Source organism: Parasteatoda tepidariorum, chromosome 11 (assembly GCF_982258835.1).
Source record: "Parasteatoda tepidariorum strain Cologne lab strain chromosome 11, Ptep-v5.0, whole genome shotgun sequence".
NCBI lineage: Eukaryota > Metazoa > Arthropoda > Arachnida > Araneae > Theridiidae > Parasteatoda > Parasteatoda tepidariorum.
The window spans coordinates 95,432,698-95,570,858 of record NC_141765.1 but is presented as its reverse complement, the minus strand read 5'-3'; the positions used below and the strand labels follow the sequence as shown (position 1 = coordinate 95,570,858).

Below are 138,161 nucleotides of genomic sequence, written 5' to 3'. Positions count from 1 at the left end.
ACACTATACCAACTGTTGACCACCGTCCGGATATCATGCTTGGTAATATCCTGAAGACAGTCCTTACCTATCCTGAAAACAACTGTCGAGCTATTACAATTTAGATACAGAAAAATAGATTCTGATTTTCGGTTGAACGCTTCTCAACTACCTATCATTTTATTTAAAAAGCGAACTTCGTTTAGAACAACCATTCGCATACTTTATAATCTAGCGAATCCAAAATTCGAATGCGCTCATTCGTAAGATGTAAGAGAATACCATTTTAAAGATATTTTACAAATATTTGGGTGATTCAGAAAACTTTTTGATATTTGCGCGTTCTTTCACAGTTAGCATTCGAAATTTGTTGTATTCCTGGTAGGGCTTCTTGAGAACAACTCGCATTAAAATATTGTAATTTCATAGAAGTTAAATGGAACAGTTTTTTTATTACATTGGCTACAGATATATCTTAAAAAAACAGTTTTCGATTGTGCCATTAAAGGTTGGCACTGAGAGTGTGGGTCAGAAAATACATTTAAACTAGAATTTGGCACACTTTGAACTACAGGTTGAGTGTTATTTGAAAAACTATCTGGTTTAGAATTTATCATCAATAATAATTTGTCTGTAATATCATCAATATTTTCTTTCTCCTCTTTTTAAATTCTCCACTTCTTCGGGCTTACATGCATCAAATATGGACCAAATACTTTTTTTTAACACTAAATTTAAAACTATATATTAAGAGTAAATTTTAATTATTTTTAAAATTACAATCTATTCTTATTTAAAAACTAATTATTTATTCTATTATTTGCTACACAAGGTATGCATAATCTTCATTTCACCAAGAATATTAAAATCAGAACTTATTAGAATTATGAATTTTTTGAGGAAAGAAAAATCTAAAATATCTCTATCCAATGAGAATAGGTTTTTAATAGTTTAAATTTTATAGTTGTTTTTAACTTATGTTTACATGGTACCACGAAATGAATATTTTATGGACACGTGACATTAGTTTTTGTTAAATAAGAACGATCCCTTTAAAAAGAATGCCCTGGTTCTTAAAGACGGGGATAAAAATGAGAGACAACTTTTAGATTGTTTATTTACAAATAAAAACTATAGATATTATTGTCTGGAGAAAAAAAAAGAACTCATCCAGAATGACATTATGTTTTTGTGGAAGGAAAATTGTGAAGATTACTCAAATGTTTTAATGATCTGATTAAATACTAAACGATACACGTGTGTTATTAGAAATAGAATCATGAAAGTACATTTACAAACTTAATTTTATAATAAAATCTCTCGTAGAGTATTTGAAAGTTGGTAGGTTTTACTAACAATAATAATTACTTTTAAAGTTCTCTACAACACTTGATTGAAAAGTTTTTATTGTTTGTGCAGAATTAGCTTCAAATAATATTGTTTTACTTTTTACAGGCATTAAATTGCATCGTTTAAATATAGGGGAGAGTCGGGTAACCCCGCCCACTTAAGGAGCATTTCTGTATAATATTGAGTAATAATCAATATTTTTGTATGTTTCTATTGTTTTATCATCTATTTAAATAATGCAAAAAGAATAAACCAAAAAAAGAATAGTTTAACTTAAAAAAATAGAAATTTAAAAAAAAAACATGTTTTTCAGCTCTTTTCAAAATGTGTACCCCCCCCCCCCAGTCACAAAAATTATGTTTTTTAACTGTTTTTTCAGGTGTAAATGAAAATGACCAATGTATTGACAACAGATAAAGCTCATTTATCATTTTTATCACAAAATTATTTTATTTATTACATATTTATATACTTTTAGTGAATTCTATCATTTCATAACAATATTTGTTGTTAAAAATGCATATAGCATTCAAATTTGAAGCAATAAAATAATAATCTTTGCAACCGTACATTTATCGAATTGGTCGTTGATACCCGACATTCATGTGAGCGGGGTCACCCGAAATCCAATTTTTTGGTAAATTTATAATTACTCGAACAATTTTTCACATATAAACTTCTTTCCTTGTGCAAATTAAACTTAAGACTACATACTTTAATGCTGTATGTATAGAAAAAATTATTTTTTTAGTATTAAAATGAAGTTTAATCGAAACATTCAACCAATTTTTCTTAATTTCATGACTACTGTATTCAACATATTTTCAAAACTATTGTTTACCATGTTACCAGCAGCATAAATACTTCAAACTTTGAAAATAATCTTCCTTTAATATAACAATTAATGTCCGATGGCCCATTGACTTGAAAAAAATATTCTATACATATGAAATTGACAGTGGGCGGGGGCACCCGACACTCCCCTATATGTTACCAGCAAAGTACGAAACGCCGGCATTGTATAGAATAACTAGGCATTGTATAGAATGTCGGATATTTTTAGGCAAAGTATGAAATGAGAGAAGTATTACAGACTTTCCCTAGGCATTGTATAAAATGCCTAGGCAGTCTATAGAATGGCAAATGCTATTTAGGCAAAGTATGAAATAAACGTCCTGATGAGGTTATTGCGTAAATGATGGGCATGTTACTGTGAATGATTGAAATCGGTGGTTGTTGACTTTCACCGGTGAATGTTGACAATCACATAGTCGCTTTGGTGAATGTCCGAGATATTTATTACATCCAATTTGATATTAATTTATTCGTGGATATAATTATGTTTATTCGATATTTTAATACTTATTGACGATAGATTAGAAGAAACATCAGTGTTTGGAGTATCGGACAAATGTATACCGGGCAATGGCACTTAACTCGAACTAGTATGACTAGACCTTTGGTAAATGTCCAGAATATATACTTGGTCTTGTGCCACTGCCCGGTATATCCTACAGAGGTTTTTTTTTAAGGTCAAGTACCATTGCCCACTATACCCTACACTGTTTTTTTAAGGTAAAGTGCCATTGCCCGGTATACCCTACACTGATGTTTTTTTTAAGGTTCAGTGCCACTGCCCGGTATAAATTTGCCCGATACTCCAAACACTGATGTTTCTTCTAATCTATCGTTAGTAAGTATTAAAATATCGAATAAATGTAATTATATCCACGAATAAATTAATATCAAATTGGATGACGTTTTGAATTTGTCACTTATGAATGAAATTTTGACGAATCGGAGATGTATTTTATACTTTGCCGGTTTCTCATTTGGCATTCTATAGAACGCCTAGGCAATGTGTGAAATATAAATCATTTCATACTTTGCCGGCTAATTTTAGGCATTCTAAACAATGCGGAATTTTGTACTTTACCGGTAACATATATATCTTTATATAATATAAGAAGAGAATGAAATGATAACACATAGCTAATCACAGAAGAATTGACCAGTAAACCTCGTGGTAGGATCCAGTTTCTCCTCATTCATTTTCACATTGTTTTGGTTGTCATCAGCACAAAATTAATGAAAGTCGTAAAGGTATTGTTTCTTTATAAATATCTTAGTATCCCTATAAATTTAAAGCTTTTTTTTCTGTTCTGCTACTATTACGTTTTTAATTCAAGAGTTAAAAACAAAGAAAATTGTTTTTATTTATTTTTTTTTATTATTATAACGTAGTTCTGTGCTACATTTTAAGATAAAGTTATTTAGAAAGGTGGTCCAATCTTATTTACGGTTTTACAATTATAATTTTTGCGCAGATAACATTAATATACCGTTATAAATTACAGTTAAAGAGATCTGTGAAATGATTTAGAACTTTATGATCAGTTTCGTGCACAATGAGATATACAAACAAAAACAGTAATTAATATATCTGCCTGTTTGGTGAGCGAAAATATTAAATTATGGTTGTGAATTTGTTTGTCATCAAATTTGTTTGACACCAATCGATCTAATTATTTTTAATACTAATAGATAATAATATTTGGTCGTGGGAAGAGGAGGCACAAGCAAACAGAATTCCTTTTAGTGCATATACACTGGTGTGCAAAACTTAAGCAACAAGTGCGTTTTTTTGTCATAACTCTACAAGAAATCATCCGATTGACATGAAATTTGAATATGATGTACATTATTTTGTACTTAAACGATGGTAAAAGAATAATGGTGCAGAAAAGAATATAAAGCTTAAAGTAGGGTAAGAAACAAAAAAGGCTTTATTTGACATATAGTGGCGTTACACATGATTGCCTGAAGAAGCGCAAGTACAACTGGCAGATGTTCCCTAGTATGGGATATGCCCTCCCCTTACCGTAATTGTTGCTTGACATCATCTCTCCATGCTAAGCACCAGATTATCCAGGAGTTCTTGGGGTAAACGTCTCCATTCCTCTTTTAACGCATCTTTCAGCTGATGGGTGTTAGCAGGAGGATACTGTCGTGTCCCTAATGCATCCCACACATGCTCTATGGGATTTAGATCTGGAGAATAAGCTGGCCAATCCATTCGTGTGATATCTTCACTTTCCAGTAGCTCTTGAACATTAGCAGTACGGTGTGGCCGGGCATTGTCATCCATAAAAATGAAGTCTGGTCCAATGGCCCCTCGGAACAGACGCACATGGGGTAGGATTACCTCATTGCAGTAACAGTCAACAGTTACAGAACCTCGGTCGAAGATCTGAAGCTCAGTCCGCCCGTTCAACATTATGCCACCCCAGACGACAAATCCAGGACCACCGTAACGATCTTTTTTCGCGATGTTATTGGGATGAAATCGAGCTTCGACCTCTCTCCAGATCAACTGACGTTGAGAATCGCTTGTAGCACTAAAACGACTCTCATATGTGAAGAGGACGCGACTCCATTGATGAAGTGTCCAGGTTTCGTGTTCTCTGCACCACTCTAAACGGTACCGCCGATGGCTAACTTTTAAAGGTATGCAGCGTTCAGGACGTCTAGCAAATAAGCCACCTTTGTGGAGGCGTCTGGCCACTGTAAATCTTGATACTTGTCGTCCTGTGGCTGTGCAAAGTTGATGAGATATGGCACTAGCTGACTGAAAACGGTTTCTTTTCGCCTGGAGGACAATGTAACGGTCATCTCTTGGTGTTGTTTTCGTTGAACGGCCACCACCAACCTTCCGAACAGCTGTACCAGTAGTTTTAAAGGCATTCCAAGCACGAGAAACAACACTTTTGTTGATCCCGAACTCTTCGGCGACACTGGTCACACTACGCCCCTCCTCAAGCTTCCCAATCGTTCTTCCTGGAGTAAAGTCATCTAAATGATTTCTTGAAGACATGTTTCACAAAAAAAATCACTTGCACTTGCAGCGAATGTCTTTAACTACGGTGCTCTTCATCCTTTTATCACAGTTTTGACCTGCTCGCGCTGACCCACAAGGTTTACGTACACTTACATCAACTACGACGTTTTATTTCTAAAATTTGCATACAAAAAATCTTTCTACTGAATTACGTGCATATTATACTGCAATTTCATGGCTATCTTATACTTTGTTGGGGAGCTGTGGCCGAAAAACCACTTGTTGCTTAAGTTTAGCACACCAGCGTATGTTAAGTGAATAATTTTTAACTTTAGTAGAAAAATTGTTCTCTGCCAAGAAAAGACAATTATTTCAAAGCAATCATTGGGGTTGGTGAGCGACAGCGAACAGTGGGTTTAGCCCCCCTAGTGTATATATATACACCGAAGAGTCATTACATTATGACCACCCTCCATCTATAACAATGGGCTCACCAAGGTTTTCATAGTTTCTCGCCCAGGAACAATGTCTTCATGAGGCACATTAGGACTCATAATCCTCATAGAACAATCCCCGACGTCTGTAAGCTACTTGAACATAGTTGCAGACCAGGTTGACCCATTCAGGGCAACAGTTCTTCCTGCGGGGGATGGTGCTTACCAACAGGATAATGCACCATGTCGTAAGGGTCGAATCGTCGAGGAACATTCCAGTGACTTTCAAGTCATGTCTTGGCTCCCAAATTCACCTGACCTTAATCCAATAGAGCATTTGTGGTCCTACTTGGAAAACCAAATTCGTGCTGCCACGCCACCCCCTCGCAATGTGAGGGAATAGCAGGACCAGTTGGTGAGCGCTTGGTACCAGATACCTCAGACTACCTATCAGCACCTTGTGGAATCAATGCCATAGCGGGTGCTAGCAGTTTTGAGGGCTAAAGGTGATCCTACATGTTATTAGCAGGGTGGTCATAATGTAATGGCTCTTCGGTGTACATATATATAAAAGTATGATGTGAAATATTTTACTTTATTGTTTTCTTTCATAAATAAATGTTTATTTATAAATAATATGAGGTGCCCTTTCACAAAAAGTGACGCCAGATCAAAAGTTATGAAATAGATAATTTTAAAAGTTCGAATGTTGGATCGAATATTATTTAATCTTACGTAACAATAGCTATAAAATTTGCTGATAAGACATAGGAGTCTAGCGTTTTCTACAACAGCAGTATTAGATTTCTTTTATCTGATGTTAAATAATAGTGTTGCGCTACCTGGGGTACCAAACATTACTATTTTATATGCAAATTTAAGAAAATTATGCATGCAATTACACGTGATGTAGTCAAAGGGATACATGGATCAGGTGTACGGGACGGCTAAAGGCCCGACCACAATTCCTTACAAAAAATGTAGCGGACACTATTTAGGTTTTTTTTTTTAAAAGAAAATTGCAGAGAATTTGTTTATAATCTATGTAAAAACTATAATTTTGTCTAAAAGCGCCTTAAAAAAATTCTACAAAAGATTAAAATAAGGCTATTGTTTGACTTGAGGTAGAATCTGAAAAATCTCGCCATCTTATCTTCTTCCTCCACTGCACTACAGCTTTCGTGGGCCCACACACGTCATAGGGTAAACCGATCAATCTTACCCTGAGAGCAGGAGTTACTGGAACGCAACAGAATTTAATTTTTAATATAAAACAAATTTCAAATAATTTCTTCATTACGAAAATTGTAACATTTCACTCTATGTTTTTCCTTACATTAGCGATGCATAATCTCTGAATTTTATTTTGTAATTTTATAACCGTCGTTGAACAGCTGATCAATTTTCGGGTTCATGAAAGATTTACCCCGACTTACCCCAATTTAGGGCATACGGGTAAATGTTTATTAAAATCCAAAAGAACAGTACAAAACATAAAATACGTAGAATACATAAAATACATAAATTACATGGCAGCAGCCCATAAACAAAAATCAGTAAAAACAAAGTTGAGTAAAGGAAAAGTTCAGTTAAAAACTGGATCACAAGATAAAATGTTCAATAATTAAAAGTTCGTTTGGAATTGAATATATTTTTGTTAAACTCAATTCTTTGATCAATCTTTTACAACATTTGTTAAGAAGATAGGCATTGCCTGATTTTATTATATATTAGATCGCATAAAATGAGACAAAATGAGAAATTAGATTTAAGAAACAAAATCACCAAGTCACGATTGTATTTTTTCCTTAATTGATTCTTTACACGAAAGTGTTTGAAATGAAAACTTATATTTTAGGGTTATATAATTGAAGTGAATTAAACTGATAGCGCACTCACTGGGGGATTAGCCGTATTTATCATAATTTTTGGATATTAATCCCGCTTTAAACTTTCACAGGGCCTGAGAAAACTTCCCCAATTTTTAAACAACGATAGAAAGCTATTTTCATACTTATTATATGTGTAACTAGACGCAGATACCATTAAAATATACAAATATTAATAAAGTGATTTTAGATAAATGTGAGTAGCAGTAAAGGTAAGCGTGGGGTCAAAAATGGGTGCTAACTGTGAAGAACTCCTTTACTAGTGCGTTACGTATAAGTTAGACCTTACACATGTAGTTTATTTGTACATGAACACAGAAGTAAATAAATTTAAGATCCCCTTTCCTGCAGAAAATTGTTTAACAATCAAAATTATTTAAGTAATACGCTAATTTTTATAAATTAATCTCAATCCGAAAATTACTTTAACAATAATTACTGTTAAAAAATTCCCTATAAAAGGTTAGAGTATAAAGAGCTTTCCTCAGTAGAGAGAAAATAAATTAAAATTGAATCGAAAATTCATAAAATTCGCTATACGATCGCTTAGCAGGCAAACAAAGTATTGGAGATTCCCTTTTCTCAAAATTTTATTATTGAATCAGAATATGAATTACGGTTGAGAAAAATTGACAAATCTATAAAAATCAGTTACGTAAATATAAATTTTTAAATTAAAATATCGTCTAACCTCAAGGAGTATCGCATATTCTCTGACTAAAATAAATCTGCTTCAGCATTTTTTTTAATTATAAAATAAGACAAAAATTGTACCGTCATTGCTTAAAAATTACAGATAAATTTTTTTTTTTTGATTTACACAAAATCCTTCCATTTTATATTTTTTATGAAGATAAAGCAACTAAGAATTCTTTGCAACTTGATCCATTATTTTTTACAGTTCTGTCTAGACTTGTAGCATTCTTAAGCGGAGAGCTTTTAAAATAAATTTTTAAAAGTAACGTAGGCCAGCAATTTAAGTTAACTACAAAAATTGTTTCTGGATTTACGAAATAAATTATGCCCGCAGTTTAAAAAGCATTGTAAGAATCTCTTCTAATGTCTAGTATGCTTAAATCTGTTGCCCCAAAAGTAAACATTCCATACATTCTAATGCCCTATTATAGCTAGATGATAAAAGTAGGACTAGTTATGTATTCAGTTATTGAAGAGTGTCTCGTAATTCTAGAACAAATGTGGATCAAATAGTTTGTCAAATAAAAATTCGGGTCAATCAAAATCTCATTGAAAGGCTAGAATATTCAAATTTCAAGTGGAGCTCTAGGCTCTTAATTAACAAAGAACCAACTATTTCTTAAGACAGCAATTTTTACATAAGAGTAAAATTCATTTCACTGATTTAGCATTAGCCACTGTTACAAGTTTAACTAATGACAATTGAGTTCTCTTCGAATATTTAAAATATATCGGCCATGTTTATTAGCTTACAGATTTGTTTATTCAAAAACGTAGTTAATTATCCGTTCTTCAACTATTAATTTTGATCCATTCGAACGAGAGATTAAGGAACCTAAGCAATTTCCTTCATTTAAAATGAAAATAATAATGTGTGTAAAATTTTAAATTAAATTTTCCAGTTTATAAAAATGTAAATGGAGAGGTTTTCGATGGGTGAACATCATTCAAAAGAATAAACTTGTAATAGATATTTGTTCGAAAAAAAACAAAAAACAAACGATTTTAAATCAAACTTGAAGCACTGCTGTACTCATTCTTTGATCGTCAGCCATTTCTTTTTCAAAGAGTGGCTCAAATGAAGAAGTTGATGCTATCACTTAAAATTGAACTATAATCGACCGTAAAAGATAGCTTACAAGATATAGCTTATAGAACAAAATTCATTGATATCTGTTGAATCCGTTGAAATCGATTATGCTTTTGCTTCATAGAAGCTTCTTCGTTCTACTTACAATAAATGTTATTTCTTTCCTGTTGACTTTGACTGGGTACTGTACTTTAAAAATAGTAGCCTCTTTTGACATAGTTCGTTTTAATATATATAAGCGAAGAACTTATATGATAATGGTAGAAACGATGTCACCAAAAATTGAATATTTCAAAAAATGTATCACTTTTGTTGAAGATTGTAATTAAACTGGAATAAGGGGTATGATCCTTTTATGGTATGGTTAATAACAATTGTATTTCTAGTCTTAAGAAGTTTCGAGCTTTCGTAATGGTTATTTCGAACACAGAAAGTGATTTCGTAAATTCCGTTTTGTTCCAAGACGCAACAAAAAGAGAAAAATCATTTGTTTCCTTGCATATAAGCTTTTATATTGGAGAATAAATTAAAAAAATAAATAAGTTGAAGAAGTTACTGTTATAATATTTGATGATTAAAGAAACTTGATATGTTTTCAGTTAATTTTTTTAAGTCCATTTAACTTCTTTGTTAAAAGGTTTTTCGTTTTCTAATACTTATTGGGAGTTTTGCTTTCAATTGTTATTGTTATTTTTACTTTAATCACATTTTTTTAGGGTTCATTTTTTCAATGCATCCCAACTAACACTATTTTTTATAGATTTTATTTTCTAATTTAGATGGATTGGATTTAGATTTTGTAAAGTCATTAATCTTTTGCACATTTTTTAAAAAAATTTTAGGCTTTTTTTTATAAATATATAAGTTTTCGAACAGTTCAGAAATTAAAAGATTTTAAGTTTATTTTAATTCAAAATCTTGGTTTTTTAATAACAAATGTATACTTCCAAAATGGGCCGGAATAGCCTGCTCGGTAGGGCACTGGGCCCATGTCCGAGAGTTCGTGGGTTCGCACCCCGCCGGTCGAAGACTCCCCGTGTAGTAAAGGGTGACTGATGCACGTTAAATGCATCGCGTCACAAAGTCCTCCATGTTCCCATTACAAATCAATGCCTCTGGGGGTACTGGTTTGGAGATTGATCGTTCTCTGATTCAGGTCAAAATTACGATCTGTGGATGAATGAATGGATGTATGAATGGGTCCGCCCTATAAAACGGGCTGTGACATGTGTGTGGTTGAAGACAAATTCTTGGTCATAGGATGGCGCCACTAAAGAAACAAGAGATGCACACGCTGCCTTAAATGTGCTCGGTTTCACCAAGCAGGCTTTCCCGTGTGACAAGTAGCATTAGAAACAACAACAATACTTCCTAAATTATTTTAAGGGTTCAATTTACAATGGGATACCTGCAAGAGATGTCGTGTGGGTATCTCGATCCTGATTGGGTTGTTGAAACTTAGCATTTGTTTACGTTAGAAACTTTTCTTTCCATTCAACTTTTAGTAAGTCAAGCCTGTCAAGTACCAATAATCTTAAGTAACACAGCCTATATTCTTTCACACAGTTTTCAATTCTACCACTATATATTTAACACAAGGACATCCGCGAAGTCCTGTAGAACATAAACGTACTTATTATGCATCGAAATGACCAGGTACACAAAACAAAACTATATCACGGTCACAATAAAATACATAAACAAATAATAAATCTAAGAAAGAATTATATTTCAACAAATGCTATGTTCTACACGTCTCCGTATTTAATTTACAGAACGTTCATTAACATTTTAAGTTATGTAAAGATACTCGATATTGCTGATAAAGATTAGCTGCTGCTGACGTTATAGGTCACGTGCGTGGATGTAGGCTGCTTTCTTTTTCTAGTGCAAGTACCGCGTTAGTATATTTGGGGTTTATTCACTGTTAAAATTGAGTCTTATCACGTAAAAATACGGTGGCCAGATCAAAAGTTAATTAGGGTGCTGTTTTTTTTAAAATACTTTTATCACGTTTTATAATTTAAGGCGAATTTTTATTTCTCTCCATAATAAAAAAATCTGCCTCTGTTTCGTTCAACTTAACTTTATATTTTGTTTCACTGAAAAAACTATATTTGAAATTGACCTGAAATTGTATAGAAAAACGTATAAAAAGCTAAAAACGAGCTCTTTTTTTCTCCCCCTTCTGAAATTTGTAATTGTTATTGCAATTTTAAGTCCTTTTTTGTGAATGAATTCTTTCTCTCTTTTTTTTTTGCCTAACGTAATTTTTTGTTTGTTTTGAAGTGCATTATCTAGGCTTAGAAACTTGAAACGATGAAAGCGTGTAGCAAGACATTTGATAATATATTTGTTACCGGCAAAATATGATATCCGGCATTATACATAATGCCTAAAACTAGCCGGCAAAGTATGAAATGATTTATATTTCACACATTGCCTAGGCATTCTATAGAATGCCGGATGCTATTTGGGCAAAGTATGAAGCAAACGTCCTGATGAGGTCATTATGTAAAAGATGTGCATGCAGAGCCGGATTATACCTTTCGTAGTCCCTAGGCACAGAGCCGGATTATACCTTTCGTGGGCCCTCCCCTCCTTCCCCCACTCTTTTCAAAATATATGCTAAAATTTTCTTGCATATTTTTTTTTACATTTTTATTAATATGGATTTTAATTTACAAATTTGTTTATCGAACTTTATCTGCAATACCGACATACTGCCGATATTGCAGTTGATATCGATAATACCATTATGATTAGTTCGATCGATAACTATGTTAAAGATAAACTAGTGAATACTTTTCCTAACGTTCACATTGCATTAAGAATATATTTGTCGATTCTTGGATCAAATGCAGAAGGGGAAAGATCTTTCTCCAGATTAAAATTGATAAAAAATTATTTGCGTTCAACAATGAATCAAGATTGTTTGGCATCGCTCGCACTTATGTCTATTGAATACGACATTTTGCGTAGTTTGGAATTCGACAGCATAATACAAGATTTAGCTGAATCCAAAAATAGCAAAAAAGTAATATATTAGATCATAAGATTCTGCAAAATAATTTATTACCGAAAAATATTATATTTTTATTTGTATCTTCATAATTTTGTGCAAAATACACTTTTTGTTTTTAAAGCAAAATTATTTTTGTCAACAAATTTTTTTCTCCCAAGTCTTTCGTAGGCCCTAGGCACGTGCCTAGTGTGCCTATAGGTTAATCCGGCCCTGTGTGCATGTTACTATGAATGACCGAAATCGGTGGTTGTTGACAATCACTGGAGAATGTTGACAATCACATAGCCCAATAACTTTTTGCCATCTTCATCTATTCGGTGCCATTCCAGTTATTCCTATTATCTTTAGGTACCACTCATCTGCGTCCAGCCAACTAGTCGGTGGACGACCGCTTTTTCTCGTTTTAAAAAAATTACTTTTTTTGCGATGGTATGGTCTTCAGATCTATAAAGGTGTCCCAGCCATCGAATGCGATTTGCCTTAATAACATGAACTATATCTGGTTGTTTATACTTTTCATATAACTCGTGATTGCAAAGGGTGCGCCATTTGTTATTCTCATTGACTGCACCAAAAACTCTTCTGAGTTAACCCTCCCTCAAAAATAAGGAATTTATCTCCCTTTTTTATTTAGAGTCCAGCACTCACTAACATATAGGATCACAGGACTGTTTTGCATATGGTAATTTTTGTCTTTTGTTTAAGAACTTTACTTTTCAGTTGGGTTTTAAAACCAAAGTAGCACTTGTTTGCCATTGCTAAACGGCTATCTATTTCGGTATTTATGTCATTTTCGCAGGTTACAGTAGTCCTCACATATTTAAATTCATCAACAGCTTCAAATTCATAAGGGCATTGCCTTAGTGTCCCCTCTGTTTATCTCCACATGTTAAGTTTTGTCAGCATTAATGGTTAGTCCAGTGTTTCTTAACATTTTTGGTACACTGGTCCAAAAAAGTTAAGATTTGGTACGATATGCAACTTTGAGAGAAGCCTCAACCAGAGTTTTTGTGAAATACCAAATGCAAGTTTAGTTAATGTTGCAGATTTCAAAAACTAGGCTTTCTTCTTTGTAAAAAATTCTAGATCAAGTAACCTGGACAAGGTGTCAAATGTACGTAGCTTGATAGGGGATGATTAAAAATAGCACAGCGGACGTCATCAGGGGGTTGCCTCTGATGGTGCAAACTGAAAGCAGGTTAGTGGAGGATGTTAAAAATATGGCAGGGATATTAGCGGGCTGTGTGCAGTCCGAACTGAATTTTTGTATCTCGATCACCTAGTTTCAAGTCCCGCAGTGGACTGAACGTTAAGACACGGTTCCCAGCAGTTTACCGAAGTCAAGCATCACTGGCTGCGGTCAGTGTGCGGGTGCGTGACCACTTGGCTCAGCCTGCGTATGGACCGAGGGTGTGCGGTATTGGTCCTCGTTAAACTGTGCTACCGTAAAGTGCTCGACTTCGCGTGCAGGTCGTCGGGCTACCGAAGCGGGGGTGCCATCCCCTCCGCAGAGGATCAAAATTGTGATGGCATGTCGTCGGATCATCCTCAGGGATGTTTCCCAGACCGTCGCCAATAGCCCATTGAGCAGCTCTAGTGCGACGTAAATGAAGAACAACAACAACAACACCTAGTTTCAAATATGTATTTTCCCCTTTTAGGGAAAAAAAGATCAATGTCATTTAAATATTATTGATCCAAACGTTTTAAAAATTAAGTCGGCGGACCCCCAAAATATGACCCATGGACCACCTAAGGGGTTCATGAACCACAGGTTAAAAAACCCTGTTTTAAAGGAACATATATGCAAAGAATCCTTAAACCAAAATGTGTGAAAAAATGTTAAATAAATTTTAAAAATTTGTTAAATAATATTGTTCGAATAAAAATTTTGGGGAGGGCCAAACTTACACATTGCTGGATGAATGAACTATTGTACGGTAGATGTAAATATAAAAAGCTTTCCTTATTTACTTTTTGTAATTTAACCGTTTAGAATATACAGGGCAATTCAAAATGAATCGAGCAATTACTAATTGCTATAGCTATATAATGAAAGAGCGAATTTATCGATAAAACCAGCAAAAAATGTAGAAGGAACTTCTACATTTTTGTGCAAGTCATCGAAGCAAGCTTTTCACTTTGCACAAACATCCCGTTTCTTCAAACATCCTATGCGTACGTTGTTTTTATTTAAAAAGGCTCTTGATTGTAACGATGACGAAATCTGCTCTCCACTGCGATAACAGAATCACAATTGTTAAATTCTAACACGCAGAAGGCACGGGACTTCCCCCTTTACCGCGCCTTACGCAATGCAAGTTCCATCTGCATTCTATGTAAATCATGTGGATGAATTATTTTTCATTAGATAGTCATAGCTGTTTGTAATCACTATATTAATTTTGAATGGTGTTATTAATATATACATATACATACGTATATATTGTATATAATACATTTGTGTATATGTATTATCCATCTATATATGTATATATCAGGGATGAGAGTAGTTGGAAAGTAAAAAAGAGGAAATTCAAGAATAAATGAATCTATACACTGAGTGGCCAAATTATTATGACCACCCCTTCAGTCGTCTGCTTCCATACCCTATACGGCGCAATGTGCGTCGAACAGTACGTTCAGAGACATTCACAGTTGCTCCTTGATTAAGATCACTTGCAATTTGTCGCACTGTTGCGCTGCACAACCCTGGCCAGTCTTCTCTCTGATCAAGCATTCAGTACCCTGTGACGGGGCCTCCCTGGCCGAGCGGTATCGCCGGTCCAAACGCTCTGTTAAGCGTGGAGGTAGCGGGTTCGAATCCCGCCGTAACCCTGGATGTATTCTTTGTGATGTCTTTCTCTGAATTGTTCTATCTGTATTTTCTACTTGACAATGACTTATAAGCCTATATTGAGCACACAAGTCAGCAAATGTATGCAATTTCAATAAAATAAAATAAGTACCCTGTGACGACCACAAGTCTGACGTTGAGATCCGGTTTTTTGCTTGATTGTCCATTCTTTGTACACATTAACAACTGCTGCTCTAGAACACTTCACAAGTGCAGCCCTTTTGTGATGCTCGTTCCGACGCATCTCGCACCCACAATCATTCCACGTTGAAATTCAGTTAAATCACTTTTCTTTCCCATATCTGAGCAAGCAACGCAGTATAACTGATGACTCACTTGTCCAGCATTCCCGTATTATGGTTATCTTGCCCTCTAGCGGCAAAGCTGTGACGCAATAACTCATTTGCATAAAACTCTGAGGTGGTCATAATAATTTGGCCACTCAATGTATATACAGAAATTTGACAAAAAAGTGCAATTTTTAAACTTGTAAACCATGTGATTATAAATCCCGATGATTAATTTTAAAATTGCATGAATATATAAATATGAATCACATGCATGATTTTAAATTAAGAGAATATGAATCCCGAAATGAGGCTTTTAAATCACGTGAATATGAAACTCTATATAGAATTTAAAAAATGCGAAAATACAAATCACGATGCGTAATTTTTAGATCACGTAAATACGAATCACGATGCGAAATTTTTAAATAGCGCGAATACGAATCCCACTGTCTAATTTTTAAAGCACGCATAAATAGGAAAATCGATGTTCGATATTACAACCGCAAAAACGAATCACGACATTGAATTTTAAGCTCGCGTGAATACGAATCGTTACATAGGGTTTTAAAAGCGCGTAATTACAAATCGCGATATTGGATTTTTAAATATCGTAAGTAAGAATCGCAATGTACAACATTTAAATCGCCTGATTAAGAATCGCAACGATCAACTTTTAAATCAGGTAAATACGATAATCAATGTTTGAGGGAGGAATGAGGACTTCAATACTTTCGCTTCGCGGAAAATTTAATTTGTCATAAAATATTTTAACTTGTGCAAAAAAAAATTTCCGCGGAAATTAGCGGGAAAAATCTGAAAAAAAAGTGGATATCCGAGAAATAATCACATCCCTGATATATATACATTTGTAATCATTATATTCATTTTGAATTATATTATTAATATATCAGTCTAACCTCGATATCTCGAACTTGAAAGGAGAGGAGAAAAAATTCGAGATATCGAAAATTGCATGTTATCGATGGTAGAATAAAGAAAAATGCTCTTTACATACCTTATTTACTATTCCATATTTATTCTAAAAACACTTTTTACGCTTTCATTTAAAAAAAAGATTCAATTGTTGTTTGCTTTAGAGATGTGTAAGAAAGTTCGTCTATAACACTTTCTAAGTGGACTAGAGCTTTAAATGTCTCCTCTGACATATTCGGCTGTCTCTCAATAAATCTCCTTACAGTGTCCACTGCAGAAAGTGCTTGTTTGTTAGTAACATTGGACGGTAAATCTTAGATTTCCTCATCCTCTTCTTCTGATGGTTCACAAGAAGCTTTCGTTTGAGCGATGATATCATTATCATCCCACTGACCACACACTGTTACTGCATCATCTACGTTTACAAAGTCATGAAATTCGATGTTATCAAGCTTCATGAGTCCGGTCAATCTGTTAAAATCATTTTCGGTGTAGTTTTCAGCAGAATTAACGATATTGATTGTTTGACTACTTTCGTGATCTTTAATGAATCCAGACTTCTTGAAGCCATTCATTATCGTAGAGGAAGACACATCATTCCATGCCTTGTAAGCCATTCTTAAATTTTTTTTTTTGGAATATTTTTTTTTAATTTTAGAAAAAAAATCTACACTATTTATGAAAAAAAATTCAAGTTATTGAGGGATTAGAAAAAAAAATCGTGAAATCAAGTTTTTTTTAACATTGAGTGTATAGGAAATTTAAAGGGAATTTTTTTCTTCTTCGAGACATCGAAAAATTCGTGAAATCGACGTTCGACTGAACATACATATATATTGTATATACAGAGTTGCACATGCGAGTTCAATAATCTCCCCGAACCCAGCTCAGTAGACGTTCGTACGGACTCACAAGTATTTCTTCAAACATGTAAAATGATTGGCGATTTCATACACAATGGACCGACGGTTGGATTGTGGTTGATTGTCGAAATGAGTTGCGGTCGAATGAATTGTAAAAACGTTGAATAGAACAATGTGAAAAGCACGTTTTGCATAATACATACAAAGTATCTGCTACATTTTAGATTTTCAAATTCATGACTAATTAAAAGAACTTTTGATGACTTAACGAAGTTACTAGTTTCTCCTGACAAAAACAGAACAATACATTTAAAAAGCATTATAATACATTCATTGAAATGATAGGTTAACCAAAACAGTTATACTCTGCATCTTCATATTTAGAGATTTTAAATTTAAAAAACAGAGGAAAAAAAAAGAATTGAAACAATAAAATAGCCACAAAAAAAAATAGACAAGCAAATAATTTTTCTTCTTTTTTTGCAGAATTATATTCTAAAGATACTTTTCTTGTTCATCGGAAAGGAAAGAAATACTTCTGATTTTCCTGTTCTCATTTCGGAATTTAAAAAAAAAAAAATTCGCCACTGACTGGGTTGCTTCAGCTAGAATTTTAAATTGATAAAATAAAAAAATAATAAAAATTCCGAAATCACAGAAGTTGAAAAAATAATTCACTCTAGAAATCATGTTTTTCCTTTCATTTTATGAAAGAACACCATAATTTTTAAAGAACATGATAAAAACATTTTATATTTTAATCAAATATGACTGTGAGTGGGGATTTTGTTACAAATTCAGATATTCAGAAAACCATGAAATTAGGAGGGGTAAAATTCATTTTGAAAATTCGGTGACCTAAATATATGACTCTCCATGATATTTTTTAAAAAAAATAGTTAAAATCATGACATTTCATGACAAATTTTGTTCGATACCGAATTTCATGACTTTTCAGGTGTGTGGATACTCTATACATAGCACAAGTCGACACGGTAAAGAAAACAATCTCATTTTCGAAACGGTCAAATTAAGCACTTTTTAAAAACACCCAATGAAAAAAAGTCCCTTTAAGTGTTTCGAAATAACGAAAATAAGCATCTTTAAGCACCTTTTTAAAAACGTTACTCACAATGTATAATATAAAAATATTGAGAATGACTCTTTATTTTTGGACAATAATTGTTTATGTACACAAATGAAAGAAAAACAATGCTGATGATATGATTATTTACAGAAAAAAACATTCCGCAGTTATTTTATTTTCCTTTCCCTCCTTTGGTGAGATGTGCTGTCTTAGGTGGACCAGTAAATCTCGCTTAGAAACAACATCGACTGAGCAGAGCTCGCAGCGGATGAGTTCGAAATTTCTGCTCCTGCAAACAAATCAAAACTCTTTAAGTAACAGTTACTCAAAATTACTCTTTTATCGAGTTTGAACTCGAAAGGGAAAAAGTTTCGACAATTGTGTCAAACTGAATTACTTGTTTAACGAAGAAATAGCTTACCTTCAAACTTAATTTAATAACTTAAAAACAAATTATAATAATTTATAATTATTAAATTTATTATAATTATTGATAATTATATTTAATAATAATTTAACAAACTTAATTGTGTCACAGAGTGAAAAACCCTGATGTTCAAAAAATTGATATTAATTTATATATCATACATATTTCATGTTTAACATAACTTTTTGAACTAACATTCATATTGACAAATGAAGAATATGACACCTTTTCAGTAACTACTGAAGAATATGACACCTTTTCAGTAACTAATGAAGAATATGACACCTTTTCAGTAACCAGGGGTCTGTCCAGACATTTTGTGAAAGGTCCGTTTTTCGTGAAATTGTGAAAAAATTACTCACATTTTTTCAAACAGGGTCCGCTTTTATGAATTTGTGCAAATAGGGTCCGTTATTGCAAAAAAAAAACTTTTTCAAGGAGTTCTTAAATTGCAAAGATATACAAGATTATGCTCAACACTGTAAAATTATAATTAAAAAACTTAAATTTTAAAAAATAAACAACAATTGCTGCTTCTAAATTAGAGATGCAACACACAAATATTTGGTATTTAGCCTATACTGCTGAACGCAGAATATTCATTTCGGACGAATAATGGAGGAATCGTCTGCCGAAGACAAAACTTAATTCGTTTACATCCATCTTTCTTGTTTTCTGCCCTGGAAAGTGTTTATTCGATTAACAAAATAATAATGAAGAAAAACAAATTTGTGAAGGGTCCGATTAAAAGAAAAATCATTTTGTGAAGGGTCCGTTTTTAAGTTAAAATATTTTGTGAAGGGTCCGTTTTTATGAAAAGATATTTTGTGAAGGGTCCGTTAACGGACCCAAATTTCTTCTAAACAGACCCCTGGTAACTACCAAAAATTATGACATCTTTCACAGTAACTAATGAAGAATATGACTCCTTTTAATTCAGAAAAAAAAAAATTTTACGTTCTAGAAGAATCACGATATATTACGCGTCGATACAAATCGTGATATTGGATTTTGAAATCCCGTGAATCGTAATTGCGATGTACGATTTTCAAATTGCGTGAATACGAATCACAACGCGTAGCTTTAAAACAGGTGAATACCAAAATCAATGTTTGATATTAAAATCACGTAAATAAGATTAACAATATTAGCAGATTGCAAAGCACAAATACAAACTGTGATATTAGACTTTTAAATCCCGTGAATCGTAATTGTGATGTACGATTTTCAAATTGCGTGAATATGAATCAGAACATGTAGCTTTAAATCAGGTGAATTCCAAAATCAATGTTTGACATTAAAATTGCGTGAATGAGAATCGCAATATTAGAAGATTCCGGCGCAGTTCCAATCAAATAAAATAGCGAAAGAATGGCATAAGACTTGATTCTTCACGGAAGAATGTACGTAAATGTTGCGTTAACGGGATAAGCGGAATTCTGCGATACTCGTGCAAAAATCGCATGCCCAGCTTCTAGTTTTTATTCCGGCTGTTTAATGATGATTTACAAGATCTATAATATTTACAGAGCTCATTCTAGACAGGGTAAACAGGGCGCAGCACCCTGCTGCCCTTTTATTTAAAAGAATCAACCCTGTTGCCCCTGATGTAATAGACTCCACACCCTTTTTGTCCTTTCTTTCCTCAACCTTTCTTTATTTTTTCCCCTAACTCCACAATGGATTTCTTAAACTTTTGTTATTTTCAACTCTTTTGATTTAGTTTGTCATTGCTGTCAATACATAGATTTATATGGGAAAGGAAAAATAGCCAGCACACCACCTTGTTGCACTTGTCTTTAAAAGTTTGCAGTTACTTTCACTATCATTAAATCATAATTATTATTAATCATTTTAATTATTAAATCATAACTACAGACACTTAAAAACATACTTTGTTATTTTATTAATATATGCATGCCTTTTAAATACATTACTAAGCTAATTAGGTCATTAACTCGATATACATGTTAATTTATTAATAAAAATTAGTAATTTATGATTGCTTTGCTACTTTTAGTAAAGTTAAAAAATAATTCTTTTACTAATTTACAATGTTTTTTAATAGAACGTGTAAAGCCCATATAAAGAAATTATTGCCTTTTTAGAATAATAATGCCCTTTTTTTAAGCTTTTGCACCCTGCCCTTTTTTCTGCCTAGAATGAGCTCTGATATTATATAATAAATCAGAAGATCATAAAGACACAGTTTGTATCTATATATATATATATACGTTTAGAGTGAAAAGAAAAGGCATACAGTGGGTGATCGGTTAACGAACATAATCCGTTCCAAGGCAATGTTCGCTATCCGAATTGTTCGTTAACCGATCATCGACTCACCATAGACTTCTATGTGAAATCGATTAATTCGTTCTGGAGACCCTAAAAATTAAATTTAAAAAAATTTATAATTTCTTATTAAGTTTTTTAAAAAATAATACATACATATAGTTTTGCAGATTAATCAGTCCTTTTCATTTTTTGCTTATGGAGCGTTGAAGAACATGTCCAATGTCGATTGCTTTTCTCTCTTTTTCTGGATTTTCCGGAAGTTATTAATAGCATTGTCTTTGTAAAAATCCTCAACCCTACTGACATCAGCTTAGTTTGGGTGCCATTCTAAGACCATTGCTCTGACATCCTTCCACTTTTTCAAAAGATCTTTAACGGCAGATGTCGGCATTGGTATCCTCTTTCGTCTAAATGTATCCTCTTTTGTTCAGAAGGAGATACATTTCGTTGTGTTTCTTGGTGTTCTTCATTCAAAATTTCTTGGAGTTCTTCTGTCTTCAGTTAATCTACATGTCCCATTATGAGCTCTTCTATGTCATCCTCGTTCACCTCCAATTCCAGATCTCTAGCAGTTGTCAAAATTTCATCCATAATTTCAGGGGTGTCTCCCTGATCACCTCCGTCACCTTGAACGAAGGATGGACACAGCTTCCGCCAAGCAGAAATCAACTGTCACTGTGTGACTTCTGACCACGCCTTTTGAATGATACGAATAGCTTCAAGAATGTCAAATTTTTCTTTCCAAAACTTTTTTGAAGTCATTGTTGAGGAGAATTGGCTTGCTTCAAAACACCGACAAAACAGCGCGCGAGTGTACAATTCCTTGAAAGCCGCGATAACTTCCTGATCCATCGGCTGAATCAGCAAAGTCGTATTCGGAGGTAAAAACTGAACTGTCAGCCAGGGAAAGTCTTTCAACAAATTATCTTCAAGATCCTTTGGATGTCCTGGTGCAATGTCCAACACGGCAAGTCATTGGTATCAAGGTAGTCCTTGATGCTCGGGGCATAAACTTCAAATAGCCATTCTTTGAAAATATACTGCGTGACCCATGCCCTCTGATTCGATCTCCACATTACTGGCAGTTTGTTCTTGATTATGGAATTTTTTTTGAATGCCCTGGGATTCTCAGAGTGGTAAACGAGAAGTGTTTTAAGCTTTATAATAATAATTATTTAATGTCCTCTAGATTTAAATTCATTGTTAATTCAAGTTTCATTTAGTAATTATCAATACTAAGCATGCTTTAAATATTTCTCTTTTCAGTGATCTTATTTTGTATGCAAAATGATAACAAATGTTTAATAGTACCTTTTTTCAGGCAGAGAAGTGTTCGTTAGAATTAGTTTTGTTCATTATCCGTTATCCGAACACAAAAAATCTTTCTTGAAAGTGTTCGTTAACCGATTTGTTCGTTAACCGATCACCCACTGTATTTTTGAAGTAATGTATTGAAATACCACAATTCTATAAATGCCAACCTGGAAGTCCTAAAGTGAAGGTGAGACAATTTTATTTAAACTGTTACATAATACAGGGTGCGTAGCCAAATCTTTCAACAAAAAATAAGCACCTTTTAAGTACTTTTTAAGCACTATATACATAAAGAAAATAATTTTCAAAGACTTTACATGATCATGATAAGATAACTAGTTTCTGACAAAGAACTCTTTTCTTGATTATATTAGCCACCATAAAAAAAAACAAGAGATTTTCCGGTTCAATTTCAGACGCTGGAAAATGAAGCCTGAAATTGAGAATATCGCGCAAAATGCAGCAGAGTTGCACACGAGAGAGCAATAATCTCACTGAACTCAGCTCAGTGGATGCACAAACGGACTCACAAGTACTTCATCTAACATGTAAAATGATCGACGCTTTCATACGCTATGAGCCGAGAGTACAGCGAAATAGATTGCGGTTGAATGAATTGTAAAACGTTGCATAGAACATTGAGAAAAATCACGCTTTTGCATAATATATGGCGAAAATCGACAGGGTAATCTCATTTTGTAAAAGGGAAAATTGAGCACTTTTTAAAAACACCCAATGAAAAAAAGCACCTTTATGGGCTTTTTAAATAACGAAAATCGAAAATAAGCACCTTTAAGCATTTTTTAAAAAAAGCAACGCACCCTATTATAAAAGCCAAAATTACAGCATAACCAACAAGATTTCCCCCTACCAAATCATTTTTTAAAAGGTTTCTAAGATCTTTAAATTGGATGATAAGAAGAACAATGGCATTGTTTAAATTTGAATGAAAAAAATTCATACATTTTTTCTCTTATTAATGCTTTTTAAAAATAATATTTCTATTGAGTAACTTTCAGAAACATTATTAAAATTTATCAAATTGTGTTCTCCATTGATCTTTCTTTTTAGTGCAAAGAGAAGTAACAGTTTTACCAGTTTGGTTCGCAATTGGCTAAATATGAGTCTATAACAGGGTGCATAGCCAGTTTTTCAAGAAAAAAAAAGCACATTTTAAGTACTTTTCAAGCACTCAAAAAATATTTTTAATCACATTCAAAAAAAAAAAAAAAAAAAAAAATCATAATTAGGATTTGTGCAGTAATAAAAATTATTCTTTATATCTTTTAAAGTACTTAATTTGCAAACATAAAATCAATAACATTTTCAAAAATTTGACATAATCATGATGATATAACTAGTTTCTGATAAATATTGCAGAGAAAATTACGAAAATAATGCATTTTTTTTGTAATTTAGAACACCAATCGATATGGCAAAGAAATAATCTCTCTTTAAAAGATAGAAAATTAAGCACTTTTTACAAACACCGATGAAAAAAAGCACCTTTACGGCCTTTTAAAAAACATAAATCAAAAATAAGCACCTTTAAGCACTTTTAAAAAATGCCACGCACCCGTATAAGAATGTGCACCGAAGAACGGATATTGGGATGTCTAGATTTTGTAATATTGGTTTTAGAATGGCCTATGTAGGGCCTACAAAGGCTAAATAATGGATATAAAATATCAGGATAATCTGAAAATTCTACATCGGGCCGATATTGGAAAAATAAAGGCCTCTCGAGCCGTTACTGAGCTGAAATTCATGACTATTGGCCCAAGTTATTTTGCTGCTAGGGTTTATTCATTTTTCAACATGAGCATACACCCATAACAAATTAATATGCAGTCAAACTTATATATAACAAACTTCCATTTTTCGAATTTTTTCAAGGAACCAAAAACATTTCGGATATTTTTTCATAAAATAACTTCCAAAAGAGAAATGAGTTTTCTATTTAAAGAACTTTACTTTGAGATCCACTTTCCCTATTTCCCAAAATATTTCCGAACATTTTAAACTTGTTAACTCATTTTATGGGGGAAATGACCTTGAATTAATTTTCGAAGCCACTGCTTTATGAAGTGTATTACTGTTTTCTCTAAAAATTATTTTAGAGAAAGCAGTAAATTCCCTTTTTGTTTGCATTTCAAACGAAAAACTCAGTTTAAATGAACAGATTTAATCCGTAGAAACTTAACTTAAGAACGCATGTGGTAATGTATGTTTAAAATTACTTTTATAATAAATGCACCTATAATTTTATACATAAATTTACCCTTTTCTTAGTTGAAAATGTATATAGCATGATTGTGTAACACTGGATAATGTTTTGCTCTATTCTTGCTTTCCATGCAGATTTAATTTATGGTTAAGATTTATAAAATAAATAGTAGATACTAGTTTACAAGATAAAAGTGCTTCATTTGCTATTTTTATTATGTCTGGTGCTTATGAATTTAAAATCTGTTTTGTGTCGTTTAAGTTTTTCAAAAGGGGATTTTCTATTTAAAGTATTTTCCATACAACGAACGTATAATCAGGATTTAGCGACTTCATTAAATAGAGGCCCGACTGTAAAACGACTTGCTAAATGAGATGATCATAACCAAAGGAATAGAAACAACACAAAGGACTCACGTTAAGTCTTCGACGACTGAATACAGATGATCCAACATTCTTTGCGTCCCCTTGGAGACAACAAGACTGGGAGGTTTCAATAATGGCAGGACGTCCGGATGATCGGCACTTTCGCTGAACGAAGTCTCCAGTAGCAAATGAGATTCCACCTGGTCCCACAGATGAGGATTTCTACTATGTTCAGGTTCTTTGGGCTGCCTCTCAAGTAGCCTTGAAAAAAAAATCAAATAATTTAATACCTTACAATGAGCAATAATTGAAGTCCTGGGGGTCACAGTAACTTTGCAAAAATTTTTTTAAATAAAGGTATAATCATTCGTTTTGTGGATGCTTTAGATGCTCATTTAACTTATAATCAATACTTTATCTTAAAAAAATAAGAAATATTTTTGATTTTTTTTTTAAATTTTAAAAAAATTCAAAGTTTTTAAATCCCTAAGGCTTTTTTATTTTAACATATTTCAAAATAAATTTTTTTTCCTTAGTGCTTACGATATTCATCTTAACAATTTTGTGCATTCATTTGCTGATATATCAATTAGAATATTTTTTATTGATTATTTTGTAAAAAAGTAGAAAAAAATGGTTAAAAATTCTTGTTAGGTATATATAACATGCTGCAAAAATTGTAGTACTACCTCATGAAATGCTTATTCCATGCACAGTTTAACTAAGTGCATTATACTTAAGGTAAAAGAGTTTACTTCAAAGCGTTATCTTAAATAAAAAAAATTCCTTAGGGATTTAGTTGAGATTAAAACACAAAATTATCATCTATGAGAAAAAGAACTTTAAAGTCCGTCTGCTGAGCAAATTTCTGTTTTAGGGCAATCTAAAATCATTTGCAACCTTTTTAAAAATGTAGATAGAGAGATGATTTTTTTTCCAGGGCATTTGAAATAATTTGAAGTTTTATAATAACCAAAAAATTTTTTCTCTTGATATTTTGGTCATTTTTTGGGTACTTAAAGTTCAAATAAATACAGTTGAACCTCATTAACGCGAAATATCGCTTTACATGATACACATGTTTCGTCCTGTGAGTCAGCAATCAATTATTATTCTATTTTACATATTTAACATAAAATTTTAAAGCTGATTATCACTTACAGGGTGGCCACTCAAATCAGATTTCAAATTTCCCAGATTTTTCCAGTAAGAATCTTAAAATTTCCAGGTCAGCGTGCTATTTTTTTTTTTTTTTTATCATTAATTGTAGGTAGGTACAAAAAATAAAAATGTGTCAATATTATGAAGTATTTTATTTAAAATGTTATTCTCAATACATCATATTGAATAGATGTGGAGGAAATAATACATTTAGTTTTGTAGAATATGTTGCTTTTAATGAATAATTTTTTTTTTAAATTGTTAAGTAGTTTTTGTACAAAATGTACCAAATAGCTATAACAGAGTTACCCTTGGATAAGTCCTGTTAAAAAAAAAACTTGGGTAAGTACTGTTTAAAATATTTTCATTGAGCAAAAGAAAATAATTCCATGTGATTATACATCAATAAATTTTTACATTTATTTACATTTCAATATAGAGCCATTTTATGCTGCATTTGATCCAAACAGTGCTCTTTATAAAATACACTGATACAATTTTCTTTAAACCAATATCCAAAGTCAAATGTTTAAATAATGTTGTTTGTTTTGAATTAGCATTATTATTTTAAGAGATATCCAGTATTTGTAAATTTTGCTTTTATCGTCCAGTGACCGAGAGAAGTCGCATAGAAAAATCTGAAACCCATATGTACAAAAATAAGTTCCTTCTACATTCCACGTAGCTTTTGTCCATAAATTATTTTTCATTCAATAGTTATAGCCGTTTGTAATCGCTACATTCATTTTGAAATACACTGCGCAATACAATCCCCCTTTTAAGCTTGGACAATTTCATTTCTTACACCAATAATGTAAAAAAAAAATTACTATTGCCCTGTGATAACTAGTGTTCTGGCTTGATTGATAGATAGATAGATAGATAGATAGATAGATAGATAGACAGATAGACAGATAGACAGATAGACAGATAGATAGATAGATAGATAGATAGATAGATAGATAGATAGATAGATAGATAGATAGAGAGAGAGAGAGAGAGAGAGAGAGAGAGAGAGAGAGAGAGAACATTTTTTTATAGTTTATTCCTTTCTTTAAAATCTAATAATTCAGGGTTGCCACTCAAATCTGTAAAAGAAATTCTGTGTGTTTTCCCCCTTACATATTATAAACAATATCTGGGTGGGCAGCGAAATCTTTCAACAAAAAATAAGCACCTTTTAAGTACTTTTTACGCACTCAAAAAATTTTTTTTTAAAATTTTCACTATACACATTAACAAAATGCAAAATAATTTTCAAAGACTTTATATGATCATGATAAAATAACTAGTTTCTGACAAAGAACTCTTTTTTCTTGATAATATTAGCCATTAAAAAATGATCCAGAGATTTTTCGGTTTGATTTCAGAGGGTGGAAAATGAAGCCAGAAATTGGTAATATCTTGCAAAATGCAGCAGGGTTACACATGAGAGTGCAAGAATCTCATCAAACATGTAAAATGATTGGTCCAACGAATCATATTCCAATGGTACGCCGAAATGGATTGTGGTTGAATGAATTGTGAAAACGTTGAATAGAACAATGTGAAAAGCATGCTTTTGCATAATAATACATGGCAAAAATAGACATGGTAAAGAAAAAAATATAATTTTCGAAAAGGAAAAATGAAGCACTTTTTAAAAAAACCCCATGAAAAAAAGCACCTTTACGGGCTTTTAAAATACTGAAAATCGAAAATAAGCACCTTTACACACTTTTTAAAAGCACTACATACCATGAATAGATTGAGAGAAAATATACAATCATTGTGCTCTAGTCCGAAATTATAAAACAATTTGTCATAATAAAGAAAGGATAACGAAACTGAGTAACTAAAATGGATTAAAAAAATTCCAACATTCCAAAACTCTTGAGGCATAACTCTTAACTCTTGAGGTTTCAAGTTCCTGAATAGGAACATCCAATTGACAACACTCAGAAACGATTAAGAATAATAGAAGAACTTTGAAGATGCACCTAATGATGGTCGGTTAAAAAAAAAATTCGATATTTTTTAATCCCCAATTGCTTAAATTACGATATTATGAAAAATGGATGAATTCTCTGACAATGATAATTCTCAGGGCTTACGAATCCAACATTTTACTTTTAGACACTAGCTTTTTTCAATTTTTGAATTTTCATTCCAGATTCTAAACTTAACAGGATCCAAGTTCAGAAAAAGATTTATACTTGTTTATTATTTTATTTTGTTTTTAGTTTCAAAACGCAATATTCTTATAAGGAGTGGTAAAACTTTGTAGCGTTTTTAATTGAATGTTACCATTTCTTAATATTTAAGCTGCTTTTTTTAAATAATGCGTTAAAAAAAACCAGATCACTCAAATTTGGATTCTATTAAATGTTTTATAAGTCTCTTTGGAATCATTTAATTGCACCAATAATAGAAGTATTTTTGGAGGAATTAGAAAAAATGGTGTGTGGCTTAGAAAATCAAATCTAGAGCTTTATCACTCGTATAATGAACCTGACATTATTAACCTTATTAAACGACAAAGAATAAAATGGGCAGGTCGCCTTATTAGAATGGACGAAGATTGTACCACAAAAAGAGTTTTCAATGCTAGACCAGTTGGCACATGAAAAAGAGGCAGGCTGAATTTGAGATGGATAGATGGCCTAGAGAAAAACCTTTCGGTCTTAAAAACTAAAAATTGGAAAACACTTGCAAAAAAAAGGTTAGCTTGGAAAAAACTTCTTGAGAAGGCCAAGGCCCATCCTGGGCTGTCGAGCTATTGATGATGATGAATAATAAATATTTATACAAGTTTATTTGGGCGAATTATGAATTATAGTAGTAGTCCAGACAAAGCTTGATGGTTTTTGTACCTTTTCTCCCACTAGCAACAGTTAATTATGTTTATAATTTACTAAATTATAATTTACAAAATTCTTCCGATTATTTTTTAAATGATTAAATTTAGCTTAACTATTTTTCTACTTTATAATTGAATAATAAATAGCTGTATTTTAATCGTTCACATATTTCCATTTCACTTTTTTATTAGTAAAGGGGATATATTTTTCTTTTTATTTCCCTTTCTTCTGTTCACTGATATGCAAAAGCACAATGCATTTAGTCTCCTCGTAAATCAAAGAGAAATCGAAACCAGCATGCCACTGCTTTATGTTTCATTGACAGCAGCTTATCGAAAAACGATTCTTTCGAACACACAGGAGAAAATGAAACATTTGTCCTTTTTCTGCCCCCTCTCCACATTCTCCTCTACTCGAATTCAAGGATGAGCCAAATTTTCACTTTTTTTCAATTGTTCCAGTTAGCGAAATGTTTTCCCGTTTCCTGAATACCGGATAAATGGTTCTGTACTGTAGTTTAGTACAGCTGAAATATCTTCCATAAATATCCCCATCAGGGCGCGTAGCCAGATTTTTCAACAAAAAATAAGCACCTTTTAAGTACTCCTTAAGCACTCAAAAAATATTTTTAATCACTTTAAAAAAAAATCATAATTACAGTCTGTGCAGTAATTAAAATAATTTTTTTCTATCGTTTAAAGTTCAAAATTTATAAACATAAAATCAATAAAATTCGAAAACATTATCACCAACTTCATATAATCATGATAAAATAACTAAATTCATATAAAAAAAATTCAGAGAAGTTATGAAAATCATGCATTTTTTTTTTGTAATTTAGAAAGACAGTCGACATGGTGGTGTTGATCTTTCAGTTTACATAATATACTTGCAAAGTAACACTAACAGGGGTCTATTTATAAGAAATTTGGGTTCGTTAACGGACTCTTCACAAAATATCTTTTCATAAAAACGGACCCTTCACAAAATGATTTTTCTTTTTATCGGACCCTTTAAAATTTTTTTTTATCTTCATTGTTTTGTTAATCCAATAAACCCTTCCAAGGGCAGAAAACAAGAAAGATGGATGTAAATGAATGAAGTTTTGTCATCGGCAGACGACTCTTCCATTATTTGTCCGAAATGAATATTCTGCGTTCAGCAGTATAGGCTAAATACCAAACATTTGTACCGTATATTCCGGCGCATAAAGCGCCCCGGCGTATAATGCGCACCTGTAATTTCTAATACTTTTTTAAAATTTTGTGGGTAAAAAATGTCTGACAAATCTGTCCTGGTTGCGTAAGAAAACCAGAAAGCCTTTTAGTGTGGGACATGTTTAGATCCCACCTTACAGATAATACAAAAAAATTCTTGAAAGAATGTAACACCGACATGGCAGTTATTCTGGGCGGATTAACACCATTAGTTCAGCCATTGGACGTCTGCTTAAACAATCCATTTAAAGCCAATTTAAAAAAACAGTGGAACACTTGGACGTTGGAGGGTGTGAAAACCTTTACGAAAGGAGGACATATGCGTCATGCAAGTTTGGAAACAGTGTGCAAATGGATATTAAAAGCATGGGATGAAATTAAGCCTGAGATAGTTAAAAAATCATTAAAAAAATGCAGCATTTCAAATAATCTGGATGGATAAGAAGATGACTGTTTATTTATGGATGAGGGTAACACACATGATGAAGACGAAACAGATTGTGATGACGTGCCTGAAGAAATAACGGAAAACGAATATAATGAACTATTTATGTAATAACGAAAATAAATAAAGTATATAGGTAAAGGTATGTTATTTCCTTAAAATAAAGGTATTTTTCTAAATTAAAATTTTTTTAATCTATAATTTTTTATATTCGGCGTATACCGCGCACCCGTACATTCCAATGTTATTTTTTGTATTAAAAGTGTGCATTATACGCTGGAATATACGGTATGTCGCATCTCTAATTTAGAAGCTGTTAATTTTTTTAATTATAATTTTACAGTGCTGAGCAATAATCTTGTATCTATTTACAATTTAAAAACTCCTAGAAAAAGTTTCATAAAAGCAGAACCCTGGTTATAAGAATGCGAGTAATTTTTTTCACAAAAACCGGACCTTTCACAGAATGTCTGGACAGACCCCTGACTAAGGAAAATTAATGTGGTACAATTGTACAGTGAAGAATAAAAATTGTAACTCTAAACTACTTTAATCTAACATTCAGAAATCTTTCTTACTAATATTGAAATCTAATGATCTAAAAGCGTCTGAAAAATAGAATTTATTTCTATTTATAGCTTTTATTTAAGAAAAAAAATGATAAGTTAAAGTTCTATAGACATACATTATTTAACAAAAATTTTGATTAAAATAAATATATTACTGTCATGTCTTCTCTAACATTATAATTTCAGTTATTTTTATTCTTTTTGTTCTTAAACTTACATCTTCTGAATTGCTACATACTTCAAAATGCTTGAATTAGCAATTCACAATTATTTTATACTTATATACTCTATAACCTTTCGTTTTTATTTGGCATTAAAAGATAATTTTATCAACAAAAAAAAAAGTTATAGAACATTTGCAAGCCAGTGTTATTATAAGTATTTAAATTTTCATGAAGTAATCATAAATTAAAGACATAATAATGTATACAAAAGAGAGGCGATTCAAAGTAACTCACTTTTCTGCTTAAAGTGTGGACATCGTGTGTGTTTTCGGACTTCCAAGAGACTTGAACATCGTTTGAGACATTTTCAAACACTGATCCTTCCATGTTGCCATAGAGACTTGCCTTCTCTCTCACCTCATGATTTTGCTGCACGTGTGGAAGGAGACAATAATTAGTGATCAGAAAGTTTTTCAGCCAAATTTTTTCAACAAAAAATTAGCACTTTTCAAGCACTCAAAAAATATTTTTAAGCATTCTAAAAAAATATCATAATTAAGATACATGTACTAATAAATTTTTTTTTTCTTCCTGTTGTTGAAAGTTCCTCATGCAACGAAACATTATCAAAATGCAAGATAATTTTCAAACACTTTACATGATCATGATAAAATAGCTTGTTTCTGACTAAGAAATCTTATGCCACGAAATTATACACAATTTTAAATACATTCAATATGAAAGTGGCTCATTCTATTTTTTTAAATTAATTATTTTATTTAATCATGAAAAAAAATTTAATTCAAAATTATAATTCAGGGGTTGTTCAGGCCAAATTTACTACCGTTAAGCGGTACCTTCACAAATTCAACTTTAGGAAAAACGGTAGTTTCACTAAATACTTTTCATTAAAATATTATTTTTGTATCCCATAAGAAACGATAAATCCATATTTTTGTGTTGATTTTTTAATATAATTTTTAATTTTCACAAAATTGGTATGTCTCAGAAAAAGTTAGATAGACCCCTGTAATTATTTCAACTATAATTTGAAAAAAGGTTATAGAGTGTATTTTTTAGATTTAAAAAGCTGTTTATAAAAGCATGTTCAACAAAACATTCAAAAGATTAATATTATTGATCTTTGCAAATCTCTTGTAAAATGCAGCAGAGTTGCAGAAGAGGGCGGTCAATAAATGCACATGCGAAATAGCACATATTTCCTGAAACATGTAAAATGATTGGCACTTTCAAACGCTATGGACCAATGGCACGCCGAAATGAATTGCAGTTGATTGAATTGAGAAAAAAATGAATAGAACAAAGTGAAAAACATGTTTTTTGAATAATTTATAGCCAAAATTGAAGAAAAATATCATTTTAGAAAAGGGAAAATGATACATTTTTTAAAAAACACCAAATGAAAAAAAAGCATCTCTAAGAGCTTCGAAAAAAGAAAAAAAAACGAAAATTAGCACCTGTAAGTACTTTTTAACAAGGTTACAAACATTAGCATTTTTTTTACTTGCTCGATTCAAGACAACTTCATTATAAATCTACATTAACTTTTGATAGCTTTTTCAACAGTTACTTTTCCAGGGGTGATTGTGAGCCCAAGTCAAAATTCCGGAAAATTCATTGAGTTTAAAAAAAAAAAAAAAGAACAGTTTAATTGAAAAATTAGAAAAAAAATTAAAAAAGTTTTTTTTTCCCTTTTTCTCACTATTTCTCAATTCACTTAAAAATATTTAAAATTTTACACATACCTATACCATTTACACATACCTGGAGAAGTATTTAAAATTTACAAATATGTCTCTTTCTTGAGTTTATGATTATAACTTTTATTAATCATGAATATGAGCTTATAAAGTAACTCTCTGGCTCTCCCTTACAAACAAATAAAATAAACTGTGTTTTCAAGTTCCACATTTGAAAAGTTGATTTCCGGAAACTTCTGTGATCAATGATTTTTATAAACGTCTGGACCTTCGATCTCCGGAAACTTCCGGATGACTGTTAGCGAAAATTCCAGAAATCCGGAGCACAATCAGCCCTGCTTTTCGTATTTTAGGTTATTTCCACATACAGGGTTGCCACCCAAATATGGAAAGAAAAATTCCCTGTGCTTTCCCTGTACATATTATACACAATATATTAATAGGAAACACACTATCAATGCGCTTTTGTGTGAGCTATATTGGGCTAACTATATTTATTAGTTTTAATTGTTGGAAAAACAGCTGAACATACTTAAATAATGCTATAGTAAATGATACAGTTTAGCATAGCTGAAATATCATGGTTAAATATCCCGCAGAATACGCTTTGAGTGGTCACCATTTTATAAAAGACAAAAATAAGAAATAAAATTCCTTACATAGTTTTTATCGTGTTCTTAAAAAATTATGGTGTTCTTTCAAAAAATGAAAGAAAACATCATTTCTAGAGCGAATTATCTTTTAAACTTCTGTGATTTCAGAAATATTGTTATTACTTATTTTTTTTACTTTATCAATTTAAAATTTTAGCTGAAGCAAGCCAGTCATTGGCGAATTTTTTTATTACGAAATTAGAACAGAAAAATCAGAAGTATTTCTGATTTTTCTATATCCAGTTTGTAAAGAAAAAAATCTTAATTCCCTGCATTTCCCCTGTTATTTTAGGTGATTTTTAAATTCCCTGTATTTCCCAGTGGACTGGCAACCCTGCCATAGTTTTAAAAATTCAGATATTTTTAATGCATTACCATTACTAGGACTGGTCAATACTTCATTTCATAGGAAAATATCGATGTTATAGCCAATCCGACAAAAAATATCCGATCCGATGTTCGGACTGGTAATTTTTCAAAGCATCGAAAATTAATATTTACCAGGATATGTGTGATGTTTCGTTGTCTATATGAGTGTCATTTCAGATAGTACAATGATGGTTTCAAGTGCATGGGATGAGCGCTTCTCCCGACCGTGAAATGGATGACCGCTATCTCGTGCAAAGAGCTTTTTTCCTTTTTTAAATATTGACAGTAATAAACTAAATTTAAGATGGGGTGACAGGGAAGTTATGTGCATTTTAGCGCCAGCTGTTCCTAAGTTTTCAATCTTTCTCAATTCATCAGCAAAAGTTTTTATGTTTCTGTTAATGATGAAGATTTTTATGAGTGATCTCAATGTGTATTTTTATATTCATAATTACTTATTTAATGACATAGGCAGTGACTGACTGATTTTGTCCCCCTCTTCCAGCACAAGTTATTCAATTTTTCACATTTATTTTCAATGCATCATTTTTTAATTTTCAATGCATCGTTTATTACAAGAATATAATTGCTTCAATTTATCAATCATAAAATGCAAGAATTCGAAATTACACAATACCAAATGCAAAATATTGGTGTAATGAAACATCGAAATGTATTGTTATATCGCAATGTTAGAGTGACGATACCAAAATCTTAACATTGCCCAGTCCTAACTATTACATTACGCAACATTTTAAAATTAAGCTTATTTAAAAGGATATTTATAAAAAGTATGCATCTAACTGAAGAGTTATTTTCAAATTAAACTCTTTCACGATAAAAAAAAATTTTTTTTTAGTGATAAAATTAAGAACTTTGTATACATTGGGTTTCTTAAAAGCTATTCAAATTTTTGTGAAATACAACATGTCTTTCTGTGATTTGTAACCTTTTTTTGGAGTGATGTAGTGCCTTTTTTTTTTTTTTTTTTTGTGGCCTGGCTTTTTTTAATGACCAGAATGAACCCAGAAAAAGTGTTTTACTACTATTAAAATTATTTTTGGGTCATCAAAGCCCGACTGTTAAATTTTAATTATAGTGAACATTATTCATAGATGCCAACAGGGATAGGAAGTAGATTCTACGAAACAATATAAATTTCATGCTAATTGTTGCATAATGTACTAAATTTTATCACATAGGGAATTTTAGGGATTTTTATAATCATCAAAATAGAAAAACTGCAATGTTTTCCATTCATGATTGATAATAAATGAACTTGAAATGTTATGCATAATTACTCATAATTTTGAATAGTAATAGGTATTTAATTTATCAAATATATTTAAAGATTTTTTAAATTGATTTCAAAAGGCATTTCTGAGGGGGGAAAAACCCGAACATTTTATAACAAAAAACTGATGCACTGATTTCTATAAATGAGGTTTGCTTCATTACGTATTAGTAATACTTATTTAAATATTCCAGCAAGCAAGCAATAATCTGTACAATAATTCAAATACACTCTATAACAAAAAAATCGTCGCACCAAGAAGCAATCATCCGATTGCTTTGAAATTTCGTATGCATGAATGTTTTGAACAGATATGGGTGGAATGATGCCGACTGGGGACGTATAGTCTTTAGTGACGAATCCCGTTTCCAACTGTGTCCTGACGATCATCGAATACGTGTCTGGAGACACACAGGGCAGAGGGGGGATCCTGCCTTCACTATTGCACGCCATTGCAATGTGAGAAGCACGCTTTTGCATAATACTTGGCGAAAATCGATAAAGAAAAGGAAAAAAATCTCATTTTCGAAAAAGTAAAAAATAAGCATTTTTTAAAAAACCCCAATGAAAAAAGCACCTTTTAAAAAACAAAAATCGAAAATAAGCACCTTTAAGCACTTTTTAAAAATGCTACGCACCATATAATTAGAAAAATATTATACAAATAATTCTTAAAAATCACATGCTTTAACACTGTTAAAAAAATCTGATCCTGGATGCGTAGAAAAATCAACAATCATTTCACAATATTTGCATTTAATCCCGCCTCGCTCAGACCCTAATATAAAAGCATATTGTGCCTTATAAAGTAATCGCTCTAACATTTATATACAACTCATTTATATACATAATATTTATATACAAAAGACTAGCCACAACTAGAAAAACCCTAGTGGCTGAGTGAGGCAAATCAAAGCAGAATGTAGTACTAAGTGCTATGAAGAAATGGCCAGGAACTTGTGTCATAAATCAGTATTCGTATGAAGAAAACAAGAATCCTGGTCATCGAGATGAGATGATGCGACAGGAGAGGTAAGAATTTTGGCATTATAGAAATAATCAGAGTAAAATGCCTTTCCAGGCGTTATGTAGGGGATGGAATTAATGCCCTTAACAAGGGAATCAAAAAAATGAATTAAATAAGATTCCAGGCATGAAAATGAGCTGAAGTAACTGGGGTGGAAATAATTTTAGCATTGACCAATTTATGCCAAATACAGCAATAAATGATTTATCGCATTCTGGTTAATGGACTTATCTACCACGTTATTTCAGTCTAAATTTTAAAGCACGTCTGGTTTATCCAATTTTCACCAACCGAATCAAAACAAAACGGTTTACAAAAGTAGCTCTAGCAAAACCGTATTTAAAATGTTCCAACTTTTTCAGGGGTCTGTCCAGACATTTTGTGAAAAGTCCGTTTTTGTAAAATTGTGCAAAAATGACTCGTAATTTGTGTATATAAAATAAAGGTTAAGTCACATTCTTTCAACCAGGGTCCTGCTTTTGCAAATTTGTGCAAATAGGGTCCTGTTATTGCAAAAAAAATTTTCAAGGAGTTTTTAAATTGTAAATAGATACAAGATTATGCTCAACACTGCAAAATTACAATTAAAAAAATCAAATTTTAAAAAATAAACAGCAATTGCTGCTACTAAATTAGAGATGCAACATACAAATATTTGGTATTTAGCCTATACTACTGAAAGCAGATTATTCATTTTGGACGAACAATGGAAGAAGCGTCTGTGGAAGACAAAACTTAATTCGTTTACATCCATCTTTCTTGTTTTCCTACCTGGGAAAGGTTTATTCGATTAACAAAATAATAATGAAGATAAACAATTTCGTGGAGGGACCGATGATTAAAAGATAAATTATTTTGTGAAGGGTCTGTTTTTTGTTTTTATGAAAATATATTTTGTGAAGGGCCCGTTAACGGACCCAAATTTCTTCTAAACAGACCCCTGTTTTTGTATACCTAATCATTAAATTTTTTTCAATCACTTATGAAATAAACTAATAAAGAATAATTGTTCAGATGGATACTTAGCTTTGGACAAATAAATTTTATAGTGAGTTAAAGTTTTACTAGAAAATGTAAAATTAGCATTCTTGGTTGAACAAACAGGTGGAATTGAAAAATGATACAGAAATAAAAAGTACGGAAAATTACGAAAATACCGACACGAACAATCACTTCAAAACAATTTTAATAATGAGCACTAAATCTATATATCTTTTTTCTGATTTCTTATTCATTCTAAGACTTTTTTTTAGCATTTCTGATTTTCCAGGGTGCGTAGCCAAACACGGTAAATAAAAAAATCCCATTACGGAAAAGGGAAAATTAAGCACTTTTTAAAAACACCGATGGAAAAAAGCACTTTTAAGGTCTTTTAAAAAACGAAAATTCAAAATAAGCACTTTTTTAAAAAGCTAAGCACCCCGTTTTCCCACTTAATTCTTGTTTTTTTTCCCCTTAACCTGTGAAAAACCTGGTTTATACAGTAGATTCTATAAACATAATATTAAGAATGGTCTTCAAGCAACTGAGGAAGAAACTTACTTTTACTCGAGGAGAATTCAACTTTAGAAATTTCTTCATTATCAGAAGAGCAAAATCAACTTCTTGGTCTCTTTCATGAACCTAGTGTTGCATAAAATGTTCTTAGTTTAAATCAGAGCATTATAATATGGAATCATACAAGCAAATAAATAGAGCTTATGAAAACCAGCCACTAGAGTCATAAAAATTAATAAATTCATTTTTAAATAAATTCAGGGTATCTGCTACATTTCAGATTTTCAAATTGATGATTTTTCATGATTTTCCATACTAATTCCAAGAATTTTTCATGACTTACCGAAGTTACTATTTTCTCCGACAAAAACACAACAATAAATTTAATAAAGCATTATAATAACATTCATTGAAATGATAGATTATAACCAAAACTGTTTTTCTCTGCATCTTCATATTTATTGATTTTAAATTTAAAAAACAAAGTAATGAAAGAGTTGAAGCAGTAAAATAGCTGAGCAAATCATTTTTTGTTCTGCAGAATTACATTTTAAAGATACTTTTCTTGTTCATCGCAAAGGGAAGAAATACTCCTGATTTTTCTGTTCTAATTTCGGAATAAAAAAATTCGCCAATGACTGGCTTGCTTCAGCTAAAATTTTAATTGATAAAGTAAAAAAAATAAGTAATAACAATATTTCTGAAATCACAGAAGTTTAAAAGATAATTCGCTCTAGAAATGATGTTTTCTTTCATTTTTTGAAAGAACACCATAATTTTTAAAGAACACGATAAAAACATTTTATATCTTAATCAAATATGACTGTGTGTGGGGATTTTGTTACAAATTCAGATATTCGGAACACTATGAAATTGGGGGGGGGGTAGATTCTATTTTAAAAGTTAGATTTTTCAACGACCTAAATCCATGACTTTTCAAGATTTTTTTTTTTTAAAAAAATAGTTAAAATCATGACATTTCATGACAAATTTTGTTCAATACTAAATTCATTCCATGATTTTTCATTACTTTCCAGATGCGCGGATACCCTGTAAATTTACCCAAAGTCAAAATTCTTGATGGTTTATGTTGGTTTCAGAGCGACTTATAAGTGTCACCATCATCCATCATTATGAATTCATGGTGTTTGACATGCCAACAAACTTCCATCATTCCATGTTGTAAAATGCTACTTTAATACTATGATAGTTTACCATCAAGAAAAGTTTGATTTCCATGAATCAACAGTCGACGATGTTGGTTTAATGTGAATTCTTGTTGGTTCTCAGGAACATACCATCAAAACAATTTGGGATTTTTTAAGTTGGACCATCATAAATCACTCTGAATTCCTACATGATGGTTGTTCATAATCATTCGTGATGGTCCATACTGGTACAACAATACATTTCTATGGTTGTTTAATGGAAAGTCTTGTTGGTTCAGCAGGAATATACCATCAAATACATTTGGTTTTCTTTTATGCTTCTTTTATAAACTTTGATGCAAATTTCTGATGGTTCAACATAAACAAATCATCAAAACAAGTTGTTATTCTTATGTTGAGCCATATAAATCAGTTCCAATTCCTACATTAGGGGTGATAGTTACTTGTGTTGGTTATCATGAAAAATATATAATGGTTCATGATGGCATGATTGGTCCATCAATGGAAAACCACAAAAAATTTTGGAAATAAATGTATTTGACTGAAATTAGTTATAATTTACATTATTGTTCTTTTTTTATAAATTTTTTTTTAAATATTTCACTAGGCACTTGTCAGTCTATATATATATACGAGCTCACAGCTTTGTGGTTACAAACTGTCCTGCACAAAATTCACAACTTCCAAAATCAGGGGTGATTGTGAGCTCAACTCAAAAATTCCGAAAATATCTTGAGTCAAATCATGAATGACGCATTTCAAAAAATGAATGTCTTTATAAATTTAAATCATTGATATTTTCACAATATGAAACACTAAATAAACTATATGCGGCATAATTTAAATTAATAATTACTTATAAGTTTACTTTTATCTCTAATTGTGAGCTATCACAAACCCTGCAAAGCAAAGGACTTCGTTTATTTATATTTATGTTTTTGATGTAATTTTTTGCTCATATTTATGTTTTTAAAATTTTTTGCGAAATTTTAACGTTTGTAATCAGGGTGCATAGCCAAATATTTCAACAAAAAATAAGCACCTCTTAAGTACCTTTTAAGCACCCCGAAAATATTTTTAAGCACTATATACATTAATAAAATGCAAAAAAAAAAAAAAATTACAATACATGATCATGATAAAATAACCAGTTTCTGACAAAGAACTCTTTTCTTGATTATATTAGCCATTATAAAAAGATCAAGAACTTTTTCGGTTCGCTATCAGAGGGTGGAAAGAAAAAGATAAATGCAGCAGAGATGCCCAAAATGCAGCAGAGATGCACATGAGAGTGCAAGAATCTCACAGAACCCAGCTCAGTATACTCATATGTGAACTCACAAGTATTTCATCAAACATGTAAAATGATTGGCGCTTTCATACGCTATGGACCAACGGGATGCCAAAATAAATTGTAGTTGAATAAATTATGAAAACGTTGAATAGCACAATATGAAAAGTACATTTTTGCATAAAATGTGATGAAAATTGACATTGTAAAGAAAAAATTCTCATTTTCGAAAAAGGAAAATTAAGCACGTTTTAAAAACACCCAATGAAAAAAGCACCTTTAAGGGCTTTTAAAAAACGAAAATAAACACCTTTAAGCACTTTTTAAAAATGCTACGCACCATGTTAATGTTCGAACGTTTATATTCTTCTAATGTTTTTATGTTACACATTTTATTGAATATTAATTTATGTTCCAGGTTTGATCTCCGAGTATGCTTGCGTGAAGTGTCTGCACACTCCAGGGAATGAATATATGTATCATCGAGTGCTGCTGCTAAAATTAAAATAAATAAAAGTCTATTATACCTCCCAGCAAATGAGATAGAGTCACAATTATAATTCAAGAAGCTGGCTCTTAAGATTTTACTACTTTCCTGATAAGAAAATTACTGTACCAATACATAAAAAGAATTTTTTTAAAGTTTTTGATGAGTCAGTTATAATCCATGGTTAAAACCATTGAAAATTTGACACATGTAAAAAAAAATTTAATTTTTTTCCTTCAAAACAATTGGTAAAGGAAGTGGTTAAGAACTGATGAAATAAAATAGAATGAAACATATTAAGATTGATATTTTGAAATCCTTTATGAAAAGGCATGTATGAAAGAGGATTACTTCATCAATTATGATGTGAGTATACATGTCCATCCTTTTAGCATTCACTAACTTTTCCAACAAGACACCCGTCGTGAAATAGGAAATGCAAGTAGAAGAAGAAATCTTCTGATCCATGGCTACCTAAAAAAGAAATAAAGTTTCATTTCAAAATTATTTTACGCATTGCATGTTTCAATGATCAGTCTTTTTAGAATACAATTCTGTGAATTTTAACACAAGTCAGTACCACTCCCGGGCAGTGCCCAGGGTCCCCAAGCACTCAGGGGTCCTTGAGAATCTTACTTTTTATGTATTCAGTGGTTTGTTTAGAAAAAATTTGTGTCCGTTAACAAACCTTTCACAAAATGTCTGGACAGACCCCTGGTATTGTATTAAAAAAAAATTAAGAGCAAAAACACTTCAAAATATATTTTTATTCTAGTATAAAAAGTGTGAATTTCTTTTCTCGATAAATAGTGATGGATAATCCATGCAAACCCCAATAATTCGTATAGTTTATCACCAAGAAAACTTAAAAAGTCAATCAAAATCTATTTTTCCACATTAAAATGAAGCTTTTAGGTACTCAACTAACTTTTATAGATATGTTTAACTACCACCAACTCCATTTAGTATTTATAATTAGTTAAATAAAGTAATTGAAACAGTCAAGAATGAGAGAGCACTACAGGACAGTAACTTTTAAACTGGTTGTGTCTGATGTGCATTGAAAGATGTTTTAATAACTGACTTTAATAGTATGACAAAATAATTCAAACCTTTGAAGTCCTTATGTTTTTTTTTTAAAATTTATTTTAATTAACTTGGTTCTTAAAATTATTTCATTATTTGAGGATTGCAATTGGTTATCTATTTTTTTTTATTTTTTAATTATGCTTAGTTTGAAAATGCTTTATTTTATGTGCATTGAGAATTTGGGGTGATAAATTTGTGTTTGTTAAAATTATTGCGCACCTTATAAATGCTTTATTTTTTATGTATGTGAGGTTTTCTAAGTTCAACAGTATTTTAAAACAGTATGACATGTTATAGGGGCAAAAAACATTTCTGTGCCCAGGGGCTCTGCTTGCTATTAAGACGGTTCTGTCACAAGTCTAAATCATTCAGACACTATTTTCTTATCTTGGTAATTGAATCAAATTCTCATATGGAGTCATTATTAGCATTGATAATCACATTATTAAGAACTTCCTTATCACAAATTAACTGTTAAAAAATACCTGTTACTGGTGGGTAGAAACATTAAACACAGTTCATGAAAATCCAATCAATAAGAGAGCCCCCAGGCACAAAAACAGTTTAGACTCCTATAACATGCCATGATGTTTAAAAACGAACTAAAAAACTTCACAAACATAAAATAAATCATTATGAAGGTATTAGGCAATAATTTTAATAAATTTAAACACATTTTGATTACCCCAAAAACTCAAACTAAGCATTTTTAAACTATGCATAATTAATTTTTTTTTTTTAAAAAATATATGCTAACCAGTTGTAATCCTCAAATAATAAAATAATTTACAAAAACATGGAAGTTAATTAAAATAATCAAATTAAATAAACATTAAGGTATAACTAATAAAATAAAAAAATCGAAAGGTACGAAATATTTTGTCAAACTAAAACTGTTATTAAAACATCTTCCAATGCCCAAAAACCTAAAATTTTCAAGAATACCTAAAGTTTTCATTGGAATGTAGAAAAATAGAATTCGTTTGCCTTTTTAAGTTTTACAAATATGCAATCAATCATTAGACGTAGAAAAAAAATGTACACTTTATGCAATAGAGTATATTCAATTTTAAAAATATATAATGCAATGTTGTTTATTCTTAGCTTCTTTTTTTAAATACAATTTATAAAAAGTAAGATACTTCTTGAATACCACAAAAATTCAATATATATAAAATAAGCATTTTTAAACTATGCATAATTTAAAAACAAATTAGGATGGTAATCAGTTGCAATTTTCGAATAATAAAATAACTTTGAAAACCATGAAAGCGAATGACAGTAAAATAAAAGCATAAAGGTATAACAAATGAGTTGCCATCAAAATGTATGAATTAATTTTGCCACGCTAGTCACTTATTAAAACAACTCTCAATGCACATCAGATATAACCAGTTTAAAAGTTGTCCCAAAGTGCCATGTAATTCTTAACTATTTCAATTAGTACTTTATTTAACTAATTTTAAATACTAAACAGAGTTGGTGGTGGTCACGCATTTTTAGAACTATTATGACTTAAACATAAAACTTGTCGAGTACTTAAAAACCTTATCGCAATGTAGAAAAATATGTGGGGCAATCATATTTTTCTACGTTGCACTAAGGTTTAACTCAAACGAAACCTGGTCACTAGTGTAAAGTAACGGTAATGATTTTATTAACTCACAAATGTTGTCATACACAGTACACATACTCAAAAACAGTCGTCAAAACTGTTGGCACATTTATCCCATTGCGACACTAGCCGGACGATTCCATCTTTGAAGGAGCTAGTAAGCTGCGGTCTGATCCATCCCTGGAGCCAGTCACACACACGTCGTCATCCGTTGTGAATCAATGTCCGCGAATAGCTTATTTCAGAGGTCCAAAAACATGAAAGTCGTATGGTGAAAGGTCTGGACAGTACGGTTGATGTTCCAGCGTTTCCCACCAAAACTGCTGCAATGTCTACTTCTCCACATTGGCTGTGTGTGAACGATAACTTGTTTGACCACCTTATCTTCGGCGTGCAACCATACTGTCGCTATGCAACGGCAGATGTTGAGCATGCGTCAGTCCCTTTACCAATAGGTGGTGCCGTCAAACTTGCAGTTACGTGCCCCCCCCCCCATTACGTCAAATGCAAGGCTATACAGACTCATAGATTTCGGGGTGCTTTTTAAGTTTTCTTGGTGGTAAACTATTCCAATTATTATGATAATCAATAACTGTTTATGATAATCAATGATGTTATGATAATCAGTAATGTTATGATAATCAATGACTATTTATAGAAAGAAAAACAAAATGCAAACTTCATACACTAGAAAAAAAAAAAATTTTTAATGCATAAGGCAATGTTGTTTATCACAGTTTTTTCTTTAATACAATTAATGAACAGTAAGATTATCAAGGGCACTCAATGCCTGGGGCCCCAGGGCACAGCCCAGTAGGCTCATGCAGAATACGTAGCCAAATCTTTCAACAAAAAAAGCACCTTTTAAGTACTTTTTAAGCACTCAAAAAATATTGTTAAGCACTACATACATAAAGAAAATTCAAAATAATTTTCAAAAACTTTACATGATCATGATATAATAATTAGTTTCTGACAAAGAACGCTTTTCTTGATTATATTAGCCATTATAAAATAATTGAGAGATTTTTCCGTTCAATATCAAAGGGTGGAAAACGAAGCCTGAACTTGAGAATATCTTGCAAAATGCAGCAGAGTTGAAATGATGGTGCAAAATCCTCACCGAACCCAGCTCAGTATATGCACATGCAGATTCGCAATCCCTGTGGCAGAATTTTTTCGGGCTTACAGCGACATACCTCTCTAATACTGATATCTTTTTGCAAGATACTTATAAAAACAACAAATATATATAGGTTATTAATTTAAAGTAACAGAAACGTCAATGTCAAAAAAAAAAAAAAAATTCGCATCAAATAAAATTTTTTTTTAATTGAATATGTAATATTTTTTTTACTCTAATATTAGGGGCGATATTCTTGCATTTTGTCGGGGTAAAACACACTTATTTCCTTTTTCACATTTTGTAATTCATCCTCTCAATAAAAAATTTAAAAAATCGCGAATTTTGTAGCAGTAGTAATAAAATTCAATATAATCTTCAAAGACTTTACACAATCATGGTAAAAATAACTAGTTTCAGACAAAGAACCTTTTTCTTGATTATATTAGCTACTATAAAAAGATCGAGAGATTTTTCAGTTCGTTTTCAGAGGGTGGAAAAATGCAGCCTGAAATTGAGAATATCTTGCAAAATGCAGCAGAATTTCACACGAGAGAGCTAAAATCTTACCGAACCCAATTCAGTATACGCACATTTGAACTCGCAAATATTTCATGAGTGTCGGATTTGGGTTCCTACACTGTATATTATTTGATGATCTCCCAAGTAAAACAGACTTTACCTAATAACCAACTATTGTGCCAGTTTCCCAGTTCCTCTCTTTACACACTCTATTGGAAATGCTGATGGCTGCAATTTTCCTGGGCTGAGTGACAATAATGTTGCAGTACCTTCCATGAGACTGATGGTGGTCGAGTATATACTGGGGAACTTGGGTAGTCTTGCCGCAAACCAGTCGGTCCTTGAATAATTAACACAGGATTGATATCCAACTGTTGTAATATCTAGAAATTAAAAAATTACATTAGTTTGAAAAAACAAACATACTAGTGTCATGAAAAAAATAACTTTTAAAAAAACTCAGCACAGGATCCGGACTTAGCCTAATTGGGGCAAAAACTTCATTCACTTTTTCAGTAATGAAGAACCGAACTTTATTGAGGTATTTAAATTTTTCACCTCATTATAGATAACATAACAAGAAAATTGACTAGAACCTAATATAGACACGGAAAAATTTACCTCTACCAGCCCATTTAGGGCATATGGGTAAGTGCTTATTAAAATAAAATAAAAATAATAATCCAAAGAACAGTACAAACATAAAATACATATCAGACATGGCAAACAGCCCACAAACATGGCGGGCATAGAACAGCAAAAATTATGTAAGGTGATAAAACATTAAAACAGCAAAATATTAGAAGTGTCAGTAAAAAGAACAATTTAAAAGATAAACATGTAAAATTTACAAAAGAGCAACATAGTATAACATATTAAATAGTACAAAAGTAATTACAATAAAATTGGAGAAAGTAGAAGAGTTTATAAAAGAAATAATAAAAGTTACAAAACTATAAGGTCAATAAAATTGAGACACCCAAGCAGGAACGAGCAAGTTCCGAGACCATTAAAGACCGTCCCCCAATACATCCTCTCAAGTTTGTTTAATAATCTTTATGATATTTTGGCAAGTTAGGTTAGCATAGCATTGATGTTAACTAATATTATTAAAGTGATTGTCTGGAATTGAGAACAATTCATTAACAAGTGATCAATAGATTGATATTCACCACAGTAATTACATTCTGGAGTTTTGTGAAATAAATTATATTGGTGTTCTCCAAACACTGTTGAAATATGATAGAGTAATATAGATATAAAGTCCTACCCCCCCCCCTTCAATGGTCAGACGAAATATTGTTTCGTTCATTTTATTGATTGACAATTTCATGCCCATCATGCCGAATGCAGATTGCTAACTTTGTCATCTACCATGTACCTGGAGATGATTAATATCCTTGCTGACATTAGGACGGAATTTAGCTAAATTTTCGCACTTAAATGGCGCACTTAAGCCAATCAGAGGCTTGTATTTTTGTAAACATATCGCATTTTGCGATGCGCAAAAATACAGACTTTTGATCGGCCAAATTTGTCTATCCAAATTGCGAAAATTTAGCTGAATTCCACCCAAGAAACCTATGAATTTACGAAATATAGATTTTTGTGTTCATACAATAGATTAATGAAGAAGTTAACAAAAAAATGACGGATGTTACATTGCACAGAAATTTTGCTTTAAAAAAGATCACTTAGGAAGGAAACATAAAATAAATTTTCCATCGATTGTGAAGCGCCCTCTTATACGGGGAGCCCGGGGCAATTGCCCCTTATGCCCCTGCCTTAGTCAGACTCTGCCTCAGGTCCTAAATACAAATATCTGCTACAATTCAGATTTTCAAATGCATGACTTTTCAGGAATAATTCCAAGAATTCTTCAAGACTTACCAAAGTTACTATTTTATCCGGCAAAAACACAACAATAAATTTAAAAAAAGCATTTTAATCACATTAATTGAAATGATAACCAAAACTGTTATTCTCTGCATCTTCATATTTATTGATTTTAAACTTATAAGAACATAGTAAAAAAAAAAAAAAGAAAAGAGTTAAAGCAATAAACTAGCTGGAAAAAAAAGGTTAAGCAATAAACTAGCTGGAGAAAAAATACAAAAGTAAATAATTACATACAGTCAGATATATGTAGTAATTTAAAGTTGTCTTATTTCTTCTTAAAAGTGCAATATAAAATGCAAAACCTAGAATTTTTAAATGAAATAATAGATTATAACCAAAACTGTTATTCTCTGCATCTTCATATTTATTGATTTTAAATTTAAAAAAACAGAGTAAAAAAGAAAAAAATGAGTTTATGGAATAAACTAGCTGGAAAAAAAGAGTTGAAGCAATAAATTAGCTGGAAAAAAATACAAAAGCAAATAATTACATACAGTCAGATATATGTAGTAATTTAAAATTGTTTTACTTCTTCTCCAAAGTGTAATATAAAATGCCTAAACTAGAATTTTAAACTGATAAAATAAATAAAATAAGTCTGAAGTCAAAAACAACAATAAATTTAAAAAAGCATTATAATAACATTAAATGAAATTATAAACAAAACTGTAATTCTCTGCAACTTCATATTTACAGATTTCAAACTTAAAAAAACATAGTAAAAAAGAAACAAAAGAGTTGAAGAAATAAACAAGCTGGAAAAAAAAATACAAAAGCAAATAATTACATACAGTCAGATATATGTAATAATTTTAAGTTGATTTATTTCCTCTTAAAAGTAAGTGTAATATAAAAAGTGGAAACTAGAATGTTAAATTGATAAAATAAGTGTGAAGACAAAAACACAAAAATAAATTGAAAAAAGCATTATTATAACATTAATTGAAACTATAACCAAAACTGTTATTCTCTGCATCTTCATATTTATTGATCTTAAACGTAAAAAAACAGAGTTAAAAAGGAAGAATAGAGTTGAAGCAATAGACTAGCTGGAAAAAAAATACAAAAGCAAATAATTACATACACTCAGATATATGCAGTAATTTAAGGTTGTTTTATTTCTTCTTAAAAGTAAGTGTAACATAAAATGCCTATACTAGAATTTTAAACTGATAAAATAAACAAAATTAGTTTGAAGTCAAAAACACAACAATAAATTTAAAAAAGTATTATAAATACATTAATTGAAATTAGAGACAAAACTGAAATTCTCTGCATCTTTATATTTACAGATTTTAAACTTAAAAAAAAAAAAAAAAACAGAGTAAAAAGGAAAGAAAAGAATTGAAGGAATAAACTAGATGGAAAAAAAATACAAAAGCAAATAATTACATACAGTCAGATATATGTATTAATTTTAAGTTGATTTATTTCTTAAAAGTAAGTGTAACATAAAATGCCCATGCTAGAATTTTAAACTGATAAAATAAATAAAGCTAGTTTGAAGTCAAAAACACAACAATAAATTTAAAAAAGTATTATAATAACATTAATTGAAATTATAAACAAAACTGAAATTCTCTGCATCTTTATATTTATTGATTTTAAACTTAAAAAAACCGAGTAAAAAAGAAAGAAAAGAGTTGCTGAAAAAAAAAACACAAAAGCAAATAATTACATACCGTCATATATATGTAGTAATTTAAACTTGTTTTACTTCTTCTCAAAAGTTTAATATGAAATGCCTAAACTAGAATTTTAAATTGATAAAATAAATAAAATAAGTCTGAAGTTAAAAACACAACAATAAATTTAAAAACGCTTTAGAATAATATAAATTGAAATGATAGGTAAAACCAAAACTGTTATACTCTGTATCTTCATATTTTTTGATTTTAAACTTAAAAAAAACAGAGTAAAAAGGGAAGAATAGAGTTGAAGCAATAAACTAGCTGAAAAAAAACACAAAAGCAAATAATTACATATAGTCAGATACATGTAGTAATTTAAAGTTGTTTTATATCTTCTTAAAACTAACTGTAAGATAAAATGTGCAAAATAGAATTTTAAATTGATAAAATAAATAACATAAGTTTGAACTCAAGAACACAACAATAAATTTAAAAAAGCTTTAATAATAACATTAATTGAAATTATAACTAAAACTGTTATTCTTCACATCTTCATATTTATTGATTTTAAAGTTGAAAAAGAAAATCAAAGTAAAAAAGGAAGAATAGAGTTGAAGCAATAAACTAGCTGGAAAAAATAATACAAAAGCAAATAATTACATACAATCAAATATATGTAGTAATTTAAAGCTGTTTTATTTCTTCTTAAAAGTAAGTGTAATATAAAATGCCTAAACTAGAATTTTAAATTGATAAAATAAATAACATAAGTTTGAACTCAAAAACACAACAATAAATTTAAAAAAGCATTATAATAATATTAATTGAAATGATAGGTAAAACCAAAATTGTTATACTCTGTATCTTCATATTTTTTGATTTTAAACTTTAAAAAAAAAAACACACAGTAAAGAAAAAAAAAAGAGTTGAAGCAATAAACTAGCTGGAAAAAAAAACATTAAAGCAAATAATTATACAGTCAGACATATGTATTAATTTAAAGTTGATTTATTTCCTTTTAAAAGTGTAATATAAAAAGCCTAAACTAGAAATTTAAATTGATAAAATAAGTCTGAAGTCAAAAATACAACAATAAAATTAAAGAAGCATTATAATAACATTAATTGAAATTATAATTAAAACAGTTATTCTCTGTATCTTCATATTTATTGATTTTAAACTTAAAAAAACAGAGTAAAAAAGGAAGAATAGAGTTGGAGCATTAAACTAGCTGGAAAAAAAGTACAAAAGCAAATAATTACATAGAGTCAGATATATGCAGTAATTTAAAATTGTTTTCTTTCTTCTTAAAAGTAAGTGTGTCATAAAATGTCTATACTAGAATTTTAAATTCATAAAATAAGTCTGAAGTCAAAAACACAATAAATTTAAAAAAGCATTATAATAACATTAATTGAAATTATAACCAAAACTGTTATTCTCTACATCTTCATATTTATTGATTTTAAACTTAAAAAAACAGAGAAAAAAAGAAAGAAAAGAGTTGCTGAAAAAAAAAACACAAAAGCAAATAATTACATACAGTAATATATATGTAGCAATTTAAACTTGTTTTACTTCTTCTCAAAAGTTTAATATGAAATGCCTAAACTAGAATTTTAAATTGATAAAATAAATTAAATAAGTCTAAAGTGAAAAACACAACAATAAATTTAAAAAAGCATTATAATAACATTAATTGAAAATATAACTAAAACTGTTATTCTCTGCATCTTCATATTTATTGATTTTAAACTTAAAAAAAAAAACAGAGTAAAAAAGGAAGAATAGAGTTGAAGCAATGAACTAGCTGGAAAAAAAATACAAAAGCATATAATTACATCGAGTCAGATATATGTAGTAATTTTAAGTTGATTTATTTCCTCTTAAGTGTAATATAATGTAATATATAAATTTAACATAAGTGTAATATAAAAAGCCGAAACTAGAATATTAAACTGATAAAATAAATAAAATAAGTTTGAAGACAAAAACACAACAATAAATTAAAAAAAGCATTATCATAACATTAATTGAAATTATATCCAAAACTGTCATTCTCTGCATCGTCATATTTATTGATTTTAAACTTAAAAAAAAAAAAAAAACAGTAAAAAAGGAAGAATAGAGTTGAAGCAATGAACTAGCTGGAAAAAAAATACAAAAGCATATAATTACATAGAGTCAGATATATGCAGTAATTTAAAGTTGTTTTACTTCTTCTTAAAAGTAAGTGTGTCATAAAATGCCTATGCTAGAATATTAAATTGATAAAATAAGTCTGAAGTCAAAAACGCAACAATAAATTTAAAAAAGCATTATCATAACATTAATTGAAATTATATCCAAAACTGTCATTCTCTGCATCGTCATATTTATTGATTTTAAACTTAAAAAAAAAAACAGAGTAAAAAAGAAAGAAAAGAATTGAAGCAATAGACTAGCTGGAAAAAAAATACAAAAGCAAATAATTACATACAATCAGATATATGTAGTAATTTAAAGCTGTTTTAATTCTTCTTAAAAGTAAGAGTAATATGAAATGCCTAAACTAGAATTTTAAATTGATAAAATAAATAAAATAAGTCTAACAGGGATGAGATTAGCCAAAAGGCAAAAAAGCTGAATTTCTACACTAGTAAATTTTACGCAAGCGCAACCCTTTAATAATAAATTTCAGACAGTTTAAGATAATAAATAATGTGTTGACATACAATTGTGTACTAATCTATTATTATATAAATGATTACATTGATACTTAACATTTAGTGAAAATAAAAATTACCAATTGAAAAAATAAAGCTGGAAATTATATTTTACCTCAGTTCACATAAGAGACTTATTACTTGAAAAACTACATGGTTTAGCAAATTAAAACTACTGAGTATATACATAAATATTTCATTTCTTTTAATAAATACTGTTATGTGATTTATAGCAAATGTATCAGTAATATTACTTTTCAAATTATTTTGGGGAAAAAAAACTACAATGGGCAGAATCATTATGTTCATATTATAGTCTAATCTAACTAGAGCCCTGTGAAACATATCAATAACAGTGAAGTAGAAATATATAGTAACTCCTTAACATACAAAATTGCTATTTTAGTTTGAAAAATTAAATGACAATCAGCAACTGTTTAGATAATTATTTTCCATTTGATAAGAATTTTGCATTTTATAGCATAAATAACAGCAATTATAATTTAAAATTTTGATGATGAGTTAATTTCCTTTTCCAAAAAAAAAAAATTAATCACTTTTTAAGTGATTGCTTTTGTTTGCTATATCTTTTATGTTTGCTATACTGATTTACTGATTTTAAACTTAAAAAAACAGAGTTAAAAAGGAAGAATAGAGTTGAAGCAATAGACTAGCTGGAAAAAAAATACAAAAGCAAATAATTACATACAATCAGATATATGTAGTAATTTAAAGCTGTTTCATATCTTCTTAAAAGTAAGTGTAACATAAAATGCCCATACTAGAATTTTATACTGATAACATAAATAAAATTAGTTTGAAGACAAAAATACAACAATAAATTAAAAAAAGCACTATAACAATAATAATTGATATGATAGGTAAAACCAAAACTGTTATACTCTGTATCTTCATAATTTTTGATTTTAAACAAAAAAAAAAAACACAGTAAAGAAGGAAAAAAAGAGTTGAAGCAATAATCTAGCTGGAAAAAAAAACATGAAAGCAAATAATTACATACAGTCAGATATATGTATTAATTTAAAGTTGATTTATTTCATTTTAAAAGTAAGTGTAATATAAAATGCCTAAACTAGAAATTTAAATTGATAAAATAAGTCTGAAGTCAAAAACACAACAATAAAATTAAAAAAGCATTATAATTACAGTAATTGAAATTATAACTAAAACTTTTATTCTCTGCATCTTCATATTTATTGATTTTAAACTTAAAAAAAACAGAGTAAAAAAGGAAGAATAGAGTTGAAGCAATAAACTAGCTGGAAAAAAGATACAAAAGCATATAATTACATACACTACGATATATGTAATAATTTAAAGTTGATTTATTTCTTCTTAAAAGTAAGTGCAATATGGAAAGATAAAACTAAAATTTTAAATTGAAAAATAAATAAAATAAGTCTGAAGTCAAAAACACAACAATAAATTTAAAAAAGCATTATTATAACATTAATTGAAATGATAGGTATTATCAAAACTGTTATTCTCTGCATCTTCATATTTATTGATTTTAAACTTAAAAAAAACAGAGAAAAAAAGAAAGAAAAGAGTTGCTGGAAAAAAAAACACAAAAGCAAATAATTACATACAGTAATATATATGTAGTAATTTAAACTTGTTTTACTTCTTCTCAAAAGTTTAATATGAAATGCCTCAACTAGAATTTTAAATTGATAAAATAAATAAAATAAGTCTAAAGTGAAAAACACAACAATAAATTTAAAAACGCATTATAATAATATTAATTGAAATGATAGGTAAAACCAAAACTGTTATACTCTGTATCTTCATATTTTTTTATTTTAAACTTTAAAAAAAAAAACACACAGTAAAGAAAAAAAAAAAGAGTTGAAGCAATAAACTAGCTGGAAAAAAAACATTAAAGCAAATAATTATACAGTCAGACATATGTATTAATTTAAAGTTGATTTATTTCCTTTTAAAAGTGTAATATAAAAAGCCTAAACTAGAAATTTAAATTGATAAAATAAGTCTGAAGTCAAAAATACAACAATAAAATTAAAGAAGCATTATAATAACATTAATTGAAATTATAATTAAAACAGTTATTCTCTGTATCTTCATATTTATTGATTTTAAACTTAAAAAAACAGAGTAAAAAAGGAAGAATAGAGTTGAAGCATTAAACTAGCTGGAAAAAAAGTACAAAAGCAAATAATTACATAGAGTCAGATATATGTAGTAATTTTAAGTTGATTTATTTCCTCTTAAGTGTAATATAATGTAATATATAAATTTAACATAAGTGTAATATAAAAAGCCGAAACTAGAATATTAAATTGATAAAATAAGTCTGAAGTAAAAAACACAACAATAAATTTAAAAAAGCATTATAATAACATTAATTGAAATTATATCCAAAAATTAATGTTATAATATAAAATGCCTAAACTAGAATTTTAAACTGATAAAATAAATAAAATAAGTTTGAAGACAAAAACACAACAATAAATTAAAAAAAGCATTATCATAACATTAATTGAAATTATATCCAAAACTGTCATTCTCTGCATCGTCATATTTATTGATTTTAAACTTAAAAAAAAAAAAAAAAACAGTAAAAAAGGAAGAATAGAGTTGAAGCAATGAACTAGCTGGAAAAAAAATACAAAAGCATATAATTACATAGAGTCAGATATATGCAGTAATTTAAAGTTGTTTTACTTCTTCTTAAAAGTAAGTGTGTCATAAAATGCCTATGCTAGAATATTAAATTGATAAAATAAGTCTGAAGTCAAAAACACAACAATAAATTTAAAAAAGCATTATCATAACATTAATTGAAATTATATCCAAAACTGTCATTCTCTGCATCGTCATATTTATTGATTTTAAACTTAAAAAAAAAAAACAGAGTAAAAAAGAAAGAAAAGAATTGAAGCAATAGACTAGCTGGAAAAAAAATACAAAAGCAAATAATTACATACAATCAGATATATGTAGTAATTTAAAGCTGTTTTAATTCTTCTTAAAAGTAAGAGTAATATGAAATGCCTAAACTAGAATTTTAAATTGATAAAATAAATAAAATAAGTCTAACAGGGATGAGATTAGCCAAAAGGCAAAAAAGCTGAATTTCTACACTAGTAAATTTTACGCAAGCGCAACCCTTTAATAATAAATTTCAGACAGTTTAAGATAATAAATAATGTGTTGACATACAATTGTGTACTAATCTATTATTATATAAATGATTACATTGATACTTAACATTTAGTGAAAATAAAAATTACCAATTGAAAAAATAAAGCTGGAAATTATATTTTTCCTCAGTTCACATAAGAGACTTATTACTTGAAAAACTACCTGGTTTAGCAAATTAAAACTACTGAGTATATACATAAATATTTCATTTCTTTTAATAAATACTGTTATGTGATTTATAGCAAATGTATCAGTAATATTACTTTTCAAATTATTTTGGGGAAAAAAAACTACAATGGGCAGAATCATTATGTTCATATTATAGTCTAATCTAACTAGAGCCCTGTGAAACATATCAATAACAGTGAAGTAGAAATATATAGTAACTCCTTAACATACAAAATTGCTATTTTAGTTTGAAAAATTAAATGACAATCAGCAACTGTTTAGATAATTATTTTCCATTTGATAAGAATTTTGCATTTTATAGCATAAATAACAGCAATTATAATTTAAAATTTTGATGATGAGTTAATTAACTCCTTTTCCAAAAAAAAAAAATTTAATCACTTTTAAAGTGATTGCTTTTGTTTGCTATATCTTTTATGTTTGCTATATTTCGTCGTTAGTCCATCTTCAAACATTTTGTGACAAATCTTACTTTTTCTTCCTTGAAAGCACAGAATGTTAGTTTTGAATATATTCCCTTCCAGTTTCTCAGATGTTGATACTAATAATCGTCGTTAGAAAAACAGTCACCTTTATAGTAACTAATTTTAAAAATTTTTTTTACTTCTTACAAGAATCGCGATAGTTGATCTTAAAATTGCGTGAAGATGAATAACAATTATGGATTTTGAAATCACATGAATATGAAACTAGATATACGATTTTGAAAATGAGAAAATACAAACTGGGATATAGAATTTTCAAAACGTGTAAATACAAATAACGATTCATAATTTTTAGATCGCGTAAATACGAATCATGATGCGTAATTTTTAGATTGCATAAATAAGAATTATGATGCATAATTTTTAGAATGTGAATTTTAATTTCTTATTTTTAAATCAGATATAAATACGAAAATTAATGTTTGATATTATAACCGCATGAGCAAATCAAGACATTGAATTTTAAACTCGCGTGAATACGAATCGCTACATTGGTCTTAGAAAGGCGTAAATACAAATCACAATATCGGATTTTTAAACCTCGTATATAAGAATCGCAACGTACAATATTCAAATCGGGTGAATAAGAATCGCAACATGCAACTTTTATATCACGCAAATCTGAAAAGCTACGTTTGATATTAAAATCGTGCCGGCCGATGGTCGAGTAATTAGCGAGCCTGACTGCAAGCCATTGGCTGCTGGTTCGAATCCGGCGCAGGGCATGGGTGTTTCACTCCGTGTTTTGTTCTCTATTGTGTGAATGTGGCCCGCCCTGTAAAACAGGTATGTGGCAGTGTGGCGTGGGTAATGTTGCTCGCCTCCGTGACTTACGTTCACAGGTGCCCACTGGATAACGTTAAATGAGTAACATTTCTGGCATCTTCCTCGGTGAAAAACGTTAAAGTTCAGTGCCTGCCGTTAGGAAAATAATAAATAAATATTAAAATCGTGTGAATAAGAATCGGGATATTAGCTGATTCCAGGCTTGTCAGAAGCAGCGTCGTTTGAACTGCGAAAATCGGAGCTATCTGGCGGGCGGGTAAAAATGCGGAAAATCTCATTTGCTGCATGTAAAATGGGAGAAAATAGCTAAAATAAGTAAAAATGAGGAAGGATTGGTAACTATGTAGTTTGAATTTTCTGTTTCTCTTTGAAAATCGGTGAATTTTCTGAAAAAGCGGAATATTTATTAAAAAATGTGAAATTTTTAGAAAATCTGAATTTTTGATAAAAAGCTGAAATTCAAGAGATAAAAGTGAAAAAGGCGGAAATCCGCTAAAAAGCGGAAAAATCTCATCCCTGGTCTAAAGTAAAAAACAGAACAATAAATTTAAAAAAACATTATAATATCATAAATTGAAATGATAGGCATAACCAAAACTGTTATTCTCTGCATCTTCAGGTTTATTGATTTTAAACTTAAAAAAAAACAGTAAAAAGGGAAGAATAGAGTTGAAGCAATAAACTAGCTGAAAAAAAAACACAAAAGCAAATAATTACATATAGTCAGATACATGTAGTAATTTAAAGTTGTTTTATATCTTCTTAAAACTAACTGTAATATAAAATGTCTAAAATAGAATTTTAAATTGATAAAATAAATAACATAAGTTTGAACTCAAAAACACAACAATAAATTTAAAAAAGCTTTAATAATAACATTAATTGAAATTATAACTAAAACTGTTATTCTCTGCATCTTCATATTTATTGATTTTAAAGTTAAAAAAGAAAATCAGAGTAAAAAAGGAAGAATAGAGTTGAAGCAATAAACTAGCTGGAAAAAATAATACAAAAGCAAATAATTACATACAATCAGATATATGTAGTAATTTAAAGCTGTTTTATTTCTTCTTAAAAGTAAGTGTAATATAAAAAGCCTAAACTAGAAATTGAAATTGATAAAATAAGTCTGAAGTCAAAAATACAACAATAAAATTAAAGAAGCATTATAATAACATTAATTGAAATTATAATTAAAACAGTTATTCTCTGTATCTTCATATTTATTTATTTTAAACTTAAAAAAACAGAGTAAAAAAGGAAGAATAGAGTTAAAGCAATAAACTAGCTGGAAAAAAGATACAAAAGCATATAATTACATACACTACGATATATGTAATAATTTAAAGTTGATTTATTTCCTCTTAAAAGTGTAATATAAAAAGTCGAAACTAGAATGTTAAATAGATAAAATAAGTGTTAAGTCAAAAATACAACAATAAATTTAAAAAAGCATTATAATAACACTTATTGAAATTATAACTAAAACTGTTATTCTCTGCATCTTCATAATTATTGATTTTAAACTTAAAAAAACAGAGTAAAAAAGAAAGAAAAGAGTTGAAGGAATAAACTAGCTGGAAAAAAAATACAAAAGCAAATAATTACATACAGTCAGATACATGTTGTAATTTAAAGTTGATTTATTTCTTCTTAAAAGTAAGTGCAATATGGAAAGATAAAACTAAAATTTTAAATTGAAAAATAAATAAAATAAGTCTTAACTTAAAAAGGTAATAATAAAAAAAAAAACACAGTAAAGAAAGAAAAAAAAGTGTTGAAGCAATAAACTAGCTAGAAAAAAAAAACATTATAGAAAATAATTACATACAGTCAGATATATGCAGTAATTTAAAATTGTTTTTTTTTCTTCTTAAAAGTGTGACATAAAATGCCTATACTAGAATTTTAAATTGATAAAATAAGTCTGAAGTCAAAAACACAACAATGAATTTAAAAAAGCATTATAATAACATTAATTGAAATTATAACCAAAACTGTTATTCTCTGCATCTTCATATTTATTGATTTTAAACATAAAAAAACAGTAAAAAAGAAAGAAAAGAGTTGCTGGAAAAAAAAAACACAAAAGCAAATAATTACATACAGTCATATATATATATGTAGTAATTTAAAGTTGTTTTATATCTTCTTAAAAGTGAATGTAATATAAAATGCCCATACTAGAATTTTAAACTGATAAAATAAATAAAATTAGTTTGAAAACAAAAACACAAGAATAAATTTAAAAAAGCATTATAATAACATTAATTGAAATTATAAACAAATCTGAAATTCTCGGCATCTTTATATTTATAGATTTTAAACTTAAAAAAACAGAGTAAAAAAGAAAGAAAAGAATTGAAGGAATAAACTAGCTGGAAAAAAAATACAAAAGCAAATAATTACATACAGTCAGATATATGTAGTAATTTTAAGTTGATTTATTTCCTCTTAAATGTAAGTGTAATATAAAAAGCCGAAACTAGAATATTAAATTGATAAAATAAGTCTGAAGTAAAAAACACAACAATAAATTAAAAAAAGCATTATAATAACATTATTTGAAATTATATCCAAAACTGTTATTCTCCGCATCTTCATATTTATTGATCTTAAACATAAAAAACCAGAGTAAAAAAGGAAAGAAAGGAGTTGCTGGAAAAAAAACAACACAAAAGCAAATAATTACATACCGTAATACATATCATAAATTGAAATGATAGGCATAACCAAAACTGGCATTCTCTGCATCTTCAGGTTTATTAATTTTAAACTTAAAAAAAAAAAACAGAGTAAAAAAGGAAGAATAGAGTTGAAGCAATAATCTAGCTGGGAAAAAAAACACAAAAGCAAATAATTACATATAGTCAGATACATGTAGTAATTTAAAGTCGTTTTATATCTTCTTAAAACTAACTGTAATATAAAATGTCTAAAATAGAATTTTAAATTGATAAAATAAATAAGTCTTAAGTCAAAAACACAACAATAAATTTAAAAAAGCACTATAATAACATTAATTGAAATTATAACTAAAACTGTTATTCTCTGCATCTTCATATTTATTGATTTTAAAGTTAAAAAAGAAAAACAGAGTAAAAAAGGAAGAATAGAGTTGAAGCAATAAACTAGCTGGAAAAAAAAATACAAAAGCAAATAATTACAGACAGTCAGATATATGTAGTAATTTTAAGTTGATTTATTTCCTCTTAAATGTAAGTGTAATATAAAAAGCCGAAACTAGAATATTAAATTGATAAAATAAATAACATAAGTTTGAACTCAAAAACACAACAATAAATTTAAAAAAGCATTATAATAACATTAATTGAAATTATAAACAAAACTGTAATTCTCTGCATCTTCATATTTATTGATTATAAACTAAAAAAAACAGAGTAAAAAAAAAAAAAAAAAAGAGTTGAAGCATATATTAATACTAAATCAATAGGATATATTAAGTGTATATATTAATATTTACAATATATTAATAGTAAAATAATATTTGAAAAATTATTCATGTAACTATGAAAACAACAACCATTCCGTAAATAATACAATAGAGAGAATAAACAACTACTTCTCTTTAATGTGAGATTTGTGCAAAATCAAACAACGTAAATTTACTTACAAGAGAAGTTCAAATATTTAAAAAAAATTATAAAGGCTTGGCAGATTTAAAATTGAAAAATAACACCAATTTGCACCACAATATAATATCATAAACATTATAAATCAAACATATGACGAGGAGAATATGAATACCAAATAAACATCCTAAAAATTAAGACTCTCAAATATGTCATTTCATTATTCTGCGTGTAAGATTAGTAATATGCTAAAAAGAGATCAGCTGAAAATAACATCAATTTACACCACAATATAATATCATAAACATTATAAATTAAACAATATGACCCAGAGAATACAAATATCAAATAAACATTCTAAAAATTACGAATCACAAATATGTCATTTCATTATCATGAGAATAAGATTGGTGATACGTTAAAAAGAGATCAGATAAAAATATAATTAGAATAGATTTATGATACAGTTGAACCTCATTAACACGAAACTGCATAACGTGAAATATCGATTTACATGAAACACATGTTTGGTCCAGTGAGTCAACTATCAATTATTGTTGTATTTTACATGTTTAATATGAAATTTTCAAGCTGATTATCTCTTAACATGAAAGGTTGCCACTCGAATCTGGAGAACAAAAAAATTCCCTGTATTTTCCAGGTTTTTTCTCTGTTCTCCTTGTGGAGTGGCAACCCTGAAAGTATATCGCACTGAAATTTTTAGGGAAATTTGAAACCAGAAAAAAAAGAGAGTAAAATGTTTTTTACCTGTTCCCTGCAACTCGTGATGGGGAGATCAGGATCGTAGTTTGTGGCTTCATTAAAGTAAGTAGAGTAGATTTGTCTGGTTTCTTCATTATGCAATTCACTGACCGCTGGTCCCTCAGTGATGGCAGTACTATTATCGTCAACATCCTCCAAGGTAGTGAGGCTGACGGTTGAACCGGGCAATCCTAAGGTCTGTCTCCTAGTCAAAAACTAAAGAACAAATTGTCAAATGCTCAGTCTTCAGCATGTGGGAAGGATGCACATGCTACAAAAACTAAAAAATACTAATGACCCCAGTGACATAATTTTTTCAGTTGGTTTTCTCCTCTGCAGAAATTTTTGCTCTATTTTTCATTTACATTTAATACTTTTAACTTCCACATAGTTTTGAAAATCCTATAATTTTAATACAATATTATTTATTACAACAACGGAATCTCGAAATGAAAACAAGCATTTAGTAATCCTTTTTTGACCAGTCCAATTAGCGTGATTTCTACGTCGGTTGTTACTGCTACGGATTTCAAGATTTTTTATTATTTTTTTTTAATGTGAGGATGATTTACAAAAAAGGAAATGATTAGTGTGGTTTTCACCCTACGAAATTGGAGAATGTCACCCATAATATTAGAATTAAAAAAATATTACATATTCAAATTTTTTTTAAATTATTTTATTAAAAAAGTTTTTTTTTATGTTGAAGCTTTGATTAGTTTAAATTGGTAACATGTATACAGTCAGACCTCAATATAAGGTCAGCCTAAGGGACATTGCAAAAGTGACCTTATAAGCGGTGTGACCTTTTAACAGATTCATTAGCAGTTCATAATAAAAATGGTAATACAAACGAAAACAATCGGTCATAAATTAAATATTTAAGTCAATAAATTTTAACAGAATTAATAAATTAAAGAAAGTTAGATATTTGAAAAAAAAATTAATTTTAAATAAAGCTGTTTACAAATTTCCTCAAAGCTTATAGACATACATTACATCTAACCTTATTTAAAATAATCATTTATGCAGGTTCGTCTCGTTTTTGGCTTCATTTTTCGAACAATGTTTTCTAGATTTTGTAACTTCTCAAAATGTTCCTCAGCTCCCTCATGGTTTGTAAAAAAATTTCGTTTGACATTTATTGCACTGAAGCTTTTCCTTTAAGTTACAGCTACAGTCTCAGGATCACTGTCATTGTCCACAACTTGTAAAACAATTTCAGAAATTGTAGCTTCAGAAGTGGTGGCAATTTCCTCATCAGTCAAACCATATACAGCCTCCTCTTCAATGACATGGCCACAATTTCCCAAGTCTTCCATCAGAACAGATAGAGGAATATCGTCTTTTTATTCTGTTTTGTCATCCATGATATACCCAGAGAACTCAGAAAACCTGCATGACGAAAACAATTTTCTATGTATGTGGTGGACACCATGTTACGCCTCAGATAAAAATGACCTTATAAGCGATAACGATTTTTAAAACTTGACCATGTATCTGATAATCTGTAACAAATAATTCCTATTCAGTCAACCGGGACTTTGGAAAAGTGACCTTATATATGCGGTTGACCTTATATCGAGGTCTGACTGTATTTGTTATTACTAAAAGCAGGGTTCATTCTAGACTAAAAAAAGGGCAGGGTGCTAAAAATTGAAAAGGGCACTATACTTTTAAAAAAAAGGGCAGCAAGTTTAAAAAAGGACATTGTATTTTATAAAAAGGGCAGATATCTTAACCTTCTTTGCATAGTTAAAATGAATAATTATATATAAGTTTACTTTTATCACTAATCACAATTATAATTATCAAATGTATAACTACAATTTTCCAAGGAAAAAAGGCTACAGTTTGAATTGAAAAATTTTTAAAAAAATTCAAACGAGGTTTTTTTCCTTTATCTCAATATTTCTTAGTTCACTAAAAATATATTTAAAATTTTACACATACCTTTGAAAGACCTGGGGAAACAACTGAAATTTTTCAGATATGTTTTTCTTTCTCAAGTTGATGATTAGAATAACTATTTTCAGATAAAATATGAATATTAATCTTGAAAATAAACTTATTATGTATCTGGCTCTCCCTTATAAAAAAATAAAATAAACTGCGTTTTTAAGCTTAACTGTTGAAAACGAAGTTCTGAAGTATATACATAAAAAACAATATTTACAAAAAAATGTGCAAAATAAAATTCATACTTCCAGTCATTTTAAATAAAACATACTGGAAGTTTTATACTTGAATTCAGTCGCAGCAATAATATCAAACTTTAACTTCACATTCATCTTTAACTTATACAGTATATATAAGATCTGATAATTTAGGGGTGCACAACCTTTTTGAGTAAAGGACCACTTGCACAGCAGGTTGACTAACGAAGGGCCGCACATGTATTTAGACACGTTATTGGCAAATGTAGTAATATTTCTTTTAACATTAGTGTTCTAGTTTTTTTTTTATCAATAAACCTAATAATATATTTGTTGAAAATTAAAGTTGTTCAATTATTAGAATTCATTTGAAAATAAAAAAAAACTAATACTTATAAAAAAAGAAAAAATGCCATTTTTATCAAATCATGCAATAAAAAAAAAACTTCAATGCTCGCAGAATGAAAGTAAGAAAAAAATTTATGTAGAATTAAGTAATATAAATTCAAATTAAATATTTTAATTGAAGAAAACTTATAAGTTTTCAACAAAAACCTAAAATAAAAACAAAACTTATAGTTCAAAATAAAATTCAATACTTATTTGGTAATGTACTTTATTATTTCATTTTATTAATTCTTAGATTTTTTTATATAGTAAACGTTATCTTTTTTTTATATCGAAAATGATTACTTAAGCAACAAACAGTGAGCAGTTTAAAAATTCACGTTTTCCACCACTTATGAATTTCTCAGGTTGCTATCATATTGCATTTAAATTAAAGATTTAATGAGCATTTGGCACTTTAGTCAAAAATGCAGTCAAATATTCCTCCGAATATTTTTTTAAAAATGTATTTTTCTAAGTTTTTTTTTCTTCTTTTGAATTTGTATAGATATGATAAAAACTATAAAATTGTATTTTGACTATATTATAGTATTGCTTATTATAAGAAATAGTTTTAACATAAATTTCTAAAATTTTAAAATCCATGTTTCTGAACATGGCTTGCAAATTTATCTTCTAGAAGACAAAGGGAAAAAAGAAAGTTGGAAAACTGGATTACTTTATTCTGAACCACAAGTTTTTGAATTACTGCTTTTTTTTTTAAGAAATTTTTTTTTTTTTAATCAGACAAATCTATTTCGTAATTTTTTCGATACTTCTAATTCTGAGAATTGAGAACGATTTTTTTTTTCTTTTCATTTTTGCTTTTTTCTATTCTGCTTCAGAGCATTTATGTTGACTTAATTCTTTTTTCTTGACTTTTTCAGCTGCTTTTATTATAATGCAGCATTTTAACAGAACGTCTCATACTATTAATTTATTATCACTCTTTCCCTGCACTATAATATAAATAACTGGAAATATAGAAAACTGATTTTCAGTGTTAAAGGTTTGTTTTAGGAACCAAGAACAATTTGTTATTTTTGTTTTTCTCTTTCATTAACTTTTCTTTTTATAGGCATTTTTATTATGACGCAGCATTTTTTTCAATGACGTTATTAATAAACTTTTCTTTAAAAAAAAATGAAGAAAAAAATTCCTTTTTGTGTGTTGTAATAACATCGTAGTTACAAAATCACGTGGAAAAGTATGGCAATTCAAAAAAAAAAAGTAATAATAATTACTTAAATTTATGCTGAACTCAGCAAGAATAAAGTTTGTCGAATGTGAGATATAAAATTCGCATGTCGTAATGAAATTATAGGAATTTTTTATAGTACGTGGGAATGCATAGCAATAACTACAAAAAAAAATAGCTTAAAAGAAGAAAGAAAAGCAAAAAAAAGAAGGAAAAAAATTACTTAGATTTAAGATTAAATTTTCACAAATAAATTGAACCAAAAAGTGTTTATTGAAATTAATAAAAAATTCAGGATTTTTGAAATCACGTTACAAAGTGGAAATAAGTGTTTAACAAAATAATTTATATTTACGATGAATTCGAATTTAAAGAAAGCGCGTTAAACATACGTTTACTATAGAATCTATTAAAATTGAACGTGTCAAAACGCGATGACTCAAAAGTGCGATTCAAATTTTTTTATTGTGATCAGTAGCTCTCGCGGGCCGCACTTCAGTAGTAGGCGGGCCGCAGGTTGTGCACCCCTATGATAATTGCAAGGAAAGGGTAAATAAGACTAAAGGAATTTACAGAGCAACAATAAAAAAAATAATAGAAAATAAACTTTTTTATAGTTACGAAGTTGTTTAAAAAAATAATACAAATAAATAATCTGTGTGAAATCAAAATTAAGTCCAAATTAATGTAAGAACATTTTTGAACACAAAAGCGCTACCGTTGTTTTTTAACACAAAAACGCAATAAACAGTTAAAATATCCAATACATGAGCATCAATTAAAATATTAATTATAGGAAAATAAGATTGTAATAAAGTGTTACAATAAAAATAAATTATGTAAAAAAAAAAAAAAACATTAAAAAAGGCATATTTTTTAATATCAAATCACCCTAAAAAGAAACTAACAAATCAAAGTACAAGCAAAAAAATAAAGGATAAAATCGCATATTTTAGTCTGCTAAAAAATAAAATAAATTATCCTAAAATATGAAACAAAGCAGCAAGACAACGAAAAATAAACGGAGAAATTATAAATAAAAAATAAACAAACTAATAAATAAAAAAACTTCTCAAAAACTAAGTCATTCTAAAAAAATTTAATTTAATAAAAATACTACCCAATAATCTGCATTGAAGCGAAGTAAAATCGTACTTCATCAATTCATGAACTTTTGCAAGAAGAGAAGGGAAAAAAAACCCGAAAAAAAATAATAAAAATGCATTTAGTCAAGATTTTTTGTTACAAAAAAAAATTATTATAAATAAGATGGATAAAAAGATAAAAAAAAAGAAGTATAAATTAAGATGTTAAAGAAACGAAATTAATAATAAATAACTAAAAAAAAAAATTGCTTTCATGATAAATACTAAATCAGCACAAAAAGTAATACTATATAAAAAAAAAAAAAGAAAAAAGGAATATATATAACTTATCTGAAGTGTAAGAAACTAACGCTCGCACTGTTCAACTTTCTTATAGTACCATTGAATAACCATGGAACAGCCTAAGTGATTCTCTATTATAAATCACTGTCACTGCACTGTCTAAAGGCGACGCCCCCTGAGTGCGAGACTTAACACTGATTTTGCCAATTCAGATTTTTTTTTATCTGGGTATGGATGCACCTAATAAAGATCGGTGTGGAAAAAAACTTTTTTTTCCTTCTTAATTTTCAATTTCGAAAGGGGAAATGTCGCAAATTACGTTATCAAAGACGTACAAGTACGTTACAAGTAAAATTACGTTTTTCTAAAACAATTCCATGACTTATCAAGTCTGGCGCGTACGGACCCTGTGATTAAGAGAAATAAAATAAAACAATTAAAGCAATTACAAATGATTATAAAGTAAATAAATAAGTTATTAAAAAAGATTCATTTGCGACCGCAGCACTTTTTATTGTATTTAAATGAACATTTTAAGTTTTAAGAAGAATCGAAATAAAAATTTGCTCATTATATTCAAATAAATTCAATTTACAATATTTACGACGCACGATCTTACAAACGCAGAGTTAGCAAAGCGATAACATTGATATTAAGAATAAATTAATAAACAAATAAAAAGCTGAAAAATATTAAATGAAAAAAGTTTGGTATTTAAATTAATCTATCTAATATTACAATGCGTTGTCAAATCATCATGGTATGTGATATAGATCATAGCCGAAATTGCAATAAGCGCAAAAATAATGACCAAATTTCTATAATAACGAGAAAAAAAATAATTTAAGTAACAATATAGAAGTGTCATATTTAAATATATGGAAAATACAACATAGAGTTATCAATCGGCTTGGTAATTGTGATAGTGTCGAATCAAACACCTGATTTGAAAAATATCGTCAAATAAACGAGTTACTATTAAAGAAAGAAAACAATTTCTTAATTTATCAATTTATTTAGTTCTATTTAAAATGGGCGGCCAAATTAAAGCTGCATTGTGATCATTCAGAAAAAGAAGAAAAAAAATTTGCGAATAACACATGTTGTATCTTCAAATAAATTTCCTTTTTTAATATTTTTGAGGTACAAGCATACAGCTATAAATAAATTTAATACTATTAAATAAAGGAAAGTTACGTATTTAAATTTACCGATATAATTACATCACTCTGTCAGTTCAGTTATGAGTAAAAAATTTAGAAAAAATTCTAAATGTATGAAAACGTTTCCTATTCAAAATATCTTATTTAGTATCAATTAGGATGAACAGTCGAACAAAATAATAAGTAAGGAAAGAAAGGGGAAAAAAACGATTAATTGAATTAAGTATGCTTCATCTACAAATAAATTGTGTGCTTGATTCAACTTTTATGAGGAGCAGTCATACCTTTGCACACACTAGTAATAACATAAATAAACAAATTAATAAAAAGATCGACTGCTGGGACAAATTCTAATGAAAACGAGAACGCTAAACAATATTTTAAAAGAGTAAAAAAAGAAAAAGAAAAAAAACGGAAATGTTTATACTTCTGGCAGCGTGCCAACAAAGAATGAGAAAAATATTAAAAAAGAAAAAAAAACGGAATAAAAATTATCGTTTGCTAATATCTTAAAATAACTTGTAATGTAACATAACTTGAAACTTATTATTGTAAGAATTGTATTGCGTCATTGTAAAAAAAAGTTTATTATAAAATTAGAATTTTTTTTCTTTTTTTTTGGATAAAAAAGCTTTTTTATTGCGTAGTTAATTGTCTAAGTCCCTTCACTTTTGAAATCAAAAGTAAAAATTTCTTTCTTCCTTCAAAAGAATAAAGCTGGGCAGAGGGGTTCAGAAGATACATGAGAATGTATCTTTTATCTATATGACCTAGTCTGACCCCTAAAATTGTCTACAGGCTTTGTGAACAAGATTTCTTCCTTTAAAAAATTCTTTCCAGGAAAACTCTTGCCAGGCCTACTGACCGTCATCATAGCAGTATGGTTTCTTAAAATAAGCAATACGTCCATTTCTAAGAAAAAGAAATTTTTCTAAAAAGAGAAAATAGGAACCCACACAGCTGCAGGTGGGGTTGCATTCCCTGAGGAACTTCTTGGAAGATCTCTTATTTAAACTACTAACTTCAAGAGGAAATAGTAAAGAGGGGGGGGGGAGCTCATTTACCCGTAGCTTTTGAGCTAGAGGGAAGACAAGTTGATTTCAAGAAAAGTATTACTAAGCGGAGGGGGGGGGGAGACAGGACAAAAAAATCCTTTCTTACAGGAGAGTGGTATCTTTTTGGAGGGGACACAACAGGGCGCATTCAATTATATCAGGGCGGGATAAAAGGAGTAAAGGGCAATAGGGCGGATATTTTATATCAAAAGGGCATACGGGGCGGGCCGCCCCGTAAACCCCGCTTAGAATGAACCCTGCTAAAAGTATCTTGAAGAAAGATATTGTTAGTACTAGAGAGGTAAGTCGAAGAAAGACTGAAAAAATTCTGCCAACACAATTTTTAAAAAAGCTTTAAATTCACAAATTCAACATACTTGTTCATTCTTTTCTTTATCCAGATACTTTTTAACATAAACATAACATTAATGAATTAAATACCTTTTACTATTCAAAATTATGCGTAAACATAATAAATAACATTTCAAGTTCATTTAATGTCAATCATACCTGGAAAATATTGCAGTTTTTCTGTTTTGATGACTGTAAAATTCTCTATGTGAAAAATATTTAGCACATTATGGAGCAATTATCATGAAATTTATAGAATTTCGTAAAATCCACTGGATTTTTTCCTAGCCATGTTTGTTTAATAATGAAACAAATACTTCATTTTTACATATTTATCATAAAGAATTTTAACAAAACAAAACACAACATTCGATTCCTTAATAATCAAATAATGGTTATTAAAATAACTTACTGTGGAATGGTAGGACGTGGCGGAGGAAACTGCTGCATATTATTGATGCCAGTACCACCTGTTGCAGTGGGTGCCACTTTTAAATCTTCAAACTGGGCATTTAGGTCAAAAAAAGAGTTAATATGGTCCAATGTGATGGACATCTTTACTAGAAATAAAAAAAGAATTTTAATACTAGTTTTTAATTAATCTACAAACTACAAAATAATACAATTAGTTTATAGAGTATAAAAGATAATACAATTAATCTTCAATATAATACAATTAGTCCATAGACTAAACAGGATATAACCTACAGTGTTCATTTTAAACAAAATTGGTCCTTTTGATGAAAGATTTACTCTTTTGAGCCTATAAACCAGGGGTCCCCAACCCGAATTGTTTATTGCTAGTATTAAACATGTGTACTTATTGTTTTAAAATTAATAAATTTGTATCTTGAAAATAGCCTTTAAATGTTTATTTGTAAAATATTATTAAATTGTGTCCTATTGAATTTTGGAGAAAATTTTTTTTTCTTCTGGAAATTAAATAATGCATATGTTAATATTCTTTTAACATTTATGAAAAGAAATTTTATCATTAGCGCACAACTAATGATCGTGTTGTTAACACATTTGTCCATAATAATTTCACACGTGACGTGGCTTTTAAATTTCGATATTTCAAATTATTACTACAATACAATGATTATCAATTTGAGAACTCACTTTTCAAGACACGTTCAATTCACTACAAATCATTGCATTTTTCACGTAATTTTTAAACTCCGATGTTTTGTATTAAAACGACATTATTATAACACATAAATTTCAATTTCACCTTCTTCAGGTAAAATTGAATTTTATGTGTTGTGACAATGTGAACAACACATAAGATTTCCAGATTTGAGTGACAACCATGTCCAGGTAATAAACACTGGACACGGTTGTCACTTAAATCTGGAAAAGATGTTCCCCGTGATTTCCATACACAATACATAAAGAGGAAACACAAAATAACTGTGCAAATGTGTGATCTTATATTAAGATAACTAATACTAGTTTCAATTGCTGGAAAAACTTTGAGAAATACAGAACAGTTCAACATACATAAAAAAAAAAAAATAATGATACAGCAAATGAAATAGTATAGTACCTACGGCTGAACTATCTTTAAATCTTAATTTGCACATTGAAAGGTCAACATTTTGTAAAAAAAAAAAAAAGAAAAAGAAAAATTGCCTGTACTTGCACAGTTTAAAATGAAACATCCAAAATTCCCTGTGGAGTGGCAACCCTGCAGGGAGTCGTCCTCCCTGCATTGTCTTCTCCCTTTACTCATACCTTCCCCCTTGTCATCAGGGGTCTGTCCAAACATTTTGCGAAAGGTCCTGTTTTTGCAAAATTGTGAAAAAATGACTTGTAATTTGTGAATATAATATAAACGTTAAGTCACATTCTTTCAACTAGTGCCCTGCTATTGTGAATTTGTGCAAATAGGGCCCTGCAATTGCAAAAAACTTTAACAAGAAGTTTTTAAATTGTAAATAGATATAAGATTATGCTCAACACTGTAAAATTATAATTAAAAAAATTAAATTTTCAAAAATAAACAGCAATTGCTGCTACTAAATTAGGGATGCAACATACAAATATTTGGCATTTAGCCTACACTGCTGAAAGCAGAATATTAATTTCGGACGAATAAAGAAAGAAGCGTCAGCCGAAGACAAAACTTAGTTCGTTTACATCTGCTCCCCCCCCCCCCGGGAAGGGTTTATTCGATTATTAAAACAATAATGAATATAAACAAATTTGTGAAGGGTCCGATTAAAAGATAAATTATTTTGTGAAGGGTCCGTTTTTAAGTTAAAATATTTTGAGAAGGGTCCGTTTTTAAGAAAAGATATTTTGAAAGGGCCTGTTAATGGACCCAAATTTCTTCTAAACAGACCACTGAGATCTCAGCAAAAAATTTATGACAACCATTTTTGCTCTAGGGAATTTAAATATTGAATGACCAAAAAAAAATATACATATTCTTGGAAACAGAACTAACTAGAATCGTGTCATGTGTTTTATTATTAATAATTACAGACTATCAAGGACTAATTTTTTTACAATAAATTCTAAAATGAACTATATCAACTAAAGAGCGCTTTAAAATTAAATATAAAATATTTGGCTTAAAAAAGAATGTTTTAAATTTCGCATAATTTACAAAAATTAAGTTACTATGTGAAATCAATGTCGCTTTAATAACATTTCCAAAAAATTGAGGACATTTTTACTTTTTCAAAAGGCACCTCAGGGAAGCAGGGGTGATTGTGAGCCCAAGTCGAAATTCCGGAAAATTTCTTGAGTTTAAAAAAAAAAAGTTTAAATGGAAAAAAAATTTAAAACAAGTTTTTTTTCCCTTTTTCTGAATATTTCTTAGTTTAATTAAAATATATTTGAAATTTTACACACACCTGGAGAAGTAATTAAAATTTACAAACGTGTCTTACTTTCTTGAGTTTATGATTATAGTAACTATTTACTGATAAAAAAATTAATATTAATCATGAATATAAGCTTATAAAGTATCTCTCTGGCTCTCCCTTATAAACAAATAAAATAAACTGAGTTTTCAAGTTCCACCTTTGAAAATTTGATTTCCGGAAACTTCGGTGATCAACTATTTTATGAAACGTCTGAACCTTCGATCTCCGGTAACTCCAGGATCACTGTTACCGAAAAATCCGGATTTTTTCCAGAGCACAATCAGCCCTGCGGAAGTCCCCCTCTGATGATATTTCTTTATTGTGATCTGCCACGCTAACTACAATAGCCGAGGTGCCACATTTTTTAATAGGAAATATTTAATGTAGAAGTTTACAGGGATCGGAAGTTGCCAAGACTTAGGGGGAAAATTCACCCTGGTTCCCAAACTTCCAGCCCGACCCAGAGCTAAGTTAACAGATAAAAGAGCCAAAGCGTAATGCCTCAAAAGTCCTCTTTATTGCTTTGATTAAAAAGAATCAATCAAGCGTCAGAGTGCATTGCCAAATTATTCAACAAAAAATAAGCACTCAAATAATATTTTTAAAAGCACTTTAAAAAAATCCCAATTAGGCAGAATAGGAAAGCGTTTGACAATTGACGGTTTTATCTGGTTTTAACCGTCATTTCAAAAACAAAAACTTTTGGCATTGTTTTAGACAATTGTCACAATTTTTTAATCATATAAATCGAATGGCATTTTAATACGTTACTGACTGACGATATGCAGAAATAGATTGGAGCTGAATTAATTGCGAAAACGTTGAATAGAACAATGTGAGCAGTGTCTCTCTGCATACTTCGTAGAGAAATTTAACCGTAATTTCGTAGAGGTAAAGAAAAAATCTCATTTTGTAAACGGGAAATATTAAGCACTTTTTAAAAACATCCAATGAAAAATGCACCTTTAAGTACTTTTTACAAACGCTACGCATCCTGAGCGTGTAAAGAGGTTTATCCTTTCTCAAATAAACACAAAACAGAGATTGTTGCGTAATTAAAAACAGTTGAAAGTTATTCCTTGCTTCGAAGGCCACCTTACTTATGAGGAAACAAACTCTCAAACAATTAAGAGGCCTCACCCTGAGTAACAGAATTGAAATGACAGCATGCTTAACTTCTCGCAACGTTGCTAAAATGCGATGTTTATAATGCAGGCGTCGTTTTATAGCTGACAGTACTTGAATACAGCGTGGAAAATATTCACAAAAATCTGCTTCGTAACCAATTTAGCCGTAAACATCACGCCACTGAAAATTCCGCTGAAACAATTGGCAAATCTCATAACTAATAATATAGTTTAGAATCATCCGAAGTTTACTATTTAACTACAGTTAACAAGCAAAGAATATTACAAAATGCGGAATAAAAATTACCAGAATAAATGTTTATACCTTTAAATTTTTCCAACCGAAATTCAACACCTCAAAAGTCCTACTTTCTTATAAAAATGATGGTGATGATGATGATGATTGTTGGCGTTCTGTTTTGGAGCTTTATGCAGTTTTCAGCTTATAGCTCGCTTATGTCCGGGGTGGCGAGATAAGTGGGTGATTATAGTATGCGGATAGATTTTAGGTAATGCATAAAGTAGTGTAGCTTGCGTTTGTCTGTTGTATCCATAAGGTATGAAAACGACAAGGCACCAAGTCCTAGCTGTGTTTTTAAGGTGGTGCGCTGTTGATCGAAGAGCGGGCATTCTAGAATAGTGTGATCGATATCAGAGATAGAGCCGCAGTTGCATTTGTTGTCTGGAGCGAGTCCAAATCGGAATAGTTTTGCTTTGGTTGGATAGGATCTAGTGCGGATTCTAGAGAACGTAACGTCTTGGAGCCTGCTGGAGAAGGGTAGAAGTTCGTTTTTATTTTGGCCCAAATGACGAAACTCGGTATAGTATTTACTGTTCATGAAGGTTGATTTTCTGGATTGTTGGTGGATTCGTTTAATTGATTGGTAAATATCTTCCATGGTAAATCTATCGTAAATTCTCGGTCTGGAGAGCGCTGTCTTTGCCAGCTCGTCGGCGATTTCATTGCCGAGAATCCCGGAGTGGCCGGGTACCCATGCTATATCTATAGACTGGCATGAGGGTGGAAGCGCTTCCATCGAGGCTATTATTTGGTGTATGATCCCTTGTGAAAAGTCTGCAGCCGAATTTAGAGCTGTCAGAACAGAGAGTGAGTCTGTAAAAATTATATAAATATATAAAATAATTATATAAAATATTATATAATTATATAATATATTAATATTATATATAATTATATATAATTTATATAATTATATTATATAATACCACTAATATTATATAATTATATATAATTTATTATATATAATTATATAAAATTATATATAATAAATTTTGTTTTCTAGCTAACTAAAAGGTTAACTTTTGAGGTAAATGAAATTTTGTAGGTTTCTTTATTTTTTTATTTTTATTTGTCATTAACTTATTTACTTTTTAATCATCCAACTATGTTTAAAGTAATTTAGATTAAATATATTTAGTTAGTTTATATGAAGAATTTAGTTATGTAATTCATATACGTATTTTCAACTAGAATCAAAATACTTGAGAAGTACAGATTTAAGTTAGTTTTGGCCCTCAACATAATGCTTCGTAATTTTTGTGACTGGCTAACCAAAAATGATTGGGCATCCCTGTAGTCGAGTATTACTTTTTAAGATGCAAGAAGAATTTTTTGTCATATAATAATTGTAAAATATTAGATAAATAAATTTGTCACAAAATTTTGCTTTATAAGGTACTATTATACAATTGCTTTATAATAGAGGTTATAACTATTATACAATTGCTTCATAATAATTATGTTCTGTCGTGATTTTGGGTTCTGTTCATAGAAATTCTTTACTTTTCACAGAATAACATCTAAATTTTAAATTTGTTTTTCCTTCATTATTAATTTGAAAAGAAATTATAAATAAAATAAATGACTATTAAAAATAGGGAAGTAATTGAAAACATCCGATTTTAATGAATTAATAGTCTATACAATAAGATTTTTATAAAAAAAAGAAAATTTCTTTGTATAACACTTCTTTCTCTTATACACAAAAAAAATCCATCGATGAAAAGTGCAGGGTAATTGATAAATTAAGCATTACCTGGAGGAGGTTGAAGTTAAAGCATTTGAATCAAAATTCCAAAAGGAAAAAGAAATCAGGTTGAAATTAGGATCAAGTTTTGAATCAAAAATTTGAATTGAGTTTGGCGTACTTTGTACTGCTTGTCTCTTGAAAAGCAATTATTTTGAGACTTAAATAATGTAGCAAAAATTAAATCTTCTTTCCTCCACTTTTTTTTAAAATTCGAAATTTTTGCAACAATATTTACTTTTAAAACTTTTCTCCTTTTATAAATCTTTTAATAATTTACAACAAAACAACATTTCCCACAGATAGGCTCAGATTTTTTTTTCTATGTATAAAAGTGATTAATTCTTCTATGACCTATAGTTGGGTTTTGATTAGGTGATTCAAAGTACTGAATAGATTCAGTTTTATAATTTACAATTTATTAACTGGTGTCAGTCATTGTAGTGTGTCATTAAAACAAAAACTAGTTTTTAGATACTTAAATATTTTGATATATTCCATTGACAGAATTGATTAACTTACACAAATATGTTATTTAAAATTTTTTTAATTCTGACCATAACTGATGGCCATTTCTACTTCATAAATATCAATTCCCAACATTTATAGAGCTATACGTTTGCTTATGAAATGTCTCAACTTAGTCTTTTTCTAAAACTATATCAAAATTTTAATACCTCATAAATTTATGAAAAAAATTGGCACATGAAAAATGATTCTAATCAGAAACAAGAAAATAATTGGAATCAGAAAATTAATGGCCGAATATAATAAGCCTTCAATTAGATGAAGAAGAGATGGAGTTACCAGAGGCAGCAACCCTCTGAGCGTCCACCAATTGGTAAGAAACTCACAACAAAAAAACAAAAAAGAAACTTTGCTGAAAATGTGTGAAAAAAAATCAAGGAAACACAAAATTGCACTAGTAAATTAAATTATTTCCACTATATTTTATTCTTATACATATGTATATTTCTTTCAAACATTTAGTACTCTTTTAAGAAATTTTTTTAAATTAAGAATTCTTTTAATGATCAACTGGCAGTGACGCTATAGGTCACCTGTGAGGGTATCCTTGATCTTCTTCACAAAGTGCAACTACCTAATTAAAAGAAGAGCTAACATAAATATTAAAACCCAGAACAAGGAAGAATATAATGAAATCAACTGAACTAAAAAAAAATCTTTATCTTAAGACTCATGAAAAAGAAGTACTAATTTATTGAGTACAAATTTCTTGCATATGGAAAAAAGTCAGAAAAAGAAAAAAAAAACTCAAAACATAGGTGGTAAAAGTGATGCACCACTTCTGAAAAGAGAAAGCCACAACCTGCTTCATAAAATAATAGTCTTTTAGTGATAAATAATTGAATGTTTAAGTAAAAATTATCTTCTTTTATTTGTTAAAGCAAACAATTTTTAACGAAAGCAGATGTGATTTCGCATCAAGCAAAACTTGCAAATGAGGAATCAGAATTGAACATGGCAGAAAATAAAAAATAAAACATTTTGTTCTTAATAATTAATTCATGATAATTAATTTATCTAACAACATAGCTGCCAACATAGATAAGTAAAAATCCAGTAGATTTTACAAAATACCACAAATTTCAGGATAATTGTTGCAAAATGTACTAAATATTTTGCACGTCATATTTTTTGCATTTTATATTCATCACAACTGAAAAAACTGCAATGTTTTCCAGTTATGATTAAGATTTAATTAACTTGAAATGTTATGTATTATATTTACTCATAATTTTGAAAAGTAATAAGCATTTATTTCATCAAAGACAGCTAAAAGATTTTTTTAATTAATTTAAAAAGGAAATTCTACAAAGACTCAAAATTTTAGAACAAAAACATTTTTCAGACTGTTTTTTATAAATGAGACTCGCTTATGTATTAGTAACGCATATTTAAATATTCAAGCAAGCAATAATCTGTGCAAAAATTCTATTTCAATACGGATTTTTTTAGGAAACTTACTTTTAGGGAATTTTCAAAATTGATGAAAAACCAGGAGAATTTTAATTAAACCAGTAGACCCGGAGAAAATGACAAAAACTAGTAGTCTACTGGAAAATTCAGTAGAGTTGGCAGCTATGTAAAAATAATTTGTTTTAATAAATCAACCATGATGAAAATTGAAAAACAAAAGTAGATTTTAAAATAACCTAACATGTCAATACTTTCAAGTTCTAAACTAGAACAACCAACTGACAACAATCCAAAAAAATTACTTAGATTTGTGATGAAACTGATAGAGTAAAAGCGGAGCAATAATTGATGAAAGAATGATAAAGGAAAAAAAAAAAAAGTTTTCGAACGTCTTATTAATATATATCGAAAATATCAGGATTTTCAGAGCCAAAAAGTGTGCAAAGAAAAAAAAAACGATAGAAAAATAAATTGAAGCCTCGTAATTATGTCATAAATAAAAATATTAAAACTTTTAAGACTTGGGAAATTTAAAGCATTTACCAAAAAGAAAAAAATAAGCCATCAAAAAACTACATTAAATTAGATCATCAAAACCTCAAAGGCATAATTAAAAGACATAATATTTTCCTTCAAAAAATTATATTAGTTTTCTTTTGCTTAGGTGCTGCGTGGGTCACGAGACTTTAGGAGCCACGTGTGGCCCACGGATCTCAGGTTGAGCATCCCTCATTTAGCAGTTCAAATGTTGCTAACTTTTCGAATATGATTAATACAAGTCTTACATAATACCCTCAGTAGAATATATTTCGCTCTACAACCCTTGATATAAAAGTACTTATATAGAAAATCAAAAAATTTGAATCCAAATATTTGGTAATTTTCTAGAATAAGGCAAAAGAAATTGAAATAAAAAATTAATTTTAAGAAAGGCAGAATAAGGCATCAAAGTTGAATATTGAAATAGAAATTTGTCAGAATGGTTTGGATTGTTTTCTAATTTAGAGTGATAATATTGTTTTAGATTGTTTAAAAAAATGTCAAATTACCTCTAACCAAGAATTAAATATTTTTTTAAAAATTCCCATGTTTCAATAAGCTAGTTATTATTCTACACTATTTTAACTAATTTGTTTCTTCCTATCCGAATATTCTTTAAAATTTCGAATACAAGTGTAAATTGGATCTTCCAACAAAATCCATCCACTAAAAGGAAATAAAAAAGGATTTTATTATGAAAGTGGTTTGTAATCACTACATTAAAAAAAAAATAGTTGCAATGCAAATTAATTACATTTGTAATAAGATAGTTGTAGTAACTACAAAAATCAATCAGTCTTATTTATTACATAACCTTTTCTTTGAATTAGAGAGAAAGTGTTGGAAGCTACAGAACAGGAGGGCAATTTTTCTCATGCCTATTCGAAAATTCACAATTTGTTGATAATACATCAAATCTGGTCGCTTGTCAATAGAATTTTGAATTTAAGTAGATTTTTGTGTCAAGATTTCTTGTTATTTTCATATTTAGAAATAGCAAAGTATTTATATATTTTTGTTTATTCTAAGCTATAAATTTTACAGCATTAATAACAACATAAAGATCAGTAACTAAAAATATATTTTTCATTCAAATAATTGTTGATTTTAAATCATGAATTTGATAAATGTTTCCTCATGTTTTTAAAAAGTTTGAAAAACGAATTTTTGAGACAAAACGGTATATTTATTATCATATGATGAGGAAACTGGTTTTACCTAGATAATTAAAATAATTGGAAAATATTTTTGTTTCACAAAATAAAAATTAGTAGTTTCTGACGTTTTATGGTGTGAAAAATTTATCTTTACAGGTGAACTTCAACAGGTGTTCTAACCACAACAGTTCCACACTTTGTTAACTTTAATTTAATTTTCTTGGCAAAAACAAATTCGAACTATGAAAATATTCGTTTCCACTGAAAAATATGAAAGAAAAGAGAATGAAAATTCTGCACAACTTTTATAACATACCCTAAAATTGGAGTATTCTATTATAAAGTACCTTAAAATTGGAGTATTTTTAAAATATGTATTCCTTCATTTAGTTCATAGTAAAAAATTAGGTTTTTCTTATTTGTGTTGGCATGTAATTAATTGTAATTTTGGATGAATGAAGTTTAAATTCGAAACTACTTTAGACAATCCTTACCCAGATAAAAGCCATTTTTATTAATTTCATATTAAAATAAACATTTATAAATTGTTTTGGAGAGAAAAAGTGAACCTCTATTCTTGAAGGATGAAACATTCTAAGGCTTTTAAATAAAAAAAACATACAGTAAACAGAAAAAAAATGAAATTGACATAATACTTCTCAGAATTTTTTCTTCAACACATATTAAAAAATCCCAAATCCTTATAGTGCCATCATCAGAGCAAGTGATGAATTTGGTATCAACAGGACAAAAACTAAAACACATAAAATAAATAATTAGTGTATTATTTATAAACATTGTAAGCAAATGGTTCTTTAAACTTGAAAAAAATGCAGATAGAATATATACTTTAAATATTGCATACCAATTAAAAAAATATATAAAACTGAACCACGCAAAAGTCTTAATTTTGAAACTGTTAGCAGCAAATTCATCGATAAATAATTAATACAGATAACTATTAATCCCACAATTACCTAATGCAAAAATTTAATATTAAAAACTTTTCACTAAATATTCACAGATGGTACAAATATAGAAAGATATATTAGTTAATTTTAATGTCTGAAAAATTACCAATAATAACCAATTAGCTGGAATCAGTGCTACAAAAAAAATTATTCAGGAATAATTTCAGGTAAAGAGAATAAAAATTTTAAAATATAGGAGTGAATTCACATATATTTTAAAATTCATTTCTCGAGTCACACAAACATATATAATTTATAATAAAAAGTGTACACATTTAAGCTTTTTTAATTTCAAAAATAGAAAAGAAACAAGATTAATAAATAACATTGTACTCAGAATTAACTTTTCAAATGCTATAAGTAATATACAGTGTTGGTTACTTCTTCAGATAAGAAATAATAAATGAAAGTGTTCAAATACAATGACTAAGGGATATTGGTGCTTTGCTTATTCTTACGATTCTTGAAAATACAAAACTACCTATGTATAAAAAAAAGGATGCTAATGAATCAGGGTTGGCAAGGTTTAGGACAGAATGGATTAATCTACGGTTAAAACCGTCCTGTCTAAAACCCCTTTGTCTAAAACCCTTTTACTCAAATTATGTCACAATTTTATTGGAACAATATTTAAAAGGTAAAATAAACATAGAACTAATAACATATCGATAATTAAATCTACTAGAGAATATTTGTTTTTAAAAGTGTAATGTCTTATTAATATTGTTTGACTCTTCAATTTAAACATTAAACAAAAGAAGATTAATTGGTCGTCTCATTCAATAGTACATAACTGAACTTTGATCTTCCCATACAGGTTAAGCTATTAGGGACTAAGCACTTGGTTAGTCATAAACAGGTTTATATATCTATAGTACTATTCAAGAATACTTTTATTTCATTCATGTTCGATTCTTTTAGCATAGTGGTGATACATCACCAGTGTCAGTAACTGAAACTGATGTTATGCCCTTCAAAAGTGTTAATACATTTTTCAGTTATTTTGTATTTCCAATGTAAGCTAATATATTTATGTTTAAAAACAATTTATTATTTTTTTAAAAAAAATGTCTTTTTTATCATCCTGTGATACAGAAATTATAATATTTTTTTAAAAAAATATTTTGAAAAATAAAAGGTTAATTTTTAAACAAATTTAGCATTTTTAAAAAAAAAATTATAATTATAAAATTATAATTTTTAATATTGCATTATTTATCCTTATGCAAAAACATTATTTATCAGTATTAAAAGCATATTTATATTTAAAGGATTAGGTATTCACTTTTGTTGTTCAATGAATCGTGGAGCTTCAAAAATTATAAACCTTTTCCTGTTATATTATATTATTTTCCTTTAATAAGTTAAAGTAAATTATATAAAAAATATCAAATATTTATTGATACAGGTAATTATGTGTAGAATGGTTACACATATAGAATTTTTACCTTTTACCTAAGTTCAAGGTTTTGGACACTTTAAGACAGTTTTATCCAGTTTAAGACAGTAAAACCCACTTGTCCTGTCCAAAACCCTAACCCTGCAATGAATTGTTCGATGTTTGTAATCTATAACTGAATCGTCCAATTAAAAAAAAGGTTTTGAACTCGACATTTTTGTTCAGTAACAGTAAATTATCTACAAACTAAGTTAGACAACGTTAAAGAGCACAAAAATATTATTAAAGGCAGACAGCTGTTTCGGATGCTCAAAGGGCAACCTTCATCAGTGCATCAGTATTGCTGATGCACTGATGAAGGTTACCCTTTGAGCATCCGAAACAGCAGTCTGCCTTTAATAATATTTTTGCGCTCTTTAACGTTGTCTAACTTAGTTTGTATTTTAGCACAAAGGTCGCCCACTTGTGTATTTAGTAAATTATCTAGTTAGTTGGAATAAAAAGTGTTCTAGAATTTTAATCAGTAGCAAATATGTAAAAATTGTCCTTGCAATATACAGTAATGAATTCAAAAAGTTATATTAAAATAAATATTTAAAAATTGCAGAACCTGATTCCTCGTAAGGGTTCTTTATGTGCTTGGAATATTTTTACATTGTTCATATTGCTTTGCCAATATTTTACTTATCCTACATGATCACCAGTTACCATCCAAAGATCATTGCGATTCCAAAACCATACATTGAGCAGGAGAATCATGAGCCTAAACAGAATTACAAGAAATTAAAATACATTCAACTTATTAGAAAAAATATATAGCAACAAGTAGGGTTAGGATATTGATAGCCTAAAAATTCTTAAAAAATGCCTTTTAAAAAGAAACCTTTGAAAATAACATTAAAAAACATCATAATGCCCTTATAAATGTTCGCTGACATGTTTTATATTAGCATTTTTAATTATAACTTGTAACTTCAGGGTTCATACAGAGATCAGAAGAAGAAATCCAAGGAATCCAAAATTTTAAGAACTTATCAAAAATTTAAAAACTTTAAAAAAAAATGTCTAGTTATGTTTTACACAAAGTTAAAAAGCAGTTAGTATAAAGAACTTGCAAAAATTTATATTTTGCATAAGATATTTTTCTCCAGCCTTTTTGAAATAAATTTTGACTTTGTCAAACTTCATCAAGAAAAATAAATAAAGTTATCACTTTCACACGTAAATACATTTTCTAGTTTCAAATATTTCAATAAATCTTGTTAATATACATAGTAGAGATGTTAAAGATTTAAATTTGAATACATAAGAAAATCTAAGGTATTTTCTACAACAACAAAAAAAATCACAATAAATCATTAATTAAGTTTGCTTGTATCATGTAAAATTAAAATTACTTGCTGTTATTTTTTTTCTTCTAACTCTTGCAATTCAGTATTTTTTTTTCTTTTAAAGTTTTTCTTAAACTATTAGATTTTGACAGCTACTAAGTCATATAATTTTGTTTCCTTGCTTGGACAGCTAATTCAACCGCGAACTTAGTAAGTTCATCCATTCAATGCAATAATCTAAGGAGTTTCTAAGGACTAATTTGGAAATCTAAGTAGTTCCAAGTACTTTGTGGAGACTTTTTTTTATTTCCAAGGAGTTTCAAAGGAGTACAGTGGAAAGTCGCGTATCCGGAATCGGCGGGACTTTCCGAAGTCCGGATAATCGATTTTTCCGTATAATAGACCCCCCAAGGTAAACAGAGATTAAAATGATCTGAATCTAAGAAGCAGAAATTAAATAACATTATTTTTCGGGCAATAATGTTTTAGTATTAGAATGATATCTAATCAATCAAAAACAAAATATTTAAAAAAAAATAATTATTGCTATTATAAAAATAAATATAGGAAACTAAAAAAATTTACAGTTATGAAAATATTAATTGCTCTCTCCGCCATTTTGAACTAGAACGTTTCAAGCAAGAAGGGGAAATTCCCGTCATTCATTCATTAAGGTGGGTAGGTGAAGAAGCAAAATTCATTTCCTTCTTACTTGTCATTCAAGTTGAAGGGGGGGAAGTGACAAGTTCTTATTTTCTCTCCTGTCATTGGCTATCAATCAAGCATAAAGGCGTGGCATGCTGATTGGGTTCTCTTTACTTTTTCTTGTGTGACTAAAGGGGATTCCCCCTCCACTTTAACGTTTGCTGTGTTTACCCTTTTCACAGTACTTCTTTCCCTAACACTTTATCAAAAAGGTTCCAGGAAATGCCTCTTTTACTAGCCAGCTGCACAGGAAAGAAGGGGGGAGGGGACTCAATTGTGCTCTTTTGAAAACAAATCTCCCCCCCCCCCCTTCCTGCATTCCAGAGGAGGAGCGTTACTAACGGTACGGTCTTGGTAGATCTTCTGTTCTCTTTTCAGTTGATTTATGGGTTTAATGCCTAGATCACTAGAAGCTAAGAAAGGAAAAAACCTGTCAAAATACTTTTTTTTTTTTTTTTTTTTAAGAGAGTGGGGAAGATGAAGAAATGTTTGTTTATTTTGATTGTTAAAAAGTGTCCGGGAAATTGACCCTTCCGGAAAAGGGACGTCCGGATATGGGACGTTACACTGTATAAGGAAAGACAAAATACAGCATCTGCCTTTTATTCCTTTTTCAGCAAAGAAACCAAACCAAATATTAGCCTGGGCTTTGAGGAATTTACTTTTCGTCAATAATTATTTCTACTTTATAGCCTCAATAAAAAAAAATGTTAGTAACACCTGAAAAGATGCTATTACAAGTTATGAACTAAAACAGGCAGAAAAATAATACTAATAGTATGAAAATTTTCTTGTCAAACAAAATATTGTTTGAATACTTCTTTGAAGAGAAAATTGTGAGTTTGGAAATACATTTAAAGTTTTAAAGAAAATAGTTCCAGATTTAAAAAAAATATGCATGCTTTAAAGTTCAGGGTCAGCCCTAACCAGGTAAAAATCTTGAAATTGCCAGGTCAGTGTATTTTTTTCTTCTCATAAAGTGTAAGTTGAGTACAAGAAAAGTGTCAATATTATGAGTATTTTATTTAAAATGTTATTATTTTAACATATAATCCTGAAAAAATAAGTAGACTAAATTTATTTTAACAATTTGGCAAGGTTTTGTTTTTTCTTTTTAATGTTTTGGTACAACATTAATTTTTAAAAAATTTAAACATGTGGAGAAAATAATATGTTTAGTTTGTAAAATATGCTGTTTTTATTGAATGAATTTTTTTTAAAGGTGCTACGTTGAAAAGTTTTTGCTCAAAGTTTACCTACAAAATGGTAAAAACAGAATGACCAATAAAACCTTGGATAAGTACTGTTTAATATATTTTCATTAAGAAAAAGAAAACCATTCCAGATGATTATATATCAATAAAGTTTTATCTTTACAGTGGCTCCCAAAAGTGTTCATTCACTTATAAATTCTGAAATACTCCTTTTAATTCTGAAATATTCCCTTTAATTCATTAATTGAAAGGAATATTTGAGATAAGGTATTTAATAATAAGATGTATAATCTATACTTTGCAAAACTGTATAGAATATTATAAAAACAAAGCAAAGGTTTATTTTTAAGAAATCAATAATCAAAAAGTAACAAAAATTTTACCCCACAAAAGTCATGGAAGTTTTTTGGATTTCAGAATTAAAATTATCGTCTGTTGCTTTAATTTGTTTATTTAATTATTTTTCATTAATTTTTTTTATTTATTTGCAACTTAGTATCAAACTTACAAAATAACCAAATTTAATTTGTACTAGTAAATTTCAATTCATTTTAATTTGTACTTGCTAAGTCTATAATATTTTCTTCATCATTTAAAAATGGCTAGTAGTCATAATAAAACAATAAACAACATTAGAAACTAGATTATTTGTCATCATAAGACGTATAGTTTGTTCACCAGGAGTTGGCACTGAGCTCCGCCTCCATCATGTGGTATCTGACAATACTATTTCGCTATTTTTGGTAGAAGGATGGGGACAATCCTGAACACGGTTGTTATTTGGCGATCACATGAAAAAATATTTATTTCGCAATCTTTACATGCACTTTTTTAACATTAAATATTTCATACATTTGATGATATTTCTTTCTTTTGATTGAACAGTTTGTCCTTTTTAAGACATTTTGCTGGGAAAACAGCAGCTTTTAAATTTAAAATATATTTAATTAGCTAGAGTAATGAAAGGTACAATAGCAAATGATAAAGTGAAAAGAATTCACTGTTTGCATCTGGCGCACATTAAGGGTTGCCTAATTTTGAAGAGCGGAGATAATACAATAAATGAGTAATAATACAATAAATGAGTAATAATACAATAAATGAGTGATAAAACAATAAATGAGTGATTGTCTAAAAGAAAACATTAAATAACATAAATACTAGTTCTGCAATCAACTTTATTTTTGGAATATCATCAATTTGCTTTCGTTTCCTTCCTCTTCTCCTCGTATTTGGTTTCTTTTTTCTTTCATCTTTATCTGATGATACCTATAACATAAAAAGAATAATTTGAAAAAGTTTCATGTGATTATCACAGAATCTACATTAATTTAAAATCATATGCAACAAGCATACCTTGCTAGTCATCTCCTCTTCAAAGCTCATTGATTCAGATTGAATTTTTTAATTTTGCAACTAACATTTGTCTGACTTGTTACAAATTGGAAGAGACATTATTATAGCTGCCAACACGGATAGGAAAAAATCCAGTATATTTTACGAAATATAAATTTCACGATAATTGTTGCATAATGTATTAAATTTTTTACACACACGGAATTTTAGGGACTTTTATAGTCATCAAAAAAGTAAAACTGTAATATTTTCCAGTTATGATTGACATTAAACATACTTGAAATCTTATGTACTATGTTTACTCATAATTTTGAATATTATTAGGCATTTAATTCATCAAGGATAGTAAATAAAAATTTTTTAATTAATTTAAAAAGAGAGTTCTAAATAAAAATAAAATGAACATTTTTGAAGAAAAAAAAAAGTTTTGAACTAATCTTTATAAATGAAGTTTGCATCATTATGCATTTTAAATATTTATTTAAATATTCAAGCAAGCTATAATATGTACAAAAATTTTATTTAAATAAGGATTTTTTTTTAGGAAATTTACTCAATTTTAGGGAATTTTCTAAAATGTACAAAGACCAGGAGAATTTTAATTAAACCAGTAGACCAGGAGAAACTAGCCTAATCCAGTAGTTTACAGGAAAATCCAGTAGAGTTGGCAGCTATGCATTATACATTACAGCAGTGGTTCCAAATATTTCCGGTTGGAGGAAACCCTTTGACATATTTTTCCCCAATAGAACCCCAGTTTACTTGTAATTTTTACAGTTTAATTTTAAACGTACTTTAAGTTGCAGCAAAAGGAAATTTTTTTTACAATTACTTTAGTAATAAAACAGCTGTTATTGTACATTAAATACACCAAAAAATGAAAGTAGCATTTAATTAAAAAGGAAAAAAACTAGTAGATTTTTCTAGAAAAATAAAAAATGTTAAATGAATTCATGTATGTTGAAACATATTTAAAAATTGTTTTAACGAATATGAATTCATTTAACATTTTTTTTATTATTATTATTTAATATCAAACTCTCTAACTTAAATCTCTCTTTTCAGATTTGTCTTACTTATTTATAATTATACAATTCTTTCAGCTTATCTTCCTTGTTTATAAAAATAAATTTCAAAAATATATAAAATATTGAATACTGATAGCAGTTGATCACTATTGGACTGCATATAAAATTAATTTATACTACAGTACAAAAATGTAGAAAACTTAAAGTTGGTTTGGTAATTCTTCAAATAAATAAATTGAGAATTGGAACATTTCATTTTTATTCAAAATACTGGATTGAATTAGAATACTGAACTTGAGAGCATAGATTTTTCAAGAAACCCCTTTTTAGACATTTTTATTGAATCCTGGAAGTAGTGAAACTCATCATAATTGGGTTACTATCGAGTGTAAAATGGCACAATCTAAGTCTCTTAAAGATTTAAGTTTCTTACAATCAAGAAATTTCTGAAATAGTTTTGCTGCATTAACCACCATAACATTTAAAAAAAAATTAATGCTTTCCGTAAATTTACAGTTACTTATTACACACTGAAATATTATACAAATTTATTTAATTCATCAAAATTTCAGGAAATAGTTTTCGCTACTGATTCTAGTTCAAAACTTTTTCTGATACTTTTTTTCTTAGCGTTTTACTTAATTCCTATAAGATCCGTTACCCGTAGAACTGAATTTCTTGAATTCTGTCAATTTTGATGGTTAGTGTGGGTCTTCTACTTAGGTACCTTAAAGCCTCCTAAAAAAAGCACAATCTCTTCCATGTGCAGTATCCCCCTTGTCCACACTGTTCTTTTCTTTTAGAATGTGTCACTCTCCACATAGAGTATCATTCTAGGCAAAGGGCAGAATATATTAATGAAAGGATCTGCTTTCTTCCCCTTGCCTGTAGCCTCCCACACACATTAATTTTTGTCTCTCTAGAATGCTTCACCCTCGATGCATGGTCTAATTCTAAGTGATAAAAGAACGAAATTTTATTTTAAAGAATTGAACTGAAAAATTGTTCCTATCAACAATAGGGATGCTAAAAAATTAAGGACTTATAAAGACCTTGAACCAAAATTAAGTACTTTTAAGGGCCCTTATTTTCCTAACAAGTTAAGCAGTTTTTACGACCATGGGAGCCCTGTACTAATTATTTCAGTCTTATCACTAATAGTTTTAGAACTACATTTCATGTTAGGCAATAGAATTTTCAGTTCTGGAGCAGCATGAAGTCTAGCTAAAAATGAAAAAAAAAAAACTGAAATATGATTTTTGATAAACTGAAAATGAATTATGAACATTGTATGAACTAACACATATGTTGAGAATGGTAATTAAAGGATTTTGTTATTTTTTTTAAATTGAAAAAGGTTTGACCGGAAACACTAGTAAAATATTTTTTTCATAATATTTTCAATACATTGTTGTTAGAAAAAAAATATTTTTAAAATATCATCATATTTTTCATTGACATCTTGCCAAAAGAATTTCATAAAAATGTACAAAATATGAAATATATAATTAATTATTTTGCTTGGACATAAATAAAATAACGGGTTTCAAAAGTTTTACAAATGTTCAAAGTCTGAATTCCGCATAACACTTTTTGGGAACCGATGCACTAGACTATGAAACATTCCAAGATATAACTGTTTAAGAAATAACCATAAAACTTACCATTTGCATTTGGTATTAAATCCTCTTCTTCAAGTTCTTTCAAATAACATAAATTTTCTATCTCAGTTTCATCTACTTCCACGATTTTTCCTTCATCCTAGAAGTTAAAAATGTCATTCATTATCTTTACTGGTGACAAAAACATTAAAACGTATTTTGCGTTTTTTCTTGTTCAAGTTACATAGACTATAGTAAACATAAACAATTGATCAATGTGCAGGTTCCATCATCTGAGAATAATGTGAATAGTGAACATTCGTAAAAGATAAATTAAAATGGAATCCTCATAACCTGACACCCTCAGAACCAGCGGTTGGTTGGAAAATCAAAATAGTCAGATAATCAGAGGACTTTCTTAAGACAATTTTTTAAATTTATAAACATTAAACTATGAGGAAAATTATTAAAATAGTGACATTAATGAAACTTCAAAAAGAAAATATATTTGTTCTAACGTTGTCTAAAAAATTGTTTATTGTTCTAACATATATAACTGTATAACAAAACAAAAAAATCAGTTATGCATTTTTCTTTCTAGTTTAACTGTCTTTTTTTGTTTGTTTCTTTAGCAGCCAGATTTTGGAGTCACTTTATTAATAACGATTGATTAACAACAGCTTCATCTTCATTTTGTTTTATAAACCACTTAACATATTTATTTAATGTTTAGTTAGAGCGCCAATAACATCACAGTACTAGCAGTTTTATATTAATATGATAATCTAATATGATAATTTTAAACTGATATAATTTAAAAATATAACAAAAAAATATCAAAGACAGCTTATTCTGAACATATGTATGTTTCAATTTGAATAAATCAGTCAATTGAATAAATCATTTGAGAAAATACAACAGTGATGTGATGGAATATTCTTTTTAAAATTTTTTTAATGGATGTTAGAATTATCTACTTAGAATCTCAAGCTATTTATTGCTAATAGTGAACTTCAAGGTTGGTTATTATCTAGATTTGTAGCAAGATTTTACCAGGTTTTGGCTAAGAAATGCAGTATTCTCATAACTTTTTTTCTGCCAAAATCAAATCCCCTTAATGTTTATTTTACTTTTTGCTTGTTTCATCATATCTCGAAAATTTTTAAGGAAATTGAAGAATTTTTGCACACAATTATAAAATTCATTTATCCAAAGATAATTTCATGCATAAAATAATTTTCAGTAAAGATTTATTATTTTATAAAATAATAGTCAAAAAAAAAATTGAAATGCAAAGTATAAAATTTTTCACACAATTTTCAAGTATGTAAATTCACATGGCAAAATACAAATTTGGAGTGAAAACGGTTTAATAGTTACTGAAAAATAAAATTTTACAGATTTCTCAGGAACTATTTGACCAATTCTGCTCCATTTTGTATATTACAATGTAAATTTACATATTTTATAATGGTGTAAAAAATTTTACAACTTACAATTCAAAATTTTTGAACTATTATTTTATAGAATAATAAAAAGCAATAAATATTTACTAAAAGTTATATTTTGCGTGTAACATTTATTCCAATATTTAATGCTTTGGATAAACAAATTTCATAACTGTGTGCAAAAGTTTTTTAATTCACTTAAAAATTTCTCAAGATATGGCAAAATACACAAAAAATAAAATTACTATTTAGGGGTCCAAATTTTTGATTGCTCTCCCCCACCAGACAATGGGGACCCTATTTTCCAGATTGCGACTACCCCATTTACTTAGGGGGGGGGGTCAGAAATCCGAATCCGTTGAAAAAAATTTATATTAATTCAGGGAAAGTATGTTTTTGTGTCTGATTTTATAATTTAAAAAATTGTTTGCACTTATTAATTATCATAGTTGAGGTCACCTCCTCGAACCATTAAGATTGAATCCAAGGACATGAAGATAAGATCAGATCATTAGATCAAAAGTTATTCAGATTGGTCCACCTTTTCGGTGCACTGTACATCCCTACAGTAGGCATTAGTGTTTTAAATAATATAGGTCGATAAATAATATCTCCAGGTGCTGTAAAAATAGGGATGTTACGATAGGAATATGCGACCCATTTGTCAAACCTTCGGTAGGCCAAATGCTTGGCAATCTATTTTTTACATGTATTTTCCACAATTTTTTTCTCGGAATTTGAGGCAACTGTGAAGAATGCTTAGTGCGGGCCCTGCACCAGCAATTTACAATCAATATATAAACTGAAATGCAATGCAATAAAAAATAATTGAAAAACAACCTTCGGCTGAAGACATTGTTCAACACAGCTTTCAATATTTGTCTCAAATACATCAGCTTCATTCAAATTAATCAGCTTTTTTATCCCAATGAGCAGCCAACCAGATACGAGCCAGGGGATCCTTCTTAGCTATTACAAAATGTGCATAAAACATAATTCAAGCCTGAAACAAAAAACGTTTAAAGATAAAATCACTTTTATTAATTATATCATCAATTGAACTCAAATTATGTAAAATATACAGAAACAAGGACACGAGATAATTAGTAAATATCGTTTATAAAACCAGCAGTCTCCCTAAACGTTTTTAGGAGGGCGGTCCGCCCTGCTTGCCTTTTGATCTCTATAAATGCGACGATGCTTGTATTTCTAACTTCTGCAATTACTTTCAAAGAATGCATAGCCTATAAATATTCAAACTGAATTAACTCACGTAAATATGTATAGAAATTTAAACAAAACAGTTTAGAGGCCGTCAATGTTACCCAGATAATTAAAGCTAAGAATATATTTGAAATAAAAATTACAAGTTACAATCTATCAATCATCTTACACAGTTTCTCAATGATCTAAGTTTAAAATTTCACAAATTGTTGTAAAATTTTATTTTTTAATTTCAGTAGTCATCAAAAATAAAAAAAACTGAGAACGTATTTCACAATTAAAAATCAATTAATTTCAATTAAAAAATCAATTAAATCAATTAATTTAAAATCAGTTAATTTAAAAGTTAAGTTAAAAACAAAAAAATCAATTAATTTAAAAATCAATTAATCTCCGTAAATGCAACAGCTCACTTTTTAATTTCATGTAACTAAACTAAATATAATTCAATTCTATCCCAACTGCGTACCAAAATCAATTTATAATCTTTTATTTTTTCTTCAACCACATTGAACATCGGTATAAATATTAATAGGTTTACTTTGATTTTTAACGAGATTCCTGGAATTAAATCTCCAGTCAGCTTAATTAACATTAGACATCGTGAGATTAGTACAATTGGCTTGAATTTTGACTTTGTCCATTTTTAATGGATCTCTTTCGGTATTCCAAACCAACAATTAGATATGCACTTCTTAACTGGCATTTAATCAGACAGGTCATAGTGAGTTTATCACCCATGGCTTATTCTTATTTATATCATTATTCAAAATATATTATTGTTCCTCAAAATGTTAAGTGTAAACTAAGTAACAAGAGCTCTGCATTATTTTATGAAATATAAGTTTCGTACAGTCATCCTGCTCCTGTTTTTCATCACTTATGATTTATTTTATTTTCAACATATATCATCGGTAATTATTATCGAAGCAACATCCACCTATCCCAACTGGAATTGTAACGTTTAAGTATACTATTTCACTAAGTTTGTTTTCTGTTAAAAATCAACAAAATCATCAAAGTAAATTTTTTACTTACATCAGCTTCAAAATAATCGCCACATGCAGAATTTGACCAATTTGGTGATCAGCTAGCTAAGCTAAGAATGAGTAGTTTCAAATTCCAAGATTAAAGTCAATTTTTTTCAGTAAATAAGACAAGTTTCAAAATTATGAATATGTTCTACAACGCCTGTATTTCAAGTTTAAATACAGATTTCAATGAAATTCACTTATAATTGGATATTGAAAGGAAACTGAAAAGCAATGACTACAGCAATTATCAGCAACTTGTAAAGCAATAGTAATTGTTCTGCAATTAAACCAGGTATGAGATAATTACCGCTCACATGCCAGTCTGAAAATATTTTTTTATGACTTGACATAAATAAAAACTTGAAATAATTGAGCTACAAGTTACCAACTAATAATAGCCTCAAACAGTTTCTCAATGTTCTGAAATTAAAATTTCCCATATTCTTTCAGTGGTAAAAGTTTCAATCTCACTTTTTAAATACTAAGTAAAATAGATCCACGCTTTTAAAACTTCGCTGTCGATATCTTTAATTAACCGGTTACATCATTTTATCCAAATTAGAAATTTAAGAATTCGAACAAAGCTGAATTTTAATATATTTAATATTTCTAAACATTTTTCCTGCGTGAATTTCACTATTGTATAACTTCAAAAATAACTGAAAATGATACGAAATTGCATAATTTCATAACATTAATTATGCAAAAAATTTATCTCGTGATTTGTAAAAATTTTAATAGCTTATACCTAGTCATTATGCCCCATTGTTTAAACTTACTTAGCCGCCGAGTCAATGAATTAATGTTAGCTTGTGATTAAAATATATGTTATAGTAAGTCGTATGTTAGTAATTAGCCAGAAATAATGTACGTAAAATATGAATGCATAACGAACTTCCTTAATCATGAACTGCTTTAAATTTGCTGATCCAGGCATATTTGCATTAAAGAAGGGAACATTCAAAAAATTTTCCAAATTTATTTACTTTTTGAAACTATGGCTAGATAGTGTGTCATGTTATTTTACCTTTTTAAAATATCCTTTTATCATGTGCTATACTTAGCCAGTTTCTCAACTAAACTAACCGAATCATCTGTAATAAATATTGTTCAGTGTTGAAATTTTTAATTCAACAGATACTTTTGAGCACTGAATATACATCAAGCAAATTTAGGCATATCCATTAAAAAATTTTCGATCTGCAAATAGAATCGGCAGAGAAATAAGATTAAAAACAGGACTAGTTTTGTAGAAGCCCATTTATAAATATTTAATCTATTTTAATAGAAATTTGATTTCTCGTTTATCGAAAGAAATCGCCCGACAAATATTTGTTACTACCAAATTTCTTACTTACCTAAATCATAAAAGGCCAGAGTGAGCATAATAAGTTTTAAGTACAGATAAGTATTTAAAAAGATTTCCACTCATAAAGAGTGGAAACATTTATCACTTTTTCAGTGACAAAAAGGGGAACATTTCTTGACCCAACGATAACTTAATTACTAAACAGTTTAGTTTTTTTATTTAATTTTTTTTAATAGTTTAGTTTTTAAATTTGATATAGTACACATTAATTTTTTTAATTAATAGAATAATGTAGAGCTATTGCCTATAGATACTACATAAATGCTAGACAAATTATAAAGTTAGATTTCTTTGTTCAGTGAAATTTATCATAACGCAATTATAAATACGTAGATAAAAATAAGACAGACGTGAAGTATTAACACGACAAACATACAACAATTAAGTGTTTTCATCTGAGGTATACTATGATTTGGGAGAAAAGAAATTTTGAAAAATGCGGTGCTATGATATGACAGCGAGTCTTAAGCTCTAAGGGTTTTAAATAATGTAAGCTATAATTACACAAGCAGACGTTGAATTGTCCGTTGTAGTTCATTTACGTCGCACTAGAGCTGCACAATGGGCTATTGGTGACGGTCTGGGAAACATCACTGAGGATGATTCGAAGACATACCATCACAATTTCGATCCTCTACAGAGGGGATGATGTGAAAAACACAGGAGGGTGGTATTTAATAAATTACTAAAAAAGAGAGGTAGATTTTATGAAACACAGTATTTCAATGTTGTAAATCTGATTATCAAAAAATTATTTTATAAAACATATTTTAAAGAAATTTAAAAAAAAATAAAAAACTATGTTTAATTTCAGTAGCATAATCAAAAAAGTAAGTATTATTGGTATATTATATCAATAAATTTGTCATACTTCACAAAAATCATAAACTTCATTTATTCAACTTAGCTGAATAAATTTCTGTCGCAAAAATTTTTGACTGAGAACAAGTTAATCAATTACATAGCTGCAAGCAGTATACCAGGTGAGACAAAACTGATGGTTTCAACTGTAAAGAGTAAAAGAAATTACCAAAACAAAAAAAATTTCACCATACAATGTCCGCTCAAAAATCAAATGGCAATCTGAAAGAGGGTTTTTCTTGAGAAGAAGGGAAAATATAGCAAACAAGTTTTTTTTCCAGATTGTAAAGAAATTTTGGATTTGTAATAGGGATATTTACTGAAAAAAAACTTATCTCGTCCAGGACATTGAAAAAAAATGAATAAAACCGAAATAAATTGGAAAAAAAAAAAACTCAATGAAAAGGGTGTTACTAAAAAAAGCCAAATAAATTGTTCAGCAATAATTACATAAACATATTTGAATTTCAACAAAATACAATTTAATATAACAACAGAAAGTTCAATTTTTTTACATTTCTTTTTCTAAATAACTAAATTTGTATTATTAAGGCCGTATACAGAATTATAAAACCTACATAACATAGAATCCAAGAGTTGGTTTGAGTATTCATACTTCACATTATTAAAAATTACTATATTTGCGATTGAGATATAAAAATGTGATTTGCAGTAGAATATACAATATGCATGGTATACCACAAAAAGTTTAAATTAGTTCCGTGACTATTTTTAACATTTTGTGGGTGGAAATAAAACTAACCAAGCATATAGCTTCATCAAAAGCATACTGCTTTATGTTTTTTAAAAGAATTCCTAAGATACGAGGGATTTCTTCGACGAGGTTCTTTCTTCATAGTCCTATAAAATCAGAAAATTTGAATCTTATTTCTCGAACCTTATTGAAAGAAACAAAAATTTAAATTTTCTGCGTAATTTTATTCTGTTTGTTTTGATTACGACGTTTATGACTTTCTATTTCTGTTACATGAGTTCTTTAATCTTAAACTAATTGGTCAACCTGATGAAGTAGGGCAAGTAGCTCATCCACTGTTTAAATTAAAACGACATTCTCACTGCATGAGAAAAATTTGCAAATAGAGTTGGGGTCTATGGTCCAAAAATATTTGCAGCAGGAAATTTTTATAGGTTAATTAGGGGGAGCAGGGGGGCCCCTCAAAGTTCTATTAAATAGCTGACAGAAAGAGGACTTTTGAAGAGAAATTGTGTCCGGCTTCACGTGTTCTAGTGGTATGGTGGTCAGGACACGGAACAATTAACTGACGGCAGGAGCGAGGGGGCGCAGGTTCGAATCCCATTATTATCAACTTTTCAAAAAAATTCTTTTTTTTCTTCTTCCGATTATTTTGCAATATATTATTATTTCAAGGTGTTTTTTCAAATCATAGAGGGTCCTACATATAGGAAATAATTTTTTTTAAATTGAGAAAATGGCGAATAATGGGTAAAAACTGGAAAAATCCAGGAAAATTGGCTTATTTCCATTGTTGTAAATTATTTTTGCAATATATTCGACAGTTTCTAATGCGTAAGGTGTTCTATGAGTAAATGTGTGCATCTTTCTTTGTTAAAGAATGCATAATGGAATAATAATAAAAATATAATAAATAAAATAAAATTACGGGGTGGGGTTCGAATTTCGAAGCCGTCTAACTCCCTTTAATATTAAGTTGTAATTTTGAAACTCGGACGCTGAGTTGGGATCTATGGTCCAAAAATATCCGCATCAGGAAATTTTTATAGGTGAATTAGGGGGAGCAGGGGGGCCCCTCAAAGTTCTATTGAATAGCTGACAGAAAGAGGACTTTTGAAGAGAAATTGTGTTCGGCTTCACGTGTTCTATTGGTACGGTGGTCAGTACACGGGACAAGTAACTGACGGCAGGAGCGAGGGGGCGCAGGTTCGAATCCCATTATTATCAACTTTTCAAAAAAAATTCTTTTTTTTCTTCTTCCGATTATTTTGCAATACATTATTATTTCAAGGTGTTTTTCCAAATCATAGAGGGTCCTACAAATAGGAAATAATTTTTTTTTAATTGAGAAAATGGCGAATAATGGGTAAAAACTGGAAAAAACCAGGAAAATTGGCTTATTTCCATTGTTGTAAATTATTTTTGCAATATATTCGACAGTTTCTAATGCGTAAGGTGTTCTATGAGTAAAATTGTGCATCTTTCTTTGTTAAAGAACGCATAATGGAATAATAATAAAAATATAATAAATAAAATAAAATTACGGGGAGGGGATCGAATTTCGAAGCCGTCTAACTCCCTTTAATATTAAGTTGTAATTTTGAAACTCGGACGCTGAGTTGGGGTCGATGGTCCAAAAATATCTGCAGCAGGAAATTTTTATAGGTGAATTAGGGGAAGCAGGGGGACCCTCAAAGTTCTATTGAATAGCTGACAGAAAGAGGACTTTTGAAGAGAAATTGTGTCCGGCTTCACGTGCTCTAGTGGTATGGTGGTCGGGACACGGGACAAGTAACTGACGGCTGGAGCGAGGGGGCGCAGGTTCAAATCCCAGTTTTATCAACTTTTCAGAAAAATTTCTTTTTTTTCTTTTTCCGATTATTTTGCAATATATTATTATTTCAAGGTGTTTTTCCAAATCATAAAGGGTCCTAAGGAAATAATTTTTTTTAAATTGAGAAAATGGCAAATAATGGGTAAAAACTGGAAAAATCCAGAAAAATTGGCTTATTTCCATTGTTGTAAATTATTTTTGCAATATATTCGACAGTTTCTAATGCGTAAGATGTTCTATGAGTAAAATTGTGCATCTTTCTTTGTTAAAGAACACATAATGGAATAATAATAAAAATATAATAAATAAAATAAAATTGCGGGGTGGGGTTCGAATTTCGAAGCCGTCTAACTCCATTTAATATTAAGTTGTAATTTTGAAACTCGGACGCTGAGTTGGGGTCTATGGTCCAAAAATATCTGCAGCAGGAAATTTTTATAGGTGAATTAGGGGAAGCAGGGGGGCCCCTCAAAGTTCTATTGAATAGCTGACAGAAAGAGGACTTTTGAAAAGAAATTGTGTCCGGCTTCACGTGTTCTAGTGGTATGGTGGTCAGGACATGGGACAAGTAACTGACGGCAAGAGCGAAGGGGCGCAGGATCGAATCCCGTTGTTATGAACTTTTCAAAAAAATTTCTTTTTTTTCTTCTTCCGATTATTTTGCAATATATTATTATTTCAAGGTGTTTTTCCAAATCATAGAGGGTCCTACATATAGGAAATAATTTTTTTTAAATTGAGAAAATGGCGAATAATGGGTAAAAACTGGAAAAATCCAGGAAAATTGGCTTATTTCCATTGTTGTAAATTATTTTTGCAATATATTCGAGAGTTTCTAATGCGTAAGGTGGTCTATGAGTAAAATTGTGCATCTTTCTTTGTTAAAGAACGCATAATGGAATAATAATAAAAATATAATAAATAAAATAAAATTACGGGGTGGGGTTCGAATTTCGAAGCCGTCTAACTCCCTTTAATATTAGGCTGTAATTTTGAAACTCGGACGCTGAGTTGGGGTCTATGGTCCAAAAATATCTGCAGCAGGAAATTTTTATAGGTGAATTAGGGGGAGCAGGGGGGCCCCTCAAAGTTCTATTGAATAGCTGAAAGAAAGAGGACTTTTGAAGAGAAATTGTGTCCGGCTTCACGTGTTCTAGTGGTATGGTGGGCAGAACACGGGACAAGTAACTGACGGCAGGAGCGAGGGGGCGCAGGTTCGAATCCCATTATTATCAACTTTTCAAAAAAATTTCTTTTTTTTCTTCTTCCGATAATTTTGCAATACATTATTATTTCAAGGTGTTTTTCCAAATCATAGAGGGTCCTACAAATAGGAAATAATTTTTTTTAAATTGAGAAAATGGCGAATAATGGGTAAAAACTGGAAAAAGCCAGGAAAATTGGCTTATTTCCATTGTTGTAAATTATTTTTGCAATATATTCGAGAGTTTCTAATGCGTAAGGTGGTCTATGAGTAAAATTGTGCATCTTTCTTTGTTAAAGAACGCATAATGGAATAAGAATAAAAATATAATAAATAAAATAAAATTACGGGGTGGGGTTCGAATTTCGAAGCCGTCTAACTCCCTTTAATATTAAATTGTAATTTTGAAACTCGGACGCTGAGTTGGGGTCTATGGTCCAAAAATATCTGCAGCAGGAAATTTTTATAGGTGAATTAGGGATAGCAGGGGGCCCCCTCAAAGTTCTATTAAATAGCTGACAGAAAGAGGACTTTTGAAGAGAAATTGTGTCCGGCTTCACGTGTTCTAGTGGTATGGTGGTCAGGACACGGGACAAGTAACTGACGGCAGGAGCGAGGGGGCGCAGGCTCAAATCCCATTATTATCAACTTTTCAAAAAAATTCTTTTTTTTCTTCTTCCGATTATTTTGCAATATATTATTTCTTCAAGGTGTTTTTCCAAATCATAGAGGGTCCTACATATAGGAAATAATTTTTTTTAAATTGAGAAAATGGCGAATAATGGGTAAAAATTGGAAAAATCCAGGAAAATTGGCTTATTTCCATTATTGTAAATTATTTTTGCAATATATTCGACAGTTTCTAATGCGTAAGGTGTTCTAAGAGTAAAATTGTGCATCTTTCTTTGTTAAAGAACGCATAATGGAATAATAATAAAAATATAATAAATAAAATAAAATTACGTTGTGGGGTTCGAATTTCGAAGTCGTCTAACTCCCTTTAATATTAAGTTGTAATTTTGAAACTCGGACGCTGAGTTGGGGTCTATGGTCCAAAAATATCTGCAGCAGGAAATTTTTATAGGTGAATTAGGGGAAGCAGGAGGGCCCCTCAAAGTTCTATTGAATAGCTGACAGAAAGAGGACTTTTGAAGAGAAATTGTGTCCGGCTTCAACTGTTCTAGTGGTATGGTGGTCAGGACACGGGAAAAGTAACTGACGGCAGGAGCGAAGAGGCGCAGGTTCGAATCCCATTATTATCAACTTTTCAAAAAAATTTCTTTTTTTTCTTCTTCCGATTATTTTGCAATATATTATTATTTCAAGGTGTTTTTCCAAATCATAGAGGGTCCTACATATAGGAAATAATTTTTTTTAAATTGAGAAAATGGCGAATAATGGGTAAAAACTGGAAAAATCCAGGAAAATTGGCTTATTTCCATTGTTGTAAATTATTTTTGCAATATATTCGAGAGTTTCTAATGCGTAAGGTGGTCTATGAGTAAAATTGTGCATCTTTCTTTGTTAAAGAACGCATAATGGAATAATAATAAAAATATAATAAATAAAATAAAATTACGGGGTGGGGTTCGAATTTCGAAGCCGTCTAACTCCCTTTAATATTAGGCTGTAATTTTGAAACTCGGACGCTGAGTTGGGGTCTATGGTCCAAAAATATCTGCAGCAGGAAATTTTTATAGGTGAATTAGGGGGAGCAGGGGGGCCCCTCAAAGTTCTATTGAATAGCTGAAAGAAAGAGGACTTTTGAAGAGAAATTGTGTCCGGCTTCACGTGTTCTAGTGGTATGGTGGGCAGAACACGGGACAAGTAACTGACGGCAGGAGCGAGGGGGCGCAGGTTCGAATCCCATTATTATCAACTTTTCAAAAAAATTTCTTTTTTTTCTTCTTCCGATAATTTTGCAATACATTATTATTTCAAGGTGTTTTTCCAAATCATAGAGGGTCCTACAAATAGGAAATAATTTTTTTTAAATTGAGAAAATGGCGAATAATGGGTAAAAACTGGAAAAAGCCAGGAAAATTGGCTTATTTCCATTGTTGTAAATTATTTTTGCAATATATTCGAGAGTTTCTAATGCGTAAGGTGGTCTATGAGTAAAATTGTGCATCTTTCTTTGTTAAAGAACGCATAATGGAATAAGAATAAAAATATAATAAATAAAATAAAATTACGGGGTGGGGTTCGAATTTCGAAGCCGTCTAACTCCCTTTAATATTAAATTGTAATTTTGAAACTCGGACGCTGAGTTGGGGTCTATGGTCCAAAAATATCTGCAGCAGGAAATTTTTATAGGTGAATTAGGGATAGCAGGGGGCCCCCTCAAAGTTCTATTAAATAGCTGACAGAAAGAGGACTTTTGAAGAGAAATTGTGTCCGGCTTCACGTGTTCTAGTGGTATGGTGGTCAGGACACGGGACAAGTAACTGACGGCAGGAGCGAGGGGGCGCAGGCTCAAATCCCATTATTATCAACTTTTCAAAAAAATTCTTTTTTTTCTTCTTCCGATTATTTTGCAATATATTATTTCTTCAAGGTGTTTTTCCAAATCATAGAGGGTCCTACATATAGGAAATAATTTTTTTTAAATTGAGAAAATGGCGAATAATGGGTAAAAATTGGAAAAATCCAGGAAAATTGGCTTACTTCCATTATTGTAAATTATTTTTGCAATATATTCGACAGTTTCTAATGCGTAAGGTGTTCTAAGAGTAAAATTGTGCATCTTTCTTTGTTAAAGAACGCATAATGGAATAATAATAAAAATATAATAAATAAAATAAAATTACGTTGTGGGGTTCGAATTTCGAAGTCGTCTAACTCCCTTTAATATTAAGTTGTAATTTTGAAACTCGGACGCTGAGTTGGGGTCTATGGTCCAAAAATATCTGCAGCAGGAAATTTTTATAGGTGAATTAGGGGAAGCAGGAGGGCCCCTCAAAGTTCTATTGAATAGCTGACAGAAAGAGGACTTTTGAAGAGAAATTGTGTCCGGCTTCAACTGTTCTAGTGGTATGGTGGTCAGGACACGGGAAAAGTAACTGACGGCAGGAGCGAAGAGGCGCAGGTTCGAATCCCATTATTATCAACTTTTCAAAAAAATTTCTTTTTTTTCTTCTTCCGATTATTTTGCAATATATTATTATTTCAAGGTGTTTTTCCAAATCATAGAGGGTCCTACATTTAGGAAATAATTTTTTTTAAATTGAGAAAATGGCGAAAAATGGGTTAAAACTGGAAAAATCCAGGAAAATTGGCTTATTTCCATTGTTGTAAATTATTTTTGCAATATATTCGAGAGTTTCTAATGCGTAAGGTGGTCTATGAGTAAAATTGTGCATCTTTCTTTGTTAAAGAACGCATAATGGAATAATAATAAAAATATAATAAATAAAATAAAATTACGGGGTGGGGTTCGAATTTCGAGGCCGTCTAACTCCCTTTAATATTAGGTTGTAATTTTGAAACTCGGACGCTGAGTTGGGGTCTATGGTCCAAAAATATCTGCAGCAGGAAATTTTTATAGGTGAATTAGGGGGAGCAGGGGAGCCCCTCAAAGTTCTATTGAATAGCTGAAAGAAAGAGGACTTTTGAAGAGAAATTGTGTCCGGCTTCACGTGTTCTAGTGGTATGGTGGGCAGAACACGGGACAAGTAACTGACGGCAGGAGCGAGGGGGCGCAGGCTCGAATCCCATTATTATCAACTTTTCAAAAAAATTTCTTTTTTTTCTTCTTCCGATTATTTTGTAATACATTATTATTTCAAGGTGTTTTTCCAAATCATAGAGGGTCCTACATATAGGAAATAATTTTTTTTAAATTGAGAAAATGGCGAATAATGGGTAAAAACTGGAAAAATCCAGGAAAATTGGCTTATTTCCATTGTTGTAAATTATTTTTGCAATATATTCGACAGTTTCTAATGCGTAAGGTGTTCTATGAGTAAAAGTGTGCATCTTTCTTTGTTAAAGAATGCATAATGGAATAATAATAAAAATATAATAAATAAAATAAAATTACGGGGTGGGGTTCGAATTTCGAAGCCGTCTAACTCCCTTTAATATTAAGATGTAATTTTGAAACTCGGATGCTGAGTTGGGATCTATGGTCCAAAAATATCTGCAGCAGGAAATTTTTATAGGTGAATTAGGGGAAGCAGGAGGGCCCCTCAAAGTTCTATTGAATAGCTGACAGAAAGAGGACTTTTGAAGAGAAATTGTGTCCGGCTTCAAGTGTTCTAGTGGTATGGTGGTCAGGACACGGGACAAGTAACTGACGGCAGGAGCGAAGAGGCGCAGGTTCGAATCCCATTATTATCAACTTTTCAAAAAAATTTCTTTTTTTTCTTCTTCCGATTATTTTGCAATATATTATTATTTCAAGGTGTTTTTCCAAATCATAGAGGGTCCTACATTTAGGAAATAATTTTTTTTAAATTGAGAAAATGGCGAAAAATGGGTTAAAACTAGAAAAATCCAGGAAAATTGGCTTATTTCCATTGTTGTAAATTATTTTTGCAATATATTCGAGAGTTTCTAATGCGTAAGGTGGTCTATGAGTAAAATTGTGCATCTTTCTTTGTTAAAGAACATATAATGGAATAAGAATAAAAATATAATAAATAAAATAAAATTACGGGGTGGGGTTCGAATTTCGAAGCCGTCTAACTCCCTTTAATATTAAGTTGTAATTTTGAAACTCGGACGCTGAGTTGGGGTCTATGGTCCAAAAATATCTGCATCAGGAAATTTTTATAAGTGAATTAGGGGGAGCAGGGGGGCCCCTCAAAGTTCTATTGAATAGCTGACAGAAAGAGGACTTTTGAAGAGAATTTGTGTCCTGCTTCAAGTGTTCTAGTGGTATGGTGGTCAGGACACGGGACAAGTAACTGACGGCAGGAGCGAGGAGGCGCAGGTTCGAATCCCATTATTATCAACTTTTCAAAAAAATTTCTTTTTTTTCTTCTTCCGATTATTTTGCAATATATTATTATTTCAAGGTGTTTTTCCAAATCATAGAGGGTCCTACATTTAGGAAATAATTTTTTTTAAATTGAGAAAATGGCGAAAAATGGGTTAAAACTAGAAAAATCCAGGAAAATTGGCTTATTTCCATTGTTGTAAATTATTTTTGCAATATATTCGAGAGTTTCTAATGCGTAAGGTGGTCTATGAGTAAAATTGTGCATCTTTCTTTGTTAAAGAACGCATAATGGAATAAGAATAAAAATATAATAAATAAAATAAAATTACGGGGTGGGGTTCGAATTTCGAAGCCGTCTAACTCCCTTTAATATTAAGTTGTAATTTTGAAACTCGGACGCTGAGTTGGGGTCTATGGTCCAAAAATATCTGCATCAGGAAATTTTTATAAGTGAATTAGGGGGAGCAGGGGGGCCCCTCAAAGTTCTATTGAATAGCTGACAGAAAGAGGACTTTTGAAGAGAATTTGTGTCCTGCTTCACGTGTTCTAGTGGTATGGTGGTCAGAACACGGGACAAGTAACTGACGGCAGGAGCGAGAAGGCGCAGGTTCGAATCCCATTATTATCAACTTTTCAGAAAAATTATTTTTTTTCTTCTTCCGATTATTTTGCAATATATTATTATTTCAAGGTGTTTTTCCAAATCATAGAGGGTCCTACATATAGGAAATAATTTTTTTTAAATTGAGAAAATGGCGAATAATGGGTAAAAACTGGAAAAATCCAGGAAAATTGGCTTATTTCCATTGTTGTAAATTATTTTTGCAATACATTCGACAGTTTCTAATGCGTAAGGTGTTCTATGAGTAAAATTGTGCATCTTTCTTTGTTAAAGAACGCATAATGGAATAAGAATAAAAATATAATAAATAAAATAAAATTACGGGGTGGGGTTCGAATTTCGAAGCCGTCTAACTCCCTTTAATATTAAGTTGTAATTTTGAAACTCGGACGCTGAGTTGGGGTCTATGGTCCAAAAATATCTGCATCAGGAAATTTTTATAAGTGAATTAGGGGGAGCAGGGGGGCCCCTCAAAGTTCTATTGAATAGCTGACAGAAAGAGGACTTTTGAAGAGAATTTGTGTCCTGCTTCACGTGTTCTAGTGGTATGGTGGTCAGAACACGGGACAAGTAACTGACGGCAGGAGCGAGAAGGCGCAGGTTCGAATCCCATTATTATCAACTTTTCAAAAAAATTATTTTTTTTCTTCTTCCGATTATTTTGCAATATATTATTATTTCAAGGTGTTTTTCCAAATCATAGAGGGTCCTACATATAGGAAATAATTTTTTTTAAATTGAGAAAATGGCGAATAATGGGTAAAAACTGGAAAAATCCAGGAAAATTGGCTTATTTCCATTGTTGTAAATTATTTTTGCAATACATTCGACAGTTTCTAATGCGTAAGGTGTTCTATGAGTAAAATTGTGCATCTTTCTTTGTTAAAGAACGCATAATGGAATAATAATAAAAATATAATAAATAAAATAAAAGTACGGGGTGGGGTTCGAATTTCGAAGCCGTCTAACTCCCTTTAATATTAAGTTGTAATTTTGAAACTCGGACGCTGAGTTGGGGTCTATGGTCCAAAAATATCTGCAGCAGGAAATTTTTATAGGTGAATTAGGGATAGCAGGGGGGCCCCTCAAAGTTCTATTAAATAGCTGACAGAAAGAGGACTTTTGAAGAGAAATTGTGTCCGGCTTCACGTGTTCTAGTGGTATGGTGGTCAGGACACGGGACAAGTAACTGACGGCAGGAACGAGGGGGCGCAGGTTCAAATCCCATTATTATCAACTTTTCAAAAAAATTATTTTTTTTCTTCTTACGATTATTTTGCAATATATTATTATTTCAAGGTGTTTTTCCAAATCATAGAGGGTCCTACATATAGGAAATAATTTTTTTTAAATTGAGAAAATGACGAATAATGGGTAAAAATTGGAAAAATCCAGGAAAATTGGCTTATTTCCATTGTTGTAAATTATTTTTGCAATATATTCGACAGTTTCTAATGCGTAAGGTGTTCTAAGAGTAAAATTGTGCATCTTTCTTTGTTAAAGAACGCATAATGGAATAATAATAAAAATATAATAAATAAAATAAAATTACGTTGTGGGGTTCGAATTTCGAAGCCGTCTAACTCCCTTTAATATTAAGTTGTAATTTTGAAACTCGGACGCTGAGTTGGGGTCTATGGTCCAAAAATATCTGCAGCAGGAAATTTTTATAGGTGAATTAGGGGAAGCAGGAGGGCCCCTCAAAGTTCTATTGAATAGCTGACAGAAAGAGGACTTTTGAAGAGAAATTGTGTCCGGCTTCAACTGTTCTAGTGGTATGGTGGTCAGGACACGGGACAAGTAACTGACGGCAGGAGCGAAGAGGCGCAGGTTCGAATCCCATTATTATCAACTTTTCAAAAAAATTTCTTTTTTTTCTTCTTCCGATTATTTTGCAATATATTATTATTTCAAGTTGTTTTTCCAAATCATAGAGGGTCCTACATTTAGGAAATAATTTTTTTTAAATTGAGAAAATGACGAAAAATGGGTTAAAACTGGAAAAATCCAGGAAAATTGGCTTATTTCCATTGTTGTAAATTATTTTTGCAATATATTCGAGAGTTTCTAATGCGTAAGGTGGTCTATGAGTAAAATTGTGCATCTTTCTTTGTTAAAGAACGCATAATGGAATAAGAATAAAAATATAATAAATAAAATAAAATTACGGGGTGGGGTTCGAATTTCGAAGCCGTCTAACTCCCTTTAATATTAAGTTGTAATTTTGAAACTCGGACGCTGAGTTGGGGTCTATGGTCCAAAAATATCTGCATCAGGAAATTTTTATAAGTGAATTAGGGGGAGCAGGGGGGCCCCTCAAAGTTCTATTGAATAGCTGACAGAAAGAGGACTTTTGAAGAGAATTTGTGTCCTGCTTCACGTGTTCTAGTGGTATGGTGGTCAGAACACGGGACAAGTAACTGACGGCAGGAGCGAGAAGGCGCAGGTTCGAATCCCATTATTATCAACTTTTCAAAAAAATTATTTTTTTTCTTCTTCCGATTATTTTGCAATATATTATTATTTCAAGGTGTTTTTCCAAATCATAGAGGGTCCTACATATAGGAAATAATTTTTTTTAAATTGAGAAAATGGCGAATAATGGGTAAAAATTGGAAAAAGCCAGGAAAATTGGCTTATTTCCATTGTTGTAAATTATTTTTGCAATATATTCGACAGTTTCTAATGCGTAAGGTGTTCTATGAGTAAAATTGTGCATCTTTCTTTGTTAAAGAGCGCATAATGGAATAATAATAAAAATATAATAAATAAAATAAAATTACGGGGTGGGGTTCGAATTTCGAAGCCGTCTAACTCCCTTTAATATTAAGTTGTAATTTTGAAACTCGGACGCTGAGGTGGGGTCTATGGTCCAAAAATATCTGCATCAGGAAATTTTTATAAGTGAATTAGGGGGAGCAGGGGGGCCCCTCAAAGTTCTATTGAATAGCTGACATAAAGAGGACTTTTGAAGAGAATTTGTGTCCTGCTTCACGTGTTCTAGTGGTATGGTGGTCAGAACACGGGACAAGTAACTGACGGCAGGAGCGAGAAGGCGCAGGTTCGAATCCCATTATTATCAACTTTTCAAAAAAATTATTTTTTTTCTTCTTCCGATTATTTTGCAATATATTATTATTTCAAGGTGTTTTTCCAAATCATAGAGGGTCCTACATATAGGAAATAATTTTTTTTAAATTGAGAAAATGGCGAATAATGGGTAAAAATTGGAAAAATCCAGGAAAATTGGCTTATTTCCATTGTTGTAAATTATTTTTGCAATATATTCGACAGTTTCTAATGCGTAAGGTGTTCTAAGAGTAAAATTGTGCATCTTTCTTTGTTAAAGAACGCATAATGGAATAATAATAAAAATATAATAAATAAAATAAAATTACGTTGTGGGGTTCGAATTTCGAAGCCGTCTAACTCCCTTTAATATTAAGTTGTAATTTTGAAACTCGGACGCTGAGTTGGGGTCTATGGTCCAAAAATATCTGCAGCAGGAAATTTTTATTGGTGAATTAGGGGAAGCAGGAGGGCCCCTCAAAGTTCTATTGAATAGCTGACAGAAAGAGGACTTTTGAAGAGAAATTGTGTCCGGCTTCAAGTGTTCTAGTGGTATGGTGGTCAGGACACGGGACAAGTAACTGACGGCAGGAGCGAAGAGGCGCAGGTTCGAATTCCATTATTATCAACTTTTCAAAAAAATTATTTTTTTTCTTCTTCCGATTATTTTGCAATATATTATTATTTCAAGGTGTTTTTCCAAATCATAGAGGGTCCTACATATAGGAAATAATTTTTTTTAAATTGAGAAAATGGCGAATAATGGGTAAAAATTGGAAAAAGCCAGGAAAATTGGCTTATTTCCATTGTTGTAAATTATTTTTGCAATATATTCGACAGTTTCTAATGCGTAAGGTGTTCTATGAGTAAAATTGTGCATCTTTCTTTGTTAAAGAACGCATAATGGAATAATAATAAAAATATAATAAATAAAATAAAATTACGGGGTGGGGTTCGAATTTCGAAGCCGTCTAACTCCCTTTAATATTAAGTTGTAATTTTGAAACTCGGACGCTGAGTTGGGGTCGATGGTCCAAAAATATCTGCAGCAGGAAATTTTTATAGGTGAATTAGGGGGAGCAGGGGGACCCTCAAAGTTCTATTGAATAGCTGACAGAAAGAGGACTTTCGAAGAGAAATTGTGTCCGGCTTCACGTGCTCTAGTGGTATGGTGGTCAGGACACGGGACAAGTAACTGACGGCTGGAGCGAGGGGGCGCAGGTTCAAATCCCAGTTTTATCAACTTTTCAGAAAAATTTCTTTTTTTTCTTTTTCCGATTATTTTGCAATATATTATTATTTCAAGGTGTTTTTCCAAATCATAAAGGGTCCTACATATAGGAAATAATTTTTTCTAAATTGAGAAAATGGCCAATAATGGGTAAAAACTGGAAAAATCCAGAAAAATTGGCTTATTTCCATTGTTGTAAATTATTTTTGCAATATATTCGACAGTTTCTAATGCGTAAGATGTTCTATGAGTAAAATTGTGCATCTTTCTTTGTTAAAGAACACATAATGGAATAATAATAAAAATATAATAAATAAAATAAAATTGCGGGGTAGGGTTCGAATTTCGAAGCCGTCTAACTCCATTTAATATTAATTTGTAATTTTGAAACTCGGACGCTGAGTTGGGGTCTATGGTCCAAAAATATCTGCAGCAGGAAATTTTTATAGGTGAATTAGGGGAAGCATGGGGGCCCCTCAAAGTTCTATTGAATAGCTGACAGAAAGAGGACTTTTGAAAAGAAATTGTGTCCGGCTTCACGTGTTCTAGTGGTATGGTGGTCAGGACATGGGACAAGTAACTGACGGCAGGAGCGAGGGGGCGCAGGTTCGAATCCCATTATTATCAACTTTTCAAAAAAATTATTTTTTTTCTTCCTCCGATTATTTTGCAATATATTATTATTTCAAGGTGTTTTTCCAAATCATAGAGGGTCCTACATATAGGAAATAATTTTTTTTAAATTGAGAAAATGGCGAATAATGGGTAAAAACTGGAAAAATCCAGGAAAATTGGCTTATTTCCATTGTTGTAAATTATTTTTGCAATATATTCGACAGTTTCTAATGCGTAAGGTGTTCTATGAGTAAAATTGTGCATCTTTCTTTGTTAAAGAACGAATAATGGAATAATAATAAAAATATAATAAATAAAATAAAAGTACGGTGTGGGGTTCGAATTTCGAAGCCGTCTAACTCCCTTTAATATTAAGTTGTAATTTTGAAACTCGGACGCTGAGTTGGGGTCTATGGTCCAAAAATATCTGCAGCAGGAAATTTTTATTGGTGAATTAGGGGAAGCAGGAGGGCCCCTCAAAGTTCTATTGAATAGCTGACAGAAAGAGGACTTTTGAAGAGAAATTGTGTCCGGTTTCACGTGTTCTAGTGGTATGGTGGTCAGGACACGGGACAAGTAACTGACGGCAGGAGCGAGGGGGCGCAGGTTCGAATCCCATTATTATCAACTTTTCAAAAAAATTATTTTTTTTCTTCCTCCGATTATTTTGCAATATATTATTATTTCAAGGTGTTTTTCCAAATCATAGAGGGTCCTACATATAGGAAATAATTTTTTTTAAATTGAGAAAATGGCGAATAATGGTTAAAAAACTGGAAAAATCCAGGAAAATTGGCTTATTTCCATTGTTGTAAATTATTTTTGCAATATATTCGACAGTTTCTAATGCGTAAGGTGTTCTATGAGTAAAATTGTGCATCTTTCTTTGTTAAAGAACGAATAATGGAATAATAATAAAAATATAATAAATAAAATAAAATTACGTTGTGGGGTTCGAATTTCGAAGCCGTCTAACTCCCTTTAATATTAAGTTGTAATTTTGAAACTCGGACGCTGAGTTGGGGTCTATGGTCCAAAAATATCTGCAGCAGGAAATTTTTATTGGTGAATTAGGGGAAGCAGGAGGGCCCCTCAAAGTTCTATTGAATAGCTGACAGAAAGAGGACTTTTGAAGAGAAATTGTGTCCGGCTTCAAGTGTTCTAGTGGTATGGTGGTCAGGACACGGGACAAGTAACTGACGGCAGGAGCGAAGAGGCGCAGGTTCGAATTCCATTATTATCAACTTTTCAAAAAAATTATTTTTTTTCTTCTTCCGATTATTTTGCAATATATTATTATTTCAAGGTGTTTTTCCAAATCATAGAGGGTCCTACATATAGGAAATAATTTTTTTTAAATTGAGAAAATGGCGAATAATGGGTAAAAATTGGAAAAAGCCAGGAAAATTGGCTTATTTCCATTGTTGTAAATTATTTTTGCAATATATTCGACAGTTTCTAATGCGTAAGGTCTTCTATGAGTAAAATTGTGCATCTTTCTTTGTTAAAGAACGCATAATGGAATAATAATAAAAATATAATAAATAAAATAAAATTGCGGGGTAGGGTTCGAATTTCGAAGCCGTCTAACTCCATTTAATATTAATTTGTAATTTTGAAACTCGGACGCTGAGTTGGGGTCTATGGTCCAAAAATATCTGCAGCAGGAAATTTTTATAGGTGAATTAGGGGAAGCATGGGGGCCCATCAAAGTTCTATTGAATAGCTGACAGAAAGAGGACTTTTGAAAAGAAATTGTGTCCGGCTTCACGTGTTCTAGTGGTATGGTGGTCAGGACATGGGACAAGTAACTGACGGCAGGAGCGAAGGGGCGCAGGTTCGAATCCCGTTATTATCAACTTTTCAAAAAAATTTCTTTTTTTTCTTCTTCCGATTATTTTGCAATATATTATTATTTCAAGGTGTTTTTCCAAATCATAGAGGGTCCTACATATAGGAAATAATTTTTTTTAAATTGAGAAAATGGCGAATAATGGGTAAAAACTGGAAAAATCCAGGAAAATTGGCTTATTTCCATTGTTGTAAATTATTTTTGCAATATATTCGAGAGTTTCTAATGCGTAAGGTGGTCTATGAGTAAAATTGTGCATCTTTCTTTGTTAAAGAACGCATAATGGAATAATAATAAAAATATAATAAATAAAATAAAATTACGGGGTGGGGTTCGAATTTCGAAGCCGTCTAACTCCCTTTAATATTAGGTTGTAATTTTGAAACTCGGACGCTGAGTTGGGGTCTATGGTCCAAAAATATCTGCAGCAGGAAATTTTTATAGGTGAATTAGGGGAAGCAGGAGGGCCCCTCAAAGTTCTATTGAATAGCTGACAGAAAGAGGACTTTTGAAGAGAAATTGTGTCCGGCTTCAAGTGTTCTAGTGGTATGGTGGTCAGGACACGGGACAAGTAACTGACGGCAGGAGCGAAGAGGCGCAGGTTCGAATCCCATTATTATCAACTTTTCAAAAAAATTTCTTTTTTTTCTTCTTCCGATTATTTTGCAATATATTATTATTTCAAGGTGTTTTTCCAAATCATAGAGGGTCCTACATTTAGGAAATAATTTTTTTTAAATTGAGAAAATGGCGAATAATGGGTTAAAACTGGAAAAATCCAGGAAAATTGGCTCATTTCCATTGTTGTAAATTATTTTTGCAATATATTCGAGAGTTTCTAATGCGTAAGGTGGTCTATGAGTAAAATTGTGCATCTTTCTTTGTTAAAGAACGCATAATGGAATAAGAATAAAAATATAATAAATAAAATAAAATTACGGGGTGGGGTTCGAATTTCGAAGCCGTCTGACTCACTTTAATATTAAGTTGTAATTTTGAAACTCGGACGCTGAGTTGGGGTCTATGGTCCAAAAATATCTGCATCAGGAAATTTTTATAAGTGAATTAGGGGGAGCAGGGGGGCCCCTCAAAGTTCTATTGAATAGCTGACAGAAAGAGGACTTTTGAAGAGAATTTGTGTCCTGCTTCACGTGTTCTAGTGGTATAGTGGTCAGAACACGGGACAAGTAACTGACGGCAGGAGCGAGAAGGCGCAGGTTCGAATCCCATTATTATCAACTTTTCAAAAAAATTATTTTTTTTCTTCTTCCGATTATTTTGCAATATATTATTATTTCAAGGTGTTTTTCCAAATCATAGAGGGTCCTACATATAGGAAATAATTTTTTTTAAATTGAGAAAATGGCGAATAATGGGTAAAAATTGGAAAAATCCAGGAAAATTGGCTTATTTCCATTGTTGTAAATTATTTTTGCAATATATTCGACAGTTTCTAATGCGTAAGGTGTTCTAAGAGTAAAATTGTGCATCTTTCTTTGTTAAAGAACGCATAATGGAATAATAATAAAAGTATAATAAATAAAATAAAAGTACGGGGTGGGTTTGAATTTCGAAGCCTTCTAACTTCCTTTAATATTAAGTAGTAATTTTGAAACTCGGACGCTGAGTTGGGGTCTATGGTCCAAAAATATCTGCAGCAGGAAATTTTTATAGGTGAATTATGGGGAGCAGGGGGGCCCCTCAAAGTTCTTTTAAATAGCTGACAGAAAGAGGACTTTTGAAGAGAAATTGTGTCCGGCTGCACGTGTTCTAGTGGTATGGTGGTCAGGACACGGGACAAGTAACTGACGGCAGGAGCGAAGGGGCGCAGGTTCGAATCCCATTATTATCAACTTTTCAAAAAAATTTCTTTTTTTTCTTCTTCCGATTATTTTGCAATATATTATTATTTCAAGGTGTTTTTCCAAATCATAGAGGGTCCTTCATATAGGAAATAATTTTTTTTAAATTGAGAAAATGGCGAATAATGGGTAAAAAGAGGAAAAATCCAGGAAAATTGGCTTATTTCCATTGTTGTAAATTATTTTTGCAATATATTCGAGAGTTTCTAATGCGTAAGGTGGTCTATGAGTAAAATTGTGCATCTTTCTTTGTTAAAGAACGCATAATGGAATAATAATAAAAATATAATAAATAAAATAAAATTACGTTGTGGGGTTCGAATTTCGAAGCCGTCTAACTCCCTTTAATATTAAGTTGTAATTTTGAAAATCGGACGGTGAGTTGGGGTCTATGGTCCAAAAATATCTGCAGCAGGAAATTTTTATAGGTGAATTAGGGGGAGCAGGAGGGCGCCTCAAAGTTCTATTGAATAGCTGACAGAAGGAGGACTTTTGAAGAGAAATTGTGCCCGGCTTCAAGTGTTCTAGTGGTATGGTGGTCAGGACACGGGACAAGTAACTGACGGCAGGAGCGAGGGGGCGCAGGTTCGAATCCCATTATTATCAACTTTTCAAAAAAATTATTTTTTTTCTTCTTCCGATTATTTTGCAATATATTATTATTTCAAGGTGTTTTTCCAAATCATAGAGGGTCCTACATATAGGAAATAATTTTTTTTAAATTGAGAAAATGGCGAATAATGGGTAAAAACTGGAAAAATCCAGGAAAATTGGCTTATTTCCATTGTTGTAAATTATTTTTGCAATATATTCGACAGTTTCTAATGCGTAAGGTGTTCTATGAGTAAAATTGTGCATCTTTCTTTGTTAAAGAACGCATAATGGACGAATAATAAAAATATAGTAAATAAAATAAAAGTACGGGGTGGGGTACGAATTTCGAAGCCGTCTAACTCCCTTTAATATTAAGTTGTAATTTTGAAACTCGGACGCTGAGTTGGGGTCTATGGTCCAAAAATATCTGCAGCAGGAAATTTTTATAGGTGAATTAGGGGGAGCAGGGGGGCCCCTCAAAGTTCCATTGAATAGCTGACAGAAAGAGGACTTTTGAAGAGAAATTGTGTCCGGCTTCACGTGTTCTAGTGGTACGGTGGTCAGGACACGGGACAAGTAACTGACGGCTGGAGCGAGGGGGCGCAGGTTCGAATCCCAGTTTTATCAACTTTTCAAAAAAATTTCTTTTTTTTCTTCTTCCGATTATTTTGCAATATATTATTATTTCAAGGAGTTTTTCCAAATCATAGAGGGTCCTACATATAGGAAATAATTTTTTTTAAATTGAGAAAATTGCGAATAATGGGTAAAAACTGGAAAAATCCAGGAAAATTGGCTTATTTCCATTGTTGTAAATTATTTTTGCAATATATTCGACAGTTTCTATTGCGTAAGGTGTTCTATGAGTAAAATTGTGCATCTTTCTTTGTTATAGAACGCATAATGGAATAATAATAAAAGTATAATAAATAAAATAAAAGTACGGGGTGGGTTTGAATTTCGAAGCCGTCTAACTCCCTTTAATATTAAGTAGTAATTTTGAAACTCGGACGCTGAGTTGGGGTCTATGGTCCAAAAATATCTGCATCAGGAAATTTTTATAGGTGAATTAGGGGGAGCAGGGGGGCCCCTCAAAGTTCTTTTAAATAGCTGACAGAAAGAGGACTTTTGAAGAGAAATTGTGTCCGGCTGCACGTGTTCTAGTGGTATGGTGGTCAGGACACGGGACAAGTAACTGACGGCAGGAGCGAAGGGGCGCAGGTTCGAATCCCATTATTATCAACTTTTCAAAAAAATTTCTTTTTTTTCTTCTTCCGATTATTTTGCAATATATTATTATTTCAAGGTGTTTTTGCAAATCATAGAGGGTCCTACATATAGGAAATAATTTTTTTTAAATTGAGAAAATGGCGAATAATGGGTAAAAAGTGGAAAAATCCAGGAAAATTGGCTTATTTCCATTGTTGTAAATTATTTTTGCAATATATTCGAGAGTTTCTAATGCGTAAGGTGGTCTATGAGTAAAATTGTGCATCTTTCTTTGTTAAAGAACGCATAATGGAATAATAATAAAAATATAATAAATAAAATAAAATTACGTTGTGGGGTTCGAATTTCGAAGCCGTCTAACTCCCTTTATTATTAAGTTGTAATTTTGAAAATCGGACGGTGAGTTGGGGTCTATGGTCCAAAAATATCTGCAGCAGAAAATTTTTATAGGTGAATTAGGGGGAGCAGGAGGGCGCCTCAAAGTTCTATTGAATAGCTGACAGAAGGAGGACTTTTGAAGAGAAATTGTGCCCGGCTTCAAGTGTTCTAGTGGTATGGTGGTCAGGACACGGGACAAGTAACTGACGGCAGGAGCGAGGGGGCGCAGGTTCGAATCCCATTATTATCAACTTTTCAAAAAAATTATTTTTTTTCTTCTTCCGATTATTTTGCAATATATTATTATTTCAAGGTGTTTTTCCAAATCATAGAGGGTCCTACATATAGGAAATAATTTTTTTTAAATTGTGAAAATGGCGAATAATGGGTAAAAACTGGAAAAATCCAGGAAAATTGGCTTATTTCCATTGTTGTGAATTATTTTTGCAATATATTCGACAGTTTCTAATGCGTAAGGTGTTCTATGAGTAAAATTGTGCATCTTTCTTTGTTAAAGAACGCATAATGGAATAATAATAAAAATATAATAAATAAAATAAAAGTACGGGGTGGGGTACGAATTTCGAAGCCGTCTAACTCCCTTTAATATTAAGTTGTAATTTTGAAACTCGAACGCTGAGTTGGGGTCTATGGTCCAAAAATATCTGCAGCAGGAAATTTTTATAGGTGAATTAGGGGGAGCAGGGGGGCCCCTCAAAGTTCTATTGAATAGCTGACAGAAAGAGGACTTTTGAAGAGAAATTGTGTCCGGCTTCACGTGTTCTAAATGTACGGTGGTCAGGACACGGGACAAGTAACTGACGGCTGGAGCGAGGGGCGCAGGTTCGAATCCCAGTTTTATCAACTTTTCAAAAAAATTTCTTTTTTTTCTTCTTCCGATTATTTTGCAACATATTATTATTTCAAGGTGTTTTTCCAAATCATAGAGGGTCCTACATATAGGAAATAATTTTTTTTAAATTGAGAAAATGGCGAATAATGGGTAAAAACTGGAAAAATCCAGGAAAACTGGCTTATTTCCATTGTTGTAAATTATTTTTGCAATATATTCGACAGTTTCTAATGCGTAAGGTGTTCTATGAGTAAAATTGTGCATCTTTCTTTGTTAAAGAACGCATAATGGAATAATAATAAAAGTATAATAAATAAAATAAAAGTACGGGGTGGGGTTCGAATTTCGAAGCCGTCTAACTCCCTTTAATATTAAGTAGTAATTTTGAAACTCGGACGCTGAGTTGGGGTCTATGGTCCTAAAATATCTGCAGCAGGAAATTTTTATAGGTGAATTAGGGGGAGCAGGGGGGCCCCTCAAAGTTCTTTTAAATAGCTGACAGAAAGAGGACTTTTGAAGAGAAATTGTGTCCGGCTGCACGTGTTCTAGTGGTATGGTGGTCAGGACACGGGACAAGTAACTGACGGCAGGAGCGAAGGGGCGCAGGTTCGAATCCCATTATTATCAACTTTTCAAAAAAATTTCTTTTTTTTCTTCTTCCGATTATTTTGCAATATATTATTATTTCAAGGTGTTTTTCCAAATCATAGAGGGTCCTACATATAGGAAATAATTTTTTTTAAATTGAGAAAATGGCGAATAATGGGTAAAAAGTGGAAAAATCCAGGAAAATTGGCTTATTTCCATTGTTGTAAATTATTTTTGCAATATATTCGAGAGTTTCTAATGCGTAAGGTGGTCTATGAGTAAAATTGTGCATCTTTCTTTGTTAAAGAACGCATAATGGAATAATAATAAAAATATAATAAATAAAATAAAATTACGGGGTGGGGTTCGAATTTCGAAGCCGTCTAACTCCCTTTAATATTAGGTTGTAATTTTGAAACTCGGACGCTGAGTTGGGGTCTATGGTCCAAAAATATCTGCATCAGGAAATTTTTATAGGTGAATTAGGGGGAGCAGGGGGGCCCCTCAAAGTTCTATTGAATAGCTGACAGAAAGAGGACTTTTGAAGAGAAATTGTGTCCGGTTTCAATTGTTCTAGTGGTATGGTGGTCAGGACATGGGACAAGTAACTGACGGCAGGAGCGAGGAGGCGCAGGATCGAATCCCATTATTATCAACTTTTCAAAAAAATTATTTTTTTTCTTCTTCCGATTATTTTGCAATATATTATTATTTCAAGGCGTTTTTCCCAATCATAGAGGGTCCTACATATAGGAAATAATTTATTTTAAATTGAGAAAATGGCGAATAATGGGTAAAAACTGGAAAAATCCAGGAACATTGGCTTATTTCCATTGTTGTAAATTATTTTTGCAATATATTCGACAGTTTCTAATGCGTAAGGTGTTCTATGAGTAAAATTGTGCATCTTTCTTTGTTAAAGAACGCATAATGGAATAATAATAAAAATATAATAAATAAAATAAAATTACGGGGTGGGTTTGAATTTCGAAGCCGTCTAACTCCCTTTAATATTAAGTAGTAATTTTGAAACTCGGACGCTGAGTTGGGGTCTATGGTCCAAAAATATCTGCATCAGGAAATTTTTATAGGTGAATTAGGGGGAGCAGGGGGGCCCCTCAAAGTTCTTTTAAATAGCTGACAGAAAGAGGACTTTTGAAGAGAAATTGTGTCCGGCTGCACGTGTTCTAGTGGTATGGTGGTCAGGACACGGGACAAGTAACTGACGGCAGGAGCGAAGGGGCGCAGGTTCGAATCCCATTATTATCAACTTTTCAAAAAAATTTCTTTTTTTTCTTCTTCCGATTATTTTGCAATATATTATTATTTCAAGGTGTTTTTGCAAATCATAGAGGGTCCTACATATAGGAAATAATTTTTTTTAAATTGAGAAAATGGCGAATAATGGGTAAAAAGTGGAAAAATCCAGGAAAATTGGCTTATTTCCATTGTTGTAAATTATTTTTGCAATATATTCGAGAGTTTCTAATGCGTAAGGTGGTCTATGAGTAAAATTGTGCATCTTTCTTTGTTAAAGAACGCATAATGGAATAATAATAAAAATATAATAAATAAAATAAAATTACGTTGTGGGGTTCGAATTTCGAAGCCGTCTAACTCCCTTTATTATTAAGTTGTAATTTTGAAAATCGGACGGTGAGTTGGGGTCTATGGTCCAAAAATATCTGCAGCAGAAAATTTTTATAGGTGAATTAGGGGGAGCAGGAGGGCGCCTCAAAGTTCTATTGAATAGCTGGCAGAAGGAGGACTTTTGAAGAGAAATTGTGCCCGGCTTCAAGTGTTCTAGTGGTATGGTGGTCAGGACACGGGACAAGTAACTGACGGCAGGAGCGAGGGGGCGCAGGTTCGAATCCCATTATTATCAACTTTTCAAAAAAATTATTTTTTTTCTTCTTCCGATTATTTTGCAATATATTATTATTTCAAGGTGTTTTTCCAAATCATAGAGGGTCCTACATATAGGAAATAATTTTTTTTAAATTGTGAAAATGGCGAATAATGGGTAAAAACTGGAAAAATCCAGGAAAATTGGCTTATTTCCATTGTTAAAAATTATTTTTGCAATATATTCGACAGTTTCTAATGCGTAAGGTGTTCTATGAGTAAAATTGTGCATCTTTCTTTGTTAAAGAACGCATAATGGAATAATAATAAAAATATAATAAATAAAATAAAAGTACGGGGTGGGGTACGAATTTCGAAGCCGTCTAACTCCCTTTAATATTAAGTTGTAATTTTGAAACTCGAACGCTGAGTTGGGGTCTATGGTCCAAAAATATCTGCAGCAGGAAATTTTTATAGGTGAATTAGGGGGAGCAGGGGGGCCCCTCAAAGTTCTATTGAATAGCTGACAGAAAGAGGACTTTTGAAGAGAAATTGTGTCCGGCTTCACGTGTTCTAAATGTACGGTGGTCAGGACACGGGACAAGTAACTGACGGCTGGAGCGAGGGGCGCAGGTTCGAATCCCAGTTTTATCAACTTTTCAAAAAAATTTCTTTTTTTTCTTCTTCCGATTATTTTGCAACATATTATTATTTCAAGGTGTTTTTCCAAATCATAGAGGGTCCTACATATAGGAAATAATTTTTTTTAAATTGAGAAAATGGCGAATAATGGGTAAAAACTGGAAAAATCCAGGAAAACTGGCTTATTTCCATTGTTGTAAATTATTTTTGCAATATATTCGACAGTTTCTAATGCGTAAGGTGTTCTATGAGTAAAATTGTGCATCTTTCTTTGTTAAAGAACGCATAATGGAATAATAATAAAAGTATAATAAATAAAATAAAAGTACGGGGTGGGGTTCGAATTTCGAAGCCGTCTAACTCCCTTTAATATTAAGTAGTAATTTTGAAACTCGGACGCTGAGTTGGGGTCTATGGTCCTAAAATATCTGCAGCAGGAAATTTTTATAGGTGAATTAGGGGGAGCAGGGGGGCCCCTCAAAGTTCTTTTAAATAGCTGACAGAAAGAGGACTTTTGAAGAGAAATTGTGTCCGGCTGCACGTGTTCTAGTGGTATGGTGGTCAGGACACGGGACAAGTAACTGACGGCAGGAGCGAAGGGGCGCAGGTTCGAATCCCATTATTATCAACTTTTCAAAAAAATTTCTTTTTTTTCTTCTTCCGATTATTTTGCAATATATTATTATTTCAAGGTGTTTTTCCAAATCATAGAGGGTCCTACATATAGGAAATAATTTTTTTTAAATTGAGAAAATGGCGAATAATGGGTAAAAAGTGGAAAAATCCAGGAAAATTGGCTTATTTCCATTGTTGTAAATTATTTTTGCAATATATTCGAGAGTTTCTAATGCGTAAGGTGGTCTATGAGTAAAATTGTGCATCTTTCTTTGTTAAAGAACGCATAATGGAATAATAATAAAAATATAATAAATAAAATAAAATTACGGGGTGGGGTTCGAATTTCGAAGCCGTCTAACTCCCTTTAATATTAGGTTGTAATTTTGAAACTCGGACGCTGAGTTGGGGTCTATGGTCCAAAAATATCTGCATCAGGAAATTTTTATAGGTGAATTAGGGGGAGCAGGGGGGCCCCTCAAAGTTCTATTGAATAGCTGACAGAAAGAGGACTTTTGAAGAGAAATTGTGTCCGGTTTCAATTGTTCTAGTGGTATGGTGGTCAGGACATGGGACAAGTAACTGACGGCAGGAGCGAGGAGGCGCAGGATCGAATCCCATTATTATCAACTTTTCAAAAAAATTATTTTTTTTCTTCTTCCGATTATTTTGCAATATATTATTATTTCAAGGCGTTTTTCCCAATCATAGAGGGTCCTACATATAGGAAATAATTTATTTTAAATTGAGAAAATGGCGAATAATGGGTAAAAACTGGAAAAATCCAGGAACATTGGCTTATTTCCATTGTTGTAAATTATTTTTGCAATATATTCGACAGTTTCTAATGCGTAAGGTGTTCTATGAGTAAAATTGTGCATCTTTCTTTGTTAAAGAACGCATAATGGAATAATAATAAAAATATAATAAATAAAATAAAATTACGGGGTGGGTTTGAATTTCGAAGCCGTCTAACTCCCTTTAATATTAAGTAGTAATTTTGAAACTCGGACGCTGAGTTGGGGTCTATGGTCCAAAAATATCTGCATCAGGAAATTTTTATAGGTGAATTAGGGGGAGCAGGGGGGCCCCTCAAAGTTCTTTTAAATAGCTGACAGAAAGAGGACTTTTGAAGAGAAATTGTGTCCGGCTGCACGTGTTCTAGTGGTATGGTGGTCAGGACACGGGACAAGTAACTGACGGCAGGAGCGAAGGGGCGCAGGTTCGAATCCCATTATTATCAACTTTTCAAAAAAATTTCTTTTTTTTCTTCTTCCGATTATTTTGCAATATATTATTATTTCAAGGTGTTTTTGCAAATCATAGAGGGTCCTACATATAGGAAATAATTTTTTTTAAATTGAGAAAATGGCGAATAATGGGTAAAAAGTGGAAAAATCCAGGAAAATTGGCTTATTTCCATTGTTGTAAATTATTTTTGCAATATATTCGAGAGTTTCTAATGCGTAAGGTGGTCTATGAGTAAAATTGTGCATCTTTCTTTGTTAAAGAACGCATAATGGAATAATAATAAAAATATAATAAATAAAATAAAATTACGTTGTGGGGTTCGAATTTCGAAGCCGTCTAACTCCCTTTATTATTAAGTTGTAATTTTGAAAATCGGACGGTGAGTTGGGGTCTATGGTCCAAAAATATCTGCAGCAGAAAATTTTTATAGGTGAATTAGGGGGAGCAGGAGGGCGCCTCAAAGTTCTATTGAATAGCTGGCAGAAGGAGGACTTTTGAAGAGAAATTGTGCCCGGCTTCAAGTGTTCTAGTGGTATGGTGGTCAGGACACGGGACAAGTAACTGACGGCAGGAGCGAGGGGGCGCAGGTTCGAATCCCATTATTATCAACTTTTCAAAAAAATTATTTTTTTTCTTCTTCCGATTATTTTGCAATATATTATTATTTCAAGGTGTTTTTCCAAATCATAGAGGGTCCTACATATAGGAAATAATTTTTTTTAAATTGTGAAAATGGCGAATAATGGGTAAAAACTGGAAAAATCCAGGAAAATTGGCTTATTTCCATTGTTGTAAATTATTTTTGCAATATATTCGACAGTTTCTAATGCGTAAGGTGTTCTATGAGTAAAATTGTGCATCTTTCTTTGTTAAAGAACGCATAATGGAATAATAATAAAAATATAATAAATAAAATAAAAGTACGGGGTGGGGTACGAATTTCGAAGCCGTCTAACTCCCTTTAATATTAAGTTGTAATTTTGAAACTCGAACGCTGAGTTGGGGTCTATGGTCCAAAAATATCTGCAGCAGGAAATTTTTATAGGTGAATTAGGGGGAGCAGGGGGGCCCCTCAAAGTTCTATTGAATAGCTGACAGAAAGAGGACTTTTGAAGAGAAATTGTGTCCGGCTTCACGTGTTCTAAATGTACGGTGGTCAGGACACGGGACAAGTAACTGACGGCTGGAGCGAGGGGCGCAGGTTCGAATCCCAGTTTTATCAACTTTTCAAAAAAATTTCTTTTTTTTCTTCTTCCGATTATTTTGCAACATATTATTATTTCAAGGTGTTTTTCCAAATCATAGAGGGTCCTACATATAGGAAATAATTTTTTTTAAATTGAGAAAATGGCGAATAATGGGTAAAAACTGGAAAAATCCAGGAAAACTGGCTTATTTCCATTGTTGTAAATTATTTTTGCAATATATTCGACAGTTTCTAATGCGTAAGGTGTTCTATGAGTAAAATTGTGCATCTTTCTTTGTTAAAGAACGCATAATGGAATAATAATAAAAGTATAATAAATAAAATAAAAGTACGGGGTGGGGTTCGAATTTCGAAGCCGTCTAACTCCCTTTAATATTAAGTAGTAATTTTGAAACTCGGACGCTGAGTTGGGGTCTATGGTCCTAAAATATCTGCAGCAGGAAATTTTTATAGGTGAATTAGGGGGAGCAGGGGGGCCCCTCAAAGTTCTTTTAAATAGCTGACAGAAAGAGGACTTTTGAAGAGAAATTGTGTCCGGCTGCACGTGTTCTAGTGGTATGGTGGTCAGGACACGGGACAAGTAACTGACGGCAGGAGCGAAGGGGCGCAGGTTCGAATCCCATTATTATCAACTTTTCAAAAAAATTTCTTTTTTTTCTTCTTCCGATTATTTTGCAATATACACTGGTTATCATAAATTAAGGAAAAATCACAAAAATAGCGATAACTCTTTCAAAAGTAAGCCAAACCGTGCAAAATTTGCATATGTTGTCCACTAAGAGTAGCTGAGTAAAATTGCAATATGCAAATTAGTGGCGCTGCACTCGGCTTACGTCATCTGCCTGGAGCATAAAAGTCCAAGTTTGAGAGAAAGCACACAAATTTTACTGTGATTGCGACATTGAAAATCTGAGATAGCCAATTCGTAATAATGACCTCTAGGCATCATTTGCCTGAAGAACTACGATGGAGAGCCATCGGGAGACTAGAGGCAGGGCAGAGTCAATCAGAAGTGGCCAGATGGCTAAATGTGAGTCCATCTGTGGTTCATAGACTTTGGAGGCAATTTCAAACCACAGATTCGGCATCTAGGAGGTTCAGTCAAGGACGGCCAACTGTTACGACCAGTGCCGATGACCGATATTTGACATTAAGTGCACGCAGGAATAGAACCGCTACTCCGACACATCTTAGATCCTCTCTTGCTGCAGCCACCGGAAGGTTGGTGTCAACGTCAACTGTGCGCAGAAGGCTCCACGAAGGTGGTCTGTATGCGAGACGACCAGCCATTTGCGTGCCGCTCACATCACGCCATAGGAGAGACCGTTTGCAGTGGGCCCGACAACATGTCCACTGGACGTCAGATCAATGGAGGCCTGTTCTCTTTACGGATGAGTCCAGGTTTAGTCTAGAAAGTGACAGTAGACGTTATTTGATATGGAGAGAACCTGGGACCCGTTATCATCCATCAAACATCCGTGAAAGAGATGCATACGGAAGAGGCAGTGTCTGTGTTTGGGGAGGCATATCCTTAGGAGGGCGCACATACCTCCATGTCTTTCCAAGGGGAACCGTGAATGCTCAGGTTTATCGAGACAACATCCTTGATGCTTATGTGCGCCCATATGCCGGGGCAATTGGTGATTGCTTCCTGTTACAGGACGATAATGCAAGACCACACAGAGCTCGCATTGTTGATGATTATCTTCAACAGGAAACAATTACTCGCATGGAGTGGCCAGCTCGATCCCCGGACTTGAATCCTATCGAGCACGTTTGGGATGCTCTAGGGAGGCGTGTATCTGCCATCAATCCGCCCCCTCAGACCCTTGCCACGCTTGCAACTGCTTTACAAGAGCAATGGCTCTCACTTCCTATTGAACTGATAGACCGCATAATTGAAAGCATCACACATCGCTGTTTGTGCTGTATTGCTTCTAGAGGCAATCATATTCCATATTAAAGGTACTTTTTCTATTGCAAACCGATACTTCCAATTTGTTTATTTTATACATGTGCTAATTTCTATACTACTATTAATGTCTGATAATTTCTTTTTATGTTGTTTAATACCTTACTATGTGTTGTATATTGTGGGTAAGTTTCATAAAATTCCATGTGTAATTTCTTGAGTTATCGCGATTTTTGTGAATTTTCCTTAATTTATGATAACCAGTGTATTATTATTTCAAGGTGTTTTTCCAAATCATAGAGGGTCCTACATATAGGAAATAATTTTTTTTAAATTGAGAAAATGGCGAATAATGGGTAAAAAGTGGAAAAATCCAGGAAAATTGGCTTATTTCCATTGTTGTAAATTATTTTTGCAATATATTCGAGAGTTTCTAATGCGTAAGGTGGTCTATGAGTAAAATTGTGCATCTTTCTTTGTTAAAGAACGCATAATGGAATAATAATAAAAATATAATAAATAAAATAAAATTACGGGGTGGGGTTCGAATTTCGAAGCCGTCTAACTCCCTTTAATATTAGGTTGTAATTTTGAAACTCGGACGCTGAGTTGGGGTCTATGGTCCAAAAATATCTGCATCAGGAAATTTTTATAGGTGAATTAGGGGGAGCAGGGGGGCCCCTCAAAGTTCTATTGAATAGCTGACAGAAAGAGGACTTTTGAAGAGAAATTGTGTCCGGTTTCAATTGTTCTAGTGGTATGGTGGTCAGGACATGGGACAAGTAACTGACGGCAGGAGCGAGGAGGCGCAGGATCGAATCCCATTATTATCAACTTTTCAAAAAAATTATTTTTTTTCTTCTTCCGATTATTTTGCAATATATTATTATATCAAGGCGTTTTTCCCAATCATAGAGGGTCCTACATATAGGAAATAATTTATTTTAAATTGAGAAAATGGCGAATAATGGGTAAAAACTGGAAAAATCCAGGAACATTGGCTTATTTCCATTGTTGTAAATTATTTTTGCAATATATTCGACAGTTTCTAATGCGTAAGGTGTTCTATGAGTAAAATTGTGCATCTTTCTTTGTTAAAGAACGCATAATGGAATAATAATAAAAATATAATAAATAAAATAAAAGTACGGGGTGGGGTTCGAATTTCGAAGCCGTCTAACTCCCTTTAATATTAAGTTGTAATTTTGAAACTCGGACGCTGAGTTAGGGTCTATGGTCCAAAAATATCTGCAGCAGGAAATTTTTATAGGTGAATTAGGGGGAGCAGGGGGGCCCCTCAAAGTTCTATTGAATAGCTGACAGAAAGAGGACTTTTGAAGAGAAATTGTGTTCGGCTTCACGTGTTCTATTGGTACGGTGGTCAGTACACGGGACAAGTAACTGACGGCAGGAGCGAGGGGGCGCAGGTTCGAATCCCATTATTATAAACTTTTCAAAAAATTTCTTTTTTTTCTTCTTCCGATTATTTTTCAATATATTATTATTTCAAGGTGTTTTTCCAAATCATAGAGGGTCCTACATATAGGAAATAATTTTTTTTAAATTGAGAAAATGGCGAATAATGGGTAAAAACTGGAAAAATTCAGGAAAATTGGCTTATTTCCATTGTTGTAAATTATTTTTGCAATATATTCGACAGTTTCTAATGCGTAAGGTGTTCTATGAGTAAAATTGTGCATCTTTCTTTGTTAAAGAACGCATAATGGAATAATAATAAAAGTATAATAAATAAAATAAAAGTACGGGGTGGGGTTCGAATTTCGAAGCCGTCTAACTCCCTTTAATATTAAGTAGTAATTTTGAAACTCGGACGCTGAGTTGGGGTCTATGGTCCAAAAATATCTGCTTCAGGAAATTTTTATAGGTGAATTAGGGGGAGCAGGGGGGCCCCTCAAAGTTCTTTTGAATAGCTGAGAGAAAGAGGACTTTTGAAGAGAAATTATGTCCTGCTTCACGCGTTCTAGTGGTATGGTGGTCAGAACACGGGACAATTAACTGACGGCAGGAGCGAGGGGGCGCAGGTTCGAATCCCATTATTATCAACTTTTCAAAAAAAATTTCTTTTTTTTCTTCTTCCGATTATTTTTCAATATATTATTATTTCAAGGTGTTTTTCCAAATCGTAGAGGGTCCTACATATAGGAAATATTTTTTTTTTAAATTGAGAAAATGGCGAATAAAGGGTAAAAACTGGAAAAATCCAGGAAAATTGGCTTATTTCCATTGTTGTAAATTATTTTTGCAATATATTCGAGAGTTTCTAATGCGTAAGATGGTCTATGAGTAAAATTGCGCATCTTTCTTTGTTAAAGAATGCATAATGGAATAATAATAAAAATATAATAAATAAAATAAAATTACGGGGTGGGGTTCGAATTTCGAAGCCGTCTAACTCCCTTTAATATTAAGTTGTAATTCTGAAACTCGGACGCTGAGTTGGGGTCTATGGTCCAAAAATATCTGCAGCAGGAAATTTTTATAGGTGAATTGGGGGGAGCAGTGGGGCCCCTCAAAGTTCTATTGAATAGCTGACAGAAAGAGGACTTTTGAAGAGAAATTGTGTCCGGCTTCACGTGTTCTGGTGGTATGGTGGTCAGGACACGGGACAAGTAACTGACGGCAGGAGCGAGGGGGCGCAGGTTCGAATCCCATTATTATCAACTTTTCAAAAAAATTATTTTTTTTCTTCTTCCGATTATTTTGCAATATATTATTATTTGAAGGTGTTTTTCCAAATCATAGAGGGTCCTACATATAGGAAATAATTTTTTTTAAATTGAGAAAATGGCGAATAATGGGTAAAAACTGGAAAAATCCAGGAAAATTGGCTTATTTCCATTGTTGTAAATTATTTTTGCAATATATTCGACAGTTTCTAATGCGTAAGGTGTTCTATGAGTAAAATTGTGCATCTTTCTTTGTTAAAGAACGCATAATGGAATAATAATAAAAATATAATAAATAAAATAAAAGTACGGGGTGGGGTTCGAATTTCGAAGCCGTCTAACTCCCTTTAATTTTAAGTTGTAATTTTGAAACTCGGACGCTGAGTTGGGGGCTATGGTCCAAAAATATCTGCAGCAGGAAATTTTTATAGGTGAATTAGGGATAGCAGGGGGGCCCCTCAGAGTTCTATTAAATAGCTGACAGAAAGAGGACTTTTGAAGAGAAATTATGTCCGGCTTCACGTGTTCTAGTGGTATGGTGGTCAGGACACGGGACAAGTATCTGACGGCAAGAGCGAGGGGGCGCAGGTTCAAATCCCATTATTATCAACTTTTCAAAAAAATTCTTTTTTTTCTTCTTCCGATTATTTTGCAATATATTATTACTTCAAGGTGTTTTTCCAAATCATAGAGGGTCCTACATATAGGAAATAATTTTTTTTAAATTGAGAAAATGGCGAATAATGGGTAAAAGCTGGAAAAATTCAGGAAAATTGGCTTATTTCCATTGTTGTAAATTATTTTTGCAATATATTCAAGAGTTTCTAATGCGTAAGGTGGTCTATGATAAAAATTGTGCATCTTTCTTTGTTAAAGAACGCATAATGGAATAATAATAAAAATATAATAAATAAAATAAAATTACGGGGTGGAGTTCAAATTTCGAAGCCGTCTAACTCCCTTTAATATTAAGTTGTAATTTTGAAACTCGGACGCTGAGTTGGGGTCTATGGTCCAGAAATATCTGCATCTGGAAATTTTTATAAGTGAATTAGGGGGAGCTGGGGGGCCCCTCAAAGTTCTATTGAATAGCTGACAGAAGGACGACTTTTGAAGAGAAATTGTGTCCTGCTTCACGTGTTCTAGTGGTATGGTGGTCAGAACACGGGACAAGTAACTGACGGCAGGAGCGAGGGGGCGCAGGTTCGAATCCCATTATTATCAACTTTTCAAAAAAATTATTTTTTTTCTTCTTTCGATTATTTTGCAATATATTATTATTTCAAGGTGTTTTTCCAAATCATAGAGGGTCCTACATATAGGAAATAATTTTTTTTAAATTGAGAAAATGGCGAATAATGGGTAAAAATTGGAAAAATAAAGGAAAATTGGCTTATTTCCATTGTTGTAAATTATTTTTGCAATATATTCGACAGTTTCTAATGCGTAAGGTGTTCTAAGAGTAAAATTGTGCATCTTTCTTTGTTAAAGAACGCATAAGGGAATAATAATAAAAATATAATAAATAAAATAAAATTACGTTGTGGGGTTCGAATTTCGAAGCCGTCTAACTCCCTTTAATATTAAGTTGTAATTTTGAAAATCGGACGGTGAGTTGGGGTCTATGGTCCAAAAATATCTGCAGCAGGAAATTTTTATAGGTGAATTAGGGGGAGCAGTAGGGCCCCTCAAAGTTCTATTGAATAGCTGACAGAAAGAGGACTTTTGAAGAGAAATTGTGTCCGGCTTTAAGTGTTCTAGTGGTATGGTGGTCAGGACACGGGACAAGTAACTGACGGCCGGAGCGAGGGGGCGCAGGTTCGAATCCCATTATTATCAACTTTTCAAAAAAATTATTTTTTTTCTTCTTCCGATTATTTTGCAATATATTATTATTTCAAGGTGTTTTTCCAAATCATAGAGGGTCCTACATATAGGAAATAATTTTTTTTAAATTGAGAAAAGGGCGAATAATGTGTAAAAACTGGAAAAATCCAGGAAAATTGGCTTATTTCCATTGTTGTAAATTATTTTTGCAATATATTCGACAGTTTCTAATGCGTAAGGTGTTCTATGAGTAAAATTGTGCATCTTTCTTTGTTAAAGAACGCATAATGGAATAATAATAAAAATATAATAAATAAAATAAAAGTACGGGGTGGGGTACGAATTTCGAAGCCGTCTAACTCCCTTTAATATTAAGTTGTAATTTTGAAACTCGGACGCTGAGTTGGGGTCAATGGTCCAAAAGTATCTGCAGCAGGAAATTTTTATAGGTGAATTAGGGGGAGCAGGGGGGCCCTTCAAAGTTCTATTGAATAGCTGACAGAAAGAGGACTTTTGAAGAGAAATTGTGTCCGGCTTCACGTGTTCTAGTGGTACGGTGGTCAGGACACGGGACAAGTAACTGACGGCTGGAGCGAGGGGCGCAGGTTCGAATCCCAGTTTTATCAACTTTTCAAAAAAAATTCTTTTTTTTCTTCTTCCGATTATTTTGCAATATATTATTATTTCAAGGTGTTTTTTCAAATCATAGGGGGTCCTACATATAGGAAATAATTTTTTTTAAATTGAGAAAATGGCGAATAATGGGTAAAAACTGGAAAAATCCAGGAAAATTGGCTTATTTCCATTGTTGTAAATTATTTTTGCAATATATTCGACAGTTTCTAATGCGTAAGGTGTTCTATGAGTAAAATTGTGCATCTTTCTTTGTTAAAGAACGCATAATGGAATATTAATAAAAGTATAATAAATAAAATAAAAGTACGGGGTGGGGTTCGAATTTCGAAGCCGTCTAACTCCCTTTAATATTAAGTAGTAATTTTGAAACTCGGACGCTGAGTTGGGGTCTATGGTCCAAAAATATCTACAGCAGGAAATTTTTATAGGTGAATTAGGGGGAGCAGGGGGGCCCCTCAAAGTTCTTTTAAATAGCTGACAGAAAGAGGACTTTTGAAGAGAAATTGTGTCCGGCTGCACGTGTTCTAGTGGTATGGTGTCAGGACACGGGACAAGTAACCGAAGGCAGGAGCGAGGGGGAGCAGGTTCGAATCCCAGTTTTATGAACTTTTCAAAAATATTTCTTTTTTTTCTTCTTCCGATTATTTTGCAATTATTTCAAGGTGTTTTTCCAAATCATAGAGGGTCCTACATATAGGAAATATTTTTTTTTAAATTGAGAAAATGGCGAATAATGGGTAAAAACTGGAAAAATCCAGGAAAATTGGCTTATTTCCATTGTTGTAAATTATTTTTGCAATATATTCGACAGTTTCTAATGCGTAAGGTGTTCTATGAGTAAAATTGTGCATCATTCTTTGATAAAGAACGCATAATGGAATAATAATAAAAATATAATAAATAAAATAAAATTACGGGTTGGGGTTCGAATTTCGAAGTCGTCTAACTCCCTTTAATATTAAGTTGTAATTATGAAACTCGGACGCTGAGTTGGGGTCTATGGACCAAAAATATCTGCTGCAGGAAATTTTTATAGGTGAATTAGGGGGAGCAGGGGGAACCTCAAAGTTCTATTGAATAGCTGACTGAAAGAGGACTTTTGAAGAGAAATTGTGTCCGGCTTCACGTGTTCTAGTGGTATGGTGGTCAGGACACGGGACAAGTAACTGACGGCTGGAGCGAGGGGGCGCAGGTTCGAATCCCAGTTTTATCAACTTTTCAAAAAAATTTCTTTTTTTTCTTCTTCCGATTATTTTGCAATTATTTCAAGGTGTTTTTCCAAATCATAGAGGGTCCTACATATAGGAAACAATTTTTTTTAAATTGAGAAAATGACGAATAATGGGTAAAAACTGGAAAAATCCAGGAAAATTGGCTTATTTCCATTGTTGTAAATTATTTTTGCAATATATTCGACAGTTTCTAATGCGTAAGGTGTTTTATGAGTAAAATTGTGCATCTTTCTTTGTTAAAGAACGCATAATGGAATAATAATAAAAATATAATAAATAAAATAAAATTACGGGTAGGGGTTCGAATTTCGAAGTCGTCTAACTCCCTTTAATATTAAGTTGTAATTTTAAAACTGGGATGCTGAGTTGGGGTCTATGGTCCAAAAATATCTGCAGCAGGAAATTTTTATAGGTGAATTAGGGGGAGCAGGGGGGCCCCTCAAAGTTCTATTAAATAGCTGACAGAAAGAGGACTTTTGAAGAGAAATTGTGTCCGGCTTCACGTGTTCTAGTGGTATGGTGGTCAGGACACGGGACAAGTAACTGACGGCAGGAGCGAGCGGGCGCAGGTTCAAATCCCATTATTATCAAATTTTCAAAAAAATTCTTTTTTTTCTTCTTCCAATTATTTTGCAATATATTATTACTTCAAGGTGTTTTTCCAAATCATAGAGGGTCCTACCTATAGGAAATAATTTTTTTTAAATTGAGAAAATGGCGAATAATGGGTGAAAACTGGAAAAATCCAGGAAAATTGGCTTATTTCCATAGTTGTAAATTATTTTTGCATTATATTCGGCAGTTTCTAATGCGTAAGGTGTTCTATGAGTAAAAGTGTGCATCTTTCTTTGTTAAAGAACACATAATGGAATAATAATAAAAATGTAATAAATAAAATGAAATTGCCGGGTGGGGTTCGAATTTCGAAGCCGTCTAACTCCCTTTAATATTAAGTTGTAATTTTGAAACTCGGACGCTGAGTTGGGGTCTATGGTCCAAAAATATCTGCAGCAGGAAATTTTTATAGGTGAATTAGGGGGAGCAGGGGGGCCCCTCTAATTTCTATTGAATTGCTGACAGAAAGAGGACTTTTGAAGAGAAATTGTTTCCGGCTTCACGTGTTCTAGTGGTATGGTGGTCAGGACACGGGACAAGTAACTGACGGCAGGAGCGAGCGGGCGCAGGTTCAAATCCCATTATTATCAACTTTTCAAAAAAATTCTTTTTTTTCTTCTTCCAATTATTTTGCAATATATTATTATTTCAAGGTGTTTTTCCAAATCATAGAGGGTCCTACACATAGGAAATAATTTTTTTTAAATTGAGAAAATGGCGAATAATGGGTAAAAACTGGAAAAATCCAGGAAAATTGGCTTATTTCCATTGTTGTAAGTTATTTTTGCAATATATTCGACAGTTTCTAATGCGTAAGGTGTTCTATGAGTAAAATTGTGCATCTTTCTTTGTTAAAGAACGCATAATGGAATAATAATAAAAATATAATAAATAAAATAAAATTGCGGGGTGGGGATCGAATTTCGAAGCCGTCTAACTCCCTTTAATATCAAGTTGTAATCTTGAAACTCGGACGCTGAGTTGGGGTCTATGGTCCAAAAATATCTGCAGCAGGAAAGTTTTATAGGTGAATTAGGGGGAGCAGGGGGCCCCTCAAAGTTCTATTGAATAGCTGACAGAAAGAGGACTTTTGAAGAGAAATTGTGTCCGGCTTCACGTGTTCTAGTGGTATGGTGGTCAGGACACGGGACAAGTAACAGACGGCTGGAGCGAAGGGCCCAGGATCGAATCCCAGTTTTATCAACTTTTCAAAAAAATTTCTTTTTCTTCTTTTTCCGATTATTTTGCAATATATTATTATTTCAAGGTGTTTTTCCAAATCATAAAGGGTCCTACATATAGGAAATAATTTTTTTTAAATTGAGAAAATGGCGAATAATGGGTAAAAACTGGAAAATTCCAGGAAAATTAACTTATTTCCATTATTGTAAATTATTTTTGCAATATATTCGAGAGTTTCTAATGCGTAAGGTGGTCTATGAGTAAAATTGTGCATCTTTCTTTGTTAAAGAACGCATAATGGAATAATAATAAAAATGTAATAAATAAAATAAAATTACGGGGTGGGGTTCGAATTTCGAAGCCGTCTAACTCCCTTTAATATTAAGTTGTAATTTAGAAACTCGGACGCTGAGTTGGGGTCTATGGTGCAAAAATATCTGCAGCAGGAAATTTTTATAGGTGAATTAGGGATAGCAGGGGGGCCCTTCAGAGTTCTATTAAATAGCTGACAGAAAGAGGACTTTTGAAGAGAAATTGTGTCCGGCTTCACGTGTTCTAGTGGTATGGTGGTCAGGACACGGGACAAGTAACTGACGGCTGGATCGAGGGGGCGCAGGTTCGAATCCGAGTTTCATCAACTTTTCAAAAAAATTTCTTTTTTTTCTTCTTCCGATTATTTTGCAAAATATTATTACTTCAAGGTGTTTTTCCACATCATAGAGGGTCCTACATATAGGAAATAATTTTTTTTAAATTGAGAAAATGGCGAATAATGGGTGAAAACTGGAAAAATCCAGGAAAATTGGCTTATTTCCATAGTTGTAAATTATTTTTGCAATATATTCGACAGTTTCTAATGCGTAAGGTGTTCTATGAGTAAAATTGTGCATCTTTCTTTGTTAAAGAACGCATAATGGAATAATAATGAAAATTTAATAAATAAAATTAAATTACGGGGTGGGGTTCGAATTTCGAAGCCGTCTAACTCCCTTTAATATTAAGTTGTAATTTTAAAACTCGGACGCTGAGTAGGGGTCTATGGTCCAAAAATATCTGCATCAGAAAATTTTTATAGGTGAATTAGGGGGAGCAGGGGGGCCCCTCAAAGTTCTATTGAATAGCTGAGAGAAAGAGGACTTTTGAAGAGAAATTGTGTCCTGCTTCACGTGTTCTAGTGGTATGGTGGTCAGAACACGGGACAAGTAACTGACGGCAGGAGCGAGGGGGCGCAGGTTCGAATCCCATTATTATCAACTTTTCAAAAAAATTTCTTTTTTTTCGTATTCCGATTATTTTTCAATATATTATTACTTCAAGGTGTTTTTCCAAATCATAGAGGGTCCTACCTATAGGAAATAATTTTTTTTAAATTGAGAAAATGGCGAATAATGGGTGAAAACTGGAAAAATCCAGGAAAATTGGCTTATTTCCATAGTTGTAAATTATTTTTGCAATATATTCGACAGTTTCTAATGCGTAAGGTGTTCTATGAGTAAAAGTGTGCATCTTTCTTTGTTAAAGAACGTATAATGGAATAATAATAAAAATATAATAAATAAAATGAAATTGCGGGGAGGAGTTCGAATTTCGAAGCCGTCTAACTCCCTTTAATAATAAGTTGTAATTTTGAAACTCGGACGCTGAGTTGGGGTCTATGGTCCAAAAACATCTGCAGCAGGAAATTTTTATAGGTGAATTAGGGGGAGCAGGGGGGCCCTCAAAGTTCTATTGAATAGCTGACAGAAAGAGGACTTTTGAAGAGAAATTGTGTCCGGCTTCACGTGTTCTAGTGGTACGGTGGTCAGGACACGGGACAAGTAACTGACGGCTGGAACGAGGGGGCGCAGGTTCGAATCCCATTATTATCAGCTTTTCAAAAAAATTTCTTTTTTTTCTTCTTCCGATTATTTTGCAATATATTTTTATTTCAAGGTGTTTTTCCAAATCATAGAGGGTCCTAAATATAGGAAATAATTTTTTTTTAATTGAGAAAATGGCGAATAATGGGTAAAAACTGGAAAAATCCAGGAAAATTGGCTTATTTCCATTGTTGTAAATTATTTTTGCAATATATTCGACAGTTTCTAATGCGTAAGGTGTTCTATGAGTAAAATTGTGCATCTTTCTTTTTAAAGAACGCATAATGGAATAATAATAAAAATATAATAAATAAAATAAAAGTACGGGGTGGGGTTCGAATTTCGAAGCCGTCTAACTCCCTTTAATATTAAGTAGTAATTTTGAAACTCGGACGCTGATTTGGGGTCTATGGTCCAAAAATATCTGCAGCAGGAAATTTTTATAGATGAATTAGGGGGAGCAGGGGGGGCCCTCAAAGTTCTATTAAATAGCTGACAGAAAGAGGACTTTTGAAGAGAAATTGTGTCCGGCTTCACGTGTTCTAGTGGTATGGTGGTCAGGACACGGGACAAGTAACTGACGGCAGGAGCGAGGGGGCGCAGGTTCGAATCCCATTATTATCAGCTTTTCAAAAAATTTCTTTTTTTTCTTCTTCCGATTATTTTGCAATATATTATTATTTCAAGGTGTTTTTCCAAATCATAGAGGGTCCTACATATAGGAAATAATTTTTTTTAAATTGAGAAAATGGCGAATAATGGGTAAAAACTGGAAAATCCTGGAAAATTGGCTTATTTCCATTGTTGTAAATTATTTTTGCAATATATTCGACAGTTTCTAATGCGAAAGGTGTTCTATGAGTAAAATTGTGCATCTTTCTTTGTTAAAGAGCGCATAATGGAATAATAATAAAAATATAATAAATAAAATAGAATTGCGGGGTGCGGTTCGAATTTCGATGCCGTCTAACTCCCTTTAATATTAAGTTGTAATTTTGAAACTCGGACGCTGAGTTGGGGTCTATGGTCCAAAAATATCTGCAGCAGGAAATTTTTATAGGTGAATAAGGGGGAGCAGGAGGGGCCCTCAAAGTTCTATTGAATAGCTGACAGAAAGAGGACTTTTGAAGAGAAATAGTGTCCGGCTTCACGTGTTCTAGTGGTATGGTGGTCAGGACACGGGACAAGTAACTGACAGCTGGAGCGAGGGGGCGCAGGTTCGAATTCCAGTTTTATCAACTTTTCAAAAAAATTTCTTTTTTTTCTTCTTCCGATTATTTTGCAATTATTTCAAGGTGTTTTTCCAAATCATAGAGGGTCCTACATATAGGAAATAATTTTTTTTTAAATTGAGAAAATGGCGAATAATGGGTAAAAACTGGAAAAATCCAGGAAAATTGGCTTATTTCCATTGTTGTAAATTATTTTTGCAATATATTCGACAGTTTCTAATGCGTAAGGTGTTCTATGAGTAAAATTGTGCATCTTTCTTTGTTAAAGAACGCATAATGGAATAATAATAAAAATATAATAAATAAAATAAAATTACGGGGTGGGGTTCGAATTTCGAAGTCGTCTAACTCCCTTTAATATTAAGTTGTAATTTTGAAACTGGGATGCTGAGTTGGGGTCTATGGTCCAAAAATATCTGCAGCAGGAAATTTTTATAGGTGAATTAGGGGGAGCAGGGGGGCCCCTCAAAGTTCTATTGAATAGCTGACAGAAAGAGGACTTTTGAAGAGAAATAGTGTCCGGCTTCACGTGTTCTAGTGGTATGGTGGTCAGGACACGGGACAAGTAACTGACGGCTGGATCGAGGGGGTGCAGGTTCGAATCCGAGTTTCATCAACTTTTCAAAAAAATTTCTTTTTTTTCTTCTTCCGATTATTTTGCAATTATTTCAAGGTGTTTTTCCAAATCATAGAGGGTCCTACATATCGGAAACAATTTTTTTTAAATTGAGAAAATGACGAATAATGGGTAAAAACTGGAAAAATCCAGGAAAATTGGCTTATTTCCATTGTTGTAAATTATTTTTGCAATATATTCGACAGTTTCTAATGCGTAAGGTGTTCTATGAGTAAAATTGTGCATCTTTCTTTGTTAAAGAACGCATAATGGAATAATAATGAAAATTTAATAAATAAAATAAAATTACGGGGAGGGGTTCGAATTTCGAAGCCGTCTAACTCCCTTTAATATTAAGTTGTAATTTTGAAACTCGGACGCTGAGTTGGGGTCTATGGTCCAAAAATATCTGCAGCAGGAAATTTTTATAGGTGAATTAGGGGGAGCAGGGGGGCCCCTCAAATTTCTATTGAATTGCTGACAGAAAGAGGACTTTTGAAGAGAAATTGTTTCCGGCTTCACGTGTTCTAGTGGTATGGTGGTCAGGACACGGGACAAGTAACTGACGGCAGGAGCAAGCGGGCGCAGGTTCAAATCCCATTATTATCAACTTTTCAAAAAAATTCTTTTTTTTCTTCTTCCAATTATTTTGCAATATATTATTATTTCAAGGTGTTTTTCCAAATCATAGAGGGTCCTACATATAGGAAATAATTTTTTTTAAATTGAGAAAATGGCGAATAATGGGTAAAAACTGGAAAAATCAAGGAAAATTGGCTTATTTCCATTGTTGTAAATTATTTTTGCAATATATTCGACAGTTTCTAATGCGTAAGGTGTTCTATGAGTAAAATTGTGCATCTTTCTTTTTAAAGAACGCATAATGGAATAATAATAAAAATATAATAAATAAAATAAAAGTACGGGGTGGGGTTCGAATTTCGAAGCCGTCTAACTCCCTTTAATATTAAGTAGTAATTTTGAAACTCGGACGCTGAGTTGGGGTCTATGGTCCAAAAATATCTGCAGCAGGAAATTTTTATAGGTGAATTAGGGGGAGCAGGGGGGCCCCTCAAAGTTCTATTAAATAGCTGACAGAAAGAGGACTTTTGAAGAGAAATTGTGTCCGGCTTCACGTGTTCTAGTGGTATGGTGGTCAGGACACGGGACAAGTAACTGACGGCAGGAGCGAGGGGGCGCAGGTTCGAATCCCATTATTATCAGCTTTTCAAAAAATTTCTTTTTTTTCTTCTTCCGATTATTTTGCAATATATTATTATTTCAAGGTGTTTTTCCAAATCATAGAGGGTCCTACATATAGGAAATAATTTTTTTTAAATTGAGAAAATGGCGAATAATGGGTAAAAACTGGAAAATCCTGGAAAATTGGCTTATTTCCATTGTTGTAAATTATTTTTGCAATATATTCGACAGTTTCTAATGCGTAAGGTGTTCTATGATTAAAATTGTGCATCTTTCTTTGTTAAAGAGCGCATAATGGAATAATAATAAAAATATAATAAATAAAATAGAATTGCGGGGTGCGGTTCGAATTTCGAAGCCGTCTAACTCCCTTTAATATTAAGTTGTAATTCTGAAACTCGGACGCTGAGTTGGGGTCTATGGTCCAAAAATATCTGCAGCAGGAAATTTTTATAGGTGAATAAGGGGGAGCAGGGGGGGCCCTCAAAGTTCTATTGAATAGCTGACAGAAAGAGGACTTTTGAAGAGAAATAGTGTCCGGCTTCACGTGTTCTAGTGGTATGGTGGTCAGGACACGGGACAAGTAACTGACGGCTGGAGCGAGGGGGCGCAGGTTCGAATTCCAGTTTTATCAACTTTTCAAAAAAATTTCTTTTTTTTCTTCTTCCGATTATTTTGCAATTATTTCAAGGTGTTTTTCCAAATCATAGAGGGTCCTACATATAGGAAATAATTTTTTTTAAATTGAGAAAATGGCGAATAATGGGTAAAAACTGGAAAAATCCAGGAAAATTGGCTTATTTCCATTGTTGTAAATTATTTTTGCAATATATTCGACAGTTTCTAATGCGTAAGGTGTTCTATGAGTAAAATTGTGCATCTTTCTTTGTTAAAGAACGCATAATGGAATAATAATAAAAATATAATAAATAAAATAAAATTACGGGGTGGGGTTCGAATTTCGAAGTCGTCTAACTCCCTTTAATATTAAGTTGTAATTTTGAAACTGGGATGCTGAGTTGGGGTCTATGGTCCAAAAATATCTGCAGCAGGAAATTTTTATAGGTGAATTAGGGGGAGCAGGGGGGCCCCTCAAAGTTCTATTGAATAGCTGACAGAAAGAGGACTTTTGAAGAGAAATAGTGTCCGGCTTCACGTGTTCTAGTGGTATGGTGGTCAGGACACGGGACAAGTAACTGACGGCTGGATCGAGGGGGCGCAGGTTCGAATCCGAGTTTCATCAACTTTTCAAAAAAATTTCTTTTTTTTCTTCTTCCGATTATTTTGAAATATATTATTATTTCAAGGTGTTTTTCCAAGTCATAGAGGGTCCTACATACAGGAAATAATTTTTTTTAAATTGAGAAAATGGCGAATAATGGGTTAAAACTGGAAAAATCCAGGAAAATTGGCTTATTTCCATTGTTGTAAATTATTTTTGCAATATATTCGAGAGTTTCTAATGCGTAAGGTGTTCTATGAGTAAAATTGTGCATCTTTCTTTGTTAAAGAACGCATAATGGAATAATAATGAAAAGTTAATAAATAAAATAAAATTACGGGGTGGGGTTCGAATTTCGAAGCCGTCTAACTCCCTTTAATATTAAGTAGTAATTTTGAAACTCGGACGCTGAGTTGGGGTCTATGGTCCAAAAATATCTGCATCAGGAAATTTTTATAGGTGAATTAGGGGGAGCAGGGGGGCCCCTCAAAGTTCTATTGAATAGCTGAGAGAAAGAGGACTTTTGAAGAGAAATTGTGACCGGCTTCACGTGTTCTAGTGGTATGGTGGTCAGGACACGGGACAAGTAACTGACGGCAGGAGCGAGGGGGCGCAGGTTCAAATCCCATTATTATCAACTTTTCAAAAAAATTCTTTTTTTTCTTCTTCCGATTATTTTGCAAAATATTTTTACTTCAAGGTGTTTTTCCAAATCATAGAGGGTCCTACATATAGGAAATAATTTTTTTTAAATTGAGAAAATGGCGAATAATGGGTAAAAACTGGAAAAATCCAGGAAAATTGGCTTATTTCCATTGCTGTAAATTATTTTTGCAATATATTCGACAGTTTCTTATGTGTAAGGTGTTCTATGAGTAAAATTGTGCATATTTCTTTGTTAAAGAACGCATAATGGAATAATAATGAAAATTTAATAAATAAAATAAAATTACGGGTTGGGGTTCGAATTTCGAAGCCGTCTAACTCCCTTTAATATTAAGTTGTAATTTTAAAACTCGGACGCTGAGTTGGGGTCTATGGTCCAAAAATATCTGCATCAGGAAATTTTTATTGGTGAATTAGGGGGAGCAGGGGGGCCCCTCAAAGTTCTATTGAATAGCTGAGAGAAAGTGGACTTTTGAAGAGAAATTGTGTCCTGCTTCACGTGTTCTAGTGGTATGGTGGTCAGAACACGGGACAAGTAACTGACGGCAGGAGCGAGGGGGCGCAGGTTCGAATCCCATTATTATCAACTTTTCAAAAAAATTTCTTTTTTTTCTTCTTCCGATTATTTTTCAATATATTATTATTTCAAGGTGTTTTTCCAAATCATAGAGGGTCCTACATATAGGAAATAATTTTTTTTAAATTGAGAAAATGGCGAATAATGGGTAAAAACTGGAAAAATCC

The 138,161-nt window shown here is 31.2% G+C and overlaps 1 protein-coding gene across 14 annotated transcripts; it reads right to left on the bottom strand.

Moving 5' to 3' along the window:
- Window positions 1–40,945: 40,945 nt before the first annotated feature.
- On the bottom strand, window positions 40,946–94,368 carry LOC147801925 (uncharacterized). Of its 14 annotated transcripts, XM_087154847.1 has the most exons (12): window positions 93,955–94,349; window positions 93,387–93,522; window positions 91,151–93,200; window positions 89,729–89,891; window positions 87,504–87,600; window positions 84,617–84,724; window positions 80,816–80,968; window positions 78,492–78,589; window positions 68,559–68,706; window positions 60,455–60,653; window positions 45,373–45,595; window positions 40,946–41,337 (listed from the first exon to the last, which is right to left on the bottom strand). In XM_087154847.1, the coding sequence occupies exons 7-11, from the start codon at window positions 80,866–80,868 to the stop codon at window positions 45,422–45,424; spliced, it is 672 nt and encodes a 223-aa protein (XP_087010973.1). In that variant the 5' UTR covers window positions 80,869–80,968; window positions 84,617–84,724; window positions 87,504–87,600; window positions 89,729–89,891; window positions 91,151–93,200; window positions 93,387–93,522; window positions 93,955–94,349; the 3' UTR covers window positions 40,946–41,337; window positions 45,373–45,421. The 14 variants fall into 14 exon arrangements, 1 of the variants encoding a protein (XP_087010973.1); XR_015430377.1 differs by lacking the exons at window positions 40,946–41,337; window positions 45,373–45,595 and adding an exon at window positions 72,475–73,263 and having other exon boundaries at window positions 60,510–60,664; window positions 68,559–68,650; window positions 84,633–84,724; window positions 93,955–94,368; XR_015430381.1 differs by lacking the exons at window positions 40,946–41,337; window positions 45,373–45,595 and adding an exon at window positions 72,475–73,263 and having other exon boundaries at window positions 60,510–60,664; window positions 68,559–68,650; window positions 94,140–94,368.
- Window positions 94,369–138,161: the final 43,793 nt, after the last annotated feature.

Excerpts from the sequence above, each read along its gene's own strand:
- LOC147801925 (XM_087154847.1), bottom strand. The coding sequence starts at position 80,868 with ATGAACAATGTAAAAATATTCCAAGCACATAAAGAACCCTTACGAGGA. Across the intron at positions 60,654-68,558 it reads CCACGTCCTACCATTCCACA|GAGACAGACCTTAGGATTGC; the intron begins GTAAGTTATTTT and ends GTTTTTGACTAG. Across the intron at positions 45,596-60,454 it reads TCACGAGTTGCAGGGAACAG|ATATTACAACAGTTGGATAT; the intron begins GTAAAAAACATT and ends TTTAATTTCTAG.